The sequence below is a fragment of the Chenopodium quinoa genome, unplaced genomic scaffold (assembly GCF_001683475.1).
Source record: "Chenopodium quinoa cultivar QQ74 unplaced genomic scaffold, ASM168347v1, whole genome shotgun sequence".
Lineage (NCBI taxonomy): Eukaryota > Viridiplantae > Streptophyta > Magnoliopsida > Caryophyllales > Amaranthaceae > Chenopodium > Chenopodium quinoa.
Window position 1 is genome coordinate 6,291,170 of NW_018742951.1, and position 144,179 is coordinate 6,435,348.

Genomic DNA, 144,179 nt, shown 5'->3' on the forward strand with positions numbered 1-144,179 from the left:
GAAATGATACATGTGAGCATTAAACACAAGAAGGTACAATTGACATGCACAGCTAGGAAACTTACCAAGAGCATCATCCATGGAGAAATGAAGAATGACGTTTTTGGAGAAGGTTTTGGAAGAGAAGAACAAAAAGTGTTTAATTACGTTTACCTTTCTCTTTATGAATAACTTTTGTATACATCCAGTGTACAGTAATTTACTGTACATCGGGGGTCACTTTTTATTAAACTTAGGGTCACTTTTACAATTTTTTTGGGTAACTTTTATCAATAAAGCATAAATACTTCGTACAATATTTATTTTAGGGGTAACTTTATAACGGATGTACAATATTTTAGGGGTAACTTTATAACGGATGTACAATATTTATTGTACATCCAATTTATTTAAAAGTTTGTCTCTCTTGATTATATGTATTTTTGGGAAAAATCAGAATATATGTTATTTTAAATGTATATAATGGTAAAATATACATATTTTTATTGTATTTATTTGTGTATATGGTAAAACGATCAAAATCTGATATACATAACGTGCCATGTCATCATTTTCCGGTGATAATTTGGCTGGAAAATTGAATTTATACTTAATTTCACGTATTTAAAACAAATGGGGTTAAAATGTCACATTGTAAAGTTAAAGGGGTTAATTACACTATGAATCTAAATTAGGGGGTCATATTGCCACATTTGCCATTGTAGAAGGTACTAAATGTTCATTTTTTATTTATTTATTTATTTAATGTTCAAATTATAGATGTGGTGCATTTAAAAATAGGTGCACCATGTGGATAATTCTCTAAACTAAGCTTAACTACGAAATTAATTACGAAAGTAGACGCGTGGCAAAACTATTTACCAAACTAAGCTTGCAGGGTAAAGCGCTGTCTCAGTCAGCGTTTTACATGTTGACTTTTTTCTAAAAAAAATTCTTAATTTCTGATTTAAAATTAAAAAAAAAAAGCGTTTTTAGTGTATTTTTTTTTTCAATTTTTAATTTGTACCTCCTCCTCCTACCATAATCTCCCTACAACAAAAGTTTTTCAATACCCCATTACTAATAAGAGAATCAGTAACTTTTTTGTTGAGTTGTTTAAGAATTTGAGACATAGGTCTTCTAATTCCTTTAGTGGGTATTTCACCATACTCTTCTTCTTTAGTGTTTTTTTTTTCTATCTTCATTTGCTGCATTAGAAACTGTTGAAGTTGAAGAAATCTGATGATTCAGAAATGATGACGAGCTAATTGCTGCCGCTGATTTTCACAGGGATTTGAGCATCGAAGACGCCATTTTTCTTTGCAAATGTTAAACCCTTGGTGATAATTAAAAAAAATATATATACACTAAAAACGCTGACTGAGTCAGTGTTTTTTTTTTTTTTTTTTTTTTTTTTTTTTTTTTTTTTTATATATATATTTATTTTAAATCAGAAATTAAGAATTAAAAAAAAAAGTCAATATGTAAAACGCTAACTGAGGCAGCGTTTTACACTTTGATTTTTTTTTGAAAAAAAAATCAGGGGTAAAACGCTGTCCGAGACATCGCTTTACCCTGGAAGCTTAGTTTGGTAAATAGTTTTGTCACGCGTTTACTTTCGTAATTAGTTTCGTAATTAAACTTAGTTTGGAAAATCATCCGCACCATGTTGTACGTAATAACTATTGATCCCCGCTCCCCCACCCACTAAACAGAGACCCATCTCTACCCGTTAAAGCAAGTCTTCCATTTGACCTGCCACACTGATATTCCCAAAAATAAAGTCGTGTTTAGAATTTGTTTTGAATAGAAAGAAATTGACGGACATTTTTTTAAGGCCAGGACTACTAATCTACAAGTGCTCTTATAAAATACGGGTCATGAGCCCAATCATTGTTGATAAGAAGGTAACCCACAATTACCCGCCCAAGAGAAGCCCACCTAGATTGCTTAGGCTTCGTATAAATAAAGGCATCTAATCTCTACCGTAGGGCCGCAACCGCAAGTGTGGCAAATTGGGGGTGTTAAGAGTGTTAGGTATCAATTGAATTGAATTGAAGAGAGGGAGCGATGCCGGAAAAAATGGTGGTGGGAAAGAGAGGGGAATTGAAGAATAAGATGATAGTAGGGGGCGAGGTGGTTGAACCCCCTTGCGATTTATTACATATGGCACCTCGTGATTATTGTGAAATTGTTTACTATGTTTTGGATCTGAACACTCTGAAGTCTCATCACTTCCTCGTATCGTGATTGGTAATGGTTGTGAGCCTCCCGTGGGTGTTGTGGGATCTACACTTTATGTTTTTGGGGGCGGCAAATCGTTCTCCTCCGGTGACGGTGATGATTCCGCAAAATCAAAACCCAAGAAAGGTAAGAGGAAACAGAAAGGCTTATTCTCATGTCATATGCTAGATCTTACCAAACCTAAAGATGGTTGGAGACTAGCCACCGCTGGGCTCGATCAGTCACCAGCCGTAAGGGCCAATCAGGCGTGGCCAGAAGGTGTCGTCGAATTTGGTGGGAAGATATATGTTTTTGACAACTCCGAATTTGGTTTTATTGGCGAGGTTTTCGATCCTCAACATAATAATTGGCGTCGCTTAAAGTCACCTCCGTTCCCACCGCCACCGTGTGGTGATGGGGATCAGTTGTTTGATTACCGCACACTAATTCTTCCGGTTATGGCGGATCACAAAAGAAACAGAATCATAGTGTACTTCCAGTATATCTCAACGATGTATGCCTATTATCCATGTGAGGATCAATGGCGGTGTCTGGTTGATGACCTTAAAGGTGGATGGCAAAGGTGGGGAGAGGCCGTGACTATCGCAGACGATGGGGTTATCTATATTCATAATCCTAGAATGAAGGCATTCTTTAGGGCTTATGATACAGTCACTAAGGAATGGTTGAACGTAAGACTGTCCCCTGAGGCTGAGGCTAAAGCCGACTATGTTTAAATACTAGTACTGCTCTTCAATCTGGAATGCCTTAAGTGAAGCATCTTCCGGATTCTTCCCCCTAACTCTTCCTAAAAATATGTTTAAATACTAGTACTGCTCTTCATTTTTCATTGTAAGGTTCCTGTATAAGAAAATGCACCCGAATTCTCCTAGTACAGTTTGACTTCTACAGCTATCACCTTGTGATATGGAAAGTCTATTATGCCTTTAGCATAAAAAGTTATGTAAGTTTTGAAATTCTCATTTGTTGTTTTGCGTGCCTACCTGCAGATAGGTGTGTTGCAACTTGAGGGCCAATGAACGAGCTTCATGCCTAAGTTGGAATTGTGAAGAGCTGTGTTGATGTTGAAAGTCATATGTGTTTATTTTAGCTGCAATAGCGATAGTAGCAGCAATAGCAATCATAATTTATTAAGGCATGTTATTAGTACTTAATGTATTCACCTTGGATCCGACAATGTAGACTTTTATTAAATTGCTACTCTCGTGTTATTAGTCCATGTTGTATATTTGGAATTGTAGTAGCCTGGCTGGTATGCTGTCTTATTTCCTGGATGGTATGACTTTCATCTTTGCTACACACCATTAAATAAAGGAGGGAAATGTGGGAGGGAAAGTTGCATGGAGAGTAAATAGGAGGGGCAGTAGGTATTTTCATTGTTTTCCAATTAATTAAAGCGTGTATTACTAAGAATACTAACGTCAGGTTAATATTATGTTTACGGTTGGGTAGCCATTATATTTCAAAGCCATGATTATCTCTATGCTTACGGTAGTTATTTAGGATTATCTTCGGGTGTATCATTGATAATAAAAGTTTAATGATGTGTGGCAAAGATATAAGTCAAAATCACAAGTGTATCATTGATAAATTCCCATACTTATTTTATAAAAATCCTCTTTTGGGCCCCACCCTATAAATTTTTTAAAATTTTGTGAACACTCTAACGTTGCAATTAAATCGAAACGAAGGGATTAATAAACATATTTTAATACTAAAGGAAAATTTGAAAAATACCACCATCAATACATCATTTTTTACCTCGAATGATTTTTTTTTTTTTTTAAATTTATCACCTACAAAAACTCAAAACATCAAATGTTACAACCACTACTTTGCCCAAACCTTCATTGACGACGTCATGTGGGGTTACCAACGAATTTATCTGTTCTATTTTCCTCCCCTTCCCTCGATTCTCTCTCTGTTCTTCATTCTTCATAAAATTCTCTCTTAATTTAGGTAAAACTTCCAATTAATGTGTCATTAGGGTTTTTGCAATCAATTTGGGGATTTTAAAATCCTAATTACACATACTTGAATGCAATAATGGGATTTTTCACACAAATTCATAGAGAATCTTAGGAAGAGTGATGAACAGAGAGTGTAAATCGGAGAATCGAGAGGGAAATAGAAAAGAAAACACGTTGATGGGCCCCACATGACGTGATGGTGGTACTCCCTTCGTGTTTTAATAAGTGTTACACTTGCCTAATCCGACCGTGTTTTAACAATTGATATTTTGAAGATTTGTAGGTGGGTGGTAAATTTAAAAAAAAAAAATCATTTGGAGCAGTAATTCCTAAAAAGTGATGTATTAACAGTGGTAATTCCTATATGTTCATATTTTGTATTTTTTAACTTGTTTGTATTTTGTTTATTATTAAATGTTCATTTTATTATAAGCTTGCTAAAGGAACGCACCCTGACGTCGTTTCTTCTGCGGATACTGATACTGCTGATTCGAAACGTTTCATCCAAATTCTCGCTGCTTATGAGGTGAATACTATTTTGTCAATCATTATTGATTTCTTGCTGTAATATTATGTTGAATTAGTGTTAAATTTGATATTTTACAATTTCTAATTCTGCTAAGTTTTGTGTTATATATTGGTGAATTGGAGGTCGCATAGTTCAATAATTCTACTTCTTGTGAATTATGTTCAATTAATCAATCATCCATTGTTATTGACATTTGTATTAATGTTTGAATTAGTTTGTATTGTTTAGTATATGGTATAAAGATATTGAGGTTACTAGTCTAGGTTTTGCAATGTCATGAAATTGAGATTGAATTGAATTTGTGGAATAAATTCATGGATAGATCCTTAAGTTTGTTGATATAATTTTTGGTTCAATTTTGGATTGTTTGTTTCGTTGTGCCCCAGTTAGATAAGAGGTACAGAAACTGAAAGCTGATTCTAGAAGTTATTGGTATGGTATTGCTTAAACTGATTTAGAGAAATCCACTTCATTACCAGTTATATTGATTGTATCTCGTGTATTTACTCTGCATTTTTAAGATTTTGTAATATGCATAGAATGTACTACATATTTCCACACTAATGTATATATGCTGTCCATCTGAGTATAGTTATTTGGGTCTTAGTATGAAGAGGAGACTATGATCTATTTTGATCAATGTCAAAGTAGATTTCCTTGATATCTTTTTTTTTTTGCTGCTTTATAGGAATAGTGTTTAAGATCAAGAAGTGCTGTGTATTGGATGACACAAGACATATATAAGCCTAAAATGTCACCTGTCCATGATTTTTCATAGCTCTGTTTTAATAGTATACTTGTTCCATCTATCCCTATTCTTCATAAATCAGGGTAATTGCCTTTTCTACATTATTATTAACTCTTTTCCTGAAATTTATATGGCAGGAAATTTTCAAGCTGTAAAGAAAGCTCTCTTGTCTGTTTCAAGTTGTCTCCAAGAGCACACCAAAGCTGACATGTTTGAAGTACCATGGTTGTACTTTTGTGAGTTACCTTTTCTTCTTCCCTCTTTGTCTCTCTCTTCCCCTAACACTGGTTGCAGTGACCAGGAGAAATGGTTTTCGAAGTCGAGTGTTTCATCTCAAAAAAAAGAAAAGGAAAAAAAAACCCGAAAAATCGAGCGTGATAAATTGTGTAGCTAACATATTAAAAAGCTTTGGATTGTTAAAATGCTTATCTTAATTTTATGTTTATTGGCCGTAATTTCTCTCTGCCTTTTTTTTATTATTATTATTATTTTTTTCCCAAACACTAGCTTTACTAATATTGAATTGAATTAAGCTCTTTGTTTGATTTGATTGCAGGAAGTGGTGAAAGTATGACTGACAAGCTAAGGTTCTTTCTGATCCAATTCGATCCCAATTCTCTTGATTTTGTTATAGACTAAATCATCAGGCTTGTATTTCTGATTTAACAAGGCTAATAAATAAAGATGAAAGCTTAAAATTTGATTAATAATGGCTAATAACGTTACAAAGAGATAGGTTAATAGCTCTAGGTCATCACTCTATTTGATAACATTAGGGTATTACTCTCTTAGTAACTTGAGGTTACCATTCTCTCAACAATTTTCCTCACAAATCACATAATTTCTACTGGCTTCTTACTACTACTTATATACTCAAGCTACCAATTACAAAAGGTTAACCTAACATTAATTGGTGTTTGTCTTCTTCAGCACATCAGCAATTCATAAATCACACCCATGTTGCCACTTTCTTAAGTGTTTCTTTAATGACCCTTGTCTTCATGTGCTGAAGAGTAGCAGTTGCCAACTGCTGTGGTTGATTCTTGTCCCCTCTTCCACTTTACTTCCTTGTGTACACCCACAATGGTGGCTTGGTGGAGGTGGGTAACAGGTCTATAACATATTTTCTCCACTTATAATATAGATTAAGCTCATTAACTTGTAATGTATTTTCTCTGTTTCAATTTTGTTGTGCTTAAATAAGATGTAAAAATTCTCATTTCTGAAAAATCATGCCTTTTTCTTTCCTGGGTCTTTGCTCAAACTCATTAATTAAGATGTTTGTTTTTTTAATCGTAGAATAATAATACCTCAATATAGTGTCTAATCATGAATCTAATTAGGATTCTTATTGGACTTAGATTTGAAGATCAATATCCTAGATGGTTTATCAGGTTTGTTTGGAATTTTGAGCAAATTAGGTATACTCTTTATACAGACCTCAAAATGAAATTCAATCAATCGAAAAAAATAAAAATTCCGAGATTCTGGGGTATACATGGTAGTGGAGCTGCAACAATTCCAGCAACTCGTAATTGCTGTCGATGTCCCTTGCTCACCAACCTCATACACCTTGAAGTTTCTACTCAAGATGTATATATAAAATGTGATCAACATTTTTTTTGGTAACCTCCATCTCAAGATGATGTTTACTTTTTAGCCAGACTAGCAATTTTTTTTTTCAGTCAATGAAATGCAGTGAGAGAGACTATCACACTGTGCTGTACTGTGCTGATGTTATTATTTCAAAATTGTAAAAGAAAGAATTGAAGCAACATCTTGTGCCTTATAGTTTTCTTATTTGTATCTACAGGTGTGAGGATTGTAATCATTTTCTGGAATTTGGAGATAGCTGAAGCTATTAGAAAGCTTCGGCCTGAGGCCTGACTATTCTTAAAGGCACGGCGGACAATCACAGAGACAAGAATATGAATGTATTTTGTGGTTAAGGTAAATTCAGAATTGTTTTGAGATCTCTATATTGAACCTTTATACATAAAGTACTACCACTTATATATTACTTGTATTTATTAATTAGTGTAAATATCTTACATCCAAGGGAAAAGGGGGGAAGGAGGGAGAGGAAGGGAATGGGGGTGGCAGAGGGAAGGGGTAGCAGAGGGGAGGGGGAGGGGGAGGGGGTGGGTGAGGAAGAGAGTATAAAAGGCAAAACTTGCTGGACTGTGCTTAGGAACAGTGTTTGTTGTTTCTATTACAGAAATGAAATGTTCTCAGCTTTATTACCCTTGAACTCTTTCTTACTCCTCAGCTGGTCAGCCCTCACCTTTCTCCTTCAATCTCTCTCTCTCCTCAGAGAAAATTTGGAGTTTTTAGGGTAGTCACTCATCCAGTCATCCTAGAGAACGCCTCCCTACGACAGTTGTTTGGGCCACCCCTTACATTGGCTGCGACAGAAAGGCGGTTTTTTTTTTTATTCAATTTGTTATAATATTTTTATGGTTCACTGGAGTTTTTGCTTTGTATGCATGCTTGTTGATCTTGTTTTTATGACTTTGATACAGAAATTGAGCTGTATAGACCTTGATCGGGTACAATTTGGTGTTACCTTTGAAGATATCAAACCCAAATCAGGTATGTTCTTCTGCAATCAATCGTATTTAACTGTTTCCTATTTATTTGCCTTACTTTTTTTCCCTTTGTTTCGATCTTATACGGCCTTTTGACAGTTTCTTTCTGTAATTTTACTTTGGTTTTCTGAATTTTGGTACGTTTTTTAAATGATCGGTTTGAATTTTGAATTTCATCTTTGCTTGTTGGACCACCAACACTGTGATACGATGTCTCTTTGATAAAAAAGATTTGATCTGGTAAACTATACTTCTTGGCAATTTAAGGTAGTAACATAGGATACAAAAGGTTATGAAAATTAACCCTTGATGGGTATTTGAGTGTTGTAGAAAATATTGAAAGTTATAACACCATGGGTATTGAGTGTTGTAGAAAAATCTTTCATCTAATCATCCTCAAATTCTTTTAATTTTATGTCTCGACAGCAACACATCATCGACAACCACAACAATGGAAAGAGGACAAAGCGACGGTGGCTGACCTGTGGGCGCGATCAGGAGGAGCTGCAACAACGTCTAAGAAAAAGACGGAACAAGGACAGTGAATATGAAAGCAAGAAATACAACACCTTAAATTGTGAGACATGTTTTCTCCTTTTCTTTCCCTCAAATTTAAGTGGCCTTTTTGTTATCTAAAAATCAATTTAATTTTACTATTATTTTAATTGTGATTTTTCTCCTGTACTTTAATACTAGTAAGTTTATTATGGTTTTTTTTTTTTAAAAAAAAAAAAAAACAAAAAAAATTTTGTGGGTTTGTGCTGAAATTGTGAGTAATGCTGAGTGAAAATTGGAAATTATGGAGTAGTAATTTTAATGAAGATAGTTTGGTTGTTTGTTATTATTTTGAGTTGGTTTAATTGATTAATAGATAGATATAGTTGGTCTTGTGTTTGATTATTTTATTACTGTACCATCTTGGCTACAACTTGGTCTATTATTTGGTTTGCAGAAATAAGCTCCTGTTTGAAGGAATATCGCTGAATATGGGTATTATTGCTGCTAGTTTTTTAAAGCTTGTTTGTGATTACTCGCTATATGAAACTAGAGTATTCAATACCCACTTGAAAAAGATGCTACATTATGCTGCTACATGGAGCTGTCCACCTGAAGGTATTATTAAAATAAATGTTGACGCTCACTTTGGTGCTGGCACAAGTGGTGGTCTAGGTGCTGTTGCAAGGGATCACTTTGGCCGCATATTATGGGCTGCGGATAAGAAGACTCCTATGGACTGGAATGTGGAATTGGCGGAGGTGGCTGCTGTTAGGGTGTCAAATGGCTAAGAGATTGGGTTACGAAAGTGTGATCATGAGTCAAAAGGGAGTAGGGGACGCATTGAGGGTAATCAAAACCATTAGAGGGTCTGCTGCTGGATGGTCTCCTATAAGGCTTATTTACGATGATGTACGTAGAATAGTTATGTCTTTTAATGCTTGTATGTTTTCTCATGTAAAAAGAGCATATAATTAATTATACGGTTGCCATTTAGTGGCTAGGTGGGACACTAGTAATTGCTCCGAGAAAGTTTGTATGGGTTCTTTCCCCCAAGGTCTTCTATCCTTCGCAGAACTTGACTTAAATTAATGAAATGCTCTAAGTCAGTGCTTGGTACTTGACCAGTGTCGAACTAGATGGTGATTCTCAAATTACTATATTAAACATACAGCAAATTAGATATACATGCCATTAGAGCAGTTAAAACAATGTTGTTTCCAGTTTCAGCATTAGATTAAGTAGAACTTCTGTTTAATACGTAGTACATAACAAGCATTAAAAAGTTTCTAATTTGGGAGGTTACAAATTCTAGATAGAATTAGAGTCGATCTTGCTCTAATTGTGACAATCTGACTAAATTGTGACATGGGTTCATCATTTTTGTTTAATTAAGAAAAAAGCTGATGGGTTCATCATTTTTGTTTAATTAAGAATTTCAGCTTGTAGTGGGTTAACACAACAACAGATGTGGGAGACTATCTTTGAGACCCAATCTCCAGATTGGTCCCTACATATAGAGGCTAGACCCGCAAATAGAGAGGAGAAAGGATGAATTCTCCATTTATTTGTTGTACATTAACCTTTTAATTTAACCGCAGAGTACATCGTATGGAGTATTAGTTTTTTGTTTTATAGGCGATGTTTGGTTGACATATAAAAAATTAGAAATAGAAATTTCTTAAAATTGTAATTAGGGAGAGTTGTTTGATTGAAAAAAAAAAAAGGAATTGACATAAGTAAAAAAAATTACAAAAGGTAGGAATTCAATTACCTAATCCCTTAGGTAGATAGAAATTTTTACGAAAAATTACTTTTCACATTGATAACCAAATAACTTTATAGAAGACCTTACGATTGAATTTACCATATGCAATTCCAACATTAGCAGAATGAAATAAACATATTTCGAATTTTTTTCAAAAAAAAAAAAAAAGAAAAAAAAAAGAGAATATTTCAAAGATTTTAATGTTCTCTATTACAAAGTACCAGTACTATTTTAACAAATACCATTTTTCGATTTTTTTTTTTTTTTTAATTTTTTTTTGGGTAAAAGAAACAAAGTTAAGAAAATGATGAAAATGATATGAGCTGTTTGGTTGTACTTGTTTAATATAGGCAATAGAAATTCCTATAAAATGCTTAGGTCCCTTGTTGCTTGTTTAGCATGAAATATACTCCGTACAAATAGGCTAATTGTAACATTTTGGAAATTTTGAGGTCCTACCTATTATAGGAAGTTAATTACTCCACACTTTTTTTTTAATAGTAATTACTCTGTACCAAACTTACCCTAAGTCATTCACAATTTACATAAATGCAAATTATCTTATGTCAACCAAACAAGTTTATCAAATTCTTATGAAATAAAATATATGAAAGAATTATTTCTTAAGAAATATAAATTACCATGATTGTTTAATTTCCAACGCAACCAAACAAGCACTATATGTAGTTAGGGCTGGCAGTCATGTCGTGTCGTGTTTGTGTCGGAAATTAAACAAGTTGAGGACGTGTTAATCTGATTGATTAAAAGTGTTGAATACATTTAACACTAACTCATTTTTTTGTGTCCGATTCATATCGTGTTGTATGAAAAATATTAGCCTTATTCTATATAATATATCAATAATTATATAAATTATAGGGTTTTTATATTATATGGGTTGAGTCGGTTAACGTAGTGTTAGAGAATCTCAATACTGATTTGTTTTAATTAAATGTGTCATGTCATGTTGACCCGTTTAATTACATGTATTAAAAACCCTTAACAATAATCATTTTTTTTTTCTTATTTAATTCATGTCGTGTCAACTTTTGTCTATTGTATATGTAATTTTAAAACATGTATACTTACCAAAAAAATAAATTGATGTTTAAAATACACATACTCCATAGACAAACATAAAAGAAAGAAAGAAAAAAAAAAAACATGTTACGGAGTATTGTGGGTAACGACTAGTCACTAGTGTTTTATGCTCTGGTTACCCACTTACCCTGTTGATCTTGTTATGTTTGTCTATAGCCCAATATTTGCCTTTTATGGTTACCCACTTACCATGCCAATAGCCCAATATTTGCCTTTTATGCTCCGGTTACCCACTTACCCTGTTGATCTTGATGTAGATGATTTGTGAAACTTGTCATGTTTTGGTTTTGAAATTTGAGTAATTTGTGAAACTTGCCGTTTTTTTGGTTTTAAACGTTGAGTAGTTTGTTATTCTGATTCTTAATATGTCACGCCAAGTCTTATTGGTTTAGAGAGATAAATTAAGAATTGGAGTAGTTTGATTGTGAGAATGAAAAGTTGATATATATTTTCATATAATTATGATTATGCTGTAATTTGTTTGAAAATTTCAATAACTGATACCAATTAGTGGAATCACAAACGAGCTTTTTTAATTCATAGCTTGATTATAGATTCAATGGCTGCTATCTAGTTTTTAGGGTCTTCGTACGTTATTATACTATATAATTTTATACGTAGCAGCCGAGCCTGGCAGCAACATGGAAATGGAGATGTGGGGTGGGGGGGGGGTGGTGGTTCTGTTGGCAATCTTTAGATCAAGATCAACAAAGCTAATGCTGTTGACTTTGGTGCTGTAACTTACTAAGTTGCTGAAATATTTCTCTTATCAGAAATGTAGCCTGTCCTAGGGAATTCCATGTTCTATTGTTCACTTTCAGGTTATGCTTGTAAAGTAGTTAGCTTCCAAAGAGTTTAGGACACAGTTACACATGGATTGATATTTTCCATGAAAATTACATTACCTGAAATAATTAGTTTTAATTGTTCAATTTCTTCACAATTCTAATTAGTTTTGGCTGTATTTTGAAAGGGCATGTATAATTGGAGCCGTTTTTTGGTTTGTGAAACTTGCCGTTTTCAGCTTTGTGGGAGCAAGAAAGATTACAAGAGTGCTTGGATTTTATCATTTCTCTTGATGATGAGTGGTTGAAAAATTTAGAAGTCTATTCTATGAAAGTGCATGTACTTGTAGGTTTGAAACGGTTTGAAGGTAAGTTTATTTTCCACCAATGAAATGGTTTGATGTAGTATGGTCTATTGTTTGCTTTAATTCTTATTTTCTACTAGGATCTGTAAGATTTGGAAAGCTTTTGATTATTTTCTTTTTACAAGTGAGTGGCTTTAAGGCTTAGGGAAAGAAATCTTGGAAAGATAAATACAACATTTTCAGTTTCCTAAGGAAACAATAGAGAAATGCAAGCGAATATTAATATGAAATTAACAACTTGAGAGATAAAGAAAGCTAATAAATATTGACTAGGTTAAACTGTTTAAATCAAGACTTATCCAGAAACTTGGAAAGCATATTTGTGTTATTTGTATTGTAAATTTGTATTATTTTGTACTTCATTTATCTTAATGTTTTCATTTAATTTTGTATGATCAGAGGTATTGGCCTTGCAAAAACGACTCGAAGAATTTGGACATAAAACGACTTTGGCACTTAGCGAATGGTTTATGTTTGCGCAAGTCTATTATCTTCATTTCTAAGGATTTTTAATAAATTATCAGGATAATGTAACTCTTACAGGATAGTAGACAATAGTTAGTCATCTTTAATCACGTTGACATTAATTAAATTTTTTAAAATGCCTTGCAGTTATGCCAACAGAAAGCAAAATAATATTTTGGAAGCATATCTCCTTTATAAATATGTGCATGATCAGAAGGGTGCAATGTGTGCAGATGATGAAGCATTCAAAAACTATCTCAAATGGATAAAAAGACTACAACTGAAAGTTCAACCAGATTTGGATAGAATTGCAGTGGAAAGAGCTAGTAAATTTTTGGATGATGAGGCTCTTGCCTCTTCTTCCACCAAGGCTCCTGCCTCCTCTTCCACCAAGGCTGCCACCTCTTCCACCCAAGGCTGCATCCACCCGACCAAGGCTGCATCCACTCCGACCAAGGCTGCATCCACTTCGACCTTGGTTGCGTTCGCTTTGACTTTGGCAATCCCTTCTTTGACCTTGGATCCCTCATCTTTGACTGTGGATGCCTCTTCCCACAAAATGATGAAGGTAATCTCTTCTCAACTTTTTGTTAATTTTATGATTTTTTTATTTGGAAAGAACAAAAAATATTATTAGGTCAGGCCTTGAAATCCACTAATTAGCCTTTACATTCAAGACCTAAGCGCAACAAACACTAAGAGTTAAAAGACTACATGTATTAAATACAGTTCTCAACCATTTAACATCATTAGCTCATCACTACTAGTTCCTGGAAGAAATCTGTAAATTCTATAATGCATATTTTGTTTCGGAGATCTAGTTACATGTGTATGATCATCATGATGAAAAGTCTACATAGCTATGTTTCTTTGCTGCCAAATATAGTATACTAAACCAGCCAGACATCTTTAATATATCAATTTGAAATAAGCTATCTGTTACAATCTTCAACATAAGCAAAGTTAGTAGAGATTTAAGCCATTTTCTATAGAACAGTAAAACAATAATGATTGCAAGAGCAGTCAAAGAGCATATGTTGTCTAGATTCAGTGTTATTGCACAAGGATCAAGAGTTGTCTAGAACAATATGTATTGTTTTATTTGTTATACATTTTTCTCTATTCTGTATTGATAAATATATATTTACAGTTTACAGAGGATGGTGTGATATACTTTGAAATGACCCAGCTTGATGAATTTTCATATCTTGGTGTAATGAAGATAGGCGGGAGTTCTTTTCCCAAGTCGTATATCAAAATTGGCGAGAAATCTACTTCAGATGTCTCAGTTAGGCTTAAGAAAAACTCATGCCTATTGAAAATTGAATTTTCAATGTATTTCCACTCCCTTTCCAGTAGGGTAGCAATTGTTGAGCTGGTCCGTCCAGTAAAAGTGTTCTTTGAATTGAAGCTTGAAGATTTCAAATCTGAAGCAATGGCTCAAACTTGTTAAAATTGGTGGGAATATATCAAAGACGACTTTCAATCAATATTTCGGTAAAAAATTTACTTTGTTAATTTATTATTTTTTTATTTTATGAATGAAATTTAATAATATATTATTGTATTGTAGAGGCGTAATATGTGGCATGCTTGCTATATATTCAGATCAAAAAGTCTGTAGTGATCTGGAAAAATCACTTTATGTCACTGAGGAGGGAGAAGCCAAAATATTCCATATTTCTCGAGAAAAATTTACAACAAGCGCAAAATGAAGTGTATGATTTGTTGTCCATTATTGAAGGAGTCATTACTTTGATAAGACCAAGATCAATACCAGATTTGGAAACTTGGCGTAAAGAATTTGAGCTATCTTATGATCTGCCTTAAGAATTGCATCATTTTTTAAAGGGCTTAAGAGTCAGGCAAATGTAAGTAAATTTCCCTTAAATCTGTTTCATATTCTTTTTATTCATTATAAGTTCAGTTTATGCTAATATTATACTTTGTATATTTTGTTTATGTAACTATTAAAAAGCATGTTATCTACAATTGTTCATTACTTATAAAGTTTTTTTTTTTTTTTTTTAATAATTAGGTATACTTGTATGATTAAAAATTTTATGTTTTATTTCTAACAGACGTGATAACATTCATCCAATGTTGTTGATTGATCACCCGTTTATGTGGTCGATTAATCATCGAGTTTCTTTCATCCAGTGTCTTGAAGAGGCTATTAAAGAAAGGTTAATCAATGAGAAAGATTTCAATGAGGCATTGACTCCGAATTTTAGGGCTCTAAATTGGAGGATTGAAGTCTCAAATGACATGTTATTGTCAGCAAATCTACAACTACAAAGAACCTGACTTTTATGTTAAAACATCTCGTGTCATTAATTTTATTCATGCAGTGTTTTCCCATGCTAATGACTATCAATATGATATTGTACGCGGGAAAAATGTAATGACTTTCTTTCTATTTTATTTACGAAAATATTAATTAAATATTGCATGCTGCTAATTTTTTATCTTTATCTTTTATAGGGTGGTTTGACTCTTGAGGAAAGGGAAAGTCTAATTACAAAAGTGTTTCCTTCAATATATATAACACTTTATGACACCGTGTGTGATTATGCAAAAAAATCTAGTTGGTAAGAATTTAATATTTTGTTATTTCTAATGTACATCTTTTATGTTGTTTAAAATTTTTGTTTAACACTTTTTTATTTAATAGGGCATATACGAAGTCATTTTCAGATGCTCTTAAAAGATTTTCAAGTTGTGGATCTCAATATTGATTTCCTGTTCCTGGTAAGCATTTGATATCGATTTGGGGGCTATTTTGGTGTGGTGTTTTCGGGTTTTTTTTAGACAATTTTGTGACTGTCATAGGGGCTAGTTAGTGGTTGTTTTAGATTACATTGTGTGTGAATATTGTTTGAGGTGTGTGGGCAAAGGTGTCGTATTATTGCTTGTGTGTCTTGACGATGTGAGTATGTGATGGGTGTTACACAGGTGATGGTTGTTGAGTGGTATTGTGTATGTGATGGGTGTTGAGTGGTATTGTGTGGGTGATGGGTGTTAAGTGTGTTTTGGTATTGGGTATTAAGCATGTCATTTATGAGTTAATTTGTATGTTTGGAATTTTTGATACTCCTTGTTACATGAGTTGTAGTGGACTAGAAGTGCGTAATTTGGTATTATTTCTTTGGTTTATTGGTGATGATGGGTAACTAAACTTTTGGATTAGGCGTACTTTTGCGGAATATGCAACAAACTACTGTGAAAAGGCATTGTAAATAAATGTTAATTGACACATAGATTAAACTAAATGTCTTTACACATACATTATGTTGTATGATTCATATAACAATTAATATTTTCTTTCTAATTCCTTTTGGAAGTCTCGTATAATAATTACATTCATTGTCATTGCTGAAACTAAAAGGTTGGACAACTATCGGTACATCACTTGTTACTTGTTCCTTTTCTTGTTTCAGTTGATATTTTTTCTCTTTGTAGTTGCGTCATTTCTTGAAAAATCTCATAATCTTATTCTGAATTTTCACTCCATGTTCTCATCTCTATGAAACGTCCATCAAATTATTTCGTTATGTACAGGTTTAAAATAAAATTATGCATACAGAGTACTGGATTTATGTCTATGAGTCTGCGTTTAACTCTCTGGGTGTAGATTAGTTTTTGCAGAAAAGTTCCCAATTGATGTGTTATGTCTTATTGTATTGTATTTTACTATTGTTTATGAGTACTAAGATTCATGTCTTTGAGTTTGTGTTCCAACTCTCTGGGTGTAGATTAGTCTTTGCAGAAAAGTCAATGCAGGTTGATGTTATTGATGTGTTCTGTCTAATTGTAGTTGTAGTATTATGGCTATTGCTTCACTGCTGTTTTGTTGGCAAAAAAAGCTGTCAAAGTTGTAGAATGTAGTGGCATTGGGGGTCAATGTGAGGCAGAGAAATGTATGAACCTATGTGTGTATCCTCAGCTTCAGCTAAGCCTTCTAGATAATATAACACAACTCCCTCATCGAATCTTGTTAGCAGCTATTCATATTTTGTAAACATGATTAGCTTGATAGATTTTAAGATATGCTAAGGAAATATAATTACTCTATGTATCAAGGATAGACTTTAGCAATCAAACTTACAAGTAGTTAATATCACCTAAATACAATGAATTACCAATTTAATATCAGATGTCGTTCTTGCTTGTTGTCTTACAATGTAAAGATATATTTTTGTTATACATAAGTTTGTTATAGATATATTTCTGTTATCATCCGATAATTTTCTTATCATGTATACAATTACGCAATTTGCAGGTAGGTGAAGGGGGTCGATAAATGAATTGATCCACTAGATGCATACCCTCTGATGTCTGCAACACTAGCAGCAAGCCTGATTTATTTTTTGGTTCAGATAGATCATTATGTTGCTTGAGATTTAAGTATAGAGCTGACTTTTTCTTATGTGAGCTAAGCTACTTCTGTAGAAGTTAAACATGGAACTACTGTTGTTTACGCATGGGGTTTTTATTCTCAAAAGAAATATGTCTGTAAAATTGTACCTAAATTTTCTGTCCCCGGATTAATGTGCAGCAAGTTGAGACCTTAAAATTTATGCTTCTAAACATATCTGTTAATTTTATGCTAAAGCTTGACTCATTGAGCTTCCTACTTATGCACTCAATTTGACAGTAATAATGCTAGCAACAATCTACTTTTTCTACTTCTAGTATATGAAATTAAAAGAGGTTCCCTGTATGTTCATTTTATGCTTCAATGATGCACATATACCTTTGACTTTTGTAAAATAACGTCAACAATGTTCATATACTATCCTAAACAATCTTGATAAGAAGCAGAGAAGAAAAGCATTCTCGCCCTATTAATGGCCTACTTTACTTTTGCATTGACCCTGTCCTAATTATTATTACCTACACCCTAGTGTAGGGTCGTACTAATACCTACACCCTACGAAGATGTCATTGTGATGCACTTGCTTGTGCATCATTGTGAGGCCTTTAGACTTCCTCCTTGGTATGGTAGCCCAATAAAACCAAGTTTTTAGACTTTGGACGAAAAAGAAGAAATTTTCGAGGACTTTATGCGTAATGCTGGCTGCGTTTGGTAGATATTTTGGACACAAATTCCTGTGTCTTTCTCTCACATGGACTTCCTAATGTTTCTTTTCTTATAAATTAAGGAATGAAAATGACACAATCAAGAGAGAAAACTAGCATGATATTTCAGAACTTTTAATGCTCATTAAACCAAGATCACAGTTGGGATTCAAAGAAATAAAAGTTCTAAGATAAACTACATTAATATTTGCAGACAAGATACTTAACAAAAAAAACTATAGCTTATCCCATCTGTGGTTCATCTTTATATAATTATATAATGGGATTCATCATCAACCCAAATTTTTGAATCCTACCAATTTACAAGGTGCAGTCTGGAATTCAGTCTCCAAAAGTCATCAAAGTCAATCACTTCATATATCAAACCCCTTGAGAAAATCTACAATACCCATAAACAATGATAGTATAAGAGTAAACTTCTCATTTTTCTATCGCGCCTTTGATTATCCCCATCTTTACAAATGTCAAACAAGAACTTTGATAGTGAAGCAAACCACGAAAGATGGAGGAGCATATCCCCAAAAGAATCAATTATTGGCATGCTTCGTGTCTGATTGCCGCCATCTCCCCCAGCTGTAGTTGTCACCCTTATTAGTTGTATTTTGATCCAATAACTAAGGTTCATGGTTATTGGTATTTCCATCCACACTTTCTTCATTCAAAAACTATCTCAAATGGATAAAAAGACTACAACTGAAAGTTCAACCAGATTTGGATAGAATTGTAGTGGAAAGAGCTAGTAAATTTTTGGATGATGAGGCTCTTGCCTCTTCTTCCACCAAGGCTCCTGCCTCCTCTTCCACCAAGGCTGCCACCTCTTCCACCCAAGGCTGCATCCACCCGACCAAGGCTGCATCCACTCCGACCAAGGCTGCATCCACTTCGACCTTGGTTGCGTTCGCTTTGACTTTGGCAATCCCTTCTTTGACCTTGGATCCCTCATCTTTGACTGTGGATGCCTCTTCCCACAAAATGATGAAGGTAATCTCTTCTCAACTTTTTGTTAATTTTATGATTTTTTTATTTGGAAAGAACAAAAAATATTATTAGGTCAGGCCTTGAAATCCACTAATTAGCCTTTACATTCAAGACCTAAGCGCAACAAACACTAAGAGTTAAAAGACTACATGTATTAAATACAGTTCTCAACCATTTAACATCATTAGCTCATCACTACTAGTTCCTGGAAGAAATCTGTAAATTCTATAATGCATATTTTGTTTCGGAGATCTAGTTACATGTGTATGATCATCATGATGAAAAGTCTACATAGCTATGTTTCTTTGCTGCCAAATATAGTATACTAAACCAGCCAGACATCTTTAATATATCAATTTGAAATAAGCTATCTGTTACAATCTTCAACATAAGCAAAGTTAGTAGAGATTTAAGCCATTTTCTATAGAACAGTAAAACAATAATGATTGCAAGAGCAGTCAAAGAGCATATGTTGTCTAGATTCAGTGTTATTGCACAAGGATCAAGAGTTGTCTAGAACAATATGTATTGTTTTATTTGTTATACATTTTTCTCTATTCTGTATTGATAAATATATATTTACAGTTTACAGAGGATGGTGTGATATACTTTGAAATGACCCAGCTTGATGAATTTTCATATCTTGGTGTAATGAAGATAGGCGGGAGTTCTTTTCCCAAGTCGTATATCAAAATTGGCGAGAAATCTACTTCAGATGTCTCAGTTAGGCTTAAGAAAAACTCATGCCTATTGAAAATTGAATTTTCAATGTATTTCCACTCCCTTTCCAGTAGGGTAGCAATTGTTGAGCTGGTCCGTCCAGTAAAAGTGTTCTTTGAATTGAAGCTTGAAGATTTCAAATCTGAAGCAATGGCTCAAACTTGTTAAAATTGGTGGGAATATATCAAAGACGACTTTCAATCAATATTTCGGTAAAAAATTTACTTTGTTAATTTATTATTTTTTTATTTTATGAATGAAATTTAATAATATATTATTGTATTGTAGAGGCGTAATATGTGGCATGCTTGCTATATATTCAGATCAAAAAGTCTGTAGTGATCTGGAAAAATCACTTTATGTCACTGAGGAGGGAGAAGCCAAAATATTCCATATTTCTCGAGAAAAATTTACAACAAGCGCAAAATGAAGTGTATGATTTGTTGTCCATTATTGAAGGAGTCATTACTTTGATAAGACCAAGATCAATACCAGATTTGGAAACTTGGCGTAAAGAATTTGAGCTATCTTATGATCTGCCTTAAGAATTGCGTCATTTTTTAAAGGGCTTAAGAGTCAGGCAAATGTAAGTAAATTTCCCTTAAATCTGTTTCATATTCTTTTTATTCATTATAAGTTCAGTTTATGCTAATATTATACTTTGTATATTTTGTTTATGTAACTATTAAAAAGCATGTTATCTACAATTGTTCATTACTTATAAAGTTTTTTTTTTTTTTTTTTTAATAATTAGGTATACTTGTATGATTAAAAATTTTATGTTTTATTTCTAACAGACGTGATAACATTCATCCAATGTTGTTGATTGATCACCCGTTTATGTGGTCGATTAATCATCGAGTTTCTTTCATCCAGTGTCTTGAAGAGGCTATTAAAGAAAGGTTAATCAATGAGAAAGATTTCAATGAGGCATTGACTCCGAATTTTAGGGCTCTAAATTGGAGGATTGAAGTCTCAAATGACATGTTATTGTCAGCAAATCTACAACTACAAAGAACCTGACTTTTATGTTAAAACATCTCGTGTCATTAATTTTATTCATGCAGTGTTTTCCCATGCTAATGACTATCAATATGATATTGTACGCGGGAAAAATGTAATGACTTTCTTTCTATTTTATTTACGAAAATATTAATTAAATATTGCATGCTGCTAATTTTTTATCTTTATCTTTTATAGGGTGGTTTGACTCTTGAGGAAAGGGAAAGTCTAATTACAAAAGTGTTTCCTTCAATATATATAACACTTTATGACACCGTGTGTGATTATGCAAAAAAAATCTAGTTGGTAAGAATTTAATATTTTGTTATTTCTAATGTACATCTTTTATGTTGTTTAAAATTTTTGTTTAACACTTTTTTATTTAATAGGGCATATACGAAGTCATTTTCAGATGCTCTTAAAAGATTTTCAAGTTGTGGATCTCAATATTGATTTCCTGTTCCTGGTAAGCATTTGATATCGATTTGGGGGCTATTTTGGTGTGGTGTTTTCGGGTTTTTTTTTAGACAATTTTGTGACTGTCATAGGGGCTAGTTAGTGGTTGTTTTAGATTACATTGTGTGTGAATATTGTTTGAGGTGTGTGGGCAAAGGTGTCGTATTATTGCTTGTGTGTCTTGACGATGTGAGTATGTGATGGGTGTTACACAGGTGATGGTTGTTGAGTGGTATTGTGTATGTGATGGGTGTTGAGTGGTATTGTGTGGGTGATGGGTGTTAAGTGTGTTTTGGTATTGGGTATTAAGCATGTCATTTATGAGTTAATTTGTATGTTTGGAATTTTTGATACTCCTTGTTACATGAGTTGTAGTGGACTAGAAGTGCGTAATTTGGTATTATTTCTTTGGTTTATTGGTGATGATGGGTAACTAAACTTTTGGATTAGGCGTACTTTTGCGGAATATGCAACAAACTACTGTGAAAAGGCATTGTAAATAAATGTTAATTGACACATAGATTAAACTAAATGTCTTTACACATACATTATGTTGTATGATTCATATAACAATTAATATTTTCTTTCTAATTCCTTTTGGAAGTCTCGTATAATAATTACATTCATTGTCATTGCTGAAACTAAAAGGTTGGACAACTATCGGTACATCACTTGTTACTTGTTCCTTTTCTTGTTTCAGTTGATATTTTTTCTCTTTGTAGTTGCGTCATTTCTTGAAAAATCTCATAATCTTATTCTGAATTTTCACTCCATGTTCTCATCTCTATGAAACGTCCATCAAATTATTTCGTTATGTACAGGTTTAAAATAAAATTATGCATACAGAGTACTGGATTTATGTCTATGAGTCTGCGTTTAACTCTCTGGGTGTAGATTAGTTTTTGCAGAAAAGTTCCCAATTGATGTGTTATGTCTTATTGTATTGTATTTTACTATTGTTTATGAGTACTAAGATTCATGTCTTTGAGTTTGTGTTCCAACTCTCTGGGTGTAGATTAGTCTTTGCAGAAAAGTCAATGCAGGTTGATGTTATTGATGTGTTCTGTCTAATTGTAGTTGTAGTATTATGGCTATTGCTTCACTGCTGTTTTGTTGGCAAAAAAAGCTGTCAAAGTTGTAGAATGTAGTGGCATTGGGGGTCAATGTGAGGCAGAGAAATGTATGAACCTATGTGTGTATCCTCAGCTTCAGCTAAGCCTTCTAGATAATATAACACAACTCCCTCATCGAATCTTGTTAGCAACTATTCATATTTTGTAAACATGATTAGCTTGATAGATTTTAAGATATGCTAAGGAAATATAATTACTCTATGTATCAAGGATAGACTTTAGCAATCAAACTTACAAGTAGTTAATATCACCTAAATACAATGAATTACCAATTTAATATCAGATGTCGTTCTTGCTTGTTGTCTTACAATGTAAAGATATATTTTTGTTATACATAAGTTTGTTATAGATATATTTCTGTTATCATCCGATAATTTTCTTATCATGTATACAATTACGCAATTTGCAGGTAGGTGAAGGGGGTCGATAAATGAATTGATCCACTAGATGCATACCCTCTGATGTCTGCAACACTAGCAGCAAGCCTGATTTATTTTTTGGTTCAGATAGATCATTATGTTGCTTGAGATTTAAGTATAGAGCTGACTTTTTCTTATGTGAGCTAAGCTACTTCTGTAGAAGTTAAACATGGAACTACTGTTGTTTACGCATGGGGTTTTTATTCTCAAAAGAAATATGTCTGTAAAATTGTACCTAAATTTTCTGTCCCCGGATTAATGTGCAGCAAGTTGAGACCTTAAAATTTATGCTTCTAAACATATCTGTTAATTTTATGCTAAAGCTTGACTCATTGAGCTTCCTACTTATGCACTCAATTTGACAGTAATAATGCTAGCAACAATCTACTTTTTCTACTTCTAGTATATGAAATTAAAAGAGGTTCCCTGTATGTTCATTTTATGCTTCAATGATGCACATATACCTTTGACTTTTGTAAAATAACGTCAACAATGTTCATATACTATCCTAAACAATCTTGATAAGAAGCAGAGAAGAAAAGCATTCTCGCCCTATTAATGGCCTACTTTACTTTTGCATTGACCCTGTCCTAATTATTATTACCTACACCCTAGTGTAGGGTCGTACTAATACCTACACCCTACGAAGATGTCATTGTGATGCACTTGCTTGTGCATCATTGTGAGGCCTTTAGACTTCCTCCTTGGTATGGTAGCCCAATAAAACCAAGTTTTTAGACTTTGGACGAAAAAGAAGAAATTTTCGAGGACTTTATGCGTAATGCTGGCTGCGTTTGGTAGATATTTTGGACACAAATTCCTGTGTCTTTCTCTCACATGGACTTCCTAATGTTTCTTTTCTTATAAATTAAGGAATGAAAATGACACAATCAAGAGAGAAAACTAGCATGATATTTCAGAACTTTTAATGCTCATTAAACCAAGATCACAGTTGGGATTCAAAGAAATAAAAGTTCTAAGATAAACTACATTAATATTTGCAGACAAGATACTTAACAAAAAAAACTATAGCTTATCCCATCTGTGGTTCATCTTTATATAATTATATAATGGGATTCATCATCAACCCAAATTTTTGAATCCTACCAATTTACAAGGTGCAGTCTGGAATTCAGTCTCCAAAAGTCATCAAAGTCAATCACTTCATATATCAAACCCCTTGAGAAAATCTACAATACCCATAAACAATGATAGTATAAGAGTAAACTTCTCATTTTTCTATCGCGCCTTTGATTATCCCCATCTTTACAAATGTCAAACAAGAACTTTGATAGTGAAGCAAACCACGAAAGATGGAGGAGCATATCCCCAAAAGAATCAATTATTGGCATGCTTCGTGTCTGATTGCCGCCATCTCCCCCAGCTGTAGTTGTCACCCTTATTAGTTGTATTTTGATCCAATAACTAAGGTTCATGGTTATTGGTATTTCCATCCACACTTTCTTCATTCAAAAACTATCTCAAATGGATAAAAAGACTACAACTGAAAGTTCAACCAGATTTGGATAGAATTGTAGTGGAAAGAGCTAGTAAATTTTTGGATGATGAGGCTCTTGCCTCTTCTTCCACCAAGGCTCCTGCCTCCTCTTCCACCAAGGCTGCCACCTCTTCCACCCAAGGCTGCATCCACCCGACCAAGGCTGCATCCACTCCGACCAAGGCTGCATCCACTTCGACCTTGGTTGCGTTCGCTTTGACTTTGGCAATCCCTTCTTTGACCTTGGATCCCTCATCTTTGACTGTGGATGCCTCTTCCCACAAAATGATGAAGGTAATCTCTTCTCAACTTTTTGTTAATTTTATGATTTTTTTATTTGGAAAGAACAAAAAATATTATTAGGTCAGGCCTTGAAATCCACTAATTAGCCTTTACATTCAAGACCTAAGCGCAACAAACACTAAGAGTTAAAAGACTACATGTATTAAATACAGTTCTCAACCATTTAACATCATTAGCTCATCACTACTAGTTCCTGGAAGAAATCTGTAAATTCTATAATGCATATTTTGTTTCGGAGATCTAGTTACATGTGTATGATCATCATGATGAAAAGTCTACATAGCTATGTTTCTTTGCTGCCAAATATAGTATACTAAACCAGCCAGACATCTTTAATATATCAATTTGAAATAAGCTATCTGTTACAATCTTCAACATAAGCAAAGTTAGTAGAGATTTAAGCCATTTTCTATAGAACAGTAAAACAATAATGATTGCAAGAGCAGTCAAAGAGCATATGTTGTCTAGATTCAGTGTTATTGCACAAGGATCAAGAGTTGTCTAGAACAATATGTATTGTTTTATTTGTTATACATTTTTCTCTATTCTGTATTGATAAATATATATTTACAGTTTACAGAGGATGGTGTGATATACTTTGAAATGACCCAGCTTGATGAATTTTCATATCTTGGTGTAATGAAGATAGGCGGGAGTTCTTTTCCCAAGTCGTATATCAAAATTGGCGAGAAATCTACTTCAGATGTCTCAGTTAGGCTTAAGAAAAACTCATGCCTATTGAAAATTGAATTTTCAATGTATTTCCACTCCCTTTCCAGTAGGGTAGCAATTGTTGAGCTGGTCCGTCCAGTAAAAGTGTTCTTTGAATTGAAGCTTGAAGATTTCAAATCTGAAGCAATGGCTCAAACTTGTTAAAATTGGTGGGAATATATCAAAGACGACTTTCAATCAATATTTCGGTAAAAAATTTACTTTGTTAATTTATTATTTTTTTTATTTTATGAATGAAATTTAATAATATATTATTGTATTGTAGAGGCGTAATATGTGGAATGCTTGCTATATATTCAGATCAAAAAGTCTGTAGTGATCTGGAAAAATCACTTTATGTCACTGAGGAGGGAGAAGCCAAAATATTCCATATTTCTCGAGAAAAATTTACAACAAGCGCAAAATGAAGTGTATGATTTGTTGTCCATTATTGAAGGAGTCATTACTTTGATAAGACCAAGATCAATACCAGATTTGGAAACTTGGCGTAAAGAATTTGAGCTATCTTATGATCTGCCTTAAGAATTGCGTCATTTTTTAAAGGGCTTAAGAGTCAGGCAAATGTAAGTAAATTTCCCTTAAATCTGTTTCATATTCTTTTTATTCATTATAAGTTCAGTTTATGCTAATATTATACTTTGTATATTTTGTTTATGTAACTATTAAAAAGCATGTTATCTACAATTGTTCATTACTTATAAAGTTTTTTTTTTTTTTTTTTTAATAATTAGGTATACTTGTATGATTAAAAATTTTATGTTTTATTTCTAACAGACGTGATAACATTCATCCAATGTTGTTGATTGATCACCCGTTTATGTGGTCGATTAATCATCGAGTTTCTTTCATCCAGTGTCTTGAAGAGGCTATTAAAGAAAGGTTAATCAATGAGAAAGATTTCAATGAGGCATTGACTCCGAATTTTAGGGCTCTAAATTGGAGGATTGAAGTCTCAAATGACATGTTATTGTCAGCAAATCTACAACTACAAAGAACCTGGCTTTTATGTTAAAACATCTCGTGTCATTAATTTTATTCATGCAGTGTTTTCCCATGCTAATGACTATCAATATGATATTGTACGCGGGAAAAATGTAATGACTTTCTTTCTATTTTATTTACGAAAATATTAATTAAATATTGCATGCTGCTAATTTTTTATCTTTATCTTTTATAGGGTGGTTTGACTCTTGAGGAAAGGGAAAGTCTAATTACAAAAGTGTTTCCTTCAATATATATAACACTTTATGACACCGTGTGTGATTATGCAAAAAAATCTAGTTGGTAAGAATTTAATATTTTGTTATTTCTAATGTACATCTTTTATGTTGTTTAAAATTTTTGTTTAACACTTTTTTATTTAATAGGGCATATACGAAGTCATTTTCAGATGCTCTTAAAAGATTTTCAAGTTGTGGATCTCAATATTGATTTCCTGTTCCTGGTAAGCATTTGATATCGATTTGGGGGCTATTTTGGTGTGGTGTTTTCGGGTTTTTTTTAGACAATTTTGTGACTGTCATAGGGGCTAGTTAGTGGTTGTTTTAGATTACATTGTGTGTGAATATTGTTTGAGGTGTGTGGGCAAAGGTGTCGTATTATTGCTTGTGTGTCTTGACGATGTGAGTATGTGATGGGTGTTACACAGGTGATGGTTGTTGAGTGGTATTGTGTATGTGATGGGTGTTGAGTGGTATTGTGTGGGTGATGGGTGTTAAGTGTGTTTTGGTATTGGGTATTAAGCATGTCATTTATGAGTTAATTTGTATGTTTGGAATTTTTGATACTCCTTGTTACATGAGTTGTAGTGGACTAGAAGTGCGTAATTTGGTATTATTTCTTTGGTTTATTGGTGATGATGGGTAACTAAACTTTTGGATTAGGCGTACTTTTGCGGAATATGCAACAAACTACTGTGAAAAGGCATTGTAAATAAATGTTAATTGACACATAGATTAAACTAAATGTCTTTACACATACATTATGTTGTATGATTCATATAACAATTAATATTTTCTTTCTAATTCCTTTTAGAAGTCTCGTATAATAATTACATTCATTGTCATTGCTGAAACTAAAAGGTTGGACAACTATCGGTACATCACTTGTTACTTGTTCCTTTTCTTGTTTCAGTTGATATTTTTTCTCTTTGTAGTTGCGTCATTTCTTGAAAAATGGAAATTAAAAGCCAATGTCCAAGATTATTAACTTGAACTAACTTCCATTACGCACACATCCATCACTGAAATGAATACTTTGTGATCGAAAGGAAATTTAACAAATGGAAATTAAAAGCCAATGTCCAAGATTATTGATGACCATTAATATCATAAAAAGATGAATTATATCTCAACACCACGGGCACCTAGGTAGCTAGCAAGTTAATGCTAAGGCTAAGATAGACTGAGACATAAAATAGTTCTGCCCTTCCAAAATTTAAAACAAAGGATTCTTAAGATAATGAACATTTAAAGAGGAAGCATGGCTATATATTACTCACCAGATACACATCTAGAGGTGGCAAGTGGGTTGTTCAGAAGTGGTACAATTCAGACCATGCCAAGTCATGTTTGGGTATGTTCAACTGAATCAGGTCAGTTTGGGCCAAATCATATTTAATTCTATATGACAACAATCTTACTATGTTAAATAAAACGTATTAGACATATTAAGTGTCGGCAGTCACCCCCCTACAGCCCTACACCCCTACCCCCCATTAAAGCATAGGATTTTATGGTAATGAACATTTAAAACAAGCATGACCACAAATTGCTTTAGAGGTGGCAATGAGGTTTTTTGGGTTGGTACAAAATTCAGGTCATGATAGGGTATGCTTCAGGTCGGTTCAGGCCAATTCATATTTGATTTTATTGCTATTAAACTTATATGAAAGTAATCGTAATAGACATACTAAGTCTCGGCATCCTCCACCCCCGGGGGGAAAAATAAAAAATATATAAAAATCACTTCTGGTATGATATATTGGCAGATCCTACAATAAATTCAACATAAGGATGTACAAAGAAAGAAAACAAAAATTCTACCAAGAAAATTGTTGAGGAATCCATGCCAAATTTCAAACATCATCTCCAAATACAGAGGTCTAGGACAAACACAACAACATCGATGGTGTCTAAATCGTAGCAGACATGGTGATAAAAAGGATACCTGAGCTCGGAGAAGTAGCTTCACAAGACGGAGTCTCAGATGTTCCATAACTTGTTTGACTAAGAGAGATGATTACTGGGATAAAGGTATTCCAACATCTTCAAAGATTGAGATGCTAGGTCCTCTCCTAGTTTATATTTGATCCAAGCTATGACTTTAAGATTCATTTGAGTCGTCAAAAACAAAAGGCTGCAAGTCGAAGTATAGAGAATCTAAACTTATTTCTGGTTACCGGCTCAGGATGTTAAGATGCATATCACACTGTGTCAATTTCTCAAAATGCTTGTTTAATAGACCATAAGGCACCAGAAGGAAATGCTTCCTGTAAAATTGCAGTAGTATAAAAAATATAAATTTTAATATTCCCTAGCCGAAAAAAGTAAAATTAATAAGCCTTAAAATTACACAATTTTAAGAAAATGCAGTGCTTGTAGAAAAACTTTATTTAATGCCAAAATAAATTCAAGAAAGTTCATATTATATTATTTTAATAATATACATCCTCTGTTTAGTAATAATGGCAACACTTCCTATCTAGCAAGGAGTTAAGCCTAATACAATTTTATTATATCTTTCCCATTAACCCCACAACCCACTTGTACAAATATGTTATTATTTCTCTCTCCTATTATTGTTAATTTGTTGATTACACAACAAGCAATGATCAGTGGATTTTTCAATATCTTTCTAATATAATGTGTTGTGTCCAAAGTCTCCAAACCTCTTAACACTTTTAGTATCTGTATGGTGCAGTCACACTTCCAGCTAATAATTTGGTATGTGTTGATTCTCTCAGGTATTTGGTCTTTGTTAAAATAATCTTTGGCATGTTTGTGTGATTACAACGTATACTTTGAGGCATGCTCATTTATTTATAACCATTTTGATCTATTATCGTGGTGATTGGCATTTATTGTGAATCATATATGATTTTTAGGGTGTGTTGAGCGAAAGCTGATCATTTCTTGCCTTTTTAGTAATTGGACAAATTTGTATTGTGGGTTATGCCGTACTTGACCATGTTTGCTCAATCTTGCACATCTTGGGAGTCTAATATGCTCTTTACGTTCTTTAATTCACTCTTAAAGAGTTACAAGTTAATTGTTTAGAGTTCTTCCATTAAGAATTAAATTGAATCTTGCTTCTACTTTTTTTTTTCAGATATTAGAAACTAGCTACGCAATATTGAGAAACATGCTTCTGATAACGTGAAAATTATTTTGGTAGGAAATAAGGAACAAGGTACTGAAGAATAGGGATTTTTATCTTCTGGTTGGATGTGGAATGAGGTACTGATGTTTATTGTAAATTTGTCTCTCTTTTTTTCCTTTCTCTGCCTATCTTAATTGCTAATTTTGGTTCCCATATTTTCTCTGCTCCATCCCCATCTCCTTCTCTCTCTTCCTCCCTTCAAAACTCCCCTAACAAATTTGCAGCAGTGCTCGACGAAGACAAGCTATACATGTCACAGAATCAAGAAGATCATCGAACAAGAGTTCATCCCTGATATCCCTCCATTTTTCAGAGAGAAATGCTGTTGCTACTACTGTTTTCTCTTATCTCGCTTTCTCTCTCTAGATTGGGTGTTTTTGAGGGTTTTTCAAAGAATTTAGGTAAGGAATAGCACTACATATTCTGATTATTCCATGATTATTAGTATCAATTTCACTTGATTAATTATTCTGATGATCCAATTTTCAGCATTAGCTCATGGGTTTTAATTTCATTGAATACCTATTTCACAATCTTCTTAAGGTAAGGTGTTTTTTTTCCTTTCATTGAACACCAATTTCACAATCTAGGGTTCATCATTAATCGATTTGTGTCCAAAAGTCCACTTGATATTGTGGTTTTTGGGAATAGTTTCTGAATGTGTTTTCTAGAAGGAAACATCTCCTTTTTATAGGGTCTCGTAATGCGTGCTCCCATCCTAGGTTACGGAAACCCAGGTATGGTGGGCTTTCTCGAGAATTGGGCCAGGAAGGAAGCCAAACCCTTTTCTGAATATCTGTCTGACACGTGTTAAGCCCTGGTAGGTCCACTTTGGGCTCCCCTAAGGGTGACACGTGGCGGACCCTGATTGAACCACATGACATGCTCTGATTGGACCACGTGGCATGCACTGATTGGACCACGTGGCATGGGTATTTTTACCCAAATCATTTGCCCCTCACAGGGGTGACGTGGCTTGCCACGTGACGCGTGTGACAGACGTCACATGCTTACTTCTTAGGGAAGTTATAGGGGTGCCCCTATTTTACTCCCCTCTATAAATAAGGTTCCCCCCTTTTCTCCCCTCATTTTGGAAAGTTGTCTGAATAAAACTTAGAGAGAGAAAGAGAAGCTTTGATTTCGTCTGCCTTTGTTTTCATACAACCTCATGCTATTCGTCTGACACAGCCGGTATACCGTTCGTGTTGCTCTCAAACAAGTCACACAAAAACCGCCTGGGTACCCTAAGACAGTTACCTCCCTCTTTCAGTGATATACAGCCGGGACACCGCCTGGGTATCGTCCAACCAGTTCCCTTTATTTCACAGTAGCCACAACTGGCCATCCGCCTGTGTACTCAGCAAACAAAGAATCCGGGAACCGCTTGGGTATATTTCCAGCAAATTTTTGTGCTTTCCAAGTGGGTACATACGGTCAACCATCTGTACCTCTTTCAAGCAGCTGATTGATTTCTGCCTGTTTACCACAGCCGGTCAGCACTTTTCTTCATTTTCACACATCTCCGAGGTACCATCTCTCCCCCTCGCAACTCTTTCAAGCTTTGTGATTGATTTCTGCCTGTTTGGACCACCCTTGCTCTTCCTCAAATCCAACTGTCTCTGTGCATGTGCAGGACAGTATGGCTAGGACGAAGCGAACGACGATTGACCCATATTCTAGATCAGACGGCTCAACTATTTTATAGATTGAATTTGTTGATATCTTAAGCTACCTAATAAGTTGATTTCTTAAGCCCTTTATTGGTGCTTTGTTGAAATTTTGTAATCTGAGTTGTGATTAAATTTTTATCTTCCCTGTAGCCTCGTTGCCTTAGTTGATTAATTACCAATCTGAGCTTTGGTTCATACTTCATTTTTTATTTGTTTCAATAGACTTTCCTCTTTGTAAACTCAAAATTTAATTTGATATGCAGGGAATTATATCCAAGGGTGGGTGGTTTCTTGAAGGTCTTATTTCCGGTAATTAAAAAATAATAATGCTGAGGACGGTCAATTGATTATCCTAGCCGCCGGAGAGAAGGTAAAAGATGAATGTTTGTCATATGTGTATCATCTTATAACCACATCCTATCTGCCTTATTTCCATAATTCAGATCTGTTGCATTTTGTTCTTTTGTTGCTTCTCTTCAGAGGTGTACTGGTCTGAGGTGAATGGAAGAAGTAATACTTTACAGAATTTGAATGAAGTACTATTCTTTTATTTTTTTTATTTTGTGATCAATGTCACTGCAAATGGATTATGTTAATTTCTCCAACCTTTTGTTAGCTGACATGCTGCCTTTTTTCAGCTGCTACATGAATATAAGTGGCTTGAACCTTTGGAGTCAGGTTTCATTTATGATAAGCTTTGAGAGTCTAGCAGAAATATTTCAGGTACTCCAAGTGACTAGAGAGGCTATACCGCCTTAAAATAGGTGACGGGCAGAATGTTCAGCACTAGAGAGGCGCTACCTCTCCAAAGGAAGGTCACGGTCGCCCCAAGTGGAGCGACCTCTCCAAAAGATAGGCGCGGCCGCGCCTAGTGCGTCAGCACGTACTTCAATAGAATCTTCAAACAGTCATAACTTCTTCATTACTCGTCGAAAAAAGACATGTGACCACTCGTTAATTGGAAAGCTCTTGAGATGAACTTTAATCTTCAATTTGAATCACCTCAAAATATTGAGTAGAAAAAATTTATGGCTAGTTAAAGTTGAACTTTGCGTAAAATCCCTTCCTAAACTCTTCCAAATGCTCTTATTTATCTCCAAGACATTCTTTCGTGTTTCTTTCATAGCTCCATCAACCCGTGCTTGCCTCTTTCCTTGTCCTTACATCCTAAATCAATCCTTAGATTTCATGGGTGCCAAAGGTGCTAAAATGCATCAAAAACACAAACAAACCCCATGAAGCATGAGGGACACAAAAATTGCATAAAATTAAGGTAATTAATGAAATATGATGCGGACTTATCATGAAAATAAGGTTCAAAACTACCCTAAAATCATACCAAATAACACGTTATCAACAAGGAAACGTTTCATTTATTTAAATACGGAGGGAATATTAATTCATAATCTATTAACTATTACTCTAACAGGCCACACTGACATCACTAATTTCTACATAGCAGCTTCATAATTTTGAAAAATCCCCATCTAATCTAAAGGTTACACCATTAATATATGCTTTTTATTTTTGTTTTTTTGGCAATGATGGTTTGAAAAAATAATTAAACTATTTTACTATTTCCTTTTCTCAAAAGATTGAAACTACTCTCTCTCTTTCTCTCTCTCAATCCCTACATTCAATTAGTTTGTTTTTCTTCTCTATTTTTCTTGTACCATTTATTTAAGTTGCACAAAAAATTATTATCAAGGTAAGTTGTGTATAAGTTTCAAAGCTATCTTATAATATACAATGGTTTTTCGTATGAATTTTCCTAAAAACAAAGTAGGTACGTAAGTACTCTCTCCGTCACTTTTCTATAGTTACTATTTCATTTTCGACGTTTTCTTTTAATGGTTACACCAGCTTAAGTCCTGTGCAACGCACTAGTTTTACTGAATTATATAACAAATTACAATGTGAATTTAACAACAATTATTATTATTATTATTATTATTATTATTATTATTTTATTATTTACTATTACTATTATTATTATTATTATTATTATTATTATTATTATTATTATTATTATTTCGTGGTTTTTTGGAATCCCTCGGGATACAGGTCTTGAATACAGCCAAACGGTTGCGGACACCTGCAAAATAACGAATTCCATTTGACGGAATATTCGCCTCCGACGATCAAGTTATTGATCAAAAAAACGAAATAATTTAGAGGGAGAAAGTAGAGAGAAGTTGGAGCAAATTGCTTATGCAATAATTGAGATGTCTCTATCCCCCCCTCCCATCATAAATGATTAGGGTATATATATGGGTGGGAGTATGTGTAATCTAGGGTTTAGTGACCTAAAATGGTATGCTCTAATTGGCAGCGCAATCAGGTAAGGACAAGTGTCATTTGGGGGCGCCGTTTTAGCGCTTTCCTTAGGATTTGGGCCTCCTGATGTAAGGAGACCTTTCTCTCATTCAGGTGCTCTCTTGTTTGCCATGTGTCATCTTTCTATTGGGACACGTGTCGCCCTATTATTGGGCCTCGTGTCATTATAGGATTGGACCATGTGTTAGGGGTATTTTTACCTTAAACATCTGCCTCTCAGAAGGGGCTGGCTCTTACCATACAGGTTGCCTCCTCTGGTTTTCACTCGACCAGGGTCATTCGAGTACCGGGCTAATGGAACATTGTTATTAAAAAGAGGCGGACTGTACCGTCCGTCTGATCATGGGATTATCCTTTTGGGCTAACTGCCTTAGTCGATTCGCTTGATTTCATTAGTGGACTTAAGTCTTGAAGTCAATCGGACGAATGGTATCGCCTGATATCAGATGGGACACCTGTCTTCCGTATTTCTCGGGACAATGGCTTAAAGTTGCTAACCTGGCCGTCTATTTTGACGCGCCGTTTAGGCAACCGTACGCCTCCCCCGTCTATATTGACGGAAAGGTTAAATTAACCGTTTAGGCTTCTAGGTTAATTTTTCAAAAACATAACCGTTTGAGCATCTAGGCGGGAAAAACGATTTTACCATTTTGCCCTCATAAATTTGCCTATAAATAAGACTTGTTTGACTTCATTTTGTCACTTTGGAACTTTGCGATTTTTAGAGAGAGATCAAAGCTTTTTAGAGAGAGAAAGTGATTTTTCTTCAATTCTTTGAGAGCTCCGCCGTGTCTTTGAACTTTTCGTTCGAGTTTCTTTGAATTTTCCGGTCAACCCTCCAAGATCTTCAAAGTCTTCAAAGTTTTCTACTCGTACAGAGGTAACCATATGCTTTTCTTTATTTCTTCCTTTTCAATACTTGCTTTATTTTTTAAACACGAATTAGCACAATACTCGGTTTCGTCCGTTTCTCCACATGAGGTTGGCCGTTCACTTGGAACTGAGGAGTCTAGAGTGGACGGAGACGACTCCTCCTCTCTTTGGAGTGGGTCCATTTGTAGTGCGTACCAACTCACCCCCGCCTATTTTTCTCTATCCCTACAGTCGAACATGGCGCGTACAAGCCTAATGCTCCTAGAAATCCAGACGGCAATATGGTGGATCACTTAGTCCCTTTTGACCCAAGTAATACGGACAGGAAGAATACGGGTGCCACAGTTAGTTGTAGTGCCTGTTCTGTAGTGGAGGTGAACGCCTCCTTCTCTGAGCGAAAAGCTCAACAAAACACAACTTCTTAGACCTAGGCGTCCGAGTAAAATCTGGTACAACGCCTTTCCCAATATACAAGCTCGGTCCTAATGTCGTCCGAGCTGCCATCTTCTAAGAGGCATCCTTCAACAAATCAGGTGGACGCTAAGTTTGGCCGAGGGGGATCGTCCGACTAAAATCCCCAACAACCCTCAATCCAAACTACTAGGTCGGCCAGGCCTAGGACTGGAATTCATATCTCTAAGCCGTCCGACCTGCCCCCTCGCAGCGCTCCTCCTTTAGAAAATTAGACGGACGTTGGAGGGAAGAAAGATAAGGGTTAAAAACCCTTGGTGCCAGAGGGCACCATTGTTACTAAAGCTGGTCAGGGTTCCATGGGAGGGAGCTCGGCCAAGGCTGCTACCTTATCTGAGTTGGGCTCGGCCAGGGCCCCTGAACCTTAGGCCGCCGAACAAGGCTGAGAATCCGAACGCCGATCAGGCAGCCGAAGAGGACAACGCCGAGAACTCAAAGACTCATATGCCTGTACGGTCGGTGACGTTGCCCTAGGCTTCTTGAACCATAAATTTGAGGAGTTTGGAGAATTCCTCCAACTTGGAGAAGGCTACCAGATCGTGGCACCGAGTCGCTCATACTCAGTGGCCGCCTGGGAAGGTAGCAGGCAAAGGAAGAAATGCTTCAATGTCTACCGTGCAGCGTTGGAAGCGGGCTTCGCTTCCCCTTACATCCATTCGTCCAAGCTCTGCTGGACGAATACAACATTGTCATTTTTCAGCTAGTGTCGAACAGTTGGGCAAATATATTTGGCTATCTAGTGACGTGCCTCATACAAGACTTTAATCCGGACGTCCCAGTTTTTTGTGAGATGCACTCCATGGCTCCATAACCATATTCGTATGATTGATTTTGAGGATGAGAAAAGGAAATTTGGGGTGGTTTTAGGGGTGGGAAAAAGGAATATTGGTAGTTTCGGAGGTAGGAGAATGTATTTAGGGTGGTTTCTGGTCATAATTAACCCTAATGACTGATAAAGTTAACAATCATTAGTCATCAAGGGTATATGATGTATTTTTGTGAAAATTCGAGGGTATATGATGAATTTAAAAAAGTTTAGGGGTATTTGGTGAGTAAACAAAAAACTCAGAGGTATATGGTTAAAAAACCGTAATAATAATAGTATGTATTTGATATATAAATCTGATATTTAATAATAATTGCATTACAATCCACCTATACATATTCTATAATATTTATCAGCCAACAATTTTCTGCTATCGGTAACCAATAGACTAATATCAGCTTATAAATAGCATATATAAGGTAATAAAACAAATATATCAGACAATACAATAATAATATAAGGCAATAAATAATAATAGATTAATTATAAGTCATATAATATTAGGAAACAACGCAAGAATCATACTTATGACATCAGGTAACAGAGTAAAGACTTCATCCATTTATATAACCAGAGAAAAAAAAATATATTTCAGCCATCAAAGTGTTATTAAAAGCTAAAAGAAAAAACATATCAGCCAATATAAAACAGACATCAATCAGCTAACATATTTTATCATCTACTGTGTAAGTCATATAATTTATATTGAAACATCAACAAAACAAACAAATAACCAACAATGAAGGAATCATATTAGATAATAAAAGTATCATATTAGGCAACACAAGTATCATATTGGCTTAGAAATTAATTATATCACACAACAGAATAAATATATAGCCATTTAAAAAACCATTTAAGCCAACAAAAATGACATCAGCCAATTGAAGAAACATATAAGCCAATATAAAATACATATATTTTAATATCAACTAACCTATAATATCATCTATTGTATAATAAATGTAATCAAATTGAAATACATATAAGCTATCATATCATATCAAACTAGAACAAATCATTTAATCTGACAAATAAATGAAATCATATATTAGTTTAAAAATATTATCTACAATAAAAGTCTGTATTTTATATATTCATATTAACCATCTAAATCAAAATTTACATGTATAATAATATGTGTTTTCTATATTCTTTAGACTAAAACCTATACAAAATATATATAAACTACTTATTATCTTCTTCTTTATCCTCTACATCCTTAAGTTTTTCAAGAGACCTTTTTTTTTCCTTCAGCAATAATATTTTTGCATTAAACTTATCTTCTTCTTTCTTCCTTTTGTTCTGCTTATTTAAAATCTCACGCTTCTTAGTACATAAGCTAGCAAGGTCCGTTGTAACTTCAGCAAGATAAGTGTTCTGACAAAGAAACACCAATTCAATGGCAAGCTTACATCTAAACAATTTCCTATTTATTTTCTGTTAAAACAAAAATGGATTATATATAAGTAAAAAAATCAGAAAAATAGAGTTTTTATAAGAAATATAATAAAATAAGTCTAAAATATTACCGAATTTAGTTTGAACAGTTTTTCTTCGAAACCACCATTATACAACTCCATAACCTTGACTGCATGTAAACCGCAATCTTCAACTTCAGTGGTTGACCTCCATTTAAAATAACGATATATAGTTTCACCCTAAGTATGACAATTAAAGAATTTTATATTTTTTAAAAAAACTATAAGATTTATAGACAACATCAACCTAAAAAAAATAAATTCATATCAAAGTTATTATTATAAATTAAAACCAATATATAAAACCAAAACATATAAATTAATTACCAACAAATCTTCTCTATTATTAAATTGTATAAGGTTATCACTTCGATTAGCTATGATCTCAATTGTTGTCTTTCTCTTCTTGTTTCCAAATGCATTAAATACTATGATTGCATAATGATTATTCTCATGAACAAGAGAAAACATCTGCATAAAAGGAAAAAAAATAATGAACAAAGGACAAAAAAATTTACAACATCATTCATCAAATGAATGGTAATAGCTAACAAGTTAATGATATCATTCATCAAGTGAATGATAACAACCAACAAATTAATGATATCATTCATCAATTGAACGATAACATCCGCATAATATATAATATCATATACCCAATTGATGATATCTCATGGCAATAGATGATATGGCTATTTCACCAAATGCCACTGAGCAATTGCGAAATTCACCAAATGCCACCAAGTTTTACAATAATTCACCGAGTGCCATTAATGACTGACGGCCGTTAGTTGACCCCACCACTTGCCACGTGTCACCTTCTGATTGGTCCGTTTTAAAAAAAAATAAAAAAAAACCAAAAATAGTTACAAAAATAATAAAAAAAGCCCAAACCCCAGCCACCACCCCCTCCCTGCCGCCGAACCCCGAAACCCTGCCGCCGGCGACCTGCACCCTTACTGGCAGGCGCGCCGACGGCCGCCGAAGCAAGTCCTCCCTTTCTCCTACTCTTTCCCGTCGCGACCCACCCACCCTTAAACCCCAAAAACTGAAACTCCATTAAAGATTCACCCACTTCCCAAAACCCGATCGAAAACCCCAAATCCGACTGAAAACCCCAAACCCGACCAATTGGTGGTCGAAGGGGTGCGAGGAAAGGGAGGGGAAGGAGGTTGCCAGATTTTTTTTCAAAGGTTTAGGGCTTCGCGTTGGTGATGGGTTTAGGGTGCGCTGCTGTGGGTTAGAGGTGAGTAGGTGGTTTGTGGTCAGATTAGTGCAGTGGTATCAGGGTGGTGCTGCTGATGTGGGTGGCAGTGAGAGGGTGGCTGGTTTAATCGGTGGTGGGTAGGATTGACGAGGGGACTGGATGTGGTGGCTATGGATCGGAGCAGCTGTTGCGGTAATGATGGTGGGAATTGTAAGGGTTTGGGCTAAGGTGGGTGGCGCGACGGGGGAAGAGGAGGGGAAAGGGAGGGGGGTCGACGGCCGGCGGCATGCCTGCCGGTGTAGGTGGGCTGGTGGCTGTGGGGTGGTGGCTGGGGTTTGAGGTTTGGGGTTTTTTTTTTATTATTATTTTTTAAATATTTTTGGTTTTATTTTTTTAATTTTTGTTTAATTATTTTTTTAAAAAAACGGACCAATCAGAAGGTGATACGTGGCAAATGGTGGGGTCAACTAACGTCCAGACCTCATTAATGGCATGGGGTGTCAATGTGCTATTTGTCAGTGGCATTTGGTGTATTTAGAAAAGGCTTATGGCATTTGGTGAATTTCGCAATTGCTCAGTGGCATTTGGTGAAATAGTCGTAGATGATATGATATAAATATAGAATTTATATCCATATAAGCCAATAATTTAATAATATCAGACAATTATATAATGATATAAGCCAATGAAACTGATAAATATGCTAGCAAAAGAAAAATGTAAAACAACATGATAAAATTAGACAAAATACATATAAGCCAATAAAATAATGATATAAGCCAAGAGATATCAGGCAACACGGATCATATAATCCATTATTATGATGATCTCAGGAAGCAAAAAATATATATAAGCCAACAGAATACTGATATAAGCCAAGAGATAGCAGGCAACACAAATCATATAAGCCAACAAAATACTGATATAAGCCAACGAAACTATAAGCCAAGAGATACAGGCAACACAGATAAATACATACTCCCTTAGTCCCTTTATTTTTGCCCCATTTGACTTTTCATGGTCTCCGAGACACGTGTTAAATCGTTTATATCTCCATTTTTACACGAGAGAAAATTATAAAAAGTTAATATTAATTAAATATACAATGAGACGAACCAAACAAGATTCCACATGACTATATTACCTATTGTAAAATAACGAGAATTTATGGTTAAAGTTTTCAAAGTTTGACTCAAATTTTGGCAATGGAGCAAAAAAATAGGGACAGAGGGAGTATAAGCTAACAAAATATTGATATAAGCCAATAGATATAAGGCAACACAGATCATATAAGCCATCATTATGATGATCTCAGAAAACAAAAAATACTTTTTAAATGTCAACAAAATACTGATATAAGCCAACAAAAAATATCTTATCAAATAATAAAAGAAATACATAAGCCAATTGTTCAATTATATCAGCCAATTGTTCAATTATATCAGACAAGATAAGAAACATGTAAACCAATTAAAGGAACATGTAAGATAAAAAAAATTAACAAATAAGGCAACAGAAAAAAAAAAAACATATCAGCAAACAAAATAGAGGAAACAATAAATAATATAGAAGATTTAAGAATTTACCAGATCAAGTTTCCTGAAGTTGATATCTGAAAACTTATTGCACCATTCATGTATGTTTTTCACAACCTCTTTAGAAGAAAGATCTTTTATCTTCCATGTACTTTTTTCTTGTTCCCAATTTAACTTTGCATCCAGGTAAGCTGCATGATCAGTCTTATACATATCATGTATTAACTCATCAACTTCTTTTTTTCTTTCAAGATATTTTGCATTCATTTTTATTCTTTCTTGCTGCTTATCAACTTCTTTGTGAAAAACAAAAAATGGATTAAATGACTAAATATATCAATGTATATATAATCAAATACAGAAGAATTTATATATATATATATATATATATATATATATATATATATATATATATATATATATATATATATATATATATATATATATATTCACACATATACTTATATCAAACCAAAATCTCCGAATTCGCATTTTACCATCAGTTAAATACCAGACATCACCAACTCCTTTTTCAAGCTCCGTTTCTTTTAAATTGAACAAATATACACAGTTATCAAGAACATTAGCTTCTAACCAACAACCAGGGGCCATGCTTAATACATCACCCTTCGTTATCCAAAGTTCAGATTCTGTGACACCAATTTTTGCCAATGTATCATACTATGCATCTACTTCCAACTCCTTATTTCTGGTACTTCCTTCTACAATTAGAACAATCTCCAAAATAGAATTGTCTTTACAAGAGTCATAGAAGAGAAATCAACTTGTTGCTTCTCTAATGGGGTTAATGATTTGTAGTCTTGCTTTCTATACTACAATGCTTTAGACACAAAAAAAATCACTTGTGTTTAAAGGAACTTCAACTAGTGGAGAAGAAGCAATACCGGCATTCATTCTTTCAACCTTTTTTTTCATGTAACTCTTTTCTCCTCATTAAACTCTTATCTGTTAAAGTATCATATGCAATTTGCTTAGCAAGCCTAACTATATCTTCATTGGTCACAAGAGTTAAAACACCTTCTAATACAGGCTGTGATTTATTGACATTTAATTGCGGAGGAACAACATGAATCACTGTAGCATCATGTTTTTAAAACACAGCTTTAACAGGAGCAGCTGAAGCATCCGATGTATGTATAGTAACAGAAGATATTGTTGGCATTTGAATAGAAACTGGAATAGTAGTTACAACAATATCATCTGATGAAGTAGTTGGTAACATACCCTTTAAGTCCCGCAATATCAAACTTGGACGCCTAAATACAGAAGAATCCTACAATTAATAAAATATAAGAAAAAAATTGATACAATGAAAATAATAAATGATATCTTTGGAAATAAAAATCATGAATATATGACAAAAGAAATAAAATATATAAGCCAACACAATACACATATATGACAACAAAGTAACCATATCAGACAACAAAACTAAATAGCAACTAACATAAGAAACCATATAAGACAACAAAGTGACCATATCAGACAAAAAAGTAACCATATTAGACAACAAAAGTGAATAGCAGCCAACCAACAAGAAAATATAACCAAGCCTATTAAGATTATTAGTGAGCAAAATCATGATACTAGACAACATAAGAAACATATTAGCCAAAAAAATCATAATACTAAGTATATATATATATTTTGAGTGGAGTGTTGGATATTTCCACAGTATATATATATATATATATATATATATATATATATATATATATATATATATATATATATATATATATATATATATATATATATATATATAGGAAAACATATAAGCTAATAAACAAAACATATAAGAAAACAATAATAATATAAGGAAATTTAAACAAACATTTCAGACAACAAAAACATTATATTAGCAAAAATTATAATAATATAAGGCAACAACATAAATATTTAAGCTTACAGAATAAAAAAAGAAAAGAAACATATCATATTACAACATTTCATAAAATAATCAAACATTTTTTCCAAAATAAAAAATTATATACAAAATCTAATTGCAAATTAATTTTAATATAATAAAGATATTATTATATAAAATTAAAAATACAACTACAAAAAATGGTCCAAAATGGAATTAAAAATGTTCCAAAAGAAAACAATATAATGATAAAATAATATCCTAAAAACTTTACAAAAATGATAAAAATTTATATGAGAAAAATAATTTTGAGGATACCTCATTCTTATTTTTAAACAAATTAGATTGAGGAGGAATAGGAGGAGGAGTAGGAGTAGGAGTTTGAATAACAGGCAGAGGAGGAGGAGTTTCTTGACTATCAAGTAGATTTAAAGAGGAAGTTGAGAAAACAGTAGTCTTCTTTTTCAATAGTGATCCATCCTTAGAAACGGCAGGATTGCTGACACTTTCACCAGCAGTAGCATCAGTCCCACTCTTTTCATTTTTATTTGGTGGAAGAACCTGATATTTTTGAAAGACTAGCATCATCAGCAGTAGCATCATCTTTGCCACTCTTTTTTGGATTGTCTTCGCCACTAACATCAGCACCATCATCCTCCTAAATATAATAATGAAAATAAAATAAAAGATTAAAAAAATAATTATATAATAAAATTATTTCATCAAATTAAACACTGATATTAGACATATGAAGTTTATATCAGCCAACTATTCAATTATATTAGCCAAAGTTTAAATTATATCAGCCAATTGTTCAATTATATTATCCAAAATGATGACTTATATAAGCAAATAATTTCATGATATAACCCATTATATGAGCCAACTAATGAATAATATCAGCCAAATTTTAAATCTATCGACCAAATGATTACCTGATCGTTAGAAACTTTTCATTTGGGAATAAGCTTATCATCATTAGTACTCTCCGGATCATCATCTTCTTCATTATGTACATTATTCTCCAGATTATCATGTTCTTCATTATTTACATTAGAAGAATCCTAACCATTGGAGATTAAAAATGAAATGAGTAATAACAATACATACAATTAATTTTAAAAAAAAATTGTTACCTCTATATAATAATTTAATTTCTCCTAACTTGTTGATTGCTTTTTAACTTTATCAATCGTCACAGGATAGCCTTTGCCTTGATCAGCCAATTCTTTCTGTTTCTTAAAATTTTCTGTGACTGTATCCAACATCTCAAAAAATTCTTCATTCATATCAAAATCTGATTCTGGCTGGGAAGCTTCTTGTGATAATTTATCAAAATCTTCCTTAAGCTCTTTAAGTAGATCCAAATTGACAGAACAAGCTATCTTCATGTTACGTTGAAAATTCAACACCTTCTTATCAACTTCCTGAAACATATTAAGATAAAAATTATATCAATATATAAACATTAATGACAATAAATAAATTAGAATATATAATTAAAATGAATGAAAATATAATAATCACAACAGAAAAATTAGGTAACGGTAACATATCAACTAACATTCTGATACTATTAGCCAACATTAAAAACATATCAGCCAACATTAATAAAATATTAGCCAACAAAGGTAACTTATCAGCCAACAAAGATAACATATCAGTCAACATAAAAACCATATAAGCCAACAAAGATAACATGTCAGCTTAGCATTTTATGATTTTAGCCAATTTAAAAAAGATGTAAGCCAACAAATAGAACATATCAACAAATAAAAAAGAGCATATCAGCCAAATAATAAACAAATCAACCAACAAAAAATATATATAAAAAAATATCAGCCAGCCAAATAAAACATATAAATCACAAAAATCAAATTTTGACCAAATAAAAATAAACATATCAACCAACTAAGAAAAATATAAGGCAACTGATGTCTAAAATATTTAACCAAAGTGAGAAACATATCAGACTATAAATTAAACATAATAGCGAACAAAATGATTGTATAGATGAAATGATTCATTAGACTTAGTATATGATAATATTGAATAGATAAACTTACTGAAATATTCATAGTTTGAATTTCTTTGTCAGTTTTAAGACCTTTAGAAATCTTGTATTGAACATACAACTCTGAATCATTCTCAGCTGACACTTGGAATCCATCCTTGTATTCAAGAGTTAAAGGAACTTCATTCTCAATTTCTTTAGCAGCCTGAGAATGTTTAGGAAATGATACAGTTGAAGATACAACAATATCTTGCTTCACGATTCCTAAACCAAAAACAGAAGTGTCTTCATTTTGTGCCTTGATTCGAGCATTTAAGGACTCAGAATCCCAATTGCTTATGAATGGCAGCTTAACACCCACTCGCCTCTCTCCAAAATGAACTTGTTGAACAAAAGCCACTAGCAATGCAAGAAGATAACCACCAATATTTTTGACAATTTTTGAAGTTTTTCCCCCAAGTTTTGTCTTTGTTCTTCTTATCAACCAAAAATTGATGAAATTCTTTAATTGAATGACACATGACCTTCATAATGTAACCACACCAATCAAAATCCTTAATCTTCTGAACATTAGACAAAGATTTAACAGCATTGATGTTAAGAGACTTGTCACTCAAAGGTGTCAGAAAATTTGTGAGGGCAAAGAGAACAAAAAGCCTCTTAAATTCATCTCCACCATCTTTGAACTCCATAAAACTTATCCTTCCAAACATCAAGAGAAACATATTTCTTCTTAGCCACAAACTTACTTGTTAAAAAAAAAGAACAAAAATTATAAAGTAAATAATATAATAATTTAAGTAAGAATGACTATATAAAAAATAATAAATAATATATACCATCATTTTCTTTTGGATCTCTCTATTTTTTCTTTGTAGTAGGAGATTTTGATGTACCTGTAATTTATAATAAAAACACAGGAAAACTCATATTAGCCAATATTACAAGCATATCAGCAAATCAATAAACCAAATAAGCCAACACAAGAAACAAATAAGCCAAAAAATAAAACAAACAATCCAGCATAAGAAACATATAAGCCATGAAAATGGAATATATCAGCCAACAAAAAAACAGAACATAACATATAAAATAAAATAAATTACCTAACCCAACTCTTTCAACTTCAAACTTCTTTTTCCTTGGCTTCTTAGCATTAACATCATCAATTTTTTCAATAGGACCTACCCAAAATAATCCATCGATTCTTTCATTATATGCTTGTCAAGATTTAGATCAGATTTCAATTTAGACAACTCAATCACAGGAGTTGTAGTGTAAGGAATCCCAAGCACATTATGTAGATCAACATTATTAATTGATATCTTCTGATCTCGAACAAACAAAATCATTGCTGTAGGATTGTAATGTAAAACCAAGAATGGATACAATGTTCTTTTGAGATCTTCCGATAGGTTGATTTTTAATAAACCACCAAAACCAACGTCTTCAACAACAGCTCTTTGTTTGTCAGTTAAAAGTTTGACCATGTTGGTAATAGATGAAACACTAGATTGACTTCCAATAGAAATATTTGACAAATTATCTTTTGTAATATTGCTGCAAAATCAATAAAAAAAAAGTTAATTAAAGAACAGAACAACACGTGCACTTTGCCATTGCGGTATGCATATGGCAGCCCTCATATACACATGCTCACACACAGTCGCATACACTCGCACACACCACCTCGTTAGCCATATGTGAGCTGTGCGAGTAGTCCAGCTAGCCGAGTTGGTGCTTTAAAGCTTGACGCTTTGATTTTTATGCTCATGCTTCGAAATTAAATTCCGATTTTTTTTTCTTTGTGTGTGACTTTAAATTAATTCTAAATCGATTTTAGAACTAATATTTAGCAATAATATTGAAAATAAAACAAGTCCAACTTAAATAAATTCAATTTTAGTGCACAAAACAAAATTAATTCAAGAACCATTCTTTAAATTATTTTGGTTCAACTTGATGCAACAAAAATTGTGGGCTATTCTCATTATTAATTTAGCCAACATAAATTAACAATGAGATTTGACAAAAATGGTTGAATAAATAATCAATCATCCAATCACATAATTTTTCCAACACTTATGCACATTTGAATATTATAATCTTCCAATATGAAGAACAATAATATTTCAAACACAAGTATGAACATTTAAGATTTTAATCTCTTTTCAAAAAAAAAAAAAGATTTTAATCAACTTCCAAAATGTTTAAAACCAAAAATTAGTTCATATGGATTTTAGCAAGTTAAGATCCAACCATTTAAACCATTAAATATTGAATCATTAACATTTTAGGGGCTTCAAAAATCAAATTCACCATAAACTTTCACACTAAAAGCAATTTATTTGCAAGAATATGAAATTTCAAGTTTATGTGAAATTAAGAGCTCACCAAATTAAGCAACCAATATGACTTCATAAACATGCTTAATAAGGTGTAAAATTGCAAAAGATTAATAGTATAATCAAACACATAATCCAACAATTGCATGCCATGATTAATCAAGATTTAAAGATTTTAAAATTTTCTTTCAAACGAAAAACCCCTCGAAAAACCACTTTTTGGGTGGATTTTGGCTTCTTGAAGGTCATTCTTTAACCACTTTGTGGTTAAAAGATGAATTAGAGCGTTGCTTCCACCCAAAATTCACTATTTTTGAGTCGAAATCGGGGTTCGTAGGCCAAAAATAGCATAAATACGATTTTAATCTAATTAAAAACGAGGTCCTAATCTAATTAGGATGCTACACCAGAAATTTAAATCCATTTAAATCACCTTAATTAATTTTTAGTTGTAAAAATTAAATGCAAGAGACTCTTATACAGTTGTTGGGTTTTGCGGTGTCCAATAGTACCGCGCGGAAACAAAACCTAAAAACCGGATCGCATGCATAATAATAACAACATAAACAAAAGCATGCAAATAAATAAAACACAAACACATAAAAGAAAGAGGGAGAAAAAAATCTCACCCTTGACGCGTGCTTCGCTCACTAATCAAGCTCAGACTTGGAAAATTAAACTTCAAGCCCCACAAATGCAAGACCTCCAACGTCTCACACCCTCGATTACCGAACCAGCCCCTACATGGGGCTAGACCAAGAATTACTTAGAGTTTATGAACTAAGGTTTTCTCGCTTTTGGAGATCCCTTAGAGTTCATCAACTCAAGCGAAGTATTCCGAATACCTAAGGTGGGTATTTATAGGAAAATACTCCCAAGAGTTTCCATCAACTTTCCATGTGGGAGAGTTTGTGAAATGATAAAGAAAGCATTTAATTTAATTCCAAATTAAATTAAATAAGCTATGCAATAGTCAAATGACAAGTGTCAACATGAGGGAGGGAGTAGGTAAGGACCACAAACTCATCCTTAGAGAGCAAGCATAAACCCACCAACCCCATGTGCATGGCACACCCCTGGACCTCAAGGCATGATGCGCTGGCATCCTTGGCCCTCGGCTTGGCCTACCTCGCAAGCCCAGCTAGCTATTGGCGCTTGCGCTATGGCGGGCTGGCCTTTCTAGCTGCCAGTGCACGCAAGCGTGCTGGGCTAGCAGCCTTGCTGTACGCAATGACGTGCTGGCCTGGCGCACTTGCTATGTGCTTGTGGGCTGGCGGAGCTAGTTAGCCTACCCTACTAGCTCGCCAAGCCAACACACAAGCGTGGCTGCTGGGCTGCGGTCGAGGCTAGCGCATAACTAGCAGCCTTGCTAGCCTTACACGCCTAGCCCTCGCTTGGCTAGGCCAACGCGAGGCTAGGTCTTTGCGCGTTGATTTGTCATTTGACTTATTTTCTCGTCTTCTTGATTCGTTGAATCGGCTCGACGTTCGACGCTCGACTTCGATGCTTTTAGCTCGGAATTCGACGTCTTAGTTCGTAAAAATCGATATCGACTAATTTAGTCCCCCAAATTAATTCGTCACCTTGGTTCGGTTACACGATTAGGTGTGACTCGAAGGGTTTAGTCAAGAGCAAGCTGTGATATTAATTATTCATTAATATTACCGATCGGAAGCGGCCTCCAGCTAGGCATTCCGATCACTTGACCTCACTTAATAATTAGCTTTCCTAATTAATTCCAAACCCTCTATCGGAATAATACACTTGTTCGAAGGAAACCATCCCTTTCACGTTAGTCAAATCATCAAAAATATAATAATAAACCCTAATATGATACTACCAATAAAAATAAAATGAGTAATTAAATTACGCGCTCACAATTAAATTGCTATGTCATGAATAAATTGTTAGTAACTTCAATAAAAATATAAATTGAAAATAATTAAATTAAAAAATTAGAAAAATTAATTTCACCCTCGGGATTATACCTTCACACCTTAGTCATAAAGAAAGAACCTTCAGATCTTGTTTCGGACTTTGAATTACTTGAATAGGATTAGAAATAAAGCTAATAACAATAGACATTGTACGTCGAAACTTTACGTCTAAGCCTTTTGGATAATATGGGATTAAAAAAAATAGTTGTCAGGATCTTGAAATTGCCTCCCTAAAAATAATAAATAAGGGAGGAATTTATAGGCTTAAAATCGAGTGAAGATAGAATTTCAAAAGAAGATAGATTTTAGAAAACGCGTAGCGCGGGTTAGCAATTTTACGGTTTTTGTTTTTATCTTAACTTTTGATCCAGAAATCGGAATAAGATAAATAATATATCATTGAAAGCTGTGAAAGTCTAATTTCCAACCCAATTAGAATCAGATTTATATCTTGTAAAAAAGAAAAGATATGGAAAAATAGTGGGACGGTGTCAGTTTTGGATAGAGTTTTGTATTTCCTTCATATCTTCTCGGAATTAGGCTTATGATATATCATTGGAAAGCTTATTTCAAGGACTATCCAGTATTATAAGATTTGGATAAAAATAATGAGGCAAGAAAATCATAATTGCTCAGTTTTGGGCTTATGAAAAGAGGAAATTGGGCTAAGGTTTATGTGGATTTTAGGTTAAAAATGAGTTTGGATTATTAAAATGCCTAAAATGTCTTAGTAAATGATAGTGGTCTAGAAAAAAAGGACTATTCAAGTAATTCCTAGAATCATTACGCGAACCGGATCAAATTAGGCAATAAAGGTTGTTTCGTCATCGGGCTTTGGTCGGGAAGACATTTTTAGGTGTCTACAGGTGTAGACTTTACGAAATGTGTCTAAACCAAGGCATTGTAAATGGCACTTGTATGGTGGAGACATGTTGTTTATGAAATTTGGGACAAGTTCATGTTCCGGAGGTCTTTGCATAAGAAGAGTAACCTTTGATTGCCACCTGGAAAAGAAGTCAATGAAGCCTTCTTCTTCCCCTTAATTCAAGATCGCGCAATAGTAGTTATGAGCTCGATCTTATCTCCATATTGGGCTAGAAACGTTTTTACAACGTCATCCCAAGTGGAAGTTTGTTTTGCATCGAGGTTATAAAACCACGATCTAGCAGTTGCGTCTAATAAAAAAGGAAAAGTACATGCATATAAGCTATGCTCAACCCCTTTCAATACCATAATTCTAGGAAAGCTCACTAAGTGAGTCTTAGGATTTCCTGTAACCTTAAAGGTTGGTAAATCCATAGTCAAGAACTTTTCTGGGAGAGTCTTGCCACTAGGTTGTGGTACAAGCTCATAATTAGAGTACGTAGTCCCTGAGCTAGCTCGAATGACATGTTTCTCCTAGGCTTCTATTTTTTCGACTCTTACTTTTTCTTGCAAAATTATTTCTTTTTCTTTTTCTGCTTTTATTTTAGTTTTTTCCGCTTTTCTTTGAGCCTTAATTTGGGCTTCTTCTTCTCGTAAGGCCTTTAGGTTTTGGAGTTCCTCTCTAAGTTTCTCCAATGCTGTTTTTTTGCCCATGATTGGACCAGGATAGGAATGTGGAATATGATCTAGTAATGTGTATCACGAGAAATTGAGCGCGTTCACGTAAAACCTTTTCTACCAAGCATTCAAACAATGAACAAAAGTTAAAAATGTTTGTTTTTTGATCCTTTCAATACGAATTCACTTTAAGCAAATTTGTTGATGAAGAATGTCAATAAATTCTCGAACAATCATTAATGGAATGTCATGATTTGTGTTGACTTCAACAAAGTAATAACCTAAGGATTTTACTTTAGGTGAACTATTTTCGAAAAAGGTAGAAGAGAATGAAAAGGGAAGTTGGATTGAAAATGCTCATCCAAATTTTAGAAATATTAATCAACCTGAATACACTCCTTAAAATGATCAATATACTAGAATGTGGTATTTGTTGATCATTTAGATTACAATAGAGATCTTTAATATTATTTTTTTAGATTCTCATATTGCTCATCTTTACAGGATAATTACTATCGGTTTAAAAAGAATGGTTGCCTCTGAACGTAAAATCCAAGAAATAATTAAATCATTTTCTCGGATTTATCATTCATTATTCTCTCTCTCTCTTTTTTTGTTGAGAATTTTTGAGTTTCTCTTTTTGTATCATACTTATTTTTAAGAATGATTTTTTTTTTTTTCCTTTTTCTGTTTTTGCTCTCTCTCTCTCTCTTTCTTTTTTTTTTCCCTTGAGATAATTATCCCAAGTAAGGTTCTTGGGATTTTCCTTTTAAACCGTAGAAGAGTTAAATATATTATACTATTAAATCAAAGTTAATTAATTAAAATTAAAAGATGATGACCACGAAAATAAGCCACGTTTAGGAATAGGAATATTGATGACATCCTATTAGGGAATGCAAACTTCGAATGACGAACCGTATAAGAGATAATGTCATCAGTTTGCTGTAAACGAATCATCATAATCGAAAACAGTATCGTGCTTAATTTTCTGTTTTGCGCTAAGGTGGAGAGTGCAATTTGAGAGTTGCATCTGCCACATGTGTTTTTTTGGCGAAAATAAAGGGTAACGCAAGTTTTTTTTTGAAAATAAGAGAACGAAAAAGACATTTTTCGGATTGTTTTTGAAATTTTTTTTATTTTTTTTTTTTAAAAAAGAAGAAGAATAAAGTAAACACAACTAAGTTAGACAACATTGTTAGCCCAAGAGATATTATTAGCACCTACTTAACGGAAAAAAGTGGTAATATCGTTCTCTCTGTATAACATTGCTCATAACTAGTCAAAGTTAACATTGAATAGTAGGCGCGCGCAAGAATCAGAGTTGCGCAGTAATGTCGCGCGCAACTTCTGAACTTGCGCTCGAAGGGGGCGCACAACTTTAATAGTTGCACGCGCCACCTGGCTGGTTCACCGTTTTTGGTTTTTTTTTTTCTTTTTTTCTTTTTTTGTTTTTGCTTTATTATTTTTTTTTTTAAGTCGAAATGTTTTTTTTTTTTTTCAAACCACTATTTTTTGTTTTTGCGAATTTTTAATATCTATAGGTAACAAGTTGGAGTTTTATTAACACATAGTCATGTAGTCCCATAAGCACATAAACATGAAGAATAAAGCCTTTAAAACATACAATGTCATTCTATGGTCAAGGCTTGGGTGTCCAAAGGTATCACATCTTAAGAACGATGCATGGATCAATCACTCAACGTGTTGACCCATGGCATGGCTCTGCCAACATTTTAATTTGTTGGCGATATGGGTGGATGATTGTTATTGATTTCGGGATAGAAGCATGGTGTTGGCGTTCCCTAGTCAATGAGTCATTCCCCATTTTTAAAGTGTTTTATGATTATGCATGATGCAATGTTGCTCATTTGGCTTTTACTTTTGTGAAAAAGGAAGATATTATGCGTTCGAGTCTCGATCTCTAACTAGAGATTATCCAAGTTAGCCTTTCATTACAACTCATAGGTAACCTAAGTGGGAAATCTTGAACCATAACCAAAAGCTAATCTTGTAACCTCTAAATCCTAGTGGAGTCGCCACAGTGAGGAGGGTAGCCCATCGTTGGGAATCCCATTTCCTCAATGCCCTTGACCCCTTGAAAGCCTATGACTTTAGATTTTTTAGGGTGTATTAGGATTTGAATTCCTGATTGTTTGGGAGACCTTGAATTAGAATAGAGGCTATCAATACTTTTTTTTTATTAGAAACTAATAGAGAGTCGCCAATGAGTTTTAGAAAAACTCATAACCCTCGTTCATGCCTTTCTCTCGAGTAGAGTTCAAGGGATATTTAGCATGAATCATAAGTTTACCCATGCCCAGATTGGTCTACTAGTACAATAAATGAGTTCGGGAGCGAGGGTACTGAGATAACGTTCCTTTTTTAGGGGAATCGCCATCCTAGCCCTAGTGTGGCCTCTAGTAGCTCTTCCTTTTTCAAAATTTCATTGCCAAACAATATATGCAACGCAATACCTAAAACTAAGTTAGTTGTTTTTATTTACAAGCAAGAATCACAAAAAGTCTACATTGCAAAGAATGTCATTATTCTTTTTTATTCAAAGTTCGTGAAAAGAGCAAGAAATAAAACAGTATTCGCCTTGACTTAGATTATAAAACAACAGCTGATTATTCAAATTCTAATCTTTAATTAACGCTAGATAATATATGAAATCAATTATTTAAAAGTCGTTTAAGTGATCAAACAACACTAATTAATTCGTTAAGGTTGTTTTGGAACAAGAAAAAGAGGGTGATTTAACTAATTGCTTGGGAATTACCACTTTTCCTTGCTAGATCTTTGTTTAGAATGCAAATGGACTCCTTGTTAGGGAACCTCCACCGTAAGTACAAAGTAATAAAAGGGGTGAGTGTTTAGGACAAAAGGGTTTGATTATTGCATAAACTAATGTAGTATTACTGCTGACTTTCTAGCTTATACTCTGTGTCTTCAAAGCTCGTTTTGAACTCCAATTTATAGGGAATGGTTAAGATTAGGGTTTCGGATATTCTACCGCAGCAGGGGGTGCGCGCAACTCTGGAAGTTACACGTGGCTTCTGCGCATGAGTGGAGGAGTTGCGCTGCCCAAGGTAGCGTGACTTTTGTTCTTGCGCGTGGCTGTATAGTAAGATTCGATTCAGTATCTTTCAAAAATTCTAAATCTTCGCGAGCACAACACTAAAAGTTGCGTTGGGCTGTTGCGCGCAACTACTAAGCGCGACTTCTTGAGTTGCGCACGGATTCTCCTACGACAGCTCTAGATTTTAACCTAGGCGCCCTAAATAAATTAAAAATTAGGTTTAACTCATGGATTAGGCTTAATTTCCAATTGGGCTTAGTCTTATTGAGTTTAGATTTGTTTCGTTTGGGTCAAGCTAGTTTATTTCATGTGTTTAGGCTTCAATCAGTTGTCCATTGGCATTCATTACTCTAATCTAGCACAAAGATGAAATTATTTATCGTCATAGCACTTTCGGTCGGGATAGGGTGCCAAAAGTAGATGTCTACACCAGTCTTTATAAAGTTGCTCCTTTTCACCCTTTTTCTCCACATTCACATTGTCCATCCCAGAAACATCTACATCCATCATACTAGCATCCATCTTATTCTTTTTCCCCTTCTCTACATTTGTGTGACATGTGGGATCCACAAAGCCACCAATCCCCTCATAATTTTCTATCATTCTGTCATGCCTCCTCCAAGTCTTACCACACACTCCGTCATACTTTTTTTCCCCCTTTCCCAATATTAATAATGCATCCTATTCCCTCACTACATACACCCCCATCATCACTCTCTGCTCCACTCACTCCCACCCTTTTCTCACTTATTTTAATCCCTATTCTTTCCCTATCTTGGTCCCCTGCTCCATACCAGAAGTTTTGCTATTTGAATCTACCATATCACCCTCAACCTCACCTACCTTTCTATCCCTCGCATCCCCTTTCTTTCCCAACTTTAGACCTCCACCACCCCCACCATCCTTCAACACCCCTCTCGGTCTCGCCGTTTTGCTCATAGGATCAGTAGCAATAGCTAAATGAGCTTCTCTCTCTTTCGGGGTTGCTGCTTGCTCCTCCCTACCATGTGACGATAAAAACGTTAATCTTATTGCTGCTCCAATAGGACCAAGCTTGATAGGGATTTGTTTTGAGGGACCTTGGGTACCCCTCTCTCGAATAAATGAAAGTTTATCATTCCACACTCTTTCTCCTTCTCCATTTCAACAAAAGTTTTTGAGTTTGTTTTAAGGAAGATGCTCTGAGCCATGTACCGTACTGATACACAATCTCCCTTTTGAATCCCCCATATCCATCTTCTTCAAGCAATCCCTTTTAGTATGATCTAAGATCCCACAAGAAAAACATTTCGCATCAATCAACTTCGCCCCATTCTGTCCAGCAGCCAAAAATATTCCTCTTCTTAAAGGTTTCTTCACATTCGTCATCACCTTTATGCGCATATACTTATTTCACCCTAACGGGTCAGAATCATCAAACTCAAGAAAGCCGCCGAGAGCCTCGCCAATGTCATACATTACTGCCGCATTTCTTTTATTAAAAGGCACGTCCAAAAGACGAACCCACAAAGGAGAAGTCGTGAACTCCACCACTGATGGATGTTCCCCACCCATCATCTCTTTCACCAGCAACAATTTCCCGTCAAAAAACCAAGGACAAGTTGCCAGAATCCTCTCCTTGTCTGCTACGTCAAAGAATTGAAAAACGAATAAATTTGAATCGATCGTTCGGATTGCAATATTATCATTCAAAACGCCATACATTTGTTAGGGTTTTTTTCATCGCTTCCACATAAAACAGTTACACCATACATAATTTCCCCCAGCAATGCAAATTGAATTTGAACCATCTCATCTTTCCTGATCTTCGCACTATCCTCTATCCCTACCACAGCATTCTCATCCTCCGTTAGATTGAATTTTTCCCATTATTTCAGTAAATCAGATTCCATGGAAAGTTCGAATCGAAAAACGGTGTGCAAAACAGGAAAATTGAAGAAAATTGATTGGAAAATCACTCACGGACGAACCCTATACCAAGGACCACAAACCCTAGAGTGAAGGACTAGAATACTAATATGTATCCATTATTGACGTCTTTCAAAAAAAAAATATATAAGAAGAATAATAACAACAACAAAAAAACATAAATAATATGTAGCTGATGGAAGCGGGTCAAGTACGAATCTAGTTGTCAGGCGATTGGTTATGGTTTCTTTCCCTTCTCCTTTTCTTCACTTGGGGAATTAGCAAAGGAGGTTGTTTCATTGTTGAAGCGGGTTCAGAAGATCTCGATGACGCAAGACATTGGGGCCCGTGCTGCTGTTCATATATTTACTAGGGTAGGATTCACTATAGTTAGAGAAGTGGGGGCCCAGATTGTATCTCGGCTTCCCACTAAATTTTTTGTAAGTTGTATGACTGTCTGTTTTTAGATAATAATAATAATAATAATAATAATAATAATAAAATTCAAAGTTCTCTCCAAAGGGGCGATTAGGTCAGCTGTTTCCACGTAAAATTTCCGAAGCGTATCACGATGAATTACCGGTGTATATAGGTTAGGCAAAGGGCTAACGGTGGCGTCTCGATGTTCTAGCGGTCTACAGACGATTTTCCGGCGGAATTTTGGCGGTTTACACATTTCTTTGGTAAAGTTCGGGGTGCATTTCAGGTAGATTCCGAGTGCGTTTTCCATGTCCAAATTAAGGGTGCGTTTCAAGCGCTTTTTAGCCAGTGCTCAGGCAACTTAAATCAGGTATTGAGGCGTCTCTTTTCAGGTTACAGAATCGGGTTTTTAATAGGGAACTTAAGGTCGGCTTTTTGGTCAGTTTGGCTGCGGTTTTAGGATTGGTTTTGGACAGGATTAGGCGACTTCTTTCTGTGGTTTTAGGATTTTTCTTTTCGGTGATAACAGGTCGGGCACTTTCTGGAGGTTACATTTGTTTTTTGGGGTGTTTTCCAGGTGTATTTTCAAGCAAGTATCTCGGCTTTTAGTGCGTTTTTGCTGCAGTTTCTTGTGCGTTATGGGTGCTATTTTCTGGTCAGTTTGGGTGCTGTTTGGTGGTCCGTTGGGTGCTGTTTGGGTGTAGTTTTCTGGTCATTTTGGTGCAATATTGGGGTGCCTTTGGTGCTTTTTTGGTCAGTTGGTGCAGTTTTGGGGTGTTTTTTGTGCAGTTTTTGGTGCAGTTTTGGTGTGAGTTTGGTGCTGTTTTTAGTGCATTTTTGGTGTGAATTTTGTGTGCAGTTCAGGTGCTGTTTTTGGTGCGTTTTTAGGACGTTTCTAGTGCAGTTTGTGTTGTACAGTTTTGCGATCTTCTTGTGGCAAGTTGCGAGGGTGTTATGCCTCCTATTGTTCACTTTCATTGCCCATTTATGGGTCTTAATGGGTGTCATGATGGCAGGGGTGATGGGCTCACAAGAAGTTCGTTGCTCACACATCTCCGTGACCATCATTGTTGTGAAGATGCGCGAGATATGACCCAAAACTCTCTTACTTCTTATTTAGCAATTTTCTTAGAGGCTGAGATGACCTTTCGTCGTATGGGCATTTGGCTTTGTAGGGATTGTTTCAAGACACATACTCTTCGTTCGAAGTGTCGACATGGTCCTAGTTCTAATATTGCGGCCCAACCTGATTCTGGGGATGGTGTTGTACGGTTTGTTCTTTATGGTTTTTCTAAAGCATAGGGTCCTTCTTTGATGGTATCTAATCCTGTTCCTAGTGTGCCTCGTGAACCTCATTTTGCTTTCAATATTGCTCCCCTTGATAGTTTACTATCTAAGCAGTTTCATTCGGTGAAATCTATCCCTCCTAAGTGTCGCTTGGGATTTTCTCAAGTTCTCAAAGGAGTGCTTGATAAGGTGATTTGCAAGCCTGATGACATCTCTTGCTTGGTTCAATTGCTTGTGTTGCCACTTTGTGTCCTTAAAACCTTTTCTCCGAGGAGTAATCGTGAGTGTACTTCGGCTATCAGGCGACAACGACACGAAGAGAGTATCACCGCTGCTATTCGTTCTTTGTGTGAGCCTGGTGGTTCTGTGAAACTTGTGTAGGACATGCTGATTGATGTGTCTCCACCTTTGTAGGATGATAATGAGGACCATTCTGAGCGCAATATTAAGCATTGTAAGAGAAAGATTTGTGACGCACATTACACTGTTGCAGTTAAGGTTCTATCCTCTTCTGGTCTTGCCCCTTACAATGATGCTACTCTTGCAGATTTACAAGTTAAGCACCTTTCCTTTCCGGCTCCTACCTTACCGGATATCCTCCTTGATCATCACCTTATTGTTACTTCTGTTGTTGTTTTGGACCAGATTAGGGGTTTTCCATGTGGTACGTCATGCGATAGAGATGGCTTGCGTGCTCAACATCTTATGGATGGCTTGAGTAGTGCTTCAGTTGCTATTTCAGATGATTTAGTGGACTCTATTACGCAGGTGGTTAATCTCTTTCTTGTTGGGAAATGTCCTGCTGAGTTGGGAGAATATATTGCTAGTGCTCCTCTCACGCCGCTTGTTAAGCTTGGTGGTTGTATTCGGCCTATTAATGTGAGTACCGTTTGGAGGCGTCTAGTTTCAAAGGTTGGTGCTGCTTTAATTGGTCCGCGTTTGGGATGCTATTTAGGAGGTCTTCAGTTTAGTGTTGGGGTGTCGGCGGGTGGTGAGGCTATTCTTCATGCTGTTAATCGTTTGGTTGAGGCTCATGGTGGTGATGTTGGCCTCTCTATGTTGTTGGGCGATTTCCATAATGCCTTTAATTTGGTTGATCGTACGGCTTTGTTGTGTGAGGTTCATCTCCGTTGTCTAGCTCTCTCGCGTTGGGTTGAATTCTGTTACTCTTCTCCAGCCAGGCTGTTTTATGGGGAGCATATCTTATGGTCATGTTAAGGAGTGCAACAGGGTGATCCTCCCTGGCCATTTGCTTTTTACTTTGGTTCTCCATCCGTTGGTGTGCGGAATCAGGGATACTTTTGACTTATGTTTGCAGGCTTTGTATTTAGATGGCAATACTATTATTGGTGACACCTTGGTAGTAGAAAAGGCTATGGAGTTGATTTTGGTGGAGGGACCTCGTCTGGGCCTTCATGTAAACGTTGAGGAAACAGAAGTTTTTTGGCCCATGGAGGACCCACGTAGCCGTCTCGTAGGTGTCTTTCCTCTTGATATTGCTCGTCCTATGCATAGTGTTAAGTTGCTTGGTGGTGCTGTCAATGCGGATACCTCTTTTTTCTAGTGAACGTGTTTCGCAGAAAGTGTTGAAGACCATTGTGCTAATGGATGTTGTTGCTAATCTTGATGATCCCCAATGTGAGTTGTTGCTACTTCGTGCGTGTACTAGGGTTTCAAAACTCTACTTTGCTATGCGCATTTGTCCCCCTCATCTTTTTAAAGCGCCCCAGCTTTCTTTTGATGTGGCCCTTCGGGCTTCTTTAGAGCGCATTAAAACTACTTCGGGGCCTGGTTTTGGTGATTCGCAATGGCGACTTGCCATCATACACTATGCTTTCTTTGCGTCGTGTTGCAATCTACTGGTCTTCAGGCCACGCTTCTTCGCAATTCTGGTATTGTTGGTTCGGGACCGGCCTTTGATGATGTTCTTAGTCTTTTTAATAGGACTATGGAGGCTGACCTTATTAGTAACCCTAGTGAGATCGCTGCTCGTAACTCATGAAGAAATTGGCAGATATATATTTCACGAAGGTTACTACATCTGCAAAATCCACTTTCTCAGGAGGATCACACTTCTGCCTGGTTGCGGGCGGTCCTAATATCGAGTTTGGGTCAGACTATAAATGGTAAGGCTTACTATATCGTTCTTTGCTACCAGTTAGGTGTTCCTTTGTTATCCGTCTCGACACTGTGTTTTTCTTGCTCAAGGGTTTTTGTTTGGGATATTTATGGGGATCATGCAGTGTCTTGTGTAGGGATGGTGGGTATTAAACATGCCATAATGTTGTTCGTGATACCCTTGTTGATATTTGTGTTCAGTCTAGGATTTCTGCAAGAAAGGAGGTTAACGTTGGGTTGACTAGAAGGAACAATGGGACTCTTCGACCGGTAGATGTGTTACTTTATTCCTGGGACAGAGGCCTTGATGTGTGTGTCGACTTGACGGGGTCTTCTCCTTTAACATAGTCTGGGTTGTCTGATTTCATTCCTGGTCGTATTGTGTCGGTTGCAGCTCAGCGAAAGCGGGACAAGTATGGAACGCGTTGCAGGGCTATTGACTATGGTTTTCTTCCTTTTTCCTTTTCTTCATTAGGGGAATTAGAGAAGGATGATGTTGCGCTGCTGAAGCGGGTTCAGGCGTTTGTTAGGACTCAGGATATTGGTGCTCGTGCAGCTGCTCGCATCTTCAACAGGATTAGGTTCACCATAGCTAGAGAGGTTGGGGCCTAGATTGTATCTCGGTTCCCCACTAATTTCTTGTAAATCGGATGACTTTTTAGGTTTTTATTATTTTTTATAATAATAATAATAATAATAATAATAATAATAACAGCAGCAGCAGCAACAACAACAACAACAACAACAACAACAACAACAACAACAACAACAACTACTACTACTGCTATGCTCTACTGGTGAAATCTACTCTGCTCTGCTGACACTTTCTCTGCTATGCTTAAATCTGCTATGCTTTGCTTTAAATCTCAAAAGAACAGGACCTTACATTGCCCCTTTTTTTTCTCGCTTAACAGTTATGTATCTTAAATCCTAAACCCAAGATTATTCTTTACAAATTATTTTTTGTATGAAAATTCCTATTTCGAGGTCTTCTAATGTGTCCTGCGGGAAAGCTACAACTCTAAGATTGGATCCTTGGACGCCTGTACCTGCAACAAACGGAAGCTCCAATTTTTCGGAGTATTGCCTCTGACGATCAAGTTAGTAAGTGTCGGAGTTGAGTAAAATGCGAAAAATAAAGTAGATCTTCTCAGATCTCGAGATCAGGTGTTTTCTCTATTGTAAGAGAATAGTAAAATAATTGTAAGATGTAAAAGTGTCCCTCCTAAAGTAATAAATGTCCCTATTTATAGGGTATGGGAATGCGTGTCCTTACCTCAGGTCATTTAACGTAGGTAATTGGGCTACGTCGTTTTTACGGCACCTCGGGATTTGAACCAATGAAGGTCGTCATTTCCTAATGGTGGATGTGACACGTGTCTTATCCTGGTTGGCCCGTGTTGGGCGCCTCATAGGCTGACACGTGTCACGACCTGATTGGTCCACGTGTCTAGGGTATTTTTACCATGAACATTTGCCCCTCACAAGAGTAATGTGGCAGCCCACGTGGCGCCTGTGACACTTGTCAGACATGCATAGGTGACGGTTAATTAAACCGTTTCACCTTCCGGGGGAAATTACAGGGATGCCCCTGAATTTACCCTTCTATAAATAGTTTTTTACCCCCCTTCATTTTCGCACTATTACGAATAATCTTAGAGAGAGATTTTGCGATTTTTAGAGAGAGAAGTTACTGTTGCCGCCTGTGCTATGTCCGCCTGTATTACAGCCGTCTCACAAGCTTCAGCAGTTTTCAATAGTTCCTTTTCTTTGCTAAGGTAACTGCCTGTCTCATCCCTTTATCTTGCTTATTTACCGCCTGTTTTTACCTTGTATTTTCAATTTCAAAAAATGGTTCACAAACACACACAACACGGCCTAGGTTCGTTATTAGCCAGTCACCAAGTACAGCTGAATCTAAGACTAGGAGTGTCGTCTGCCCCTACTTGGACTCCCCCTTGCGTTCTTCCTCAAATTCGACCGTCTCTATGTCTGTGCAGGACACTATGGCCAGAACAAAATAGACGGCCCGCGAGGATCAGGGTGATAATTCTCTTAGGGTGCCGACCTCATAAGTCTTTAACCATCCGCCCAACCCCCTAAGTACACTAGGTGACTCCATTTTAGATGAATCAGAAGAAAGGTTTAGGGTTAGTCCATCTGGCTTTATACTGGGTTCGCTTCGCTCAGGAAGCAAAGAGAGTGCATCCGGCTCTAAGCAAGGGTCAATACGGCCTCTTCTTCTCTCTTCTCATACCTTTCCCTAGCCAACCTCTCAGCCTCAGTCTCTACTACATTCTCTAGTTGCTTCCTATACCATGCCTTCAAGTCTCTTCCAGGTCTAAGATGCCATATCCTACCTCTGGTCAGCCTGAGAGGTGCTTCTTCCCCCCTACCTCTACCCCTACCTATCCCTCTAGGTCTCCCCCTCCCTCTTCCTCTCCCCCTACTAATGTATTCTTTTTCTTCTTCAATTTCCCTCATCAAATCAGCCCAGGTATCATCACTAGGTACTGCATTATATATTTCAACTATAGGGTTTTCAACAGGTTCACCATCACTTTCATCATCAGCTTCATTATCTCCCTCATTAACAGGTTCACCACCACTTTCATCATCAGCTTCATTATCTCCCTCATTAACAGGTTCACCACCACTTTCATCATCAGCTTCGTTATCTCCCTCATTAACAAGTTCAGGAATAGGGTTTGGAACTGAGTCTGCAGGTTCTCTGACATTGGATGAAGTGTTTCTCTTAGGGGTTAGTTTCTTAGGTCTCTCAACATCCCTCACAGGTTGACTTGAACTACCCTCTAGATTCCTTAGACTTCTCCTAGGGATTCCCTTTTCAAGATCACATTCTGTTGTACCCAACTGTCCCACACTTTGTTTCAAATCAGCAGCTATTCTACTTGCCCTCAAAGTCCTAGCAGCCTTCAGTAACTCATTTGGTGAATTAGCCTCACCCACCCATATATATATAATGTCTCTTCCATTTAAGTTAGAAAACATTTTCATCAAGTCTTACTTAGTAATCAAGTCCATATGTTTCATTTTGTGAACATAAGCAAAACTAGCATGTTTTGGCATTGGTTTTTTACTCTCAACAACCTTATCCCAATACTCTATCACTAGGTCAACTAGGTTGACTGTGTCAATATCCTCAACTACCACATCAACCTCAACACCCTTATACTGAAACCTCAACACCACAGCATCACTCATTCTAACACCATACCATATTCCAAGCACAAACACAGACAAGCAAGTCCATAGCACAAAATCAGTAAACAAGACAACATACATTTTCAATTTAGGGCATAATACTTGAACACAACCACAATTAACATGCAACAAAACGATCATGCCAAAACAGAGTACATAACATGCACAACTCAAACGTTATTTAAAAATTAGGGTTTTTTATGCATACCTGAACTTCTTTTTGGCAAGAAGATGCAGAAAGATTCGATCTTTCACCAGGTACCCCCGATCCTTAGCCCAAACTTCAATACCCTACTTGCAATTGTTGAAATCACAAAGCTTTGAATCCCCCTTCACTTCAACCCAGAAGAAAAATTAGGGTATTACCGCCTTTTTGGATGGTATTATACACTGGCATTCAATGCTCTGCGTTTTTTTGTGTCTCGATGAACCCTTGATGGGAAAGTTATCACAGGGAAGAAGATGATGAGTTATGACAAGGGAGAAAGAAGGAGAGAGAGAAATAAATGGAGGGAATGCAAAACGGAAGGTTGGGTGAAATAAAAGGGGGCATTCTTGTCTTTTCGCTATTTTGCTTAACCATGGTTTAATTTTAAGTTAAAAAACCATCATTAATGTTATAATTAGGAGAAAACAGAAAAGTGGTGTCATTTTGTATAATCCAAAAAAAGAAGGGTTACCATTGGTGCGTAGCACTAACAGGGGGTTACCATTGAGAATATCCCAAATTTTAAAAGTTTGACTCAAATATATGCAACTGGAAAAAAAATAGGGATAGGGGAACTAATTTTATGACCACATTATAGCGAGAGAGTTTTACTATGTTGATTAAACCTAAAGTACACATTATAAAGGTAATATATGAGATATATGAATGGGCATGAGTCATTCGGATCTAAAAGGTAAAATATGTAAAGGCCATAAACCTTTTTATATCTCCAAATTTAAATTTTTTATTCAACATTGAATCAAAATTCTGATACGCAATTACCATGATAATATGGGTAAACTTCATTGTGAATGATTAATAAAATAATGTAAAAACCATAACTAGCATTAAGCTAATTTTAGTTTCGAATTTGGGAGATTGAATATTTGAACTTTCAAAATCATGCAATTTCCACGGGTACTATACTAGTGTTTATATTAAAACAGAGGACGGTATATGCAATAATTTCAAGTGTCACTCCACTATTAATTTTTTTCCACCTGGCCATTTCCCCAATTTCATGTTTGATCGTGAAATATTTCAAATCTGTAAATAAAGCGACGGTTTTGAACTTAGCAGGATGAGCTATCAAAGGTTAGTGAAAATATGAGTATAGCATTGAGCTTTAAGAACTACATATTAACGTAACAATGAAAAAAAAATGATTTAAAACTAAACTAATCATTGTAATGCATTTTTCATTATTTATTGACAGGAAGACGATGTTAATGTTGAGTCCTCTAATAGATCAATATAAGCTTCGTTTGAAAAAAAAGGTAGATTTTTCCTTTTAAAGTGTTGCTTAATAACTAAGTATATGATGTAGTTTAAAAATAATTTATTATTGTGCTAACAAATCTTGAAATTTCTTTAGCTTGAGAATGCCACGTCTGTTAAGATCGAAGGTGAATTATGTTGTGCACAACACTCTACCAATAAAATAAGACAGTGGTAAGACAAGAAAAAGAGGACAACTCTAAAAAGGAATAAAGTTTGTATAAAGATATATAGTTTATAAGTAAATCAGACCTACACTAGATCTAACGAGTCTCGGGTCTAAAACGAGTACAAAATGGGACTAATAATGATGTTTTTAATCACTTAAAATTTTTAAATATTATAACTATCCTATTACTTGTGTGACTAATTGACTATACATATAGATACATTAAACAATCTTGCATCATAGTGCATATCAAAATAAGCTTCATATTAAAAGAATAAGATACATTAAAAAATAAACATACTACTAAACATATATGAAAATTGACTTAACAAGAGTAGGAGCTAGGAGGCGTTTGACTTGGAGCCCTTGGAGGAGTGACGGCTGTAGTTTGGAGCTAGTTAGGTTCTTTAGGTTTTTCTTTCATCTGATTCTTTAGATTAGATAGCTTATGACTTATGTAATTTTTGTTATAAAAAATTTTCTACGGGTCTATGGGGTCGGGTATGGGTCTGAACTTTTCAGACCCGGACCCATTGCACTTAGACCCAAATCCATTTAGGACCCAAACCCTAAAATATGGGTTGGGTCTACGTCTAACCGGATCTAGGTTAGGTCTTAGACCAGCTGCCATCCCTAGGTAATATCTAAGATATATGAATGGGCATGACTCGCATAAGTTATTCTAATCTAAAAGGTCAAATATGTAAAGGCCATGAACCCTTTTATCTCTCTAAATTTAAATTTATTTTTCAACATTGAATTAAAATTATGATACGCAATACCATGATACACATTTTTATGAATGAATAATCTAATAATGTAAAAAATATAACTATTATGCATTAAACTAATTAACTTTGGTTTCAATTTTAAGAGATTTAATATTTGAACTATAAAAACCATGTAATTGCACGGGTAACTATACTAGAAATTCTATTATCAATTAAAATAACTTGATAAAAACAAGTAAATTTGAGAGTAGATAGAATATTTGGTAATTGAGCCCCGAGGCGAGCTCGAGTCGAGCTATTTATGGGGTTTTGAGCTCAAACCTAGCTTAATTTCTCAAGCTCGACGAGCTTTGAGCTTGAGCCGAGCTTGATTTTCTCAAGCTCAAGGAGCTTCGTGCTCGAGCCGAACCCGAGCTTACCATTGTCGAGCTCGTGAACAATGACCCATACCCTCCTTGTTGCTAACTCTTAAAAAAAATCAAAAATAGATATTTTGAAATCCTGGTTTGAGAGTTACTAAATGCAAAAAAAGTAAGAGAAAGTGGGGAAAAGGAGATAGAAGCTTACAAATCATCTTCAAATGCCATAGATGGATATAGTGATTGTAGATTAAGTTGAATTTTTGAAGAAAACTAATAGATGGAGAAAGAGTGTGAGGAAGAAAACATGAAGGAGATGAGAGAAAAAGGAAGAAGTTAAAAAATAATGTTAACAAACAATGTCACATGAGCGAGGTCATATGGAATTGATCAATTGGATTATCTCTCATAAGATTTGTGTACACCGGTTTCAATAAAAAATTTGTTTAATCTAGCTTGACCGATAAAGTACCAAACAAAAACTAATCATGAAGGTTGTGTGGACTAGAGTCTATCGTCAGCTTGTCACTAGTTCGAGCAAAGGAGTAGTAGTCGCCGAGACTACTTGCAAATTGCTTGACGCTCGACTCAGTCAAAGCTCGACTTAAGCAGACTCGACTCGAGTTCATGTTCGGCTTAAGATCTTAACAAGACAAGCCTAAGCTATCCTTGGCTTGGCTCCAAAGCTCGTGAACAAGCTCAAATTTTTTAATATAATAATCTATCATATTAATAGAATATATAAACCTAAAATTATTATTAACAAGGGCTATTGTCATATATAGGGGATAAAAACAGATACATTTGAATATTATGTAATTGAGAGGCTCAAATCAAGCTATTTCTAGGGGTTTTGAGCTCAAACCTAGCTTAATTTTTTAGGTGCGATGAGCTTCAAGGTCTACTTTCTCAAGCTCGAGTCGAGCCTAATCTTACCAGTGTCAAGCTTGTTAACACCCCTACCTTCATCGTTGCCATATCTAAAGAAAAAAAACTGAGATCAAAATTAGATATTTTGAAATCATGGTTTGAGAGTTACTAACTGGGAAAAAAAAGTAAGAGAAAAGGGGGGAAAATAGAGAGATTGAGATAAACTTACAAATCATCTTCAAGTGGAGAAAAATTAAGTTGAAGTTTTGAAGAAAACTAATGAATGCAAAGAGAGCGCAAGGAAGAAAATATGAAGGAGATATGAGAAAAAGGAAGAAGTTAAAAAAAGTTGACAATCATCACCACATGTGCGAGATAGGGATGTCAATGGATCTTGGTTTGGCGGGTGGTGGGGCAGAGATGGGGGTAAAAACTAACTCTCCATGGGTGATGGGGAGAGGGTGGATTTTAGGTTGTAACTGTTGGAAATTCTTGATGAAAACAAAGAAAAAGAGTGGTATAAGAGTGAGGTAAAAGTCCCACATTAAAAGAAATTGAGTGCTCTCCCTTGTTTAAATATTGTAGTACCTTAGTCCTACTTATAGTTGAGTAAGTGGGAAGTGGGTTATACCAAACACACGCGCGTGAGCGCGCCGAGCCAAGCTGAGTCGGGACTGCCTCGGGCCTCGAGACTTAAGGTCTTTGGAAATGCGATGCGCGGGCGTGGGTGGGCTAAGGGCCCTTTAATTTTTGGAGAAATTCTTATCTTTTTTCTTTCTTTGGTAACATAATATTGTTAATTATTTTTTTTCTGTCATAGTTCGATTAGCCCTTGATTTCGTCTAATTAATTGGCAAATTTATTCCTTGTCGTTCTGGTGTAACGTCCCTAGTCACTTGGCTGAACGTACCTAGACATTTTCTTGTGATAGCCGTTTTGCTTCTTCTTCCCTTTAAATAGTCGTGCTTTCACTAGTCAAAAACACAATTACAATTACACTTTTCTCTCTAAAAAATCCTAAATACTGTTCTTTAATTTCTAGGTAAATAAATATTATGAGTTCCAATCGGGTTTGTGAGTGCACACAAACTCCGGCGTCGTGCTTATGCTGGAGGGCGACTGCTTTGTGCCTATAGCAATGGAAGGTACCGCGGAATCGTTTTTTGGGTCAGTGGTTATCCACGACGCAGAAACTGCCATTTTGTTCACTCCACATTAAGATAAGTTTTTATCATTTTATAGCATGTAAGTTTAATAATCTAAAAGACGATTATGGCTTCCAAGTTTCTGATTCCTGATATGTCTAAGTTAGAACTTCTTGATGGAAAGAATTATAAACATTAGGCTGTTAGGATGCGCTTTTATTTTGAACAAATTGATGTTGCTTATGTGCTTGATGAAATTGTTGAACCTGATGATAAGAATGATTTATCTGATTCTAATGTTCGGTTTGCTAAGCATGATAAAACCTATAAAGGCATTCTGTTGCACTATATGTTGAATAATCTGTTGGACATTTATATGAGCTTTAATTTAATCATGCTAAGGATAATTGGGATGCTTTAGAGAAAAATTATGGCACTGATGAAGCTAGAACTAAACGTATTAAGTTTTCAAGTTTAGGATGATAAACCTATTATTGATCATGCTTATTAGAATGTTTGTATTAATATAGCTGATGAAGGTTTGTCTATATGTGATATAACCCTGGCTATTATTTTGTTTTAATAATAATAATAGCCAATTGATGCACAAAAAGAATGACCTTACCCTAGAGGAACTTGTAGGTCACCTGAAAATTGAGGAAGAGAACCATATTAAGGATAAAGGCCAATTTGTTTTCCCCTCCTCCTCTTCTTCCAAAGCTAACCTTGTTGAACCTAAACATAACCATCAGTCCAAAAACACTCCTCTTGAACCCAAAGGGAAAAATCTAGAGATACAAGTTTAAAGGAACTTGTTTTGAGTGTGGTCTGTCTGGTCACAAGGCGAAGGATTGCAGGATCAAGAAGAAACCAAGGAAGAATCAAACTAACCTTATTGAAAGTACTGATGATATCATTGATGTTGTTGTAGAAGCTAACATGATAGGTAATGCCGCTGAATGGATTGTTGACACTGGCGCAATAAGGCGCATTTGCACCAACAAAGACATGTTCACTACCTATGACAAAGTTGATCGTGAAAATGTCTTCATGGGTAACTCAGCTGCTGCTTTTATCCAAGGCAAAGGGAATATTGTTCTCACTCTCACTTCTAGAAAATTGCTTACTCTTATTAACGTTTTGCATGTTCCAAAAATGCACAGAAATCTTATTTCTGGCAGTTTACTCATGAAATCTGGACTGAAGCTCTCTTTTGATTCTGGTAGATTAGTTCTTACTCACAGCGGGGAATTTGTGGGCCGGGGAAGGGCTTTTGTAATGGGGGCTATTTACTCTCGATGTTAAAGTTAACATTATGAATAAGAATGCTAGTACTTCTTCTGTTTATATTGCTGAGTCTATTGATTTATGGCATACAAGATTGGGTTACGTTAATATTGATTCAATTAAAAGGCTTAAACACTGAAACTTGATCCCACGGTTTTCCAATAATGATTTTTCAAACTGTGAAATACGTGTTGAAGTAGCTAAATTTTCAAAGAAACCATTTAAGTCAGTAGATAGACAGACGGAAGTATTAGAGCTTGTTCATGGTGATCTGGGTGACTTTAAAAATTACGAGAGCAGGAGGGGTAAAAGATATTACATTACCTTTATTGATGATTGTTCTCGTTTCACTATGGTTTTCCTTCTCAGGTCCAAAGACGTGGCTGAGGAGTTCCTCAAATACAAGGCTGAGGTAGAAAACTAGTTGGGCAAGAAAATAAAGAGACTTAGGAGTGATAAGGGTGGTGAGTATGACCCTAACACTCTAAGGCATTTTGTGAGCAAAATGGAATAGTGCACAAAACGACAGCTCCATATGCACCTGAATAAAACGGTATAGCTGAAAGAAATAATAGAACTAAAGGATATGATGAATTATATGCTTATTAGTTATGGGCTTCCTGATAACATGTGGGGGAGGCTATTCTTTCTGCTTGTCATGTTTAGAACAGGATTCCACATAAGAAGCTTGACAAGACTCCATACGAGCTATGGAAAGGTCGTGTGCCAAATCTGAAATACCTAAAAGTGTGGTGGTGCTTAGCAAAAGTTGGCATACCCAGTTTTAAGAAGGACAAAATTGGTCCTATTGTTGATTATATTTTTGTTAATTATGCATATCAAAGTGCAGCTTATCGCTTTCTTGTTAAAGGGGCTAACGATTCTTATGCAGGTGGCCACATTATTGAGGCAAAAGATGCTAAATTTTTTGAAAATATTTTTCCTTGAAAAATATCTAATGATATTATATTACCTTCTAGTAATTCTGTTAGTTCACCTATTACTCCTCCTATTACTAACAATGATTCTGTTTTGGAGCTAAGGAAAAACAAAAGAGCACGAAAGAATAACATATTTGGACCTGATTTTATTACTGATTTTTTATCTGAATCCATCAATATTGATGAAGATTTTGTTCATATCTTTGTGCTGGAAGATGATCTAAGAACCTATGATGAGGCAATAAGGTAAGTTGATGCTATGTTTTGGAAAGAAGCAATTGATAGCGAGTTACAATCAATTCTCAATAATAACACTTTGGAATTGGTTGATCTTCCTAGGGGTTGCAAGCCCATTTCTTGTAAATGGATCTTTAGGAAAAAATTGAAACCTGACGAATCCATAGACAAGTATAAGGCTAGAATAGTAGTGCAGGGGTTTTACTAAAAAACATGGCTTACTTTACAGTCACTAAAATTGCAACCATTAGGACTCTAATTGCTCTTGCTTGCATTTTTGATCTTTTTGTACACCAAATGAATGTCAAAACTGCCTTTCTGAATGGTGATTTGGATAAGGAGATTTACATGGTCCAACCCAAAGGTTTCGTTGTTCTAGGCCAAGAGAACAAGGTTTGTAAGTTAGTCAAGTCGTTGTATGGGCTTAAGCAATAACATGACAAATTCGACAAGACAATGACTGGTAATGGTTTTCATGTTAATGAAGGTGATTTTTGTGTTTATTCTAAGCATGATACTCATGGTTGTGTGATTATTTGTTTTTATGTGGATGATATGTTGATTTGTGGCACTAACTTGGATCGAGTAAGTGAGAAAAAAGGACTTTTGAGTTTGAATTTTATTGAAAGACATGGATGAGGCAGATGTGATTTTGGGAGTTAAAATCAAAAGGACTCCAAATGACATTTGTCTTAACCAGTCACAATATGTTGGAAAACTTCTTATAAAGTTTGACTCATTTAATGTCGATCCAGTTAGGACTCCATATGACCCTGATTTCCACCTAAAGAAAAATAAAGGTGATCCAGTTCATCAGTCTTAATATGCTAGAATTATTGGTAGTGCTATGTTTCTTATGATCTACACTTGACCTGACATTACTTATTCTGTTAGTATATTTACTTGGATAAGGAGATTTACATGGTCCAACCTGAAGGGTTCATTGTTCTAGGCCAAGAGAACAAGTTTAGTAAGTTAGTCAAGTCGTTGTATGGGCTTAAGCAAGCTCCAAAGCAATAGCATGACAAATTCGACAAGACAATGACTGGTAATGGTTTTCATGTTAATGAAGGTAATTTTTTGTGTGTATTCTAAGCATGATACTCATAGTTGTGTGATTATTTGTTTTTATGTTGATGATATGTTGATTTTTGGCACTAACTTGGATCGAGTAAATGATACAAAAGAACTTTTGAGTTCGAATTTTAAAATGAAAGACATGGGTGAGGCATATGTGATTTTGGGAGTTAAAATTAAATGGACTCCAAATGACATCTGTCTTAACCAGTCACACTATGTTGAAAAACTTCTTAAAAAGTTTGACTCATTTAATGTCGATCCAGTTAGGTTTATGACCCCGATGTCCACCTAAAAAAACATAAAGGTGATCCAGTTCATCAGTCTTAATATGCTAGAATTATTGGTAGTGTTATGTTTCTTATGAACTACACGTACTTGACCTGACATTACTTATTTTGTTAGTAGATTGAGCAGGTGCACTCATAACCCAAGCAATGATCATTAGGTTGCTTTTAGAAGATTGCGTAGGTAACTTAAGGGTACCATGGATTGGGGTTTTGCACTACTCCAAATTTCCTAGAGTTTTTGAGGGCTTTTGTGATGCCAACTAGGTGTCTGACAACAAAAAAGTTAACTCCACTAGTGGTTATGTCTTGCCCCTTGGGGGTGGAGCTATATCATGGAAACCTAGTAAGCAATCTTGTACTGCTATGGAATATGAATTTATTACTCTTGAATTAGCAGGTCATGAGGCAGAATGGTTGAGAAACATGCTTGCTGATATTCCACTGTGGGGGAAGCCAGCTCCTTTAGTTGCACTTCATTTGTGATTCACCAGCTTCGATTGCTATTGCAAACTACCATGTCTACAATGAGAAGAAAAGACACATTCGTTTGAGGCATAAGGCTGACAAAAACTTGTTGTCTGAAGGGGTGATATCACTGGACTATGTAAAGTCCGAAAAGAATGTTGTGGATCCGTTGACTAAACGCCTATGTAGAAAATTAGTTTTGGAAACATCGGAAGGGATGGGGCTAACGCCCATAGTATGAATTGTAAAGTAATGAACTCCTACTCATTATGAGTTCAAAGAGGAACATTATATAATAATTCGGAAGCACAATTTTTATTTTTTCCCATCCCTAAATGTTTGTTTTTTGTTTTGCTACAAATGAGAAAAAGGTTGAGCATATGACTCCTAATGAACCCATATCCATATTTTTGGTGGTGTGCTGTAGCTCACACTTGAAGGGATTCACCTACTTAATTAGGTGTGGAAGTGTGGCCGCTTCCTATGAGTATTTCGTGGGTTTATACTCTAGAGCACCTATAAGCATCCAGTCTTGAATGTATGGCCAGTATAATGCGTCATTTTATCTGCGAAGTTTCAGAGTATCATACATGGTCAATTGTGTGACTCAAGTGACGGGTTCCTAACTCCCTATTAAGTTCAAGACGAAGGTCACTTGGTAGGAAATGGATCATAGCTTGATGTTCACTATGTGTCAATTCAAGTTGCGAGACATTGGCACTTATGCAATTGTTTGTTTTGCCCAGAATTCATATTTTCTTCTGTTCCTTTTTCTCATCTGCGAATCTGTGGGGGTTGTTGGAAATTCTTGATGAAAACAAAGAAAAAGAGTGGTATAAGAGTGAGGTAAAAGTCTCTCATTTAAAGAAAGTGAATGCTCTCCCTTATTTAAATACTAGGTTAAAATCCCGTGTAATGCACGGTTGTTAAATATTTTTGACAATAATATTACAAAATATAAAGTATATAAAAGATATTTTTGGGTATATATGGAATATGATTGTCAAAGTGGAAAGAAAATACATAAGGTATAAATAGTTTACTTAAAGATTTTGCACAACAAAAAAAAAAAAAAAAAAAAAAAAAAAAAGAAGAAGAAGAGAGAAGCGAAAAAAGCGGGAAAATTTTTCATAAGGTAATGACAAGTGTCATGGAAGGATTTGCTTTTAGTATAGGTTAATTAATAGATAGATTGTAGTACCTTAGTCCTAATTAGTTGAGTAAGTGGGAAGTGGGTTGTGGGTTATACCACACAAACACACATGTGTGCGCTGAGCTCGTTCGGGTCGGGCTCGGGCCTCGGGACTTGGGGTCTTGGGGAATACGATGCGCGGGCGTGGGTGGGTTGTGGGTCCTCTATCTTTTTGGAGAAATTTTTATCTCTTTTCTTTCTTTGGTAACAGGATATTATTTATTATTTTTTTACTATTATAGTTTGATTAGCCCTTGATTTCGGCTAATTAATTGGCAGATTTATTCCTTGTCGTTTTGGTGTAATGTACCTAGTCGCCTGGCCGAACGTACCTAGACATTTTCTTGTAGTTGCTGTTTTACTTCTTCTTCCCTTTAAATAGTTGTACTTTCACCAGTTAAAAACATAATTACAATTACGCTTTTCTCTCTACAAAATCCTAACACTGTTATTTGATTTCTGGGTAAATAAATATTCTGAGTTCTTGTCGGGTTTGTGAGTGCACACAAACTCCGACGCCATGCTTATCTTGGAGGGCAACCGCTTTGCGTCTACTGCACTGGGAGGTAGCGCGGATTGTCTTTTAGGTCAGTGGTAATCCACGACGTGGCAACTGTCATTTGGTTCACTCCACATTGAGATAAGTTTTTATTATTTTATAGCATATATGTCTAACAGTAACCGCCTCATCCCCGTCTCGCCCTACTTTGTACCCGTCCCATCCTACTTTGTACCCGTCCCATACCCACATTCATATATTTTAAAAAATAAAATTAAATACTTTTATACTACTCGTATCTTATAAAAAATAATTAAGTAAAATAAAGTAGTAAATATAATACTTTGTGATAAGACTTAGCTTATACAATAAACAAAAAAAAATGTGTAATATTAACAATGTTTTTTTTTAGTAATCTATGTAATTGTTTTATTAGGCAAGCGGGCCTTGGGTGGGGATTAGGTGGGTGTGGAATTGATACCCGTCGGAGCGCAGATGATTTTGGAATTGTACTCATCGAGGCGGGGATGGAATGAATTTTTGACTCATTGCGGGGATGAGAATAGAGATGTTAGACAGAGATGGGGTGGGATGAGATGGGAAAACCAATATCAGCTCCGCCCCATTGACATCCCTAATTTTAGATCATACGAAAATTGATTCATTGGACTACGAGACTGTCATTCATAAAATGTGTACAAGGATCCTACTAAAAATTTTATGTTAACCTAGCTAGATAAATAAAGTACAAAAAAAAAAAGAAACAACCCACGAAGGTCGGGTGGACTCGGGTCTATCGTCGTCAGCTCGTCACTAGTCCGGGCCAAGGAGTAATAGTTGGCTAGTCAAGTCCTATATTAACTCACAAAACGCACGCCGCCAATGTGAGAGAAAGAGAGAGCAGAAGCAGAAGAAGAAACAGGCGGGAACTTGTTTTTCGGTTTTCTTCCTTCACCTTCTTCTTTTCTTCCCCTTTCTCTCTCCTCCCATGGCCGCCGCCGAAGGGATCCCAACCACCTACCCTTCACATCCGCCGGAGATCGTCGGCGTCGCAACTTCGGCCGATGAAGTTCCCGTGCTCCGCTCACCTCCGCCGTCTGATGACGAGGACCTCCGTTCTCAACCCGTCGTTTCTTCCGTTGAAGACCTCCGCGCTAAGATCATCAAGCAGGCTAGTTTTTGTTTTGCTCTTTTGTGTTTTACTTCATGTTGTTTATTTGTGAATTTGAATTTGAATTTGAAAATTTGGCGATTCAGAACTTGTTTAGGGTTCATGTTTTTAGGGTTTGTGGATGTTCGTTTCTGAAATGATTGAGTTGAAAAGGGAAATACTTTGCATACTACGTATTTGGATTTAAGTTATGGTTTGAGATTATAGGTGATTGAATTAACAAGAGAAGATTAATTGAATCATCAAGCAGGCTAGTCATTAATTTGAAATCGAAATGTTGGCTTTTGTTTTTTTAATCAATTGGTTTAGGGATTTTTGATGTTCATATCTGAAGTGATTGAGTTGAGAAGGTAATGGTGTATTTTGTTTATTTGTGAAATTGAATTTGAAATGTTGGCATTTTTTTATAATTTGTTTAGGGTTCATATTCTTAGGGATTTTAGATGTTCATTTCTGAAATGATTGAGTTAAGAAGGAATGAATTGTCATTTTGCATACTACTTGTTTGTTTGCATACTACTTATATGGATCTAATTTATGCTTAGGGTTCGAAATTATAGATAATTGAATTAACAAGAGAAGACTATCTATTTTCCCAAAAAAAAAACCTTTTTTTTCAATGGTTTGCAACAAAAGTACTTACTATGCTAAGTAGGTTGCTATTATGTTTTTCTGAAGCTTTGGTGGTTTTACAGGTTGAGTATTACTTCAGTGATGAAAATTTGCCCAATGACAAGTTTTTGTTGAAACAAATGAAGAAAGACAAAGACAGGTTTGGTAAGTTTTGACAATGATTGCTCTCGACCATTTTTCTGTAGTCTGATATGGATTAGCTGATTCTGATGCTGCTTCATTATGTATTATGACTGATGATGCCCTCTTTTTGCTTGATGTTATATTCCTCATTCTGATTTGTGAATTTGCGAGGAACTATTATACTACTATTAGAAAAAAATCATTCGATATCACTCTTTAAGCTGTCTCAGCTGTAAATTTGCAACGATAGAGATGTTAAAATGATGAAAGTATACAGGTACTTGTGACAGACCACCTTGCCTGGATTTTTCTCCTGGCGCGCCCAAATCACTTGTGGCTGCGCCGAGCTTCTTGGGTGGGTGTCCAGTCTGAATGAGCTGTAATTAATTGCTATCTGATTTCATCTCTGCTCTTGTATGCTGAGGTCCATTAAGTAATAACGAATTTATTTAGTTGGTTTAAGTATTGAATTTGTGCTACATAAATTGGATTGTGTGGCTTGATCTGGTTGTTGAACGAGACCATTTAATGATTTCCCAAAAAGACAAACAAAACAAATAACGAAAACATGTGTTTTTTGGGCATATCAAACAAATCTGAATAGGACAGAATTATCTTCACTGAATGTCTGAATCACCTAAAGCAGGGTCCTTTTTAACCTGAAAACTTTAACCCATGCTTGATCAGCGTCTTTGAATGACCTAAACTAAACCAAAATTGAAATATGGTTAACTAGACCTGTCGATGGCCCAAACTGATTGTTTTGAAATGATTCTAACTCAAATGCAACTGACCAAACCAAATACAGATAACCTGAACGCAAATAGAACTGAATCAAGCCTAATCTCATCCGATAATTGACATGATAGCAAAAAGTTTTATTTATTTATTTTATAACTATTAATTTTCCTTCTTAGTATGCATATAGCACATTCGTATTATATTTTTGTTTATATTCCCCGTCCTCTCGAAGTAACAACTTTGTTAAAAAATTTGCAATTGTTTAAGTTAAGATGATGCTTAACTAAATATGCAACTTCAGGAAATGAGTGCAATCACGGTTTCATAAATATGGAAAAGACCATCAACTCATCAAGCGCTTAAATTATCATTATCTATTAGATCTATTGTTTCCATTACGGAGTTAAAAGTTAAAACCCGGTCATCCCATCACAGATCAATCATTATTTAATGGATTCTGGATTTGTCGTTCCACATAACATTGTTACATAATGGCTCGACAAAAATAATGTATTTTCCCCCTTGTCATCCATAGAAAAAACTCGCGGCTGCGATAGCAAACTCCCTATCGCGGTAATGGTTGCGTTGTGGAAATCGCTTGTAATGGACGAATAAAACGGATTGCGGTAACGGTTTCAAAAATTCACATTAATGGGTTTAAGCATTTTTTAAGTTTTTAAGTTTCTAAAGTATTCTCTGAAATTTATCTAAATAGAAGTGGGTAACATGTTTTAAAGATTACATAATTAAGTTTTAATCAATTAAAATAAGAACGGTTGTAACAGGTAATAAATGTTCTAATGCAGTGAGTCATTGTTACTTAACGGACAACGCAGGAGATGTAATTTTGTCGTGGCGTTAAATTAGGGTTTCGTAGAACACCAAATCCAAAATTCATTACAAAACAACTGTTTTTTACATTGTCATCTGTTATGCCACGTTAGAACATTTATGTTTTGAACCATTACATCTGTGTACTTTTAATTAAAATGCCCAAAAATATTATATTAATCAATTAAGTAGTTTATAAAACATGATATTTTATGTAATTTTATGTTCAACAGCTATGTTACTCACCCATATTATGATATATCTGATTATATTATGCCGAAAGTATACTTTTAAACTTAAATAACGTCAACAAGGCCTAACCCCATAATTGATTTTTTCAAAAATTTACACTGCGTCAGCCATGTTCCATACTTCATCCGTTACATTCCATTTCTGCGGCAATGCGACTGCAGAGGCAAAGGTGGGTAGGGTCTGAGTGGTTGATGAGATTTAATTTAAGATAAATGAATTGATCACCTCTTCAAAGCAGCCAATTGCAAGTCATAACCACAGCTTTGGTTTTGTGAAAAAGATGCCCCTGTTCCCAAATAAACCACAGAACTGAAATTGTGTAAATACTGAAAAACCAAGGAGAGACATAACTTGAGGCTTCAGCTTTTCTGTTTCTTTTCCAAGTTATAGGAAATGGGCAACATAAGCTGATCAGCTTTCCATTAAGTCCCAGAAAACTTTCTAAAGATTGTAAGTAATTTATCTTTTGGGGCCTATTGTTGCTAATAAATAAATTATTATAGATTACCAAAGAGATATTGGATACCAGTTCCTTACTTTCATTACGTCAAGTCATTAATCCTCTACTAACACTAGATTCATATTTTTGCATCAGTATCCCCTTCTCCATAGCTTCTAGGAAGGGTCCAGGGGTAACTCAGAGCATCTTAGCAGTTTCATTTGCCAAGTTACTTTGAACTTGATTTTTCTAAACAAAATTTCACAGGCTTTACTTTTATCCTCATTTATCCTATTCTATGCCTGCTATCAGATGCTTCAAAGTCATAGTGTTGCTGTGTTGGTGGCTTTGGTACAATGTTCTGTTCTGCCAATTTGATTCTACTCAGTTGAGAATTGCATCTTATCTTGAACGAGGCAATCAACCACACTTGCAGTCTAAGTTGGACTAAAAAATTTTTACCCTCGAATTGGCCCAAAAGTGGCTTATTAATTTTGATTTTCGTTCTGGCTGTATGCAGCATATTATGCTGCTGCTAATCTATCCAATATTGAAGCTTATGTGTGTGTGTTTTTGCATCCTGTTTCACTTTGGTTATTGATTTTAATGCTTAAACTGCAGTGACTCAGAGGATTTATGCTTCTTGCAGTATCTATTTCGTTAATTGGTTCTTTTAGAAAGATGAAAAGGCTTACAAAAGACATTTCAACAATCGTAGATGCACTGAAGGAGTCTTCACAGCTTGTAAGCTTTTGTCTTCTATATCCTTTTGGATTCCCCCTTCTCTCTCTCTCTCTCTCTCTCTCTCTCTCTCTGTATGTGTGTGTGTGTGCACGCGCACACGCGCTTCTCTGTATGCTCTCTGGTTTTTTCACCGCCATGGTTTGCATGAATTTTGTTTGGTTGCTTAGAATTTCACGTGTTTGTTTTCTAGCTAACTAGCTGCATGTCATTATTTGATCTAGGTTTTGAGTTCAGATGGGAAGAAAGTAAAGCGACGACATCCTCTTCCATCAAACGAGGATTCCAAGGTATTTGATCTAGAAGGAAATTTTCTCTTCTTAATTTATCAGGAGTTTAATGAATCTAAATTACTGGGCTTTAGCTTTGTACAGTTGTTGTAGCAAATTTACCTGAAGACCACTCAGTGCAGAATATCCAGAATATTTGTGGTCGAGCTGGCAGGTAGTTCCTTCTATAGTTCTTGGTCCTTAAATGTAATCATTCTTCTGGGTGGTGTATTGTTGCTCCTATATTTAATGTTACCTGTTTCTGTAGTATAAAGACTATATCCATACACGATCCACATGCTGCTGCGGATTCAGTGAAGAGAAACAAGGCCGAGAAACTGGTTAATGGCAAGGTAAAATTTGATGCTGGGCATATTCCTGCTGTGTATTTACTAGGGAAACTAGTGACTCTGGTTGTTTAATCAATGCACCAATGCTATATGAGAACTTTATTATGCTATATGAATTTTATAGCTCATTTACTTTATCTTTGCCTAGCTTCTTATGCGCTTTTCTTCCTTGAGGCTACAACTGATAGCAACTGTACAAATAAGTCTATTGACTTTTAGTTGGAAAAAATTAGCCCTATAACCCTTCCTTGATGTGAAATTAACCTTGTCGTCTTGTTTCCAGCCAATGGAAAGACCATTATTTTACTTGAAAAGGTATTTCACATCAATAAATTTGGTTATAAGAACCAATTTATACCTTATTATCCTAAGAAAAAAATTCTATTGATGTTTTATACGTGCTCTTTGCTAAGATAAGGATTAGTGTATGAATGTGTAAACTAAGTACTATGTATATTCTTTATTGTATCCAAAAAATAACCATACCAGTGTCTAAAGTTGGTTCACTTGGTTGTGCCAGTAGGCTGGTTTTATTCCACCTTTTTGTTTGCACCAGGGATTCTGTATTGGATATCTTTACATGCCTGCTGAAACCAAAATTTTCATAAGACTATTCAAGGCATTAAATAAATGAGTTTCAATATCAATTATATATAGTTAAAATAGCACAATGATATTGATAATTGACAAGCGATCTACGCATCAAATTCCATTTATAAGCATAAAAGTTCAGCACAAAATTGAAAAACTTGTATTTTTTAAAGGATTTCAGCTCATTATAATAGTGGTCAGTTAGGCTTTGATCTGGTGAATCAATCACACATTTTCTTTAGGAATGATTATGTAGAATGATTTAAAGTTGGTTGTACACTGAGAGATTTTATTGCATGTTGGGAAAGGTACTGTATTGGGTTATTTATATCCAATTATAGGTGTAGCTATAAGACTTGGGGATAATTTATTTACCTGTCGCACATGTATGCGTATATCTTTATTTATAAGGAGGGATGATAGGCCAATCAGGCTATGCTCTCTTCACCTAAAATAAGGTGTAATGGTCCGATTATAAGGTCTGATTTGAAGTTGGAACTCTTCTGGTCTAGTCTTGTCTGATTTTGATCTTCTAAATTGACTAAACTTTGACCGTATATTTACATTAACTAATAAGGGAAAAAAATTATAGTGGGGTCTTGTTTGATATGTCTGAACTCTCAATGTGTATATTTACATATATCAATGTCCATATCTTGGCCAAGGAGGAGATTTGATAGATGCTATTTTAATGGATGTTTTTAATTGATTAATTGGGATTTTAGGAATGTGGAAATCCTTGAAGTAGTGATTAGGTAGTATTGGATCCTGTTGCTTCATTTAATTTTACGCTCATGAAACTGGAAGAATAAACTGGGTTCTGAACTAGTCTTTACTGGTTAGCCCTAGCAGAGCAGACCTTTACCGCCACCTCACCATCACCACCCTACCACCTCCCATAACCAATCCAAATGCCCCTAATGTACTAGTGTGTATCATTTCTGGCTTCAAGAAATGTATATACTGCAAATTGTACTTTGTGAATATTTACTTGGTATTCTAATATGTTCACAGATTTATGCACTTGTTGAGTATGAAACAGTGGAGGCTGCTGAGAAAGCTGTAAGTAGCGATATCTTCTTCCTTAAGCAATTGGGGCTTTCAAGTTAAAACATAGCATGATATTGCCTGCTAATAATTTGCTGTTTCCGAAGGTGGCTGCTTTGAATGATGAAACGGATTGGCGAAATGGCTTACGGGTCCAACATCTTCAAAAGCGGAAGGTATGTCCCAACATTTTCTTCTCTGTCAATGAGAACTCTTTTGACTTGCATTTTGTCTCAGGGTAATGGTCTTGGACGAAAGGTCTGGAGAGAATCCGATTCTGAGAAGGGTGGCCTTGCTCAAGTGCATGTTTCAACAAAAGATGGTAAAATTCATTCAAATGTGCAGCATGATGACCTTGATGATGAGGCAAGTTTTTAAAATATCATATATTTGTGGTTAATATCTTCTAAATTGAAACGTCATTTTTATGAGCATGAAAGTACGAAAGTGATACCATGGAATGACGTGGGTTGATCGATGTACTGTGTTATTTATTGAGTTAATCTTCATTTCGTTCAATCTGCCCTAACATGGCTAATTACAAATCTAGAAAGCAGCTGAGAGCTAGTACATACTTGATAGCTCAACTCCTCACGCAGCCTCATTTTATACTGAAATCCCAGTGGCTGCTTTATATATATTGAAAATTTGGTATCTTAAAAAAAAAAGAAAAGAAAATAAAAGGTAGCTTGCGAGCCTTCTAAATTTAGTGAAATTAGCTCGGTGTTCATTGCTATAGGGTATGCTATTTGCAATTTGTTTTTGTTGCTGTTGTGAAACCACATATTTTTGAGAATTGAGACCATGCTGCTAATTGCTTGGATTTTATGTTAAATGAGAAAGTAATGTGTGAATTTTGACAAGAATCCAACTTATTTGCCTTTTGCACTATGTACATTCCTTGTTTTATGTTTCAAGATAATCTCTTTTATTTTAAATTTCTTCCAAAGAAAAAAGTTACTCTTTGTTCTTATTTGAACTCGCTTTTGTAATAGGATGGAGAGCACAGATCCAAAGAAGGAAATGGACAGAAAGGTCGAAACCGATCTAAGGGGCGAAAATACCGTGGCAACAATGGCATGGGTGTGTAAACAAGCTTCCCCACCCCCACCCCCCCCCCCCCCACCAACCCACATTCTCATTTTTCCCTTGGCAATATAGAAAGTCATTTTCCTTTCTTATGTTGATTGGATGGTTTGATGAAATTGCTAATTAAGAATCTCTCAATCTGTTAGGACATGGGATGGCTACTACTATTGAGTCCTCTAATAAGCCACCTCCAGGTCCGCGAATGCCTGATGGAACAAGAGGATTTACTATGGGACGTGGACGTCTTCCTACGTCTTGCCACAGTTGATGGAGTTGTCCAACCGATGATGGCAGCGATCTGAAAATGACATGTCTGTATTATACCAGCTAAACACTAATATACATTTCCTACCTTTTGGGGATGTAACATTGATGACCTAGCTTAAATTTCGTGTGGCATTGTGTGTGTTTGGGAAATAGGAGTTGGGAATTTGTTTATCTTTGAACAGATATGTTGTAATCTAAGATTGGCCGGCCCATAAGAAAGTCTTGCATGAAGCTTCTATCAACTTTAATTCTTGTTGTGGACCTTGTGGGAGAACCAAAATCTAAGATCAATTAGTCTGAATTAGGAAAAACAAGGATTAAATAAGGTAATGTCTTCTAACATAGGACAAGAATAGAAGATCATCCTTCAATTCTATCAAATACTTCCAAATGTTCTTCTAGTTCCAGGGAGAATTTGCAAAACTCCGTTTCCATTGAGAGTACAATGAAGTTTTCTCGTATTTCCACCAAAGAATCTAAGAGAGACATTATTGTCGAGATTTAGGTCATTGACATATCCTTTGTCTTTATTTGACCCCAATTGGATTGAAACGACTTTCCTATCGAACCGCTGTGTGTCCGTAAATTTCTGATTGAACAGAATCTCCATAGCCAATTTTCCATGTTGGATTGTGAAGAAGGTGTTGCCTTTGGTACTACTCTTATTTCACACAATCCAAAAACGTCCCTTGTGTTTCAAGTTTTGTGCAATAAATTCATGTGCACAATTCCCCAAAAATAATTCTTAATGGTTGTTCAAAAAATCAGGGGCATGTGGTTAAGGAGTTAAAGGTATGAGAAAGAAAATGAGAATAATTCATCTATGGGTTACTAAATGCTACAATAGAAACACTCATGTCGTAGTATTAAATGACCCATTTACCTTATATATTTAGGGGCCGTTTGGTTGGGGGTATTCAACAGAGGGAAAGGGAATCAACTGTCATGAATCCCTTTGTTGATGTTTGATAGGCAAATTCAATCATTCCCTTTACCCCTTCCATTACCCCATTTTCCTCTATTTTCATTTCCCACCCCCCCAAGGGAATCACCCTAACCCCTAAACTCCTCTTCACCCAACTACCTTGACCACCCTCGAAACCAACTGCCCACCGACACCACCGCCCAACCACCACTAGAACCATCACCTAGCCACCAACAAATCGCCGACACACTGACACCACCACCCAGTCACCACCGAAACTACCCAAAACCATCCAGCCACCACCGAAACTACCCAAAACCACCCAGCAACCACCCAAATGCACCGGAAAACAAACCATCTTCCCCCAAACTACCCAACTCCACTCGATATAACTTTCACCCACCCCGTTCACCACCCATTACCCACGAAATCATCACAACCACCACAAAACCACCCAAAAAACCCTAACCATCTCAATAAAAAAACTCATAACCACCACATAAACAACCCCCCAAACACCAAAAAAAAAACACACACATAATACTCTATTAACAAACAACGTACTAGATCTACCAAAAGGTTACTTAAAAAAGAGAGAGAAGAGGGAGGACATCGACATATAGCAATGGAGTCGGTGCGGGCAGGAAAAGGCCGAGGAGTTGGTCGCCGGCAAGGAGGGTACGGTGGAGGCCGACGAAGGGGAGTGGGGGAGCTCGGTGCCACTGGAGGGGAAGGGGCTGGAGTTGGTTGTTGGCCATGCAGTTGGTACTCATAAAATTGATCCCATTCTTTTGAAGTAAAACAAACAACCTATGATAAATGAGGGAGTTGCTTTCCATTCTCCCTCTTTCCCTTTCTTTTAGCCATTCCCTTTCCCATTTGCGAACCAAACGGCCCCTTTGTGATCCTTCAAGGCCTCAATAGTGTTTGAATATTTTAACTAATAATTTACTTTTTCAAGTAATTTCCATCATGTCCACATTTTAAATAGAGTTTGAATATTTTAAATAATGATATTCAAGGTTTATATCATGTTTAAATAAAATAAGGTGTGAGTGAAACATAAGTAGTGAAGATGAGAATTATAGCAGTAGAAATTAAAATGGAGTGTGTGGGTTATATTTAAAAGAGAGCCAAATTAAGAACTTTGGACTTTTGGTTAAGCTAATTTAAATTCATTTGTTTTAAAATATAAGGTAATGTTACATAAAAACATTTAAAGAAATTTCAAAATGCATGACAAAATTACTTATCGATGGCCACAATTGGTGTAATAAGAGCTATGTACATTAATTTACTTAACATAATGGATGTTTTTTTTTTTTTTTTTTCAAACCTCGAGGACAACTGATAAAATTTGTAAGGGTACTGTTTCGGGGTTTTTTAATGTGTCCTGCGGGAGAGTTACAATTCCAAGAATGCCCTTCGATCGCCTGTACCTGCAAAATCACGAAGACTCCGGTTGGGTGGAGCTCCGCCTCCGACGATCAAGTCAGTGATGTACGGGAGGAAGAAAGTGCGTAAAAGAGTAATTACTTCTCGCGTAATGGGAGAATTCCACAATTAAGATTGCTCGGTTTTTGTGTAAAATGTATTTTTGATAGTATTGAATGCCAATTGATTGTAAGTCCCCCATTAATGAGGACTCCCCCACTATTTATAGTGGGGAGCATTGGTCCCCCATTTAGGGTTCCTAGGACACGTGTCAGCAGGGGATTGGAGCCCTGCTGACCAATAGCAAAATGCCACGTGTCGCACTGCCATTAGGCCACGTGGCTGGGGTAATTTTACCCCAAACATTTGCCCCTCTCAGGTGCTGACGTGGCAAGGTACCACGTGGCACCTGAGAAGAGAGCTGACGAAAATATTATTATTATTTTTTTTTTTTTTTGAAACCCCTTCAAATTCTAACTGAAGGAAGAGGGAAAAGCAGAAGGGGAAGGGTCGCGCCCCTTCGCCTTCCGGGACAAACCCTATAAATAGGGGAGGAAGCACACGAAGCCTTATTTACAAACTTCGTGAAATTTCTTGAATTTTGAGAGCATTCGGCATTTCAGAGCATCCGGTACTTGAAATTCAGAGCACACGGAGACTTCATTATTTTAAAAGCAGCCGGTTTTCAGACCGCCTGTGCAGTAGCAAGCAAGCAAAAGATTTTTGAGAGGGTACCTCAGAGAACCCAGCCGGTATTCAAACCGCCTGTGTCTTCGCAAGCATCCCAAGAAATTTCTTGAGGTTCTCAATACTTTACTTTAGGTACCGTCTCTATTCTTTCTTGCTTTTCCATGTATTTCCGTTTGCATCTTTTGCTTGCATTTTTGTTTACAAGTGCCATAGATAGATGGACCCTTTATACCCGTACCAGGACCATAGTTGTGAACTCAGCCGGTCAATTAGTACGGCTGAGTCTAGAACTGGATTTGCCGCCTCTGATCTTTGGAATTTCCCCTTTTCAACGCCTGTATCGACCGACTCCGTGTCTGTGCAGGACACCATGGCCAGAATTAGGGGAACAACTATGGACCCCAATTACAGAGGCGGGGACTCGAATGAGTTATCGCCTGAAACTCGAGGCCCGGACGGGGAGGTTAGAGAACCATTCGGCGGTACCCCCGCCACTCCAAGAGATAGCATTCTAGGCTCCTACAACGAGGAGACCTCTCCGGCTGAGGAGGCTGAGCAGTCAAGAGCTGCCATTGATGCTCCCAACTCCCCGGCCGGCTCTGATGACGGTCGGGTTGAAAGTAGTAGCTCCAGCTACTTAACCGTATCAGAAGATAGCGAGGAGGCGGAGAGGCCTTCGTGGCAAAGCCGAAACGACCCTCTCATGATCGCCGTCTCCCTAAAGGACCGCGCCCTCATGCGGTCTTCCCTTCTAGACTTTATTACCAGGCGACCGCTTGGTGAGGGGTACAAGATGACCGTGCCGGGGGAGTTCGGGACGGTCGTATGGGAAGATGACCAGCCCAACGCTAACAACTGGTTTGGATGCTACGAGGCGGCTTTCCTAGCCGGCGTCCGCTTCCCTCTTCACAATACAATCAGGGCCATACTTAGGGGGTATGGCCTTGGCATTTGGCAGCTCACCCCAAATTCTTGGGTGAATATTTTAGGGTACATCGCCGCCTGCGAGATGCAGGGTCTCAACCTTGGCTGGGAGGCGTTTGCCCATATGCACTATTTGAGCCGGAGCCCAGGCGGCTGGAGGGCCTGGTATACCTTGACTACTCACCCCAAATATATGATGACCTTGGACAAGTCGTCCAAGTGGTCGGACTGGAAGAACCAGTTCTATCTGGTCAAAGCTCCGTCTGAAGAGGAGAACAAGGAGTACCGGACCTACAACCGGAAGCCAGAGCTTTTGGGGCAGAAGTGCCGGCTGCCCCCTGTCCCTGATACCGACCGGGTGGCCATTCTGGACTCTGGTTTCTTCGAACTGACCTCTACCTCTTTCACATCCGGAGAGATAATAAGGGTACCCAAGAACTGGGTGCCCAAACACGAATTTTTCAAGGACGAGTGTTTCTTGTCCGCCTGTGGGCTTAGCGGAATGTGGAAGACCAAAGGTTACGAACCCTAGCCGGTTAATTTGTTGCCGGCTGTCCTTTTTCTCTTGATTGCAATGTAAGATTCATATTTCTGACTGGATGTATTTTCGTTTTGCAGAAGAAGCTAAGAAGATGCTACCTTCCGCCAAGACTTCCGCAAGGAAGGCTTCAGATATCCACAAGGAGAATCTGGAGAAGAAACTTGCCGCTCAGGCGGCTAAAAAGGTTAGACCGCCTGACCTTCTCTATGTGCTTGGCTTTGATGTTGCTTTGGCTAGTTATTCATCTAACCGCTTGTGGTCTTGTTTCAAGATGGGGGTGTTATTCCCCGTTCCTTGCAAAAACAGATCCGGCAAAGGCCGTCTGTTGAAGAACCGGCACTCAAGGTGCCAAGAAGTGCTTCTACCGACCGGGCTACAACCGGCGGTAAATCAATAAAGACCCTAGGCGGGTCTAACACTGAGAAGGCCTTAGAGGCCACTCCAATAAGGACCGCAACCGGTCCATCTGCTTCTGGAAGCCAAAAGGCTTCCCTTAAAGGTACAAACCCTTTCTACCTCACATTGCTCGACATACCCATGCGGGTAAAATTGTACTCCTCTTCGCAGCCGGGAGATTCTCCGATCAGCCGGCTGTCCGTTAGTGGAGCGTACGCAACATTCTCACCGTCTGTTTCTGGTGCAGATAACTCACCACACTGGCCGGACGCTGCTCAATACGCCCGAGCCATGCTGAAAGCCGTCCCTCGGGACGAGAAGGAGGCGATTCCTGGAGTAAATACCTTCAATGTCGACGGGGTTATGGTCGACCTGGCCGATGTAAGTAACTGAGTACCCACCCGGCATATAATTTGTAATATACCCATCCGGTCTTTCAACTAATACCGGTTGCATTGTTGTTGCAGGCACTGCTCCGCGTGGAGGGGCTTAAGAAGGCCTACATCCGCAAACAGGAAGAGGTAAGAAGAGCCAAACGTTCTGCGGATGACGCTCATAGCGTTGCTCACTATTCCATGATTGTGCATGACTTAGAAACTAAAGCTATAATCATGCAACAGGCGGATCAGGTCAAGTCCCTCCAACGGGCCCTTTCAGAGCAAAAGCTCAAAATGGACAACCTCCATGCGGCCTTGGAAAACGCTGAAGACGAGCTGAAAAAGCATGAAGAGCCCCTCAAGCGGCTCGACTAGGCGGAAAAGGGCAGCAAACGGCTGCAATTAGAGAATGACCGCCTGGTCAAGGAGGCTGCCGCTGCTCAGCGTAATTTCCAGTCCACCCTAGAGGCTGATCAGAGTCGGCTCATCGAGGAGAATGAGCTGGACTGCCAAAACAGAATGAAGAGGGTGTTCTCCATCATCCACCCGGATGCAGACTACCACGTCTGGGAGCTCGCCTACAAGTACGCAGACCTGGCCATTCTGGCTGAAGAGGAGGGCCAGCCGGGGCCCGGACCGTATGAGCAATGGGTGGAAGCCGAGTTCCAGCGAATGCAGGCGGAAGCGGCTGCTTTGGAGACAAAATTCGAGGATGAGGGTCCCGGCTTCGTCCCCAACACCGACCCAGCTCATCCGGAAGGGAGCCAAGCTCAGGGCGACTGGGTTACAATGAATGTAGAGTAGCAACGACCTCCCGGCCTGCGCGCCGTGCATTATCTTGTAATAGCGCCGGAAGGGTCGGATTACTCTGCTATTGTCTTCTATTTTGAGCACTGTTATTTTCACCGGCTGTGCCGGTTTATTTTGTAAACAATTTTAACATTTTCACCGGCTATGCCGGTTATTTCTGCTATATTCCAACCGGTTGGTCCGGTTTTGGATGAATTTGCTTCTTTTCCTTTTTTTGCTTTGAATGTCTTGAATATTGCATTTTTCTTGCTTTGATAATTTTTGCGAGGATAGCCAAGAAAACCCGGCTGGCATCACTGCCGTCTGTGTCTTCGCCAGCTAGGCAAAGAAATTTGCGAGGGTAGACAAGAGAACCCAGGCGGTACCATTACCGTCTAAGTCTTCGCAAACTAGGTAAAGAAATTTGTGAAGGTAGGCAAAGAAATTTGCGAGGGTAGACAATAGAACCCAGGCGGTACCATTACCGTCTGAGTCTTCGCAAGCAACTCTATTTTTTTCCTTGTGTAAACCATCCTTGTGTAATCCATGAATGTTTTTCCGCATGCTTTTTGAATGAATGTGTTTCCGCATGACTTGTTGGGGTTAGGGTAGGTAATTTCCCCTGGATAGGAGACTGGTATAGACGAAATGGTGCCAGGCGGCTATCCATATGCTATAGCGCAAATGTTAAGGTTTTAGCTAAGTGCTAAGTATCAACCGTTTGTAACAGTTGCCGGTTGGGTTTTCGCAAGAACACCCTTCATAGACTCTTGGCCTAACCCAGATGCTTGCCTGCCTACCTTCTCTTAGTCGATTAGGCGGGACATTAGGTACCGGCTGTCTGTTTTGAGATCAGTCTTAAATGGTACTCGATCCAAAGAGGGGGCCGGATGCATGTTTGGGAATGCTAACCCGCAATTCTTTGGTGCTATGGATCAATCAGGCGGTTAGGGCCGCCTGATTTTTTATCACTAGAACAATTCTCCACCCAAATGGGAGATGTTCTCTTCGATGAATTCACCCGAATGGGCGTCACCGGCTGATTCACTAAATTTCCGGGCCCACTTGTGTTGGGCACAAGACAGGGCGCATGGGAAATAAGTAAAGGGAGCCGCTTGTGTTAAGCACAAGACCTGGCGCATGTAAGCACTATATGTAGTAAATCTTTCTCATTAATTATATAGAAATATACAAAAACTATACAATTTCTAGAAGTAGTACTTTTTGAGATTATCTACATTCCAAGTTCTAGGCAGTTTTCTACCATCTGGGGCTTCCAAGCGGTATGTGTTGTCTCATACTTCTTCAAATATCCGGTAGGGTCCCTCCCAATTTGGAGTCAGTTTGCCTCGTTCATTGGCCCTACCGGTTGCTTCCATTTTGCGAAGCACAAAATCTCCTACTTTCAGGGGTCGTTTGTGAATCCGCTTGTTGTAGGCCCTTGTCATTCTCAGGCGGTAAATCTCATGACGCAGAGCTGCGTTGCCCCTTCGCTCTGGGAGAGCATCCAGTGCAAGTCGCATGGCTTCCCAGTTGGCTGCCTCATCATATAGCATGATGCGAAGCGTTGGCTCATAATGTTCAATGGGGAGCACCGCCTCAGTGCCGTATGTCATGAGAAATGGGGTTTCACCGGTTGCCCCTTTTTCAGTGGTCCGGATGGCCCAAAGGACATGAGGTAGTTCCTCTGCCCATAGTCCACCGGCTCTTTCCACCTTCTTCTTTATACCGTTTGAGATTAGTTTATTGAAGGCCTCAACTTGACCGTTTGCTTGAGGACGGCCAACGGATGCAAAACAATGGGAGATTCCTTGATCTCCCAACCAGCTCTTGAGGACAGGCATTTCGAATTGAGGTCCAATATCAAAGACCATAGACATTGGAACCCCAAACCGGGTGATGAAATTTCTCCAAATGAAGGAGATCACGTCTTTTGTTTTTATGCCTTTGACCGCCTCTGCTTCAACCCATTTGGTGAAGTAATCTACTGCCACCAAAATGTATCGGCGACCGCCTGTGGCAAGCGTATAAGGACCCAAGATGTCCATGCCCCATTTTGCGAACGAAACCGGACTATGGATGGCTGTCAAGTCAGTTGCCGGTCGATGTATCATCCGGGCGAACTTTTGGCATTTATCACACCGTTTCACCAAATCCATGGCGTCCGCCTCAAGAGTGGGCCAAAAGTAACCCTGCCGTCTGGTTCTTCTTGCCAAGGACCTGCCGCCTATATGTGAAGCACAAAAACCCGCGTGCAGATCCTCCAGAACCTCTCTTCCCCTTTCAGGGGTTACGCACTTTAGATACGGCTGTAGATAACCCTTCCGGAGAAGTTCTCTATGATGAATAACAAAGCTTAGAGCACGTTTCTTGAGCGCCAATGCTTCAGACGGGTCATCCGGTAAAGTACCGTCTGCCAAGTAAGCCCGGATGGGGTCCATCCAGGTGGCACTTCGGTCCAGGATACCTATGGGGTCATGATCGATGCTTCTTTTCTCAATGACTTCCCAAAAAACCGTTCTAGGTGCATCACAGGAGGCGGATGATGCCAACTTGGAAAAGGCATCCGCCTGATTATTCTCGGACCGGGGCACCTGACTTAGATGAAATTCGTCAAGTGACACGGCCTCCTCTCTGACCGCCTGCAGATATTTGATAATAGCCGGATGGGTGGTCTCGTAGTCACCGTTGTAATGGCTAACAATCAATTGAGAGTCTGAGCAGGCGGCAATCTTTGTTGCCCCTGCTGCCTTACACATGCGTATACCGGCTAGCAGGGCTTCATACTCCGCCTCATTATTAGAGGCTTGGAACCGAAACCGTAGTGCATACTCAAACTTATCCCCTTCCGGAGAATGACACATGACGCCTACACCACAGCCGTTCACCGTAGAGCTACCGTCTACGAATAACTTCCAAACCTGATCAGGATTTTCCGGTTGCACCGACCTAGTCATCTCGACAATGAAGTCGGCAAACGCCTGACCTTTCACTGCCCGCCTGGGTTCAAAAGTTATCTCAAGGCTCTGTATTTCAACAGCCCACTTGATCATTCTGCCGGATGACTCGATGGTGGTCATTGGGCGCTTGAGCGGCTGGTCTGTATATACAATCACCGGGTGAGCCAAAGTAGGGCTTCAACCGTTTGACTGCGACGAACAGGGCCAACCCAAATTTTTCGATCATGGGGTACCGGAGTTCAGCATTCTTAAGCACATGGCTAATGAAATACACCGGTAGCTGATTACCGTATCTCTCAGCGAGGAGAACGGCACTGAGGGCATGATCAAAGACGGCGAGGTACATGTAAAGGACCTCCCGGGGCAGAGGGCTCACTAGCCTTGGCAATGAATGCAGATGTTGCTTTAGCTTTTGGAATGCCATTTCCGCCTCTTCTCCCCACTCAAATCTAGACCTCTTTCGGATGGCCTGGAAGAAATAGAGGCACTTGTCACCTGACCGGCTGAGAAATCTTCCCAACGCCGCCAGGCAACCGGTCAATTTCTGGGCTTCTTTCACAGTGCGGGGAGAACGCATGTCAATGACTGCCTGCACTTTTTCCGGATTAGCCTCTATGCCCCTTTGATCGATAAAAAATCCGAGGAACTTCCCAGAATCAACACCAAATACACACTTCTTTGGGTTAAGCATGACCCGGTGCCGCCTGAGTGTGGTGAATGTTTCTCGGAGGTCCAGTAGGTGATCCGTCTGTAGCTTGGATTTGACTATCATGTCATCAATGTACGCCTCTACATTCCTGCCAATCTGATTGATGAAAACGGTGTTTATCATGCGCTGGAATGTAGCCGGTGCATTCTTTAACCCAAACGACATCACCTTGTAACAAAATAACCCTTGATCAGTGACGAAGGTCGTCTTCTCTTGATCTTTTTTCCAGAGGGGTATTTGGTGGAAACCTGAGTAGGCATCCATGAAACTCATCAGAGCATGACCGGCTGTAGAGTCGACCAGATTGTCGATCTTTGGAAGCGGGTAACTATCCTTTGGGCATTCTCTGTTCAGATCTGTGTAGTCTACACACATCCGCCAGGTACCATTCGTCTTTTTCACGAGGACAACGTTTGCTACCCAATCCGGGTAGTAGCATTGCCGGATGAACCCAGTATCTAACAATTTTTTGACCTCAGCTGCTGCCGCCTGAGATCTCTCTTCACCGTGATCCCTCTTTTTCTGCCTGACCGGCTTCTTTTTAGGATCCACGGCAAGCTTGTGGACAGCTAGATCCGGGCTGACGTCTGGCATCTCCTCCACTTCAAAGGAAAAGATGTCTTTGAATTCTCTTAGAAGTTGGAGCAAGTCTGCTCCCAGCCGTTCATAAGCAACCGTCCCAACCTTGACAGTTCTGTCAGGACGGGTGTCGTCTAAGACGACATCCATGCAGTCACCAACCGGCTGAGGTCGTTGATCATCTAACCTTTCCCCGGCTAGTGATTGCTATTTTTCTGATTTAACGGGGTCCGTCTGGCTCGCCTTTCTTTTCTTACCGGCTGCCCTTGGAGCCGGGACTGCTGCATCGCAGTTATCAAGTTCTACGGGGTTGCCGTCGCCGGCTGCCCCCATAGTAGGTCTGACGTCAGAGAGATAACAATCCCTAGCCGTCCTCTGGTCCCCCTTAAGGGAACCGACTGTACCATCGTCCTTTTCAAATTTGACAAGCATGAGAGAGGAAACGATGACAGCCTTTGATTCATTGAGGGTCGGACGGCCAAAAATCATGTTGTAGACGGCAAGCTCTTCTACAACCAGGAATTTGATCACCATGTGGCGTCCTTTCCCCTTTTCACCCAGCCGGATGGGAAGATCTATGCTCCCAACCGGATGCACAACACCTCCCCCAAAACCAACAAGCGGGTGGGGCGCCTGGTGCATGCTACTGGATTTGTACTTGAGCTTGGTCAAGCACTGATAGCTGATTAGGTCAGACGAGCTGCTGGTATCTATTAGGATCCGGCCAACTCTCTGATTGGCAACCTTGCATTCAATGACTATGGGGTCATCGTGAGGTCGTCTGACCTTGCCCCGGTCCTTTTCAGAAATAAGGACCTCAGGAAATATGTCTTTCGACGCCTGGGTTTCCTCAACTAAGTTAACCAGCTTCCTGATGTTATCTTTGGTGCCCCGAATAGTGGGACCCCCTCCGGCAAAGCCGCCGCTATTGTGAAGATAGTCTCTTCATCCGTTTTCGAATTTGCAAGAGCAGCTTTTGCCGCCTGCCCTTTCTTGGCGAGGGTGTTGCCCTTGGCTTTGGGCAGATAAGACTTTAGAGCCCCTTCATCAGCCAGACGGCCTAATAGCCGCCTGAGGCTATAGCAATCATTAGTGTCATGACCAACATCCTTATGGTACTGGCAGTATTTGCTTTTGTCCCGGCTGCCTACAGGGCTTTTCATAACAGCTGGCTTGTCGAGAGACATCCGGTCCTTGATCTCCATGAGGATGGAGGAGTAGTCCTTTGTGAACTCGTACTTGGGGACGTACAGTTCGGATTTCCGTTTGAGCTTCTGAGCCGGCTGACCAGATCGGTCTGCCGCCCAGACCTCCTTTCTCTTCCTTTCTTCCTTTTTAGCCGGCTGTTGTTGTTGTTGCCGGCTGTCTCTTCTGTCATATTTTTTGAAATCCGACGGCTGCTTTACAGCACAAAGCTCCGTCGCCTGTATGTAGGCTTCAGCTTCCATTAACGCCTCTTGGAGGGTGGCTACCCTTTTCCGGACGAGGTCAAACTTGAAAGTCGACCCATCCTTCAGACCTTTAAAGAAGTCTGTGTAAGCAACCTCATCAGACAGTCCTTGAATCTGGATTCTCATCAGATTGAACCGCCTGACATACGACCGGAGTCCTTCTCTGTCACCCTGCTGTATTGCCCCCAGATCGAGGCTTGTCTTTTTAGCCGGGATGTTCATTGAGAAGTTTGACGTAAACAAAGACACCAAGGTCTTGAAGCTGTTGATGCAGCCGGCTGGTAAGTTACCAAACCACCGTTGGGCAATGCCCTTCAGGGTAGCCGGGAAGCATCGGCACCAGACGACATCATCCAACCCCTATAGGTACATGAGGTTGGAATAAGCCATTAAATGATCTTCTGGGTTGGAGGTACCATCATAGGCCCCTACCAACACGTTTTTGATCTTGGCCGGCTGTGCCGCCTGGGTTATCTCAGGGGAGAACGCCGAGGGTTGTTCTCCCAGATTTAGCAGGCGCTGCTGCCAATCTATGAGTTGGAACGACTGCTGCTCATTTCTGCCAAACGGACCCGTTTGGGTAAAAGGGGATCCACCCAGCCCATTCGGCGAACCGAACAGACCAGGTTGGATCACTTTGGGTCCAGACCGGGCGGATGGTTCGCCCGTCTGACTCCCTAGACTTGTTCCCGTACGCCTGTTAGAGGTGTCACGGAAACTGTCTGGAAAGGTCGACGTTGAGGCCGACGCAGACGTCAGACTTCTCTTTTCTTAGAGAAACGTCCGGGCGTCAGAGAATATCTTTTATGAACCATCCGGCTGAAAATGCCGGATGGGTTTTCTGGGTTCCGCTTGCGGGAAGCGGAGCCGGTTTTGATCGAACTTGAGGCCCTCCCCCTCCTTCGGCTTTGGATGAGGGGTAGGGACCCGGTCTTTAATAGCCTTCTTGCTAGAAGAAGGCTTCTTGGCTGGCTGACTCTTCTTGGGAGTAGCTGACCGAATAAGGCTCTGGATTTCGCCTTTGAAACTATTCATGAAAGTCATGAGTTCGTTCCTTGTGACGGGAGCAGTGCCCTCTGCCGCCTGTGCAGCTCCAACCGGGTTGCCGGCTGGGTTGCTTGGAGCAGCTTGGATGTTTTCCCGTTCCTTCTTATCCCTGGAACGGGTGTGCTTTGTTCTGAAGGACCCGTCTGGGGCCACATAGGTGTTGAGCTCGTACTCATCACCGCTTTCATGGTCCGTCTGGACCTCAGGCTCAGCCGATGGCCGCCTGTCCTGATCCGGTGGTACAGGGTTAGAGGCCATCTCAGAAGTACTCTCCCCACAAACGGCGCCAAATGTTTCGGGGTTTTTTGATGCGTCCTGCGGGAGAGTTACAATTCCAAAAATGCCCTTCGACCGCCTGTACCTGCAAAACCACGAAGACTCCGGTTGGGTGGAGCTCCGCCTCCGACGATCAAGTCAGTGATGTACGGGAGGAAGAAAGTGCGTAAAAGAGTAATTACTTCTCGCGTAATGGGAGAATTCCGCAATTAAGATTGCTCGGTTTTTGTGTAAAATGTATTTTTGATAGTATTGAATGCCAATTGATTGTAAGTCCCCCATTAATGAGGACTCCCCCACTATTTATAGTGGGAGCATTGGTCCCCCATTTAGGGTTCCTAGGACACGTGTCAGCAGGGGATTGGAGCCCTGCGGACCAATAGCAAAATGCCACGTGTCGTGCTGCCATTGGGCCACGTGGTTGGGGTAATTTTACCCCAAACAGGTACCTTGTATATTTTTCAAAGCATGAGGTACCTTTTGAAAATCCCTCGATAAACTCTAATGAAATACGATCTCAAACTTGATCAAAACTTAGATATGCTTTAAAATGATGAATATAACCCAAAAATTACGTAATTGTTCGCATTTTTAATAACTCAACCAATGGGGACATTCTTATGAAAACAATCTTTCTCTTCTTAATCATATTTCTTTATTCAAAAATTCATTTTTGCGCACCACATGTAAGTAAAATGTTGAATTGTTAATGGTTGAATTGGTATTGCATTTTGTAAAAATAAAAAATAAAAAAAATCTAATAGTTTATAATAATAGGATGAACAACAGTTTCATCATGTAAGATATGGGTTCACTTGTGAATTGCTCAACATTGGAGAAGTGAAAGAGATGGTATCACCTTATAGGATAGAGAACAAACTCCTACTATAATCAATTGGTTTTAGTATGGAACCTCCTTGAATCTTGTTAGTGGACCAAGTTCTCCACCTTATTTGGTTGCAAGACTCATTTCTTATTATCTTAAATATAACATGGTATTAGAGTCCGGGTTGCGAGTCTCATCTGAACTGGGTCTTTGATGGCAACTAGATACCAATACAAAGCTGCATAAGAAAATATAAGTTTGTGGCTATATTCCTTTCACCTTAGTTAAGGTGTTATTGCATGAAATTTTTTAAGTTTGCATAGAATCTTCCTATCTAATTAGGTATTGTTTTTCTTGGTTTGATCTAGTATGTTTTTTTGCTTCTCTAAATTGATACATTTATAATCAAATATGTTTTGGTTTGAATCATTCTATTCTAGTACTAAGAATAAGGTGAAGAGAAAAAACTAGACTCCATAGAATTTTGAGTTACTAAATATAGATAGGCAAAATGTACTTGATTAAATACTAATTTTCCACATATAACTTGAAAACATTTGGCTACTTTTAATCTTTTATAGCATGCATCAAAATTAGAATTAGACAATTTATTAAGCTATAATCTTGGTTTGAATCTTATTCTGCAATATTTGAAATTTACTTGATAATATCTAATATACTAATAGATATTCATATTCATTTATATAATATCTGACAATTATTCATTTCATTTTATCATTTTATTTTATAGTTTATCTGACATCATTCGAAAGATTTAACAATAAAGCTAATATAACCATTTTTTTAATATTGCTAAACATACATTAAGTAATTCAAGCTAGAAAGATTTAATTTAAACCGTTACATTATTAAAATTGAATCCGAAATCGAACGCAGCATGAGTCATATAAATTAGGGTATTGGCTAGCACTGTAACAATATTCCTTCTTGAGAGAAGCTTACAGCTATTAATTGGATAACCCTAAGAAAAAACATTCACCAGCCGCACAAGTTTTCTCTAAAATGCTCCTAATTAATCTCAAGTTGTGTCAATTTTTCTCTGCTACTAACCTTAAGCTTCCTCTAGCCTTTTGTTAGGAAAAATTCTCAATCAACTAAGATTTCAAGGAATTAGGTTTGATGGACGAAAAATTCGTTCGCATGGTTTATATTCTAAATTTTATCTCTTTTACATTTGAGTCTTAATCGGCTATTTCGTCGAGCTTCCGTCAAAATCATTTTTGTGATTTTTTCCAACACTTTGATTTCATTATGGGTTGTCTATGATATCTTTCACAAAAGATATTGATTTATGGCCTTTATCTCTATTTCAAACCTGCTAGTTTTGTTGTTGATCCAATCTCTTATCCCCGGCTGAAGGCCAAGTGCTTTCTTATTCCCACTTGAACGATTCTCTTTTTTATTAGACTCACCAATTCCCTTGTCGCTTTGTACCGTGCTAGCGCCATATTGGATCTTCACTTCATTTGGTAAGATTTTTCTTTGGTCATAATTACATCTTCACGCATTATATATATATATATATATATATATATATATATATATATATTTATATTGTATGTATTTATGTATGTATGTATATATATACATATATTGAAACTCTTTTTTTTGCACTAAAGTTCATCCCAACTTATGACATATTCCATTTAAAATATTGGCTTTGGGTTTACAAATTTCAAAGAATAAAGTATCTTAATTTATTTTAACTTGACCAATTGTCCGCCATAATAATTTAATCATCAATTCTTCTTAGATTTAGGTTTGGGGTTAACCTAAATAAGGATGGGTGAAGAATATGATCTTGTTAATAAACTTGATCCGGGATTCGCTTGAACCGAATAAAATCTAGAAAATTCGATCCAATTTTCTATTTACAAATAAATTGGATTGGATATTTTGAAAAATTTGAATCGGATTTGGATTGCCTTTTAAAATTCTAGGATATTTGAAATATCCAATCTCTTAAATATATATTCATGGTTATAAAAATATTAAAATAAAAGCCCACCTATTAATATATACTAAAAAAAATGAGATATTTGATCCATTTTTTGATGTTCGGATACTCCCTTAGTCCCAAAATAATTAATACAGAAAAATTTAACACACATGTCAATGCACTAGTTTGACCTCAAATATATGTAAATAAATAATAGTAAAAAATAAAAAAAAATTAATATTATGAAACTTTATATTGATAATTATTTAACAACATATATATTTTGTGATAAAATTTGACTTCAATAAATTACTAAAAAATTATGATCAAAGTGAGTATATGAATAGTGAAAAAAACTCATATATATGTCAATTATTTTGGGATGGAGAGGGTATCACATTATACAAAAATATCCCCCAATAATGTCAATTCAAATATCAAGGTTTTTTTTTAGATATCCAAAACACTCTTGTTTAAGAGAAACTATTGAGAATTTAATTTATCAATTAAAAAAAGAAAAGAAAAATGTAATGGGTAAAAAAAAAAAAGCGAAGGGTGTAATCTAAAACCACAACTAGCCAAATCAATTTGTTGTTTAAAATATATAATTTGAAATGATTTTCGAATTTGTGATAATATTTGCGATAAAAATAATATTACTAGTTTCACACAAAATGAATTTGATAATTCTCAATAGTCTCTCTTAAACTTTAGACTTGGTTGCTAAGAGGGTTTTGGAAATCTAAAAAAAACCGTGATATTTTTTAAATTCTATTTAAATTGACATTAGTGGGGGGATATTTTTGCATATTGTGGTACCCTCCCCATCCCAATATAATTGACATATTTGGCCTTTTCACAATTCATATACTAACTTTGACTATAACTTTTTATAAGTATTAATATAAAGTTTCATAATATCAAGTTTTTTTTTAATTAAATTTAATTACATATATTTAAGGACAAAGTAGTGCATTGACATGTGTGTCAAATTTGACTGTATTAATTATTCTACGACTTAGGGAATATTAAAGAAGACTTATTGTTAGTAAAAAGAAGTAACCTTCCTCTCTTGGATTTTTAGTCAACAAGTTTGTATTTACTTTGGAAAAAAAAATTTAAACAATCCCCCCAAAAAACTCTTTAGCCTAGTTCTCTTCACCTTATTCAAATAATGTGTAGTACAAATAATTTAAGTTTAGTAAAAATAATTTTAATTCAACAAAAATTATTTAAAATAAGTTTTGTCTAGTCAAAATAAGTTTTAATCAATAGAAATTAGGAACTTTAATGACAAATATAATTGGGAAGCGAATCAGTAAAATAAGTTTTATTTTATAAATGATTTAAATTTAGCGAAGATAATTTAATTTCAGTAAAACTTATTTAAGTTTTGCAAAAATAATTAAATTCACTAAAAATAATTTAAATTTGGTAAAATAAGTTAGTTTACCAAAATTCAAGTAAAACAACCAGGGCCTTAGTCATCGTAATTTAGAGAAAATAAATCTTCGACCTTACCTTCACCAAACTAGATCACAGCAACCCAAAATCCATATCCTAGTAATCCCACATCCCTACCCAAAAAACTAACCACCATCCCTCCTAAGAATTTAATCCAAAAGGGATTTATATTGTTTTATAAACGACAATTCTTCATTAATGTCACAATACAAATACTAGTATTGCAACAATCATTTAATTTTTTATACTTCCTTCGTTTCTAATTAGATAACACGTTTTGACTTTTGACACTATTCATAAACTTTGTTTTGACTAACAGTTATGATTTATAGATGAGAGAGTGAAGGAGTGCTGAATTGGTTAAAGCTCCCCTCCATGGGATCATTTCTCATCATTTGCCCTTGTGGCTCTCTAAACACCAAAAAAAAAAAAAACAAAAAAAAAACAGTTATTTTAGATTAAAAAAAAAGTCATTTGGGATCTTGTTAGCTAGATTTGTTTCAATGTGCACTTAATTAAAATTAAATTTTTAGTATAAATTTACAATAGTATAATTAAAGATGATTTCACTTGAATTTTGAATTGCAAACGTGATAGGAGTAAAAGAAACATGTCATCTAATTTGGAACATAGGAAATATAATTTTGGCTAACGAACGTAAATTTTATATTTTTTTCCAATGAGTATTTTCCGATTTTATCTTACTAAAAGATTGTCTCAATGCATCTTTTATTGTACTTAATTTAAAATTTAAACAATCTACCATGCCAAGTAAAAATTTAATTACACCAACAGATAAATATATATATATATTTTTTATTCAAAGTTTTTATACGTGGCTTGAATTGGACAAACTTAACTATCTTCAAATCTTTATATTCTCTCTATTCCAATGAATATAATTCTTATATATTGCTATAATGAGAAATAACAAAGACTTTGTAATTGAGAGATTTATATTTTTAAAAGGGGAAAGTAATTTAGAGACATGAGTATTTTGAAGTACTTTCTCTATTCCTAATTTTTCAACATGCTAATGAAAATGGTTAATGAAGCCCTAGCCTTAATTAGGATGCATACAAGAAGATTAGGGGGATGATTTTGGCACTAAAAATTGATTTTGGCGCACCTTTATGTGAGAAGAGCATATGGAAAACCGTGCTCTCATAATGAGTATCCAAAATCAATTATTTGGTATGCCAAAATCATTTTCCGAATATTACAAAGGAAAGATACAGAATTATTTACCTTATTAACGACGATGGATGCATGATTTTATCGTAAATTTTCAAAGTTATACTTATTAAAAATGTATTTTAATGATTATGTAACCCTTAGGGTTTTTTTATTTAATAATTGATATTTTTGTTCAATTATAAATTGATGTTATTATTTAATCATGGGAAATTTTATATGGTGGCCTCCAAGAAATGAAAATTCTACATGGAAGACAAACTTTTTTTACATTCTATAGAGTGATCCCCTATATTTTAATAATTGAGTTGGGTGACCTTATTTGTGTTTTATGGTTAGCCTTAGTTGTTTTTAAGTAAATTTACTAACTTACCTCTTTCATTTTCGACCAAACCACAACCCCCACCACTGCTCTCCCATCCCCAACCACCACCCTCATCCCTCTTACCCTCCCCCACTCTTACCAGTGATTGACGGTGCCTAGCATTCCCTCCTCCTTGCCAGCGACCCAACTCCTCCATTCCCCACACCCGACGCCCCCATCTCCTTTCTTTCCCCCATCTTGACATCCCCACCCTGCTTCCGTTCCCCACCTCAATCAAAATGACCCCACTACTCTATTCCCACCCAAATCGACCACCCTCTCCTTCCTCCACTCCAAACACCGCCCCCAAACCCTTGCCCCAAAATCACCTTAATCGTTTTTAAGGTTTTGTTAAGGTGGTTTCGGGGTAGGGGTTTGGTTTGGGGCAAAGTTTATGGGTGGGGAAAGGGGGATGGGATTGATTCGAGGCAGGAGGGCAGGCAAGGCGTCGACGTTAGTTAGGGCTTGGACGTCGGCTGCCGCAGAAGAGGGGGGAAAGATTGTTTCGAGGTGGGAGCTGAGAGAAGGAGGAGTGGTTTTCGTGGTTGGGTTAGTGCCCTAAGTGGAGAGGTGGGGTTTGGATCCTAGGGATAGGACGACGGTGGGGGTATAGCTAAGCGGCGGCGACAGTGGTGCTTAGGTGGTTATTGGAAGGTAGTGGTGGTGGTGGCTAAGCAGCGGCGAATGTGGTGGCTTAGGTTGTGGGCATATGTTGTGGTGTGGTGTTAATCAAGGGTAAATTAGTAATTTTGTTATAATGGTTAAAAATTAGTCATTTTGTGGCTAAGTTAGCCATAAAAAATACAATTAAGGTCACTCAACTCAATTATTAAAATGTAGAGGATCACTCTATAAAATGCAAAAAAGGTTTGTCTTCCATGTCGAATATTTAGATCTTAGAGGCCACCATGTAGAAGTTCCCTCTAATTATTAATATAAAAAATTATTAATTATATATCAACAATTTTTTTATTACTAATTCTTAATTACTAAAATCGCTCTATTCTACTACGCTGACACTTGCTCTACCTACTGACAACTTCTCTGCTTTACTCTAAAGCTCAAAAGAACATGAACAAACTACGCTAGAGGACCATCCACACATAAAAGTAGAGTAAGTGTAATGAAAGAAAAAAAAAAACACTCTGTAACAAAATATGCATGTATATTTCAATTAAAGAAAGTGATGCACTTTTTGTAAATGACCGAATAGTTTATATGTGATTTATCTTCTTCTCTCCTTTATTTTTTCATTAAAACCTATTCTTTTTGGAATGTAGCTCTATTTTCATTGCTATTAGAGGATTTTCATTAGTTATTTTAATTTGTTTCAAATAATATTCGTTGCTTTTGGAAATTTAAAAAGTTTAGAGTATTTGATAATTTGTTTATAATTTAAAAGATGAATTAAAATATTAATCTCAAACTAAATCATAAAAATTACTCCTATATTTTTAGTCTCATATTAATAAAATAAAGCACTTCTTATACTTTATAAAATTTACTCCCTCGATATTTAAAATAAATGCTCTTGGGGGTAGTTATTTGAAAATGGTAATTTTACGCTTGCTTTGACTGCATGGTACCTGGTGTGAGGCGAGATTGGAGAGAGATTTTGGCTGCGGGGAGTGGAGATGATACGAATAGTGGTTCGCGTCTATTTACTTTTGTTGCAGGTGTGGTGTTAAATAACACTAAAGAGAGGAATAAGAAGTACAGGAAAATAGTGAGAGAGAGGGATCAATTTAATAGTCATATGGAGGTGGAAGATGATGGGGTGTTGGGGGAAAGGATGCGCAATATGGAGGGTGCTGAGTTGGAGGAGGAGGGGTCGAATAAAAAGGTGGCTTCGTTAAGTTCTCAACTTAGATGGCGAGTGGCAGAGGCTTTTTATAAGCAGCCCCGCCTAGCTCAATGAGCGAGCACAACAGGATGAAGGAGTTGGGTGATGAAGTGGCTATTCGGTGCGGATGTGCTATATCAGTGACTCATGGACTACCTTGTGCATGCACCATTCACCGCGTAATTACCCAAGATAGGGCGTCGTTACATGTTGATCAGGTTCATCCATTCTGGAGGACGCTCGTTATTGGAGAGCATGCTATTCCACAGACGGTCCACCGTGAACAGGAGGAGTTGGAGCAGTTTCGTTCGATGTTTGGCCGAGTGTCCTCCAGTCACCCTTCAATCATTCGTGATGCTACCCACGTACTTTATGACATATTCAACACATCATGCTTGGATCACGAGGAACCTAAAGGGGTCGAGCGACCTAGAGGTCGACAACCACGGCGGAATAGGAGTGCGTTTGAGTACATTCGTGGTCGTGGTCGTGGTCGTGGTCGTGGCCATGGTCGTTCATCGTCATCCAATCGTAGCCAATCTTCTTCGTCGGTGAATATGCCCGGCACCGGTACAGTACTTTACTTTAATTTACTTTTTAGAATGTTTGTTTAGTTTAATGCTGACTTGTTAATTGTGTTTATTGATATGTGCAACAGGAAGAATGGATATCGATCAGTTTCCATATAAGGACAGGATCCCTAACATCATTATGGCATACTTGGACGGGTGGAATGATGTGGTTGCAGATGGTAACTGCGGATTCCGGGTCATGGTTGATGTGTTTCAGATGGGTGAAGACAACTACGGTTTAGTGCGTCAGTTAATGTACAGTGAAATCGCCTCAAACCGAGGTGTTTGTCGCCATGTGTACGACCAAGACTTGGATAGTTCTCTACAGCGTATCCGGTGGGGAGGAGGACCTTGCGGTCAAAATCATTGGTTCGACGCGCCACTTGATCTGTTTGCCGTTGCAAACATCTACAAGTGTGCAGTTATGCATTTCGGGCTTGGTTTACATAGTCGAGCTTATTATCCATGTACCACGGTTCTCCCTTGGTGTTCGCGTACGACCGTCACCACACCAGTAAAAGAGTTAGCTATTGCATTTCTGGAGCCGTCATATAGAAATTTCATCCGATTGGACATGTCATCCAATTTTCCGGTGCCACCGATCATACCTCGGTGGTACACCATTCGCAGAACAAGCGTAGAGGGTTGGGATGTGTTGTATCATGACCGGATGCGTCATTAGAACAACCTAGCTGCCTTTTAGGTTTTCACGCGTATACCTTTTCTATGTAACCTTGTATTTTTATTGCTGTTTTTATTCTATTTATTTATTTTTTGTATTCTAATTTTGATTAAATTTATATCTTGCATGCACACTAATTAGTATTTGCGCGTTACAAACTAAAAAGATAATGTCAAAATTTAAAAATTAAAATAATAATGTCAAATGTTACAAACTAAAAAGATAGTGTCAAATTTTACAAACTACTATGATAATGTACAAAATGTTCTATAAATAAACTGCCCACATATCAGTAATCCCTCTGTGACGCCCACTAACAGGATCTAGTCGTGTCACCTAATCAAAAATAATTCCTAAGTCCTCTAACTAAAGTAGGTAGGGAAGTAGGGTCGAATCCACAGGGAAACAAGGTTCTTCTATTCCTAATTAACAATTATAGTCTAAATCACCAAGTAACCAAATTTGTGTTTATGGGAATTAAACTAATAATGAAGCTAAACAAATAAATCTAAAGAGATAATCAATAGTAAAAAGCTCTAGGGTATAGGTTCACCAATAAATAATACTCCAGGGTAAAACATACGATCAAATATCAATGCATAAATTAACCAGATTATAAAGGGTTGTCGCTACGTATTATAATCACATAATTAATCTACTGGTATTAAATCTCATCTCTCGAATCTTGACCTAACCATTAATAGATTAACATGCCTATTGAAACTAAGCCTAAACATCAATTCTCATCTGTCGAATCTCGAATCAATATTGCTAGACTCATACAATTAAACCAGGCCTAATCTAATTGCATAGCATTAAATTAATCAATAGGAAATTAATCAATCATCAATAATAAACAATAATAATTTACCCCTTCGTATTATTCATGGATCCCCACAACCCTAGAATAGAAATCTACTCTGACATAATTGAATCTAAACTAGACATAATAATCAAAGAATGCATGAAAATAACAAAATAATTAAATTGCGGAAAATAAAGTAAGTAAGAAATCGTACCAAGAATTAACGGAAAAAAGGAATTTATTCGCGCCCAGTCGGGCGCGCATCCGGGCGAAACGTGCCCGGGCCTTCTCCTATCGCCCGGCCGGGCGCGCCTCAGGGCGAGGGCACTGCCCGGACGGGCAGATGCTTGGGCTTACTCTTCTTTGTCCTTTGGGCTTTGTTACCTTAGCCCAATTCGTCATCCTTCTTGGATTGAATTGCCCAAGCTCCAAATCTCCTCATTGAGCCCTTAATCACCGGATTGAATCATCAATTACGGTCTTGGTCTTCGAAACACGATCATATAAATACGTTTCAACTCCAATGCTCGCGGTGGCTCCACTAAATGCCGGGAAATGCACCAAATCTGCAATTTCCTGTAAAATAATGCCACAACTACGAAAACACTAGAAAACGCGTATTAGTAATAAAATTGGCTCTAAAGAGCCAAAAATACTCCTAACTATGATCACGGGATGGGGATAAAATACTATATATAATGAATACATCAAACTCCCCCAAGCCAAACTCTTGCTTGTCCCTAAGCAAAGAGCTCATCAATGAATAAATAAAACATTCTTCACCCCAAAAATCAATCAAAACCAAGCATAACCGATTCAAGGCTAATCCAACAAATATGCATCAAAATTAACCAATCAAATCCATCTAACTACTCATCCTTCCTAACAATTGTCAAATAGAGCAAACCACAAGAGCATATAGAATTCAAGACTAGTGCTCACACACTCAACTCTCATTTATGTGGCGAGTAGAAGATGTACTCGATCGCTCTCCATCCAACCCCTTTAATGTGAACAATACCCTCCCAAACTCACAACACTCGTGTGTTTAAGAAAACAAACATTCAACCTAGTAGTCGACTCGGAATATGTCAAATCATTATTTGCATTCATAATCAACTAATTTCACATCCATACAACTCTATGCACAAAGGTCGGAAGGTCTTTAAAGCTTGTAACGTAAGGTTAGGGTAAAAGGTAGGATGAATTTGGGAAAATGTGAGAGTAAAGCCATGCTTAAGGGAGCCAATCCTAATAAATAAAACCAAGGTCAAAATTAAATAATGACCAAATCATCTCCAATACAACTCAACTCTACCAAAAATTCACCAAACATTCAATTATAATAAAAATTCCCAACACTTACAATTTCACTCATTCAAATATGATATTATAGAACTTGAGTGATCAACAAACTTTGAACTCTTTTTTTTTTTTCTTTTTTTTTCTTTTCTTTTCAAGCCACCTTCATTAAAACACTTGAACATCAAAACAATTTTTTTTTCTTTTTGTTCTTTTTTTTTTTTTTGTACTCACTTGGAATTTTTCACTTTGAACAACAATTTTTCAATATTTATCCCAATCTATAAAAATAAAAACAAATAAAAACTTCTCAAGCCCACCCAAAACTGTGCAAATAAATATTCACACTACAAACTCCCTCACCTCACTCACTAATAGCTCCCCCAAGCCAAGCTTGGGACTAGTAACCAATGGGGCAAAATAGGCTTGTAATGTGGTTAATAAACAATAAACAGTCAAGGAAACAACATGGGTAGCAAGAAGGGAACAAATGTATCTAAAATCATCTGAAGGCCACCTAAAAGAACAAATGCCTTCGTCCTCCTCATTGTGCATAATAATGAGTCATACAAATACTACTCAAAGTTATAAACCAGTACTCAACTTCATTGACATACCAGGAACTAAAACACATTCCTAACCAAATCAACTAGTCAAGCACTATATTCACAAGCAGTTGGACAAAATTGACTCATGTTAAGACATCAAAGCAATCAAACATCAAATCATGGCTAACCTATCCACAATACTCATCATCAAATACCAAGAATCAAAACCATTTTCATGTATGGGGCACAAGGAAGCATGATTTATCATTCATTGGTTCGTATTATTGTATTTTTTTTTCAAAGCAGTAAATCTACCCTAGAAAGCAATAAAAACTATACTAAAGCACACACAAAAATAAAATAAAATAAAATAAAGAAAAGAAAATATACCTACATCCAAAATCTCCCCCAAGCCAGAATCAGACAATGTCCTCATTGTCTTGGGAATTAGCCCAGCGCGACTAATCATCACCATCCTCATCCATTTGGCCAGACTCACCACTGCCACCTGCACCACCAGAAGAACTACCACCAAAATAGTTAGGGTGAACATCCCCCCTAACCCCCCAAAGGGAATGTCTCGACCATAACCGGCAAATGCGGAATAATCAGTGTAAATACCATGGGAGGCGGGATCCACATATCCCTGGGGTGGTGGCCGGTACCAGTCAGGGTAAACAACATCATCGGGAATAGCACCCCGACGAGCATAATCATCGTACATAGGAAAAAGGGCTCTACCTTGGTTCCTCTCAACATACCCTAACCGTTGGTCAATAGAGCCAACCATTTGCCTAAGGTCACCCTGGGACTGCTCTACCCTGCCTATGGCCTGACCTATACTCTGTAAATCCCAAATAGTCTCGGAGTCTGGTGTGGGTCGGGGTCGAGGTACCTGAGGTGGAGGTGGTGGTGCCTCATAGTGAGGCTGTGGAGGTGATGGTGGACGAGGTGAGGCACGTGGTGGATGTTGAGACAAACCCTGTGCGTGATCAGGTAGAATGTCGTAGGTATACGACTCTTGCCCAGGGGGAAAGGCTGTCAACTTAGGGTTAGGGAGGGGGAAAACAGGGATGTACTCCCTGTCGACTCTGACTAACCATTCTGAAACTTGGTTACGACTGGTTTTAATCCAGTTTAAAAATTGCATGTATAACAGGTTTATCTGAGATTCCCCCCCCCCCCCACAGTTAGTAATCCCTGCATACTTAGACTCACTAAACCCAGCCTTTTTAAGGGCTATCCTAGTGATAAGGCCGCCAATGTGAATGGGGGTTTTAGCATTGTTGCTATAGGCATTGGCGTGCCTACTCAGGTGATGAATAATATAAAGGGCGATGTTCAATCGTCCATAACCAAAAACATAATGCCCTAGGATAGCTAATTCGTTAGTTTGAGCATTGTGGGGTTCGTGACGTCCTAGAAAACAGGTCCCTGAAAATCTGTGAAAATTTTTAGGGACGGGGTGATGGAATGGAAGAGTACTGGCATGCTGTGAATTAGGGCAATTTTTGCCCGTTAGAGAAAAATAAATATCATTTTCCTTATACTCTTCACTCCATTCAGTAGGGGGAGAGGAATCCAGTTCAAACAGTTCGGCAAATTCTACATAATTTAAACTAATGTTTCTGTTGTTTAATCGAAAATGTAGAATTGGACCATTCCTAGATTGTACTACATTAAGGGATGAAAGAAATTCACATGTCAACTCCCTATATGTCGGGTAGTACATATCAACAAATTTTCGCATACCTATATCAGCCATGAATTGTTTAACATGATCACACAAGCCTAATTTCTTAAGAGTGTGCCGGTGTAACCACCGGGAAGAAATTACCTCACGTCCGGCGAGATTTATCAAATGGTCACGCTGATCAGATGTAGTAATCCGAATGGTTGGACACAAATCCGGAAGTTGGAGCTCCGGATCGTACTGAACTCCTTGGCCCGAACCCGAACCCGACCCGAACCGCAAACGCTTCTTTGTCTCTTGAACATGGCGAAATTTTGATTGTTGAACTCTTCAAAAGTAATAATATCAGTATAGGAATGTAGGGGATGAAGAGGGGAGTATAATGATGGGAAAAACTTGAGATTTGGATGGGGGATGAAGGAAAAAACGTAGAGAGAAGTTAGAGAAAAATGGAGTTTTAGAGAGAGAAAGCAATGGAGGAAGGAGTAAGAAGGAAGAAAGAAAGGAGAAAAGAAAGTGAATCCGGAGAAATAGAGGCGCGCCCGGCCGGGCGACCTCTCGCACCCGGTTGGGCGGGATCTCGCCCGGTCGGGCGACTTTTTGCCAAAATTACATCGTACTCTCGCGCCCGGTCGGGCGAATTTTTGACGTATACGTAATTCTCCCGCGCCCGGTCGGGCGAGGATTCGCCCGGTCGGGCGCAAGGCTGAAATTTCCTTATGTCAACTTTTCTTATTTTCTCAAATTTTTGGCTAACTCTTTGTTCTCCAACCTGCGTAAAAATACTCTAAAATACGTTAGTTCCCTCTCTCGTCCTCTCCAAAAAAGTAAAAAATAAAATAAAAGATTAAAGTAAAGAAAAAAGAGAAAAATACGGGTTGCCTCCCGCAAAGTGCTGGTTTATCAAGGTCCCGCACGACCTTCTTACCATATGTTAATTAAGATGAGGAGGGATCGGTTAGGTGTAGTAATTCAACTAAACCTATCGTAGCCCCGTCGTGATACAATTTCAATCGTTGACAATTTACCTCAAAGAAACCACCGCGATCATCATATAATTCAACATAACCGAATTTATTTGTCCTTTTAATAGTGAAAGGACCTGACCACCTTGACTTTAACTTTCCTGGGAACAGTTTAAGTCTTGAATATTAAAACCTTATCACCCTCTTTGAATTCTCTCGGAAGGATCATCTTGTCATGTCATTTCTTGGTTTTCTCCTTATAGACACGTGCACTATCATAGGCCTGCAACCTAAACTCATCTAACTGGTTAAGTTGAAGTAACCTTTTCTCTCCTGCTAACTTAGCATCTAAATTAAGCTCTTTGATTGCCCAATAAGCCTTGTACTCTAATTTCACTTGACGTACACTAGTTTATAGGGAGAAGTACTAATAGGGGTCTTAAATGCAGTTCTATATGCCCAAAGGGTGTCATCTAACTTATCACTCCAATCTTTCCTAGACTTTGCTACCACTTTTTGCAGAATGGCTTTAATTTCACGGTTAGAAACCTCTACTTGCCCACTAGTTTGGGGATGGTAGGCTAAACCTGTCCTATGGTAGACTCCGTACTTTTTGAGAAGGGTATCTAACTTCTTTTCATGAAAGTGAGATCCTCCATCACTAATAACGGCTCTAGGGACCCCAAATCTAGGAAAGATAATTTTCTTAAATAATTTGTGAACCACTTTAGAATCATTGGTAGGAGTGGCAATGGCTTCTACCCACTTAGAAACATAATCAATGGCGACAAGAATATAACGATTCCCTTTTGAAGAGGGAAAAGGACCCATATAATCAACACCCCAAACATCAAAAATTTCAACTTCTAAGATACCTGTTTGGGGCATCTCATGCCGCCGCGAGATGTTGCCAATCCTCTGGCAAGAATCACAAGCTATGACAAAGGCTTGAGCATCCTTGAACATGGTAGGCCAATAAAATCCTGACTCGTTTATCTTGGCGACTGTCTTAGCAGGGCCATGATGTCCACCATAGGGGGAGTTGTGGCAGCTAGTGAGTACTCCGTGGACTTCCCATTCGGGAACACACCTGCGAAACAAACCATCTGCACACTCTCTAAACAAAAAAGGATCATCCCAAAAATAATGTTTAACATCATAAAGGAATTTCTTTTTTTGTTGATAAGACAAGTCAGGAGGTAGAGTACCACCCACTAAAAATTTAGCATAATCTGCATACCAAGGGTGTTGCTCTACAATTGAGAACAAGTGATCATCAGGGAAGGAATTATCTATAGGGAGAGAATCTTTACCATCATCATACCTGATCCTAGACAAGTGATCTGCTACAACATTCTCTGCTTCCTTTTTATCTTTTATTTCCACATCAAAATCTTGGAGCAGGAGAACCTAACGGAGAAGCCAAGGCTTTCTTTCTGCCTTGGCAATCAGATATTTCAGAGCTGCATGATCAGTAAAAACAATTATTTTAGAACTAACTAGATATGATCTAAATTTTTCTAAAGCATATATGACAGCAAGAAACTCCTTCTCTGTGGTAGCATAATTGACTTGGGCTTCATCCAAAGTTTTACTAACATAATAAATAGCATGTAGAACTTTGTTCTTTCTTTGTCCTAGCACGGCTCCAACTGCAAAATCACTGGCATCACACATAATCTCAAAAGGTAAATTCCAATCGGGAGCACATATGATAGGTGCCGATATTAGAGCCTGCTTAATCCTGTTAAAAGCCTCAAGACACTCATTAGTAAAATCAAAAGAGGCATCCTTCAACAAAAGCTGAGTTAGTGGTTTAGCAATTTTAGAAAAATCTTTGATGAAACGGCGATAAAATCCCGCATGACCTTAGAAACTTCTAACCCCCTTAACATTAACTGGTGGAGGCAATTGTTCAATCACAGAAATCTTAGCTTTATCAACTTGTGTAGATACGATATGACCAAGAACTACTCCCTCTGTCACCATAAAGTGACACTTTTCCCAATTTAAAACCAAATTGCATTCTTCACATCTTTTCAACATTTTAGTGAGATTAATTAAGCATGCATCAAATGAAGAACCATACACACTAAAATCATCCATAAAAACTTCCATGATAGACTCTATGAATTCAGAAAAGATGCTCATCATACAACGTTGAAAAGTAGCTGGGGCATTACATATAGGCCAAATGGCATCCTACGATAAGCAAAAGTACCATAGGGACAAGTAAATGTAGTCTTTTCCTGATCATCATGGTGAATTGGAATTTGGAAAAATCCAGAGCACCCATCTAAATAGCAAAAGAACTTATGATTGGCTAACCTTTCAAGCATTTGGTCAATGAAGGGTAAGGGAAAATGATCCTTCTTAGTGGCTATATTTAATCTACGATAATCAATACACATACGCCACCCTGTCACAGTTCTAGTGGGAATTAATTCATTCTTATCATTTTTTATTACTGTCATCCCACCCTTCTTAGGTACTACCTGCACAGGACTAACCCACTTTGAATCAGAAATAGGATAAATAATACCTGCATCAAGTAATTTCATCACCTCTTTCTTGACTACTTCTTGAATATTAGGATTCAACCTTCTCTGGGGTTGAATACATGGCTTGTGGTTCTCCTCTAAGTGTATCCTGTGCATACAAAAGTCAGGGCTAATACCCTTCAGATCATCAATACTGTACCCGATTGCCCTTTTGTGAGTTCTAAGAACCGTTAAGAGTTGAGAAATCTGTGGGTCATCAAGTGCAGTACTAATGATCACTGGGTGTAATTCCTGCTCATCAAGAAAAACATATTTTAAATGAGAAGGAAGAGGTTTTAATTCAGGTTTCTTTACCTCTGCAGGTTTTAATTCCTGAACCAATTTTTCTACCTTCAAATTTTCTTTAGGGCTAAGCTCTTCAAGGGAGTGAGCTGCCTCTATAGCATCCACCTCTTTGCTCCATATGCCAGCATCACCTGTGGTAAAATCACCACAAAGTACTTCCTCCAAGGGATCTCTTACAAGAACCTGCGGTAAGCTATCTTCATAAATAATGTCAATCACATCAATAACTTCAATACTACAGCAATCTTCCTTAATCATAGGACATTTTAAAACCTTCCCTAAATTAAAAGTAATATTATCATCTCCTACAGAAAGGGTTAGTTTTCCATTTTTCACATTAATAATGGCTCCTGCAGTGTGGAGAAAAGGTCTCCCTAAAATGATAGGAATTTGCGTATCCTCAGCCATGTCCAAAACTACAAAATCAATAGGGATATAAAATTTTCCCACTCTAACAGGAACATCCTCTAAAATACCTAAGGGATATTTAACAGAACGATCTGCCATTTGTAGGGTAATGTTAGTCACTTTCAAATCACCCATATTAAGTTTTGCACAAATAGACGATGGCATGACACTAACACTGGCACCCAAATCACATAAAGCTTTATCTATGAAGACATTACCAATGTGACAAGGTATAGAAAAACTTCCAGGGTCCTATAATTTTGGTGGAGATTTATTTTGTAGTAAAGCACTACATTCTTCTGTGAAAGCTACAGTCTCTACCTCATTAAAAGCCCTTTTCCTAGTCAAAATATCTTTCATAAATTTAGCATATGTAGGAACTTGTGTAATTAATTCTGTGAAAGGGAAAGTTACCTCAAATTTTTCATTACCTCCAAAAACTTACCAAACTGCTTGTCCAACTTTGTCCTTAAATGTCTGTTGGGGAATGGTAGTTTGATAACAGGTTTCCCTTCATCTCCAGCTTTGGGTTAGTATTACCCTGTAATGCATTATCAAGAGAAGGGTTAGTTTTTCCCTGCAAGGTATTATCAGTTGAAGTACTAGATTTACCCTGCAACCCTGCAGGGCTAGTAACAAAGTTATTTAACCCTGCAGAATCAGAGCTAACATTATTAGATATGACAATTTCATCATCAGGTGGCATAGGAGACTCATCATAATGTGCACCACTCCTCAGAGTAATTGCATTAGCATGATCTGTGGGTTGTACTGGCTGTGATGGCAGGGTTCCTTGTTGGCGATTTTGTAGAGTAGCAGAAAGTTGCGCAATTTGATTGTCAATGATTTTATTATGGGCTACTAAGGAATCAATTTGTGCATCTCTACTCTGCATGTGCTTTTGCATACTAGCCAACATGGTTTTAATTTCTGATAATGCAGGATTAGAAGATAGAGGAGGTGTTTGAGGTGAGGTTCTTTGGTTAGGTGGTTGGTAGTATTTTTGTTGTGGTTGCTGTGATGGTTGGGGTTGTGGTTGTTGTGGAGGTGGAGGGTTTTGGACATTTGTACTTCGGTAGGAAAGATATGGATGATTCCTGAAGCTAGGATTGTAGGTGTTGGAGTATGGGTTATTTTGCCTATAGGTATGAAAGGCATTAACTTGCTCCATGGAACTCCTGCAATCTTGTGCCCAATGACCTACAATACCACAATTATCACAAAAAGTTTCATTAGAATTATTCACAGCAGAAACATTAGCTACGGGAGCAGGAATAATAGTACTAAGGTTATCAAGTTTCTGACAAATAGAGGTTAATTGAGCCTGAACAAAGGATACTGAATCAACAATATGCTTCCCCTTGTTGGCAAAACCTCTAGGATTCCCATATTGGGAGTTGTGTATTGCCATCTCTTCAATAACTGTTCCTGCTATATCTTCATTCAGATTCATAAATCTCCCGTTAGCTGCCGAATCAAGGATTGATCTGGAAGAATTTCCAAGCCTGTTGTAGAAGGCTTGAATAAGCTGCCACTGTTTCATCCCATGGTGTGGGCACTCTCTCTGCAGATCTTTGAATCTTTCTCAAGCCTCATATAAACTTTCATCAACCTCTTGGGAAAAATTTGTGATTGAACTCCGTAGTAGAGTTGTTCTCTCTAAAGGGTAATATTTATTATAGAAATTCAAAGCAAGAGTATCCCAGTTAGTAATACCAAGAGCAACTCTATTTAATCCATTATACCACAATTTTTCTTTACCACACAAAGAAAAAGGAAAAAGAATCTCCCTAATTTGGTCCTGCGTGACCCCATTTTGCCTAATAGTAATGCAATACTGGCAGAAATCTAAAATATAAAGATTTGGATCTTCACCCTTAGCTCCACTAAATTGTTTCCTTTCAATCATAGTAATAAACTGGGGCTTGATTTCAAATTGTACTCCTTCGAGGGCAGGTGGAGGAGTAAGATGTGGGAAATCTGCTAGGGACGGCTCCGAATAATCGTTGATCTTGCGAGGTGGTTGGTGCGTCATCTCTGCTTCTAGTTCTGAATAAACTTATGTATCACTAGAATCAGATGGTGGTTCCAAAGGTATAGTACCCTCGGAAGTAGCTCGTACCTATCTAAAAAGGTTCTTCTATCTATGAAAGGAACGTTCAATCTCAGGGTCAAACGGAATGTAACCTGATCTAGAACTCCTGGGCATAAACACAGAACTACATAAACAAGTATGAGAAACTGTCCCAAAGAACTTGCGTTCTCTGAGACGAAAGAAAATAATTTAGATTACAAAAATAATCAGAAATAAAAATAAAACCGTTTCCCCAGCAACGGCGCCAAATTTTGACAGGATTTAGTCGTATTACCTAATCAAAAATAATTCCTAAATCCTCTAACTAAAGTAGGTAGGGAAGTAGGGTCGAATCCACAGGGAAACAAGGTTCTTCTATTCCTAATTAACAATTATAGTCTAAATTACCAAGTAACCAAATTTGTGTTTATGGGAATTAAACTAATCATGAAGCTAAACAAATAAATCTAAAGAGATAATCAATAGTAAAAATCTCTAGGGTATAGGTTCACCAATAAATAATACTCCAGGGTAAAACATACGATCAAATATCAATGCATAAATTAACCAGATTATAAAGGGTTGTCGCTACGTATTATAATCACATAATTAATCTACTGGTATTAAATCTCATCTCTCAAATCTTGACCTAACCATTAATAGATTAACATGCCTATTGAAACTAAGCCTAAACATCAATTCTCATTTGTCGAATCTCGAATCAATATTGCTAGACTCATACAATTAAACCAGGCCTAATCTAATTTCATAGCATTAAATTAATCAATAGAAAATTAATCAATCATCAATAATAAACAATAATAATTTACCCCTTCGTATTATTCATGGATCCCCACAACCCTAGAATAGAAATCTACTCTGACATAATTGAATCTAAACTAGACATGATAATCAAAGAATGCATGAAAATAACAAAATAATTAAATTGCGGAAAATAAAGTAAGTAAGAAATCGTACCAAGAATTAACGGAAAAATGGAATTTATTGACCAAAAGGTTTAGAGAGAGAAAGTACTCAAGAACAATAAAAAGCTAAAAATCTAATCTTGGAGAAAATAATACTAGGCTAATACTAATGAAAACGTAAAAGCGTCACTTAATTGTTCACTAAATATCGTATTTATACTCCTACTAAAAATAATCCAAAGATAAAAATTTACAAAAAGAATAAATGAAAAAATTCCCTTCAGAAACACGCGCCCGGTCGGACAAAGGGCCGCCCGGCCGGGCGCGCCTTTTGTGTGTCCTGAAGCTTCTTTGCGCCCGGTCGGGCGGGCATCCAGGCGAAACGTGCCCGGGCCTTCTCCTATCGCCCGGCCGGGCGCGCCTCAGGGCGAGGGCACTGCCCGATCGGGCGGATGCTTGGGCTTACTCTTCTTCGTCCTTTAGGCTTTGTTACCTTAGCCCAATTTGTCATCCTTCTTGGATCGAATTGCCCAAGCTCCAAATCTCCTCATTGAGCCCTTAATCACCGGATTGAATCATCAATTACGGTCTTGGGCTTCGAAACACGATCATATAAATACGTTTCAACTCCAATGCTCGCGGTGGCTCCACTAAATGCCGGGAGATGCACCAAATCTGCAATTTCCTGTAAAATAATGCCACAACTACGAAAACACTAGAAAACTCGTATTAGTAATAAAATTGGCTCTAAAGAGCCAAAAATACTCCTAACTATGATCATGGGACGGGGATAAAATACTATATATAATGAATACATCACCCACTGCCACTGCTCAAGGGCCCGTTTCAGATCATCAATAACAGTTCTGGCTGATGCAGTCGTCATGTTGTCCCTCTCCTGAAAGAGTCTTTGTCCCAGCTGCATCATCTTTCCCATCCACTACACACAACGTCAGACATAATTCAATATCGATGTATTAAAAAAAAAAACCACACAACAATAAATGTTTTATGAGACATACCGCATCCACGGCAGTGGGCGGTGGCACATCATCATCATCGGCGTCGTCGCCATGGTGGAGGTCTCTGATCAACCTCGGGTGCGAATACCGGCTGTACCATTCCATGTAGTGCTGGTCACACATGCCAGTCACCCCAGTTGGCGGCGGCTACAACTCCGCAGTCCATAGGCGGGCAACCATCGGAAACTGCTCCCACGTGGCAATCATGCTTTCCGCCATTAGACGATGTACTCCTTCGACGACGCAGATCGGACTGCCTTACTGGGCCATGCTGGTGGAGGAGGGACAACTTAGACAGTACAAATCCAAGATGGCGAAGACAGCGCTGGGGCATGTACGCCTCTAAGATCTCACGATACTGAATCAGTCCTATGTAGAGGGTCTTGGGTACCCTATTACTAGGATTCTGGCCTAAAGGCATCAAGTTCACCTGCACATTTTTTCAAATTAGTAAGATTCATATAATAAATGCATCAAAATATAAAATTAGAAATAATTTATACACTTTACCTCTAAGGGGGACATCCTGTCAAGCAATAACCGTATCGATCGGAGGCGGTCAACGGGCTTCTTCTCGAACCGCGGACTCCACACAGAGGCACGTGCCATCCCATCCCCAATAGGAACCGGGTCACGGTGTGGTCGAAACGCAGGAAAAATACTCGTATATCCAGGTCTGTAATAATGTCAGACATCCAGTGAAACCTGTCGCGTCAGCCCGACTTGAGAATCCAAACTAGCGATACAGATACGCCAACATAGCCGACCCCCAAGAATACTGGCCTACTCTGTCAGGCTCACACGCGTCAACTATGTCGCGTGGCCTGAGCTTGTTTCGCTCTTATCCGAAAACAAGGTACACCCGAGGAGAAGAAAAAAATATGCAACCAGTTGTGTGTCATGCGTCCTACATGCAGTGGGGTGCAGACATCGCTTCAAAACGGCTGCGATCTTCACACCGCCGTGATCCCAAACACCAAGTGTCGCGGTGTACAACGCTGCCCTATCCACTGCCAACATCTTCGCTAGTAAATCTGTCTGATCCGCATCAGTCACAACAGAAAGTCATTTTCCCTCTGCGGGAATCCCAAGGATGGCCTCGACGTCATGCAACATGATCGTCATCTCACCGAACGGAAGGTGGAAAGAGTTTGTATCTGGCTGCCATCGCTCAACGAAATCCGTGATCAGCGTTGAGTCAATCCTATCGTGCATGGTTGTAGGAAGGTGACTCACTCTAGTGCCCCTCAATCGGTCGAGCATCTTGCTCTCCTCCGGCCAAGCCTCAGCCCATCTACACAAAAAGTTACAAGTTTTTTCCCGGGTTTGACATTTCAAAATGCCCGTATCCAAAGCCCTCTCCTGGTCCTCCCAGATACGGGTAGCTATGTGTCCTAGAAAGTTAGGAATCACACTCCTGTTTACAGGTCCCCCAGCCACCTCACCCCTCACCACCCAAGAACCATTAACGGCCCTCGATCGTTTTCTGCTTACCAGTGGACGCAGATGATGTGCCAGACCTACTAACAAATCTACCATCACTACCCTTAAGCACATCTACCCTATGCGTCTCATACATATCATCAAGCCCCTGACTGAATGGACCGTAATCATCATATGGTCCACTCTGATCGTTCACATCCTCATCTGCATCCTCCTCCTCCCGTCCCTCCTCCTCACCATCATCATCTTCATCCTCCTCATGATGGTGAACCCGTTCTTTGCGAGCCGAGGCCGAAATACCACGAGATCTAACGTGTCTGGGCCCCGAGCTCTCCATTGAGTAGTTTCTACTTCTAATAAATTCCATACTCTTCCCCGCACTAGGCCGAAAATGCGATACCTAACTCCATTAAAAAAATTAAAATATATATAAACATAAAAAAAAAATTAAAAAAAAAAATAACTAACCAAAAAAAAATCAAATAAAAAAAAAAATACTACCAAATTGACATAAATAAAAAATAACAGAACACTGAAAAAAATATAAAAAAAAAATACACAAAAAAAGAAAAAAAAAAATAACAAAAAACATACAAAATTTATATAAGCATAAGAAAATTAAAAAAAATAACTAACCAAAAAAAATATCAAATAAAAAAAACAAATACTAACGCATTGACATAAAAAAAAAGGTAACAAAACACTGCAAAAAAGATAAAAACTAAAAAAAACAAAAGAAAAAGAAAAAAAATTACCAAAACTTACAAAATAAATATAAACATAAAAAAATTACCAAAAAAACAAATAAAATACAACAAAATTGGAAAAAAAAAATATAAAAATAAACAAAAAAACATACAAATAATTGAAAAGGAAATATAAACATAAAAAAAAATACAACAAATTTGAAAAATAAAATAAAAATAAACAAAATAATATACAAAAAATTGAAAAAAATATAAACATAACAAAAAAAAAACAAAAAAAATTAAAAAAAAGGGGAGGGGTGTCCCAGCCAGACGCCAGCCCCGCCGCCGGACGCCAGGACCACGGCGGCGGCGCCCTCGCAAGATGCCACCACCTGGCCTTGGCGTCCCGACCAGACGTCGCTGCCGTGGGACTGGCGTCTGGCTTGGGCGCCGCCACCGCGTGGCCACGGCGTCCTGGCCAGGCGCCCCACCCTATTCGCGGTTTTTTTTTTAAAAAAAATTACCTTGCCACCGTGTGACCGCCTCTGCCGCCGCCAATTCCTTGCCTAGCCGCCTCTACATTGTCGTAGTTTGAATTTTTTTTTTATATAGAAGTGAGAGTAGAGAGGAGAAAGAAGATGAGTTTTTTTTTTTAAAACAAATAAGGGCAAAAGTGTCAATCCACCTAATTTTTGTGGGCTTTATGTATAGATTTGCGGGCAATGTTTAGCAGTTCACATAGCTTTTAAATAGTTTGCTCTTAGAGTATTAGGCATATAGCAAGAATTATGTAGTACACTTGAGTATGGCAGGAATCTATGTAAATTCATAGAAGTCGTTCATTGAACCTTCCTTGCGGCGAATTTCCGACGAACTAGGGAGCGAAAGAGGAGAGAGAGAGGGGTGGGTGTTGGGGTGGAGATGTGGGGAAGCGGGAATGGGGAAAGGGGAAAGGGAAGTGTAGGTGGTAGAAAGGGAGGGGGTGGGGTCGCCGACGACGACGTTGGGGGAGGGGGAGGGGGTGGTCTCCGACCGGTGGCCGGTGAAAGGGTAGCTAGTGGGGAGGGAGGCTTGCAGTGCGTGGGGGAGGGGGAGTGGCTGGGATTTCTATTTACTTTTTATTTTATTTTATTTGTTTATTTAATGTAATTATAATTAACATTTAATAAAAATTAATAAATTATTTTTAATTAAAAAAAATGACTTGTTTAGTATGTTGTAGGTAATTAGACCTATTAAAAGAAAATACCCTTTAAAAGTTTGCTTATTTTGAGTTAATCTAAAAGTTGACTTATTTTGAGCTAACCACACAAAGGTTGGCTTATTCTTGGCAAATTTTCCAAAACAAAAAACTTAAACTTATACAGATAATTTCTGATTCACTTCAAAATTCTCCTAACCGGCTGCCGCCCCCCTTCCTCCACAACCACCATTGCTGCCCCTCCCCTTCCTCGTAGCCACCTTATTGTCCCTCCCATTCCCCATATCCACCTTTCCTACCACTCAAAACGAAACCGACCCGCCTAGATTTTTGAAAATGGACCAGAAATCACCCCCTCCCTCCTCCACTTCAGGCACCACCTAGAAATTTGGGCACCCTCCTCTTCCCCGTTTTCTTTCTCTCTCCCTTCCTCACCCCAAGTATTTTTATTTTTAAAATGTAGAAAGTCATCAATAATTTTCCCAAATAAAAATTTCCAGAAAAAAAAACCTTAAAAAACTAATCAGGATGCAAAGAAGATCGGAGAAGTTGAATCAGACGGCGGAGGAAGAAGATAAATCAGAGATTTTATCAATCATCAACCGACTGATCGAACGGCTAAGATTGCATTTGCAACCAACCATAATCAAGAATGAGATTACATCATTAATGGAGGTGAAAAGATGCACGGGAGGAGGAGGAGGAGGAGGAGGAGGAGGGAAAGAAAAGGGGAAGAAGGCAGCCATGGAATTAAAGATTGAAGCTTTATCGATTAAACCCTAACTGAAATTTTGTCAGATAATCATAGAGAATTGTATGGGTTTGGTTATGGAATTCGACCTTTTCGATTTATTTTATGTAAGGATTTCGATTTGTTGTTGATGAACCCAAAAAAATTTCGATTATTGAAGTTGTTGGTGGTATTGATATGTCTCTTGGGATTAAAAAGGGTGTTCAAGGATGAAAAAAGTGGTCATAGAGGTTAGGATCAAGGTTGTGGTCATGGAGGGAGGAGGAAGACAGGTGGTCATTCATGAGGAGAGAGAGAGGAGAGAGAAAAAAGCTTTTTTAAAAATCTAAATTAATATATATTTTTTTTGCTATTTTTCTATTGGTTAACTACAAATAACTAAGTCTTTAACCCAAGGTGCACTACTACAAAAACTAGAATAGGAAATGCAACATATAGAACGGTTAGGTAAGATAGGTGTTCTCTACAACTAAATAGAACATTTATATGTAGCAAGCTTGGTGTATCTATTCTTGTTAACATAATATATATATATATATATATATATATATATATATATATATATATATATATATATATATATATATATATATATATATATATATATATATATATATATATATATTCTATAATTGCACAGCCAACTTTAACGAGAGAACACCAAAATCCAAATACTTGCCTCACATTCACTCCCACCCAAATTCACTAATCCCTCCAAAATTACCTACTACTTTCTAATTTAAAATTTAAAAAACAATTATACTTAAAAAAAAGGATAATAATTAATAACTACCCACTACAAAATACAAACTACCCTCTAAAATCTGAAACTCAAACTTATCGACACTACCACACGATTATAGTAACGTAATACGTACTAAACTACACATTCTCCATTTCATAAATGGTACATCTCCCAAAAACATGATGTTATATGCTACTAACAATTAAGGTGAAAGGTTAGTTTATTTCAACTCTTTTCTTCTCTTCTTATATTTCCATAGTTAGTTACGTCCTTTTTCATCTGATCAATGGAATCAACAAGGCAATTAATTTCTTCTCGAAAATTCTATCCATTTTTTTAGGAATATCCATCACCATCTACTAGATAATAATCAACAATTTCAAATTTCTTGAACGACCAACTACATTAATTTGCGGTGAGCTCCAACAAGGTATCACATCAAACTCTTCATCATTTGTTATTCTAAGTATTATTTTCTGTGTTGAGGCTTGAGACCTTATGCGGTAAATTTAGTGCTTCTAAGGGAAGAATAAAGGTTTATGAAAACAAATTTCCAAACACAAGTGAATAGTGACAATTTATTATTTTTGTCCATGGTTTTTTTTTTCTCTTTTTTTGACACAATTAAAATACAACTTTGTAAGTTTTCTCTTACTATATCTACTTTTCCATTTTCTTTCCACCTTTAAAGATTTTCCTACTGTTACCATTTTGTTATTTTTTTTTATTCTAAATTTTGTTTTTTTTTTAATGAAAAGCGTTCTCAAAAGTTTGATGATAAAACTAACTAAGTTTTCATTCGCTAATCACATTCGTCATCAATCTTTTTCTTTTTTATTTATTGTTTAACTAAGATAATACTATATACATAAAGTATGATTCACCTAAATTTTAGAAAAGATGAAATTTCAAAAAAAAAAAAAAAAAAAATCTACTATGCCATATTTAATATTTGAGTCTTTTTTATTATTACAAACGCTATAATGTTGGGTACCGATATTTTTTTTTTCTGTGATTTTGTTTGATTTTTCAGGGTAATGTTGGTTTGATTTGAAAAAGTTCGCTAGGTAATTGGCAAATACAAGGTTTTTTTTTTTTAGGGTTTAGTTTGAAGCAATTTCAACATTTCTATCATACTACATTCAGTACATTGTATTTTTCACACATGATTAAGAGTTTACCCATGATTTTGTATGAAAAAGTTCGCCAGGTAATTGGCAAATACAAGGTTTTTTTTTAGGGTTTAGTTTGAAGCAATTTCAACATTTCTATCATACTACATTTAGTACATTGTATTTTTCACAAATGATTAAGGGTTCACCTATGATTTTGTATATTACTATATTTATATATATACTCCGTATATAGTAGTGTGATGATAGCGATAATGGATATTTTCCGCAACTCTTAGCTTAGATTTCATTGATAAATGTCATGAAAATATACAATTATATTCTTATCTTAAGCAGTCTAAAGATCGATATAATCATTTTTTTTGGACATATATATGAGATAAAATCATATTCTTATAATCTTAAGCTGTTTAAAGAAATCTTAATTGTTTTTGTTAAAAGGTTGTCATTGACTTTGTGGTTTACTATAATGTGCCCAGTTATAAATAACTTATGATATATAGGATTAAAAAAAAAAGTACAAAGTATATATGCACATAGCATTTGATATATAGAACATAATATAGCTAACAAAAAAAACACCTAAAAATAACAGATTACAAATAATAATGATTACAAAGTTTTTTTTTACTTTTCATGTATAGTTATTTTTTAAATTGTTTTTAAAGTTAGTTATATAAATAAAGGGCTTATATGGTGTTTAAGTTGATCATGGAGAGTGGTTTTAATTGTTTGTCGTTTATCCCCTTTTTTCGGTAAGCTTGGTAGTTAGGCATTGATTGTTAGCTAATTCATTCTAATTTAAAAAATAAAAAAAATAAAAAAAAAAAATCCCTAACAATATGTTTATGAGTCAATTATATTTCTTAAAAAATTCTACACCGAAGATTTAGGAACAATCAAATTAAAGATCTATAGTTATTCAAATTAAAATTTTATGAGCAATCAAGTGGGAGATCATAGTTGCATCCACAAACGTTTCATGACTTGAATTTTTTTATTTGCAAATCAAAATTTTTTATTCTTAGGACTTACATTAGGAGGTTTTTGGTTTTAATTATTTTTGGTTTAGCTAATGGCTATATACATACATACTTAGTAATTTTATTTTATCAAATCATTAAATTATAACCCGTGTATTAGTACCAACACATTCTAAACATTTGAACGTTATTATACACTACACAAAATTGATGCAAGTTCGGTTTTCTGCACTTCCTACAAATTCATAAAAGGTAAATTTAATTTCTAGGAAGAATACTATTATGTAAAAAATCAAATTGAAAATTTAAATTTATTTCGAACAATATTTAATGAGTTCAGTTTTTTTTAATATGTAACCTTTTTTTTTAAAATTTTGCATTTGGCTTAAAGGGTGATGTCAAGTACTTTTGTTCAACTAAAGGGCTAAAGGCCATATATAATTCTATCATTAGCTATTTTAATGTGAAGTACAAAGAAGAAGATGATGGATGAAGAACCTAAGCGACGGAGATAGCACAAGTACAGCAAAAACCCAAAATGTTGGTCAATTTACTTTTTTTTTTTGGGTTGACAATATGAGAGTAACTGTTCTTTATTATTTATAGTTGGTTACAACATACATTGATTATAATTTTTATGCTCTTGACCAAAAAAAATTATAATTTTCATGCTGTAAATTTTACTAATGAAAATTTATATCTATGTAATTATATATGCTTTTGATGTACGGAGGATTTTGCAAGCTGGTGGATTACTAAGATTTTTTTTTTCCTTTCTGGGGAGGATTACTAAGACTTTCATTGTGCTATATAAATTATAATTTATCAATGATGATTTAACATATTATATTGCAATTGCCATTATAATGCATATGTAACTTAAAATAACCTATAGAGAAAAAATCATCTAATTTTTATACAGTGGACATATAAATATATTTTAAAAATAAACCATTTACTAACAACACTACTCAACAATGAACCATGGCACGAAATTTCAAACCACATGATTAATACAAATCCTATGTCTATCTAAATATTTAACAAAAAAAAAGACAGGGGTCGATGAATTCATAGAGTTATAAAATTAAAAATTGTTATTAAAAAAACATTTGATGAACTTAGAGTATAATAAGTGCTTATATAATTTTACATTGTATTATCTTAAAAACTTAGGATACGATGGTGGATTTTTTTTAAAATTTATGATGATAGAATTTTCTAGAAAAATGTTTACAGTGGTAATTTGGGAAAGTGAAATTTATCACCCAAAATCTCTCTTCACTTTATATATACGATATACAGGAATAAAAAAAAGCATTTGATGAATTTAGAGTATAATAAGTACTTATATATTTATATACTTTGTATTATCTTAAAAACTTAGGACACGGTAGTGGATTTTTTTTTTAATTTATGATGATAGTTTTTTAGAAAATTGTTTTTAGAGTGGTAATTTGAGAAAGTGAAATTTAACACCCAAAACCCCTTTTCACTTTATATATAGGATTTATAATGCCACCCCAATATTCAAAAGTATACGATTTCAAACCGTAAAAAGGTAACTACTTATATATATATATATATATATATATATATATATATATATATATATATATATATGTATATATATATATATACACTATACAATCATAAACAAATTCTCTTATGTATGGTAATCTAGCTTCGTCTAATCAATTTTAAATCGTAAATTCACTTTGGTATTTTATTTTTCATCATCACAAATTTTTAAGCGATCCATTAATCATTATTTATTTAGAGATATTGGAATGATCTATTAATCTTTTTTATTTATGGTCTTTTTTCAAGTATATAGATCAGTTGACTGCTTTTCGCCTTTATCTGAACCTACAGGTATGTATATAGTAATTTTGCTTTAATTTTGGTGCTTTAATTTTGGTAATGTGAATGAGCATGGATATTTAGGTGAATTGAGACTTTTTTTTGTCTATTGTATTGGGCATGTCATATAATATGTCACTTTACATTGTATATATATAAAATAGGATTATAATACATAACATATAATTATTAAGAATTTTGATTGATAGTTTTTATATATTGTTTAATTACTTACGAAAACGAAGTATAAATATAAGTCTACACATGCAAAATAAAATAGGTGAATTTGAAAATATAAATATAAATGATAGTGTATAAAACATATTCATCAGCCTCAACTATCATTTTAAGCTTTTGATTGAGTTGGTTCACTAACAATAAATATAAGTCAACAACTTGGATAAAATATAACATGTCAATGTAAAACTACTAACACGAAAAACTAAATTGTTACAACTTAATTTATTAATTGATGTTTGTTCAAACTATAATATCGGTTCTAATATATTTCCTTCTTGGTTATTCTATAATTAATAGATAAGATTGACAAGTAATTATCGATTTAGAGAGATTTTGCAACATAAACAAGCTAGATTAGCTGTTAGGCGAAGGTTACTATTCAAACGCACTACAAACCATAAAGATCCTATTTTCAAGCGACGTCGTTACTTATTGGAGAAAGAAGCACGATCATTGCGATTACTGACGATGCAATTACGTCGATCTACACATCAATATCAAGATGTGACACGTGAAGTGGAACAATTACCCAATGAGATCAATATGAATGGTACTTATAAAAACCATTAATGTTAACTTTAGAATACTAATACCTTGACTAAAGATTATATTAAAATTTTATAAGCTTTGATTCCAAAAGGCTCTCTTAATAATGGGATAGAATATGGTGCTAGACATGATGAGCAAATTTTCGCAGGGAGAGGTAACCACCTTGCCAAGCTACTTAACCACACACATTATTGATATCAACATTGTTAATTTGAGATTCACTCAAATAAATCATTTGCATGCAGAAGTGACTCATCAATATCGTAGAGGTGAGTTTGATAGACGTTGGGAGTTTGAACCTAGAACAATTGTGTGTCCTAATTGTAAGGCCCTTATGTGGATAGAAGAATGGGTAAAGGGTAGCAGTAAAACACACCCAAGGTTCTATCATTCTTGTCAAAGTGGGCAAGTTAAATTGTCGCTTTTACCTTTGACACCGCCATTTCTGATGTCAATTTTGCCATATCAACAATTTCGAAATAATATTAGAGCTTTCAACTCTATATTAGCTTTCACCTCTATGGGAAGTCGGATTGATAGCACAGTTAATGATGGTAGAGGTCCCTATGTCTATCGTATAAGTGGTAGCAATTACCATCGAATTGGAACTTTACTCCCTGAGCCTGGAACTGGACCAAAGTTTGCACAGTTGTACATTTATGACAGTGACAACGAAACATCCAATCGGCTACATTACATGGGGGGGGCAGAGGCTTCTTCCTTAGATCCAAGAATTTTACAAGGACTACAAACGATGCTTGATAATATAAATCCTTATGTTGCAGTCTTCAGAAATGCTGGCAGTATGTTGCGCGATCAAGGTGAGCATCAAGATTTGAGAATAAGGCTAATTTGCGCAAGAGAAGGCAGACAATATATCCAACCAACTGCAAGTGAAGTGGCTGCATTGATGGTAGGTGATGGAACTGAAGACATAGGTAATCGGGATATCATATTGCAAAAAATAGATGGTGGGTTAAAACTCATCCAAGTTATATGCCTTTACAATACCCACTACTGTTTCCATATGGTACCGATGGATGGAGAGTTGGGATACCTACGGTGTCAAGTACAAGTAACAGTCGAAATACTGTGACAATGCGACAATTCTATACATTTAGGATACATGATAGGGAAGAAGATGGTGACACCTTGATAGATGCCGGCTGCTTATTGCAACAATTTGTTGTTAATGCATACACTGCAATGGAACAATATCGATTATTTTAGATAAGGAGAAATCAAGGCAGGCTTCGCTCTGATTTATACAGTGGACTCCAAGATGCAATCACGACTGGAGATGTCAATGCTACTAATGTAGGCCGATTATTCATATTGTCATCATCCTTCACATGAAGCCCCCGTAATATGGCCCATCATTATCAAGATGCTATGGCAATTGTTTGTGTTTTGGGTCTGCCTAATTTATTTATAACTTTCACTTGCAATCCAAATTGGCCTGAGATTGTAAATGAGATATCTACACGTGGAAGTCGTCGTGACTAGACATCGTAGCACGTGTTTTCAAGATCAAATTGAAACAAATGCTTCTCGATTTGAAGGATAACAAGAAGTTTGGAAAAGTCATTGTTGGTGAGTTTTGTTGATTAATTATACAATCGCACTATATTTCTTGACATAATTAATTAATTAACATGTGACATATTTCATGTTACAGATTTTTATGTCATTGAATTTCAAAAGCGCGGACTTCCACATGCGCGTATTCTCATGACATTGGCTCTAGAAGATAAGCCTAAGTGTCCAGAGGATATTGATGAAATTATTTTTGCGCAAATCCCTGACAAGGATAGAGATCCTTTGGCATATGAAACAATTACCAAAAACATGCTCCGTGGACCATGTGGGCCATGTTTAATAGATGGAAAGTGTTCAAAGCATTTCCCAAAGAAATTTTGTGCTAAAACCACCTTTGATGATAATGGCTTTGTGTAGTACAGACGTAGACAAAACACAAAGCCCATCATTGTTAATGGAAGGGAGGTGGATAATCGCTAGGTGGTACCATACAACAGAGATCTATGTGTTAAGTACAATGCACACATAAATGTTGAGTGTGTTGCTGCGAGAAGTGTGGTGAAGTATCTATACAAGTATGTTACTAAAGGCCAAGATCGAGCAATGGTTGTTGTTTCGGGGGTTTTTTATGTGTCCTACGGGAGATTTACAATTCCTAGTATGTGCAACCGACGCCTGTACCTGCAAAAACCACGAAGACTCCAGTTGGTGGGAGCTCTGCCTCCAACGATCAAGTCAGTAACGTACAGGAGGTAATAAGTGCGGAAATAGTAAATACTCCTCGCTAATACAGGAGGATTCTGCAATTAATATTGCTCGGGATTCGTGTTTGTATTTATGGATGCCCAATAAATGAGGTCTGACCCACTATTTATAGTGGGGAGATCAGTACCCCATCTAGGGTTCAAAGGACACGTGTCAACAGGGGATTGGCGCCCTGTTGACCTATAGCTGGCTGCCACGTGTCGCAAGGCCATTGGACCACGTGTCTAGGGTAATTTTTACCCTAAACATTTGCCCCTCTCAGGTGCTGACGTGGCGGTGCCACGTGGCGCCTGAGACGTTTTTTTTTTTCGAATTTTTGAAGTGCAAGAGGAAGAAGGTGAAAAGGCACGAGGGTTCGCCTTCTGAGGATTGCCTATAAATAGCAAAACTCCTCCCCCATGTTCACATTTACAACCTTAAGCAATTTTCAAAGATTTTGAGAGCAGCCGGTTTTGAGAGCAAACTTCTCCAGAAATCTTCCGAGTGCACATCCGGTTTTTCGCCTCCTTCAAAGAATTTTCTGTCGTCTGTGGGTGTTGTGAACATCATCGCAAATTTGCAGCTGCTACTCAGAGAACACATCCAGCTACGAGGACGCCTGAGTCTTTGCAAGCCATTTGAAGTTTTTCCAGCTTGGTCAAGCGGTTTTCTCTCCTTCTCAATTAACTTAGGTACCGCCTCTGTTCTTTTTAGCTCTTCCATATATTTATGTTTGTGCTTCTTTCTTGCCATTTTCGTATTAGTTCCATAAGTAGATGGACCCTTTATACCCACACCCGGAACATAGCTTTGAGACCAACCAGTCCCTCAGTACGGCTGAGTCTAGAACTGTGGATGCCGCCTCTGGGCATTGGAATCTTTCTTGTTCATCTCCCAATCCGACCGTCTCCGTGTCTGTGCAAGACACAATGGCCAGAACTAGGAAGACGGCTGTGGATCCCAATTATAGAGGCGGAGGCTCAGAAGAGTTGCCGCCTGAGGAGAGGATCCGGGATGAGATGACAAGGGGATCTCCAAGAGGCACCCCAAGCACCCCTAGTGATGGAATTCTAGGGTCTTACAGTGGAGGCGGTGAGGAAGCCGCCTTTGCATCTGGAGCTGAGGATCAAGAAACCTCAGCAAGAAACGAGAACCCCGCTTCCAGTTCCGGCTCTAAGTCCGGCTCAAATGGGAGCGATAGTAGCAGCAGCTATCTCACGCTATCTGTGGATAGCGAGGAGGAGGAGAGGCCTACATGGAATAATAAAGGCGACCCTCTAATGATCACCGTCTCTGCAAAAGACAGGACTAACATGTAGAGAAACTTAGCCAATTTCATACTTAAGCGGCCCTTAGGAGAAAGGTACAAGTTAGTCGTCCCGCCTGAGATGGGGACCATTGCCTGGGAAGACAACTAGCGCAATGTAGACGGCTTCTTTGGCTGCTATGAGGCGGCTTTCTTAGCGGAGCTCCGCTTCCCCCTTCATAACACAATAAAGGCCATACTCAGGGATTATAGACTAGGCATCTGGCAACTTACCCCCAATTCTTGGGTAAATATACTGGGGTATATTGCCGCCTGCGAAATGCAGAACCTGAACCCCGACTGGGAGGCTTTCGCCCATATGCATTATCTAAGCCGGAGCCCAGGCGGTTGGAGGGCCTGGTGCACTTTGACGACATATCCTAAAAGACGCTTGACAAGCCGTCGAAGTGGTCGAATTGGAAGAACCGCTTCTACCTGGTCAAAGCTCCAACCAATGAAGAAAATCAGAAGCTCCGAACGTACAACTGGAAGCCCGAGTTACTTGGGCAAAAATGTAAAATGCCCCAAATACCAAATGGGGATTATGAAGCAATAATAGAGTCCGGTTTCTTTGAGCTCACCACTTCCACCATCTCAACCGGTGAACTCATCAGTGTAGCCAAGAATTGGGTACCCAAACATGAATTCTTGAGGGACAAGGCGTTCCTGTCCGCATGCGGGTTGAGCACCATGTTTAATAAATGTAGGTTGGGAACCTCAGCCGGCCAACTTGTGCCAGATGTATAATTTTGTTTTGCTTAGATGTGTTTTTGAACCTTTTCTAACCATGCGTCTCTTGTTATTTTGCAGCTGAAGCCCAAGGTATGTTGCCAACATACAAGACGCCTTCTAAGAAGGCCTCGGATATCCGAAAGGAGAATGCCGAGAAGAAGGTTGCCCAGGCGGCCAAGAAAGTAAGTCCGCCTAACCTCTTTGCGTATTGCTTGCTTGCTTTCTCTTCTATTCCCAGTTGTTTCAGATCTAACCGTCTGACCCCTTTTTGCCTTGTTTCAGGATGGCAGCAAGGTTCCTCGCTCTCTTTTCAAACAATTCCGGCCAAAGCCGGTTGGGGAGGAGCCTGCTCCTAAGGTCCAAAAGACCTCTCATGCTAACCGACTGACTGTCGGCGGCAAAACGATGAAGAACACCGGGATAGGGTTCGACCTTTCCCATGGAAGGACGGATGTCCCTCCTTCCCTACAAACTACAGGCGGTACATCCGCCGGAAAAGGCCCACGCGGCACACAGGAGACCCAAGGTACGGATGACCCCTTCAATCTCACTCTACTTCGCCTGCCCATGCGGGTCAAGTCTTACTCCCAACTCCAGCCGGAGGGGCGTTTGCTCCTTTCTCACCGTTTGTTTCTGGTGCAGATAAATCTCCTCACTGGACGGACGTGACATAATACGCCCGGGCCATGCTTAAAGCCGTCCCTAAGGACGAGAAGGAAGCGATCTCTGGGATCAACACCTTCAATGCTGACCGTGTGATGGTCAGCCTGGCTGAGGTAATCTTATACATCCGTCTCTTCTTTAAACCATAATCTCATACTTGTCCGGTTTCTTCTAACACCGGCTGTGTCTTCACAGTCATTGTTGTGCGTGGAGGGGCTGAAAAGAGCCTATGCATGCAAACAAAAGGAGGTAAGGAGAGCCAAATGAGACGCCAATGACGCACATAATGTAGCTCAGTATTCAATGATTGTGCATGACTTAGAAACTAAATCTATAACCATGCAACAGGCGAACCAAATTAAGACCCTTCAAAAGGCCCTCAATGAGTCAAAGGTCAAGGCTGACAACCTTCAGGTGGCGCTAGACAATGCTGAGACGGAGCTGAAGAGCCACGAGGATTCTCTCCAGACCTTGAAGAAGGCACAGATGGAGAACTCCTCCCTGAAGAAGGAGAATGACCGCCTGAAGAAGGAGGCTGCCACTTCTCAGAAAAACTTCGAGGCAACCCTTCTGGCGGAACAGAGCCGGCTCATTGAGGAGAATGAGCAAGACTGCAAGAACCGCATGAAGCTGGCGTTCTCCCTGATTCATCCAGAGGCTGACTACACCGCCTAGGAGCTCGCCTATTGATACGCAGATCTTGCCATTCTGGCACAGGAGGAAGGTCAGCCGGCGCCAGAGCCCTATGAGCAATGGGCCAAAAAGGAGATTGAGAAGATGCGGACTGAGGCGGCCAAAGAGGAGGAGGAGGATCATGCGGAAGTTGAGGAAACCACCAACCTCCCTGGCCCTAAAGCTGATGCCAACCAGGCCCAGCCGCAGCAGACTCAGGCGCCCAGTGCTCAAACACCAACAACCCGGCTGACTCTTGAAATTGAATAAGTGTAATTTCCGGCCTGCGTGCCGTGTATTTTTGTATCTATTTTCATCGGACGGGGGGTCCGGTTAACAATTTCAACATTTTCAACTTTTATTTTTATTGAATATATTTCGCCGACTGTGTCGGCTTTACCTTGATTAGATTCTCAGTTTATTTCGCAAATTTTTCTAATTTTCGCAAATTTTTGCCAAGTATAATGACGCCTGACTTCCCATATATACCGGGTGGGGTTACTGGGTTTTCCCCTGGATGGCTAGTTGTTAACTTCAAAAGGTTAACAGGCAGACGTCCACATGTGCACCCGGTAAGATAGACAAGCGGTGCTTGATTTTTTGAAGGAAACTGATCAACCGGCTGGGGTGTACTCGTAAAGCACCCCGTTTTGCCATGTTTGTATGCAGCCGGTTATTTGGCCGGCTGTAGGTCAGTCGTTTGCTAAATGCCAATGTTTGGACCTCGCTAGGTTCAGTGGCATAACCGTTTGAGGTGCCTTTGTATAAAAGCTGGTTATGGCATGACCAAGATTTCGTATGCCGTCTGTATTGTTTTGTAGTACTGGCGGCTCTATTTTCCTATTGGGGTACCGGCTGTATTACTTTGAAGTAAAGCCCTGGGGTACCGCATTGCAGAAATGACCGGTTGTACTATTTGTAGTGAAGACTGTTCGCATCTTGGATGCAAGGGATCATTCAAACAGCCGGTTAAAGCCGTTTGATTCATGATCGCTAGAACAATGTACCACCCAGAAGGGAGATGTTCTCTTTGACAAATTCACCCCAAATGGGCGTCGCCGGATGCCTGCTTTTTTGGAGCAGACAGTTTTATTTTTAGCTGGCAGGTTGGCCTTTAATTTTATAGCTGCCGCTTGCATATTGCACAGGACATGGCGAATGTATGCTAAAAGGGAAAATTTGGAAATAAATCATTCTCATTAATACACTCTATTTACAAAAATTTACAATTTCTCAGAAGTAGTACTTTTTCAAGTTGTCTACGTTCCAAGTTCTGGCTAGCTGCCTACCGTCTGGGGTCTCCAGGCGGTAGGTGCCGCCTCTGACTTCTTCAAAAATCTGGTAGGGGCCCTCCCAATTAGGAGTTAGCTTCCCTTGCTCATTTGCCCTACCGGTTGCCTCCATTTTCCGTAGCACACAGTCCCCCACTTTGAGGGGTCGTTTGCGTACTCTTTTGTTGTAGACCCTTGTCATTCTCAGACAGTATATCTCATGACGCAAGGCGGCGTTGCCTCTGCGCTCCGGGAGTGAGTCCAATGCAAGACGCATGGCCTCCTAATTAACCTCTTCATCATAGAGCATAACTCGGTGTGTTGGCTCATAAAGTTCAATGGGCAGGACGGCTTCAGTGTCGTATGTCATGAGAAACGGAGTTTCACCGGTTGCCCCCTTTTTAGTTGTTCTGATGGCCCAAAGGACATGAGGTAACTCATTCGCCCAAAGACCGCTAGCTCTCTCAACTTTCTTTTTTATGCCGTCTGAGATGAGTCTGTTGAAGGCTTCAACTTGGTCGTTTGCTTGGGGCCGGCCAACGGATGCAAAATAGTGTGAGATCCCTTGGTCCCCAACCAACTCTTGAGGGCAGGCGTTTCAAACTGAGGACCATTTTGTCAAAGACCATGGACATAGGAACCCCAAACCGGGTGACTATGTTTCTCCAGATGAAGGAAATCACATCCTTAGTCTTTATGCCTTTAACCGCCTCTGCTTCAACCCATTTGGTGAAGTAATCCACAGAAACCAAGATGTAACGGCGACCGCCTGAAGCAGGCGTGTATGGTCCCAGAATGTCCATGCCCCACTTTGCAAAGGGAACTGGACTGTGAATGGTTGTTAGGTCTATGGCCGGTCGGTGTATCAGCCGGCCAAACCGTTGACATTTGTCACATCTCTTCACCAAATTCATGGCATCTGCCTCAAGAGTGGGCCAAAAGTAGCCTTGTTGCCTAGCTCTCTTAGCCAGGGATCTGCCGCCTATATGTGATGCACAAAAACCCGCATGCAGATCCTCTAGGACTTCTCTCCCCGTCTCTGGGGTAACACATTTCAAAAACGGCTGTAGGTACCCTTTTCGGAGGAGTTCCCCTTGATGCATCACAAAGCTCAGAGCTCGTTTCTTAAGAGTAGCCGCTTCTGAAGGGACATTCGGCAGAGTGCCGTTTGTTAGAAAAGCCCGGATGGGGTCCATCCAGGTAGAGCTTCGGTCAAGAACTCCAATGGGATCATGTTCAATACTTATTTTTTCCATGACCTCCCAAAAGACTGACCTAGGCGCATCACAGGAGGCGGATGATGCCAACTTGAAGAGTGCATCCGCCTGATTACTTGACATAGATTGAATTCGTCAAGTGCCGTAGCCTCTTCTCTGACCGCCTGCAGATATTTGATCATAGCCGGATGGGTGGCTTAATAGTCCCCATGGAATTGGCTAACGATCAATTGAGAATCAGAGCAGGCATCGACTTTTCTTGCCCCTGCCGCCTTGCACATGCGTATACCAGCCAGCAAGGCTTCGTACTCCGCCTCATTGTTTGAAGCTTGGAACTTAAACCGTAGTGCTCATTCATATTTATCCCTTTCTGGAGAATGACAGATTACGCCTGCACCACAGCCATTCATAGTAGAGCTTCCGTCTACAAATAACTTCCAAATCTGATCCGAATTTTCCGGCTGCAGCGGCCTAGTCATTTCGACAATGAAGTCGGCAAACGTCTGACCTTTCACTGCCCCTGGGTTCGAAAGTTATCTCCAGGCTTTGTATTTCAACAGCCCATTTGATCATTCTGCCGGATGACTCTATAGTAGTCATTGGCCGCTTGAGTGGCTGATCAGTATACACAATCACCGGATGTGCGAAAAAGTAGGGTTTCAACCGCTTGATTGCTTTGTAAAGAGCCAGCCCAAATTTTTCAATCATTGGGTACCGCAGTTCAGCATTTCTGAGAACGTGGCTGATGAAATACACCAGTAGTTGATTGTCGTCTCTCTCAGCAAGGAGAACAACACTAAGGGAGTGATCTGAGACGACTAGGTACATGTAGAGAACCTCCTGGGGTAGGGGGCTCACTAGCCTTGGCAAAGAGTGCAGATGTTGTTTTAGCCTCTGAAATGCCGCTTCAGCCTCTTCACCCCACTCGAATCTTGACCTCTTCCTGATTGCTTGGAAGAAATAGAGGCATTTGTCGCCTGACCGGCTGAGGAACCTCCCCAATGCCGCCAGGCAATCGGTAAGTTTCTGGACTTCCTTGACAGTGCGGGGTGATTGCATGTCAATAACCGCCTGTATTTTTTCCGGATTTGCCTCTATGCCTCTTTGATCAATTAGAAATCCGAGAAACTTCCCAGACTCAACACCAAAGACATACTTCTTGGGGTTAAGCATGACCTTGTGTCGCCTGAGGGTGGTGAAGGTTTCTCGGAGGTCAGCCAGGCGATCCGTCTGTAGCTTGGATTTGACTATCATGTCATCAATATACGCCTCTACATTCCTTTCAATTTGATTGAGAAAAACTGTGTTAATCATTCGTTGGAAAGTAGCAGGCGCATTCTTCAACCCAAACGGCATCACCGTATAACAATATAACCCCTGATCAGTGACGAATGCCGTCTTCTCTTGATCTTTTTTCCACAAGGGTATTTGATGGAAACCTGAGTAGGCATCCATGAAACTCATCAGAGCATGACCAGCTGTAGAATCGACTAGGCTGTCGATCTTTGGCAGTGGATAGCTATCCTTCGGACATGCCCTGTTCAGATCTGTGTAGTCTACACACATCCGCCAGGTGTCATTCGGCTTTTTAACAAGGACAACGTTTGCTTCTCAATCCGGGTAGTAGCATTGCCGGATGAACCCAGCATCTAGCAATTTTTTTACCTCGGCGGCTGCCGCCTGAGATCTTTCCTCTCTGTGATTCCTCTTCTTTTGCTTAACCGGCTTCTTTTTGGGATCAACGGCGAGTTTGTGGACAGCAAGATCCGGGCTTACGCCTGGCATCTCTTCCACTTCAAAGGCAAAAATGTCTTTGAACTCCCTCAGCAGTTGGAGCAAGTCTGCCCCCAATTTCTCACAAGCGACCGTCCCAACCTTAACGGTTCTATCGGGCCGGCTGTCGTCTAGGACGACATCAACGCTCTCACCAGCCGGCTGGGGTCGGAGATCATCCGACCGTTCACCGGTCAGTGATTGCTATTGTTTTTCTTTTTTGTCGGGTGCCAGTTGGTCTGCCTTTCTCTTTTTACGGCTACCCTTGGAGCCGGCACTGCGTGATCGCAGTTATCCAGTTCTATAGGTTCTTCGCCATGACCGGCTGAAGCCATAGTTGGTTTGACGTATGAGAGGTAACACTCTCTAGCCGTCTTTTGGTCCCCATTCAGGGCACCCGACTGCCCCATCATCCTTCTGAAACTTGATCAGCATGAGAGACGGGATGATGACAGCCTTGGACTCGTTGAGGGTGGGGCGACCAAAAATCATATTGTAGGCGGTCAGCTCCTCAACAACAAGGAACTTGACGACCATGTGCCGTCCTTGCCCCTTTTTCTCCCAGCCGGATGGGTAGGTCAATCCTTCCCACCAGATGCACCACCCCTCCCCCAAAACCGACTAAGGGGTGAGGAGCCTCATGCATGTTGTTGGGCTTGTACTTAAGCTTTTTCAAGCATTGATAGCTTATCAGGTCAGACGAGCTCCCGGTATCAATTAAGATCCGGCCAACTCGTTGGTTGGCAACCTTACATTCGATGACGATGGGGTCATCGTGAGGCCGTCTGACCTGGCCTCGGTTCTTTTCAGAAATAAGGACCTCAGGAAAGGTGTCTTTCGACGCCTGGCCCTCATCTACTAAGTTGACCAGCTTCCTGATATTGTCCTTGGTACCCCGGATGGTAGGACCACCATCCGCAAAACCGCCTGCTATAGTGAAGACTGTTTCTTCGTCGGTTTCAGAGTTAGCAGCCGTTGGTTTGGACAGGTGTCCCTTGTTTGTCTTGGGGGTACCCTTGGACATGGGTAAGTAAGACTTCAGAGCCCCCTCCTCAGCCAGACGGTCCAACAGCCGCCTGAGGCTATAGCAACCGTTGGTGTCATGGCCAACATCCTCATGGAATTAGCACTATTTGCTCTTGTCCCGGCTGCTGACGGGACTTTTCATTGCTGCCGGTTTTTCAAGAGGCAACCGGTCTTTGATCTCCATGAGGATGGAAGAGCAGTCCTTGGTGAACTTGTACTTTGGGACGCACGGTTCTGATTTTCTTCTGCTCTTCTGCGCCGGCTGACCAGATCGGTCTGCCGCCCAGACTTCTTTTCTTTTCTTTTCTTATTTCTTTGCCGGCTGGGATGGTCGGCTGTCTCTCCGTTCGGACTTTTTGGGGTCCGACGGGTGCCTCACGGCACAAAGCTCCGTCGCCTGTATATAGGCTTCAGCTTCCATTAATGCCTTTTGGAGGGTGGCAACCCTCTTTCTGACCAAGTCGAACTTGAAGGTCGACCCGTCCTTCAGACCCTTGAAGAAGTCAGTGTAGACAAAGTAAGAGCATATTACAAAATTTTCCATATGTTTATGTAATTATAACAACTTATGCAATGTTAAGTTTTTTTTTTTTTTTTTTTTTAAATCAAAACACATATTTTAATTTACAGCATGGAAACAATGAGACTAACTTTATGGGAAGGGTTTGCTCATGATCAAGACCGTTTCTTATTCCATGAGCTTAATCAGGATCATGTATTGGGTGCATCCATTGTATCAGTTGGCTCCTATTATGGTAAAATATTTTTTAAAATTAGATAACCATAGAAAGACTATGGTGTCATTTACTTTATTATCATTGCTTTAAATACTTTTACTAACCTTCCAATAGGTGCATGTCTTTCGACTGTTGGATGTACCAGGCTTTTTATTGATCCTGATATTGATGAAACTGATGATCTACATGGATGGTAAGCCTAAAAACATCATAATCAACACTGAGTTTATGTTGCATACTTATGTATTTATATAACTCATATAGGTATGCAGATGATGGATATGTCCAAAAACATATCAGCTGGAGTTAGATTATAGCCAATAGTATCTCTCAAATGGAAATGGTGTTTAATGCTAAAAGGATCAAGTTAAATTAGTTTTCAGCGGCTCATAATGTATGTATATCAACCATTATTTTGTTTGACATTTTCTTATACATGAGGTATATAATATTTGATGCCTTTTTTTTAGGTAAAATACTTTCGAGTACTAGTAAATGTGCTATCCATTGATTCTTCTATGCCTTCTGGTATGAATCATGTGCTCGACACTCAAGGAGAGCGGATATGTGCGTGGAGTGTGACCCCTCCTTCTGTAGGCCAAGGTATTTTCACTTTTTTTTTTATTTAAAAATTTTATTATAAACTGATTGACACATCATTATAGGTAATTATATCATATCAATAATAACATATATAGAATCAATGTAAAAATTGGTGATGCTACAAATACATTGTCTGTTGTACTCTTTGACCAATATGCTGAGATGATTATCGGTTGTCCAATATCAAGTATTCAAGCGATGACAAATAATGTAAGTATACCCTTTAATCATATATTAAGAAATTACACACCTGCATAATGCCTAAATATGTTATTTATGATCAAGACTTGATTTTTTTATTTGTAATCAAGTTGTTTTTTTTTTGTTATTACTATTTTAGTTTTATTAAAGACTATCTGCATCTATATACTTTGTAATCTTTTTAATCATATCCTTAATTAGGGGTGAAAGTTCGGTTTTCGGTTTGGTTTTTTGCCCAAACCGAAACCAAACCACCAAATTTCGGTTTCTTGATTTTGCAAACCACACCGCACCACTTTAGCTTTGAAACCGAACCAAACCAAACCACCTAAATTTCGGTTTTCCTAAAAAAAACCAAACCGCACCGAATTTTCTTCTCAAGCATCCTAAACATCACATTTTGCAAAAAAACCGAACCAAACCACACCAATTAAAATTGAACCAAACCAAACCATATAAACATCCCACCTAAAACCCACCTACCACCCACCCTAACCTACCAAAAACCACCGAAACTACCACCACTAACCACCCACAACAATGCCCACTAACCACCCATAGAAACTATCACCACTACCACCCACAACAACCACCAAAAACCACCTTATCACCACCCCTAACCTAGATCCGCACCCACCACAACCCACAACCCACCTTATTTCACCACCCTTCATCCTTTCCACCCAAACACTAACCCTAGATCGACCTACAACTACCTATCACCACCGCAATTCAATCTACACGGCTACGCCACCATAAAAATAAAGTAGGAAAAAAAATTCAAATCAAATTAAAATTAAGAAAAAGAGGACATACCTCACATTCCACCGAAAAACCTCGAATTTGGGTTTTAAAGGTCAAGTTCGACCATGAAAACACTAGATCTAGTGTTTTCATGGATGAATTTGACATGAAAAACCTTAGCTACTCAGTTGATGGCTTAATAACGTTGTAAATAAACTTGTTCGTTGTGGGCTGGTGGGGAAAAGAGGAGAACAGAGTGATGGAGAAGAGATCAAAGAGGAGAAAGAAAGGACGGAGTTGAGAAGAGGAAAGGAGAGAGAGGAAGAACTAAGATTCTGAGAAGAGAAGAGAGAAAGGGCGGAGAGGTGAGATCAGGAGAAGAAGAGGAAAGGAGAGGTGAGAGACTGAGAGTCAGATGAGGAAGTGAGGGATTAGAGTTTTTTTTTTCCTTTATATACTTAGGGTAAAAGTGTTGCGCTAGGGGGCTTTTGGGCCTGAAATTTCGGTTCTGTTCGGTTTTGTTCGGTTTTTCGGTTTTTCAATTTCTAAAACCGAAACCAAACCGAAAACCGAAATATTTTTTTTTCAAAACCAAGTCGAACCACTTTCGCAAAAAAAAACCGACCATATTTCTTATTCGGTTCGGTTTTCGGTTTGGTTCGGTTTTAACCCAAATTTGTTTCACCCCTATCCTTAATTAATGCACGGGCACATTTTAGTATATTATTAATGTTTAAGGCATTTGCTCGCCCACCCACTGTTTTCTTGTTTATTTTGGGTAGTTACTCAATTAAGGAGTATTATTTTATATTTTGACAGGTTTTACTTTAGCAAACCTAGCCCTACTCCTTAATTACTGTATTATTATACCTCCTTGGCCGCCTCCCCTTTCTCTGTTTTCTACCAGTTTTGCTCTGTCATTTAAACTCCATTTTGATTTGATTTAGCACAAAAAAAATCCCTTTTAAATTTCAAGATAGATCTAAAATTTGTATTGATCATCTATTCTCCTACGAGTAGTATCAATTTCAAGGTTCCTGTCAGCGCAACATTCATTTGGGTAATTACGAGGATTTTATCGTTTGTTGCTACATTAAGAGAAAATTACTGGTAACTCTTTTCCATTGATTTATAATTCGAATTGAATGATTGTTTTGATTGCTTAGGCTTATGATCAGCCGGACCCGAGGCCATATGGGCCTTATTACCTGGAAGGGGAAAGAGTAGATGGATGGCATTTAGAAGTTGCTGAGTTTTCCTTCAACTGGTACAAAAAAAACTGTCCAGGGGTATGATTTTCTTTGTTGATTTTCTCGATTTCATTCATCAAATTGCTAGTTTGTTTTTTAAATAATATGCATTTGATTTGTTGATTTTCTCGATTACATCAAATTGCTAGTTTGGTATTCAAATAATGTGCATTTTATTTATGTAGGGTTCAAGAAAGCAATGGATACAGGAGAAGACTAAAATGAATATTGACTATTCGTTCTGCTCAAATTTAATTCATCTTCTCCAACAATAGAATACGTGACGAGACTCAGCGAAGAAAAGAGACTGATAGTGAATGCGGCAGCTATAGATGAAAACATGTTACGGAGTATATTATGTTAAATACTTCGTACTTCTGAAGTACCCAAATTGGTTTATGTAGTTTTTTAGCCAATAAGACCACTCTCAATGGTGAGCAAAAAAAATGCTCACCCACTCTCTCTCTACCCACTTTCTCTCTCAACAAATTAATTTTGCTCATGGGCAAATTTTTTTCATATTTCCTCTCCCAATGGTGAGCAAAAAAAATGCTCACCCACCACTATCTCTCTCTTACTTTTTCAATACCCCACCATAACTTTCTCTCTCCTACACAACACTTCTTTATTTATTTATTTCATTTATATTTTAACATTACTCCAAATAAATAAAAACTAGTTTAATTATGTGTAACTTATTTTTTTTATTTTTTTCTTTTTTATCGTTAAAATTTATCGTAAAATTATTTATGTTATTATAAATAATTGTAAAAAAAAGCTCATAATTTTTTATTTATTTTAAAAAACGGTACAATATTAGAGAACAATTAATTTGCATCGTCATGCGCAATTAAACTTAGGAAATAAAAAAAACACAACAACTACATCGTCTAATTTCTCCCTAATTACGGGGCCCGTATCGTTGCCAAATATGTTCGACTAAATCACGTTTCAGAGATAGATGAATTTCTCTGTCACGGAGGGAAGCAATATTCTAAAAATTTAATATTTAACTACATATAATATACTACTTATATTTAACTGATTTTAAAAATTAAATAATTTTTTTTTTACCTCAATATGGATGAATTGCAATAGCAATATTCTTCTACAAAATTAAAATACTTTTAAGAAAATTAAAATTTGGAGGATTTTAAGGTGTTTTTGAAATTGTATCAAAATATATCAAAATGCATGTCTATTTATAGAGAATTTAATTTTATGACCGTTGGTAATTTTTTATTTTTTTTTTACAAAATATATTTTTCTGAAAATGGGAAATACATAAATAACCGTTGTAAAACGGCTAGTATTTTCTGATTGGTTGTCTTGCTGCCAGCTGCCACGTGTCGCGTCCTCATTCGCCAGCGAACTGCACGCGTCAGCTTCCCTTTTTTTTTTTCTGATACTCAAAACGACGCGTTTTGAGGCGCGCCTTTGAGGCAGCTTCATCAAAACGCGTCGTTTTGATGTTAGAGTCAGCTTTTTTTTTTATTTTTCTGACGCGTGTGGGGCCCACTTGCAACACTGTTCATGGCAAAAAATGCTCAACTTTTGAGCTTTTTAATAAATGCTCATGAGCATTTTTACCTATTTTTCATTTTACTCACCATTGTGAGTTGTGAGCATTTTTTTTCCTCACAAAAAATGTTCATGAGCTAAAAAAAACTCTCACCATTGAGAGTGCTCTTATACATAAGCTATTTTTATATGTAGTAATTAGTATAATTGATGTACAAGAAAAAAATACTATAGGAAATACAAGAATACAGTACAACAGGACGATGTACGAGCTATTTTAGATTTTTAATTTTTTTTATAAAAGAAAGAAGATTAGAGAACGGTTGTCTTTGGTGATAGCTCTCTTTTGTAGGAGTTATATAGAACAGTTAGGTAGCCTAACCGTTCCCTTTTCCTTCATTATTTTCTAAGAAAGGAAAAGAGAACGGTTATAAATAAGAACTGTTTCTATTGCTCAACATATAGAACGCCTCTCTTAGGCGAATTATATACTTTACCCATCGTTTAGCAGAAGAACGATTCTAAGGCGTTCTATAAAGCCTATTTCAACCGTTCTCTTTAGTCTTTTTTGTAGTAGTGGTGGTTATATTTATCTGACGAGTGATTAAGTTTTTGCTGTTTTTAATTTTTTTTGGCCGGATTTAACCCCCAATCACCAAACGATGAAAAAAAAAAAAAAAAACTTAATCACCAAATGGTGAAAAGCACTAAACATAATCATCAATCTTATACTTAACTATGTTCTATAAAATCAAATATAATACTTAAAATAAAACGGAGGGAATAATAAAGGGTAATACTATAACTCGTCACCTCCAAAAACGGGCATAGGCGGAGCCTGAACACGTTGAAAAGTGTGCCAAAAGTACAAGCAACCGGCCAACTACCGCACCTTCCAAAATCCTTTCCATTCTATTGGACTCCCTTTCCTACTATTCTTCTTCTTCTTCCTCTTTCCTTTCAACTAACCACTTACCCTGAACAAAGTATAAACCCCGCTCATTTTTCATTTTTTCAAATTCAATTCTACTTCTTATTTTCCAATTTCAATCATATTAGTCAAATAGTCATGCAATTAGATTCTTCTTCAATTCTTCGATTTCCTCATGATTTGACGCTTTTTCGATCGCGCAATTCTCCGCGAATTACTAATTCCTTTTTGTTTTCTTCTAATCATTGCCGTTGTCGTCAGGTACATTCATGTTTTGAATCTTGAATTCCATTTTATTTAATTGCATGTTGATCTGCTGCTTCAATTTCATCCGTTATAATTTGGGTGTGTTGCGAATTGTAATATACTGAGGCATGGTTTTAATTTTCTTTTTTGAATTTATTTTTTTAGTTTAATTTTTTATTTATATTATTGAGATTAATATGAGTTTTTTTATGGATGAACGCAAAAGGCAAAAATTTAAAAATTTATGATTGGCTGTTATGATGGTCACTTTATGTTTTGATGTCTTTACTCGTGCAATGTACGGATTATGATTTGTGTACATGAACTTAACGTCTCCGGTGCCAAAATTTGTTATTGGCTTAAGGCGAGTCATGGATTGTGATGAATTCTAATTGTTTGAAGTAATTAAATTTGTAAAAGAGCTTATTTGATCAAAAATTTGAGTTTATGCTTTGATTCTAAGTTTAACAAATACTTGTATAGTTGTATTTAACTCGTGCAATGCACAGATTAATATACAAAGCCTTCACAACTTCGGTGCTAAACTTGTGGGAATAGCATTGTGTCGGTGAAGGAGGAGAGAAATTTATAAAGGATATCGTGAGGAAAGAGAAGATGTTTAAGCTATTGTAGTCTCTGGCCTCTCCAAATCATTATGACGATTGCGTATGATGATTCATGTTAGCCGACCCCAAATCATTTTGGGACTAAGACTTTGATGATGTTGTTGTTGTAGTCTCTGGCCTCTCCATTTAGGATAATTCAAGTGTGTCTTCTTTTGGGAACAGCGATGAAGTTGTTGGGGAAATAAGAGACAGTGGAATGTGAATTGATTTGATAAGATTGTTTGTTGTGACCATTGTATAGAGACTATTTTGGTTCTTGCTTTTCTAAAACCATGGAAGAGAATGAATCTATCTACCTAGTTAAAAACTCAAACCAGGCCAATAACACCAAGTTGCCAAGTTTCTTCCCCTTTATTAATTCAATATATGTAGTGATGTTTCTTTCAAATTTCCCATAACTCAAAACTGAGTATCTTTTATGAATATATCTCAATGTTCACCTTTCCTCCCCCTAATACTTAACTTTGCACGTAGTAATAGAATTCATAATATTTATTTTCCCAGATTTACTTTATACAACCTATGCATGCCAAAAGGCTAGTGGAATTAAAAGTGTAAGCCCATGGTTGAAGGTTTAGTATATACTTTGATTTTAACTTTAGATTTAAAATTAGCCTGCTACTTGACAAATCACTGACAGTCTGACACAACAGTAATTACTAACCCACATAACTCTTTACCTCTCTCAGTCTCTCATCTTGCTTTGAGAAGCTGCCCCAAAAACCACATCATGACATCAACTTCAGAGGTTAACAATTAGACGACATATAGCAATCAATTCTACAATTTAATACCTGCACTATTTTTTTTTAATCAAAATATTGTTACTTCACTAATTACTAATTTTATAATATCGTAAATAGTCAACTTGTGATATTCTTCCTTTTCATTATAAGTTTAACAGTCAAGTTTCCTTGACTGGATTTTCTGATAGTTATGTCATACGTATGATAAAAGATTCAAATGGGA

At 37.3% G+C, this 144,179-nt stretch overlaps 3 protein-coding genes and 2 long non-coding RNA genes across 7 annotated transcripts in view; all 5 read left to right on the forward strand.

The window, feature by feature from the left end:
• Positions 1-4,631: 4,631 nt before the first annotated feature.
• LOC110728576 lies at positions 4,632-9,672 on the forward strand. Of its 3 annotated transcripts, none has more exons than XR_002512729.1 (7): positions 4,632-4,719; positions 5,608-5,706; positions 6,027-6,570; positions 7,284-7,420; positions 7,993-8,062; positions 8,485-8,635; positions 9,011-9,672. It is a non-coding gene; the product is annotated as an uncharacterized LOC110728576 (long non-coding RNA). The 3 variants fall into 3 exon arrangements; XR_002512731.1 differs by having other exon boundaries at positions 7,284-7,404; XR_002512730.1 differs by having other exon boundaries at positions 6,027-6,057.
• A 63,877-nt stretch (positions 9,673-73,549) lies between these two features.
• Positions 73,550-81,474, forward strand: LOC110728577 (la-related protein 6A). The gene is made up of 11 exons (XM_021908216.1): positions 73,550-73,846; positions 74,542-74,623; positions 77,515-77,609; positions 77,831-77,896; positions 77,971-78,050; positions 78,144-78,228; positions 79,831-79,878; positions 79,971-80,039; positions 80,101-80,229; positions 80,859-80,946; positions 81,099-81,474. The coding sequence occupies exons 1-11, from the start codon at positions 73,664-73,666 to the stop codon at positions 81,218-81,220; spliced, it is 1,047 nt and encodes a 348-aa protein (XP_021763908.1). The 5' UTR covers positions 73,550-73,663; the 3' UTR covers positions 81,221-81,474.
• Positions 81,475-102,039: 20,565 nt separating this feature from the next.
• Positions 102,040-103,222, forward strand: LOC110728653. Its single transcript, XM_021908296.1, has 2 exons — positions 102,040-102,427; positions 102,627-103,222. Exons 1-2 carry the CDS (start codon positions 102,040-102,042, stop codon positions 103,220-103,222), a joined length of 984 nt encoding a protein of 327 aa, XP_021763988.1.
• A 35,755-nt stretch (positions 103,223-138,977) lies between these two features.
• Positions 138,978-140,379, forward strand: LOC110728578. Its single transcript, XR_002512732.1, has 3 exons — positions 138,978-139,696; positions 139,803-139,925; positions 140,072-140,379. It is a non-coding gene; the product is annotated as an uncharacterized LOC110728578 (long non-coding RNA).
• A 1,608-nt stretch (positions 140,380-141,987) lies between these two features.
• LOC110728579 (phospho-N-acetylmuramoyl-pentapeptide-transferase homolog) overlaps positions 141,988-144,179 on the forward strand; it is a 20,078-nt gene continuing 17,886 nt past the window's right edge. The window contains exon 1 of the mRNA XM_021908217.1: positions 141,988-142,599. Within this exon, the coding sequence (XP_021763909.1) occupies positions 142,477-142,599 (123 nt within the window). The 5' untranslated portion in view covers positions 141,988-142,476. The remainder of the gene's footprint in view (positions 142,600-144,179) is intronic.

Excerpts from the sequence above, each read along its gene's own strand:
- LOC110728653 (XM_021908296.1), top strand. The coding sequence starts at position 102,040 with ATGAGCGAGCACAACAGGATGAAGGAGTTGGGTGATGAAGTGGCTATT. Across the intron at positions 102,428-102,626 it reads ACAACCACGGCGGAATAGGA|GAAGAATGGATATCGATCAG; the intron begins GTGCGTTTGAGT and ends TATGTGCAACAG.
- LOC110728577 (XM_021908216.1), top strand. The coding sequence starts at position 73,664 with ATGGCCGCCGCCGAAGGGATCCCAACCACCTACCCTTCACATCCGCCG. Across the intron at positions 78,051-78,143 it reads ATTTGTGGTCGAGCTGGCAG|TATAAAGACTATATCCATAC; the intron begins GTAGTTCCTTCT and ends CTGTTTCTGTAG. Across the intron at positions 80,230-80,858 it reads ATGATGACCTTGATGATGAG|GATGGAGAGCACAGATCCAA; the intron begins GCAAGTTTTTAA and ends CTTTTGTAATAG.